General features: G+C 48.4%; 1 protein-coding gene and 1 pseudogene across 3 annotated transcripts; one reads left to right on the top strand and one right to left on the bottom strand.

Annotated features, from left to right (window-relative positions):
- Window positions 1-41,691: 41,691 nt before the first annotated feature.
- On the bottom strand, window positions 41,692-116,481 carry UCK2 (uridine-cytidine kinase 2). 3 transcript variants are annotated; one of them, XM_044266782.1, is made up of 7 exons: window positions 116,166-116,481; window positions 61,267-61,426; window positions 60,113-60,209; window positions 55,240-55,382; window positions 49,128-49,225; window positions 46,772-46,820; window positions 41,692-45,497 (listed from the first exon to the last, which is right to left on the bottom strand). In XM_044266782.1, exons 1-7 carry the CDS (start codon window positions 116,262-116,264, stop codon window positions 45,358-45,360), a joined length of 786 nt encoding a protein of 261 aa, XP_044122717.1. In that variant the 5' UTR covers window positions 116,265-116,481; the 3' UTR covers window positions 41,692-45,357. The 3 variants fall into 3 exon arrangements, with proteins under 3 accessions (XP_044122717.1, XP_044122718.1, XP_044122719.1); XM_044266783.1 differs by lacking the exon at window positions 116,166-116,481 and adding an exon at window positions 66,776-66,874; XM_044266784.1 differs by lacking the exon at window positions 116,166-116,481 and adding an exon at window positions 61,685-61,711.
- Window positions 107,168-107,251, top strand: LOC122918902 (annotated as a pseudogene).
- Window positions 116,482-144,179: the final 27,698 nt, after the last annotated feature.

Here is a 144,179-nt window from a genome sequence, read left to right as displayed (position 1 = left end):
TATTTGTGGAGCATAACAAATAACAAGGAGGACATGGGGAGATGGAGAGGAGAAGGACAATGAGGGAAATTGGAAGGGGAGATGAACCATGAGACACTATGGACTCTGAAAAACAATCTGAGGGTTTTGAAGGGGTGGGGGGTGGGAGGTTGGGGGAGCCAGGTGGTGGGTATTATGGAGGGCACAGATTGCATGGAGCACTGGGTGTGTTTCATAAACAATGAATTCTGTTACGCTGAAAAGAAATTAATTTTTTCTAAAAAGGTCAAATAAATAAATAAATAAAATCTTTAGGGAAAAAAAGAAGAACTACATAAAGGGGAATCTGTGTGGCTCAGTCTGTTGGGTGTCTGCCTTCAGCTCAGGTCATGGTCCCAGCATCCTGGGGTTGAGCCCTGCACTGGGCTCAGCAGGGAGCCTGTTTCTCCCTCTCCCCCTGCCACTCCCTCTGTTTGTGCTCTCTCTCTGTGTTTGTCAAATAAATAAAATCTCTTTTAAAAATACATAAAATCAAAATCTCAGAAGACTGGTGAAAACAGCAGTTTAGATGCAATTTGGGAGAGAATTAGTGAAGAGGAAGATATCCAGAGAAATGCCAGAATATGGAAAAGATAAATGAAGAGGAAGAAAATATGAAAGAGGACCTTAGAGGCATTGAGAATAGAATGAGAAAGTCTAACTGGTGTGCAACTGGAATTCCTGGAGGAGAGAATGAAGGAGGGCAATATTTAAATTGATGATGCCTCCACAAATTTGAGCTAATGACAAGTATTGATCCCAAAATTCAGTAAGTAAAACATCTGAAATATGATAAATAAAAGGAACTCCACACCTAGCATAGCAGTAAAACTGCATAACACAAAAGGCAAAGACAAGATCTTGAAAGCAGCCTGGCAATGAGCTTACTTACAAGGAAGTAGTCATGAGAAAGACAACTGACTTCTCCATGGCAACAACAGAAATGAGAAACAGTGGAGTTACAACTTAAAGAAGTTGAGAAGAAATAGCAGACAATTTAAAGTATGTACCCAGGGGCACCTGGGTGGCTTAGTCAATCAAGTGTCCAACTCTTGATTTTGGCTCAGGTCATGATCTCAGAGTCGTGAGATCTAACCTCATGTAAGGTATGGAGCCAGCTTAAGATTTTCTCTCTCCCTCTGCCCCTCACTGCCCTCTCACTCACACTGTTTATCTCTGAAAAAAAAAATGCACCCAGAAAAATTATCTTTAAAGAAAGAGAATAAAAGAATAACATTTACAGAGAAACAAAAACTGGGAGAGTTTACTACTAAAAAACTAAAGAATATTCTTCAAAAAAAAAAAGAGAGAAAGAAAGAAAGAAAATAAAAGAAGGAAGAGTTAGATGCAAAAAAGAATGGAGAGCAAAGAAAACAATAGACAGACAAATTAAAAAAAATACTGTCTAAGTAAAAACAATGATTCTAATTTATAAGATTAAAAAGGTTAGAACTTTAAAAAAATGAAAAATAATAATATATAAATTGATGGGCAAGGTTAGAAATCCTTCCAGTATTTGGCAACGGGGGTCAAGATGCTATTCAGTTTGTTTTAATGATGCAAGAGGGGCAAGATTGGAAGAGGGGAGACGTGGGAAGAGGTCGCTGCAGAGGTCCAGAAGAGAAATAAGGGTTTTCTGGACTAAGATATGACACTGAAGATGAAAGGAAACAGTTTCAAGATATATTTTTTTAAAAAAAAAGGAGAGGGAGAACCCAAGGATAACTTGTAGGTTTTGCACTGAGTCACTGCGTGGATGGTGACACTGAGTGAGATGGAGAACCTGGGGTCAGCAGGGTAGGTGAGGGAGAGGAAGTCAAGTGTCCCCCTCAAACATGATTTTTTTTAAGATTTATTTATTTATTATTTGACAGACAGAAATCACAAGGAGGCAGAGAGGCAGGCAGAGAGAGAAGAGAAAGCAGGCTCTCCGCCGAGCAGAGAGCCCGATGTGGGACTCGATCCCAGGACCCTGGGATCATGACCTGAGCCGAAGGCAGAGGCTTTAACCCACTGAGCCACCCAGGCGTCCCCCCCTCAAACATGATTAAAGAAATCTGTGACATGGGGGCACCTGGGTGGCTCAGTGGGTTGGGCGTCTGCTTCGGCTCAGGTCATGGTCTCAGGGTCCTGGGATCGAGTCCCGCATTGGGTTCTCTGCTCAGCAGGGAGTCTGCTTCCCACCCCCCACCCGCCGCTCTCTGCCTGGCTCTCTGCCTGCTTGTGATCTCTCTCTCTGTGTCAAATGAATAAATAAAATCTTCTTTTAAAAAAAAAAAAGAAATCTGTGAGATGATTGAGAAAGTGGGTAATGGGCAATTCTGTAGTTTTAAGCAGAATTCTGAGCTGGGGAGTCCAATTGGTCATTGTCAGCATAGAGATGTCTTTTTATTTTTATTTTTACTTTTTTTGAGAGGGTGAAAGAGTGCATAAGCAGGGGAGGGGGCAGAAGGAGAGGGGGAGAGAGAGAATCTAAAGCAGGCTCCATGCTCATTGTGGAGCCCAACATGAGGCCCAGTCTCACAACCATGAGATCATGACCTGAGCCGAAATCAAGAGTCGGACTCTTAACCAACTGAGCCTCCCAGGTGCCCCAAGATGTCTTTTTAAATATATGGAACTGGACAAAATTATTTAGAGAAAGAATTTAGAGAGAGACTGGGAAATGACCCAAGGCAAGTCCTAAAGTTCACTGGCATCTAGAGGTCAGGTAGAGCAGAAAGAGCCAGAAAATAGGCAGGTGGGGAACAAGTATGGGAAGAGGAAAAGGGAAGAGAGTGGATGACGGCACCTGTTTTATCAATACGGCATAAGGCTCCATGATCACCTGGGGTGAGGAGGAAGAAGCTACAAGTAGTAGGGGGGAAAGGTTCACTTCTATATCTCAGCCCTCCATTTACCCTCTTTGTGGTAGTTATAACAATCTCCAAGAATTTTGTTTATTTTGGCATTTACTCCCTTGTTATCTGCCTCCTCTACTAAAACAGAAGCTCCCAGAAGGGCAGGAACCATTTCTGGTTTTGTCCAGTCAGGCCCAATGCCTAGGAGAGTGCCCAGCACACAGTACATCCTGGAATATTAGCTGAGAGCTGAGTGAATAAACGTATTTGTGTATCCATGCTCAGTGATTGCTGGAGAATAAAACACTGCCTCATGGGGGCTGTCGTTCTGCTGAGCCCTAAACCACAGCAGCTTTGCTACCAGGCGGAACAGCTGGGATCCTGCTCAGGCTGCCAAGAAGCAAACAGTGACATGGGCACCCCGAGCAGGACAACTGCCTTGACTAAAACCAAATTACCCTCCCGGGGAGCCAGAGAGGGGATTCATACCCCTATCTCCACCTGACCCTGCCCGGTAGCCTCTGCCTGCCCAGGGTGGGAAGGAAGAGAAGCCACTAATTGCATCAGGGCTCTTTAATCCAGTCACAATCTAATCAGGCTTGGGATGTCAGCAACAAACAATGCAGCTTTCAAAAGACACTTTGATCTCCTGAGCTGTCCCTGCCAGAGCTGCCCACATCAATCTCTTCAGAGCCAGAAGCTAGCAGACTCATGTACCCATTAGACCAGGGACTGGCAAGGAGGCCAGCATGCCAGACACACCAGACCAGATGGGAACAGTCCCCAGATGATGAAACTGGGTATAGGCTCCTTCGGGAAGCGCCTGATGAGAGGAGCAAGCAGCTCTCTTCTGCCTCCAGGAAATAACTATTTTGCTTGATTTTAACTATTAACATGGCCATATACACTAGAAATGACAAAATGTTTCCCAATAAAAAGGCAGGACAACTCCATGGAGAGTGTCTTCCTTTCTTTAAACAGGACAAGTACAGTGACTCACCTCCCCAGGCTTCAACTTACCCTCTCTCTAATCTATCCTTCAAAAAAATAAATTAACTGGTCTACCTAACAAATCCCGTTTGAGCATTGTGTCCTATTGAGGGACAAGATGAATAAGACCCATAAACCAACATGGAGCAGACCATTCAGTGTAATATGGGCAACAATGGGCATGTGAACTTTGGACACCCAGGAAGTTCAGACGGCCATGCCACCTCCCTGTCCAAAAGATTACAAGCACACCCCATGTCCTCCCTAACTGTAGCAATCAAGATTCTCTTCACCAAGGGACACCTGAGTGGCTCAGTCTTGCATCTGCCTTCGGCTCAGGTCATGATCTTGGGGTCCTGGGATTGAGCCCTGCATTGAGCTCTCTGTTCAGCAGGGAGCCTGCTTCTCCCTTTCCCACTCCTGCTGCTTGTATTCTCTCTCTCACTGTCTGTCTGTCTGTCTGTCTCTCTCTCTCTGTCAGATAAATAAGATTCTCTTCACCAATATCCCTGCTCTCTTTTTTCCATGTCCACGGTGACATTGTTCCTCCCTGCCTTCCCTATGACCATATGACTTCCTCGGATCAATAAAATGTGAGTGGAAGTAACATGTTACTTTTGAGTGGAAGCCTTTAAGCAATGATGTATAAATTTCCATGTCCCCATGTACAATGACAAGGCTAAATGGTGGGAGCTCTATCACCATCATGAGCCAGAGTGAGGAGGACAGGGAGCAGGTTCCCTGCTGACTTGAGATCATTTGTAGTATGAGTTAAAATGAAGCTTTATTGATTCAAAGTCTCCGCAATTTTAGTCTGTTTATCCCTGCAGCAGAGTGCAGTCCATCCAAACTCCTTTGACTGGCATCGAAGGCCTCCCTGTGTGTCAGAGCATCTACCCTTCCAGGCTTTTCTTTCACAATATTTACATGAATTCTATACTCCAGTCAAACTGGTCTATTTATGACTCTCCAAACCTATCCAGCAGCATCTGACAAGCAGGCCATTTCTCATACTCATCGCCTTGCCTGAAATGCCATCTTCCCATCTCAATCCTACCAGCTTATAAAATTCAAATAGCAACTCCTTTTTCGAGAGGCCTTCCTGGATGAGCAGAGTTAGAAATGAGTCCTCCTGTGGATTCCTGTAATCCCTTCAGTGTCCCGTTCATGGGTATTTATTTTATGGAGTTTTCTAGAATCTTTGGTCATTTGTTGACTGTTTTCCTGCTAGACTGTGAACTCCTTGAGAACAGGGCTTTGATCTCATTGATCTTTTGGACCCACACTCTGTGTAACCTGCACTTTGAGTGCCCTCCCCATCACCTGCACAGGCCCTCTCTGTGTATGTATAGAAAACATGCTGAGCTCTCTCAGTCCCATTATAAATCTAAGCCACTACTTAACTCAACCTTCCAGTCTTTATCTCAAAGTTCTATTGTCTGGTCCACTGTCTTAACCTTCACTTTTGCCTCCATCCTCAACACGAGGTGTTGCTTTCTCTCAAAGAGACCATTTTTCATCAAGACGTCAAGCATTATCATTTAATGATTAGGACTCCTTGCTGGGTGGAGGTATGGACACAGAGCAGTGAGAGAGCCTCCCTCACTGGCTGAGGGACTCCTTCTGCACCTAGCCTCACAGACTCTGCCTTGGCAACACCATAGATTACCGCACCCCATGGACCTCCAGGTTGTTCCAGAATTGCTAAACTGTAAGTAATAAACACTGTAATTCCCACCTTGCAGGGTTCTTGTGAGGAACAGAAAATAGTCTGAGCCATTCCTAGTACACAGCAGGTACTCAAGTGACAAGTGACAGCCATTGTTGTTACAAGGTAGGCTCCATCAGGCCACAGGTGGACACAGAGGTGCCCTAACCTAGTGGCCACGATGGGATCTCACGGATGATCAGTAAGGCTTCTCTGCCTTCTCACCATGCCCCTCCAGCCCTGACACTCGCTCACTCATGCTCGCACGTGCTCTCTCTCTCTCCCTCTCACACACACACACACACACACACACACACGCACGCTAGTTGCCTGCACTCCCTGTATAGTATCTGCAATTCCAACACTAGAAATTCTATCCCTATGTTTGGAAACATTGTATCTCTCCAAGAAAGGCCAGAAGCAAACCTAGAAAATGGGGCATAGGATTAGGCCCACTATGCCATTGTTGGGGTAATGGGGAGAGAGACCCAGAAATATGGAAAGAAAATCATTAGACCTCAAAGAGGACAGCTGACCTTAGAAGTCCTTTCGGTCAACCTCTCATCACGTCTGTGAGGACCCTGAGTCCCAGGGATGTGAAGGAACTTGTCCACAGTCCATTAACAAGAATGTGGATTCCCTGTCCAAGACCTCCTGACCCCATTTTTTTTTTAAGATTTTACTTATCTGACAGGGAGAGAGAGAGCACAAGCAGGGGGAGCAGCAGCAGAGGGAAAGGAAGAAGTAGACTCTGCACTGAACCCAGGGTCCTGGGATTATGACCTAAGCCAAAGGCAGATGCTTAACTGTCTGAGCCACCCAGGCGCGCCCTGCTCCCCATCCCCCATTTTTTGCTCTTCCTATACCATGCATCTCCTGGAGACTGAGATGGAAGACCCCAAAGGCCATTTTGCTGGGGCCCATCTTGCACTACCATCCCGATCTCCTTCCCCTTGCCCCGGGTGTCCTCATCCTACAAAAGTTCACAAGAATCCATGAAACAAGATGGGATAGGGAGGGAGACAAACCATAAGTGACTCTTAATCTCACGAAACAAACTGTGGGTTGCTGGGGGGAGGGGGGTTGGGAGAAGGGGGGTAGGGTTATGGACATTGGGGAGGGTATGTGCTTTTGGGTAAATTGGAAGGGGAGATGAACCATGAGAGACTATGGACTCTGAAAAACAATCTGAGGGGTTTGAAGTGGCGGGGGGGTGGGAGGTTGGGGTACCAGGTGGTGGGTATTATAGAGGGCACAGCTTGCATGGAGCACTGGGTGTGGTGAAAAAATAATGAATACTGTTTTTCTGAAAATAAATAAATTGGGGGAAAAAAAAAGTTCACACGCCACAGCAATCTCCTTTCCTATCTTATCATCATTGTCAGAAAATTCCAGAAATTCAGAAAGGAAAGAAAGTTGGGAGGGAGTGGGGAGAAATGAAGATGGGGATCACACATGTACAAAGTCCTGGCAGGCCCCTAGGAATATACCGCAGCTCTCACTTTCTGATCTGAGCTATTAGCAGGAATTCCAGAAATTCAGCTGCTAACAGCAGCAGCGGAAGTCTTGTCTGCTCAGCCTCCCACATCTGCTCCCCGGCTCCAGAAGGGGGAGAGGAGCCCAGCCCGGGAGGCCTCTGAGCAGATGGCAGCTCTGCACCCTGCGGATGACTTCACCGGGGTAATTACGACTGATGAGGGTGTTGGGAAGCCTCCTTGCTGAGGATAATTAGTCAGGATAAATAAACTGAGCCCTGCTCAGAAGTCTGGGAGAGCATAAAATATTAATGGTCGTAGCTGGTCATGGAGCACCTACTAAGCACAGGCATTTTACAGACTTTTTTATGGTTAATCCTCCCATGATGTGTAGGTTTTGCAACCCCCATTTTACATGGGAAAAAAATGAAAGCCCAGAAAATACTAAAGCAACATGTCCGAGACCACACAAGCAGTAGGTAGCAGCTTCAAGATTCAAATCTGAGTCTGACCAAAGGGAGAGCCCGTGGGTTTTCTGGGGACACATACCATGTTGTCATGGTGGTCTAATAATGTCTCTTTAACCAACACAAATCTAGTCTCTGTTCTGTGATGGACACTAAGATGGCCCTGAGCATCCAAAGACAAGATACCATCCCTCTCCCAGGCGCTCACAGTCTAGAGGAAAATAAAAACAAAGACATCAAGAGTAATTAGGGAAAAAAAATAATAATTCTACCAGTAGGTGGGAGATTCCTTCACAGAGGTGGGTAGTCACCTGAATGACTTTTTTTTAGTTTGCTTCTTTTCCAATGTCCTCAAGATCCTAAAGCACCATTAGGGCAATGGATACATAATAAAATGTTTTTTGAGATAAGGGAAGAAATTCATAATAAACGCAGGAAAGGAAAAAGAGAAAAGGAAATACTATATCTATGTGTGAGCACAGGAATTCCCAAACTAAGCTCAGAAGATACAAGAGGGCACTAGTCACAGTCACTCAGGTCCTGGGAAAAGCTACAACAACCAAGGGCTCCTGGCCAGCTCAAAAACACTCATGGGCATGTAAAACATAACTTGGGTCAGACATCTGTCTCCCTTATTTGACAATAGACCCTACGGCTTAACTCGTGTCTTCCTACCATTAGTCTCAGAAAGTCCTCAGCTCTTCGCATTGCAATATTCTTTCCTTGTGAAGAGTAAGAAAGGAAGTGGAGCAATTTCATACACGTGTCGGCTCCTAGAAAGATCTGCAAAGGTGGGATGGGCACCTTTCAGGATGGGACAGCAAGCTTCCTGCACTGAACAAGTCCAAGGATTAAATAACCTATAAGATCCCATTACACTCTGAGGGTCTTGTGCTATGTAAAGTGATCCCAGTCAAAGGAAAAGATGACAAGAAAACCAGTCAAGGCTTTGCAGTTATTGAAAGATGACAATGGACTAAAAGAGAAAAGGTCAAGAATATAATAGGCCACCTGCACCTGTGAATCTATTGACTGAGTGCCCATCATTTACCAGTCAGCAGTTCCCAGGAGCAGTGACCAGTACAAATCAGAAATATTCACTGTCAAGGCACACACATTTTAGTAGGAGGAGACAGACAATCAGCACATAAACAAACAAAAAAATGCAATAAAGTAATTTCAGACACTACTAAATTCCAAGACGAAAATAAGTAGAAGTATATAGAGGAACTGAGAAGCTGCCTAGCCAGAAAACCCAGGAATCCATTCTCTAAGAAGGTGATATTTGAGTTGGATTACAACTGATGAGAAAGAGGTAGCTCAGAAGAAATTTGGGGAAAGAATATGGCCCAGGACAGAGGGATATTAGCATGTTTAAAACCAGTGCTGCTGGGGCACCTGGGTGGCTCAGTTGATTAAGCATCTGCCTTCAGCTCAGGTCATGATCTCAGGGTTCCTGTATTAAGCCTCACATCCAGCTCCCAGCTCAGGAGGGAGTCCGCTTCTCCCTCTCACTCTGCCTCTCCCCCTGCTTGTGCTCTCTCTCTCTCTCCCCCTTTAAAAACAAAAACAAAACAACACTGCTGAACTAGGAAACAAAGGGGAATGTGGAGAGAGAGTTAGGTGGGAGTTAAATAATAAGTGGTCTTACAGGTTAAGACAAAGAGTTTTATTTTATTCCCATTACAATGGAATGCTAGAATTGTTTAAGAAGGAGAGCAACATGATGTGACTTATGCTATACAAAGATAATTCTGGCTGTTTTGTGCAGTTTGGACCTCAAGAGTAGAGGCAGGAGGACAAATTAAAATATTACAAAGGGAATTAGTACATTAAAAAATAATCCTCAGTGATAAAGCAAAGCTATCCCATAAACATAAGGATAGTCCAACATTAACAAATCTATGAGTATATCATATCACCAGTTATATATGACAAAAGGTGTGAAAAAGGCATTTTATAAAATTTGGATACGTTCTAAATAAACATTTTAAAATGTGAGACTAGATGTGTTGTTTCACAATAGGATAATAAGATCCTATTTCCAACTGACATAATGTAGTATATAAATACTAGAAGCCCTAAACAAAGATGCCCACCATTTTCATTACAGTTCATTATTTTGTTCATAAAGTTCTAGAAAATTCAATAAGCATGAAACAGAAATAAAAGCATCCATTCGAGAAGAAATTCATCATTATTGATAGAGAGTATATTTATTCTCCTACTGAGAATCTAGCCCTTGACAGAAGCCTGTGTTCCAGGTACTTTTGATATGCAAACTCTCTGACTCCCACAACATGTTAGGGGTGACATCTTTCTTCACATAGGTAAAGATAAGTAATCTTCCTCACTATAAAGCAGGGAAACTGAGATTTGAAAATAAGTCTGTGATTACAAGGTTCTTACACCATGTTGTTCTTACACCATGTTGCCAAAACATAAAAAGATAAAGCGAGAACCTGCCAGCACTTTCTCTTTCCTGTGGTCCCAGAGCTGTGGAAATTTCAGCTCACCTGCTGGATCAAGGTAGGAGCTACAGCCCACCAGCATCACAGAAATCTTAGCACCAGAGGAAGATGATATAGCTGGCAGTTCCTTCCTTCCCTGCAACCCATGGGACATTCCAACTGGGAAGAGGCCCCAGAACTTCAGCTGCTCAGGATAAATAATGCTGAGGAATTCCATTCAAGTGTGAGTCTTGGCCCTTCCAGGAAATATTTAAATTTTAAAGGAAGAACAACTTTTACCCAGATGAATCTATAATCGGTTGAGTTGTGGGAACAATATTTTCATGGGGGTGGGCTTAGGGTGGGGACAGGTCTCAGGGGTCTTTGCAGTTTCTACTGCCTCTTCCAAGTGGCTGCCAAAGTCACTTCCCTTCTACACTAGAAGAGGGTATATAATCTTGCCCCCCATCTTTGGATGTGTGCCAACCCTCCCCAGAAGTCACACGTTGCTGCACAAGGTGACTTGAAGAAAAAGCCCATACCCTTAATCTATGACTGCACAACCTGACTGGTCTCTTCAGACCCCACGGAGGCTCAGCCCAACTCTTAGCAACCCAAGGATGCTAAGAGTTGTCCTAAACCAAGGAACTCTGCTGCCCAAAACTCCAAGTTCCAGCCATGACCACAGAATTAACTTTCTCTTTCCATTTCTGATGACATCAGAGTAAAGTATATCTCTTCCCATTTTCAAATTAACACCTCAGTTTAAGGAAGTGAGGCCTATTGAATGGACCGACAGCTCTACATTTTCCTTATTTCTCATAAAATGCCAGTGACAGGGGCAACAGGCATTCCACCCACTGCCTCATATCTGCCTGAATCCAAAGTTGGCAAGCCCAAACTGGCCTCTTCCCAGTTGCCAGTCACTTTGAAGATTTTCTATTTCTCTTGGATCTTTTCTTTCCTCCCACCCTGAACAACACAATACCCACCTGCAGGCAGCTGCCTGGCCCTTCTCCCATTTCAGCCCTCCAGCATGTAGCAGGTGTGAAGCTTGGATTTGGTAAAAAGATGGGAGGGACAAATAGAGCATGAGGAGGGAAAGGAAAAAAGAGGAGAAACACAAAGGGGGAACATCTGGAGAAGGGCCAAGAGGGCACCAACAGAAGACTGTGAATCCACAGGGTGGCATGCAGCACCAGCTGTGTCTTAGAAGCACAGGTTGTGTAAGTTTCTCTGTCAGAGTCTAAAGCACCTGTTGCTGCACCATGAGGGCCAAACTGTTGCCAGTTGCCTCGATTCAAATTGCAACCAAGCAGCTGAGCACTGAGGAATGTGGTACTTTACCCTCCTGGAACTTAAGGAAATCTGCCCTCCAGGAGGGGTCCCATTTCCTCCTGAACAAAGCTTGCCCAGCACCCTGGAAGGAAGGCCCACAGCATCTGAGCAGGCCCTGGCCGCTACGTCCAGTACCGTGGACAGCTCCCTACCACCATGCCTCCCATTCTTAGAGATTTTCCACAAAGCTAGGCACTTTGCTTCTCTTGGAGTCCAGTCACATAAACAATAAAGACAGACAGACATTAGAAAATAAATTTGGGGCCACCTAATCCACAGGCAGGGTTGGTTATTCTGCAGAAGAAGTCTCTTTAAACATGGCTCCCACGTCCCCCTTGAGCTGCCCCGTTTATCATTTATGACAAGATATTTATTAGCAGTAGAGCAGTAAACGGTGAATGAACATCTGAAAACAGGGCTATAAAATCCTGTAAATCACAAGTGTGTGCAGGCAGCCAGCAGCACTGGGACAATCCCTCCCTGACTCTGGAAACCATGGCAGACCTCCATCTGTACTGGAGTCATTTACCCTGCTCAGATGCTGTGTGGTATGACGTGGATGGCTTTTTCCAGGTGGATTCACTTTGTCTCCTCACTTTTGTCTGCAGAGCCCCTACTCTGCGTCAGATGCTGCACTCAGGGTCAGGACCTGGAAATGGCCTCAGCTTTCCAGGAGTTAATAAACCATAAGCAAGAGGGAGAGAGCCAATACCACAGCTGTATGCTTTGCTCTCAGAGGGACCCTATCCCTGCTTCTTTCTGTCTCCTATTAACCACCAGGCCCTCTTCATCAGCATGGGCAACGGGACCCACTGCTGCAGCTGCTTCTGGTCTCCCATGTTGCTCCAGGCTTGATAGGGCAGTGTCCCTCATGTCTTACATGTCATGTCCCATGCCTCATGCATCCCAACCCCCACACTGCAGCACTCACTTCGTCTCCCTGAGCCACTGTGCATACACACTGGCTGGCTCACAGGCTTTTGCTATAGGCAGGCAGGGAGGGAATGTGTGCCGCTGACTCAACCACAATCACTTATGTCATGGGCTCTGGCTTCCCCAGCAGCTGCCCAAAGGGGCAGGTAACACAGCCTGAGAGTACAAGGAATTAAGGCCTCAGGGGAGAACTTTGGCTGGTCAGAGCAGGAAGACAGGAAGGAGACAGTGGATCAATTCTTCTCCTTTCTTCCTCCCAACTACTACTAGATTCAGTATTTTTTTTATCATTATCATCATCATTATTATTATTTAAAATATTTATTTATTTAATAGAGGGGAGGGGAGGGGCAGGTGGGAGAGAGGAAGACAAGCAGACTCCTTGCTAAACAAAGAGACTTACACAGGGCTCAATCCCGTGAGATCATGATCTGAGCCAAAATCAAGAGTCAGAGGTTCATCTGAATGAGCCATCCCAGTGCCTCAGACTCAGAATTTCTGTACAACCCTTCCAGGGGCCTCCCATTTGATGGATCAATAGTCATGCTTCTTGGTTAAACTCTAGCCAGTTTGGTAACACTCCTCCTCATATTTGATTTCCCTTCCTCCTTGCATCATTTTGCTTCCCCTCATCTAACTTCCCTGGAGTTGCATTCCTGCACCCCGTGAGCATCAGCTCGTAAGTTTTGCCTCAAGCTCCATTTCCTAGGGAACTCGAGCCAAAATCCTTCTCAATCATAAATGACCAAAAATAAATTCCTGACAACCTCCTGGATGCCCTGTTCAGCCTGTCCCCACAAAGCCTGCTTCAGACCTTGCCTCAGAGCCAGTTCCCTGCTACAGGGCAGAGAGGAAACCTGGAACTTTCCCAACAGAGTCACAATGGAAGGTGAAGAAAGTTTACTCTTTGATAGAGTAAAAGGCTTTCTCAGCCGGGTAGGCTCCTCAGGTCCCAAGCTAGAAAAGCTAGCTTATGACTTACACACAAACTGCTACCTTAAGTTCTCAAGGAAGATGATGGTGTCTGTGTGGGGAGAAGACAGGGAAGCTATAAGGTTCCCTTCAATTTAGACCACCAGGAGAAGCCACTTCCCAGCTGGCCTCTGCTGGAACAGTGCTTGCATCAGGGGGTCCTTATGACACACTGGGCCCTCTACTGAAGATACAACAATAATATTGTTCCTGACTTTTAGGAGCTTACATTTCAGTAGAGTGCATCAAACTTCAAAATCAGCCATCCTTTGCATACACTCCCCAAACCTTATCAAACTGATTCAGACCATTGTCTCGTCAAGCTCCTCTTGTGATAAATGGCATGTTCTTGCAGTACAACTGCCCAAGATATAAGGTGAGGAGTTCATCCATGAAATGGCCCACTGCCCGAGGTAAGGTAAAGGCCACATTTGCAACATGAATCTATTTTTAAAAACATATATTCTGTGCTTACTATATACCAGCACTCTAGAGGCTAAAAAATACCATGATAAATAAGACCAGGATCCTGATTTCAAAAAGTTTAAGTCTGGGGACACCTGGGTGGCTCATTTGGCTAAGCGTCAGCGTTTGGCTCAGGTCATGATTCCAGGGTCCTGGGATCAAGCCCTACAATGGGCTCCCTGCTTTTTTTTTTTTTTTTTAAGTTTAAATCTGTTCCAGGGTACCAACACATTCAGTTTTAGTATGATAGGCTATCATAATGGAAATTCATATTGGGAGTAAAAAAGGAGGCTCTCTGGTATAATCAGAAATGCTGAACTAAGTCTTGAAGGATATGTAAGAGGCAGTCTGATAAGAGGTGACACAGGACAAGGGAATGGTATATAAAAAGGCTTGGAAGAATTAAACCATTCCAGAATCTCCTACCAAATATTGCTCCCAGTGCTCCCCATTTAGGAGCCCCTTGCTGCAGCTAGTGCGGTTACTACCCTACCACCAGTCACACTCTACCATGACATCATCTACCAAATCTCTTAGGGACACCATTTATCTCTGGCCATTTCTCCCAAAGACTTCATGAGGATTTACTCTACCCGTACACAGACTAGTGGACAGATAAGGCAGATACATAAGCAGCCTCCCACTTTCCCATCTACAGCCCTGGATCCTCGGGCAGTGACTGCCAGCCTTGGGGGGAGAGGGGTGGCAAGGGGACAAGGCAAGATATTGGACCATATGAAGTATTTAAAGAAAATCTGAGGGGATTTACTAGAAGGCCATGTGGGACTTGCTGAGAAGATAGAAAAGTTCTATATGATAAGGCTCTCTATGATTATGATATGTTCTATATCTAATGATAAAGTTCTATATGATAATGATAAGTTGGGGGCTACAGAGGCTTATCTATCTGTCAAAATTGAACAGGTAAAATTGATGCATTTCAACGTATATAAGTGTTATGACTGTAAAAGGATAACAAATGAAGTGTAAGTTGAGAAGCAGGTAGAGGAATGGATGAAACAAGGGTGACAAAATGTTGATAATTTTTGACACTGGATGATGGGCACATAGACTATTTTGTTCATTGTGTATATGTCAAGACTATATTCTCTGTCATGTGACCACTGATGTCTGTTCTCTTGGCTTAGTGCTTAGCTAGTGATCTGACAGAGATGTCCTTAAACTCCTGGAGGCAAAAAAATAAAGTTAAAAAAAAAAACCTGTCTACAGGGCATCAGTCAGTCAAACGGCTCCGTCGGTTAAACGTCCAACTCTTGATTTCAGCTCAGGTTGTGATCTCAGAGTTATGAGACTGAGCACCATGTTGGGGCTCAGTGAGGAGTCTGCTTCAGATTCTCTCCTGTTCCCTCTGCCCCTCCCCCCACTCGTGTGTATGTGTGTGTGTGTGTGTGTGTGCGTGCATGCACATGTGCGCACACGTGCACATTCACATGCTCTCTTGGTCTCTCTCTCTAAAAAATAAATAAAATATTTTTTAAATTATCCTGATTTTTGCATAGTGACTGTGTGTTACTCCTTCCATACTTAGCCAGGCATTTACAACTCTGCCTTAGCCTTCTCTTCCTGTAGGAGGGAACATAAAGGTTATGCTGAGGTGAAAGCTTACAGTCTTTTCAAGTCTTCTCTGAGCATGTGTCCAGCCCTGGGCATGCGTATGGCCTTCTAGGTGCCCTGGTCAACAGGAGCTTTTCAAAGCCTTTATTCTGTATCTCCTTCCCCACCTTTTCCTTTCTGGGATTTCCTGTCTGTCCCTGCCTGCCCTCACTGTCACCTCTGGCAGCAGGCAGCTGCAGCTAGTGTATTTGCCTTTGGGTGCTTTCAACAAACACCACCCAGGGAAACTACTTCAGCCCTGAGAAAGCTCGAAAGCAGGAGAAACAAAGCAAGCCATTCAGCCTACCTTCAGGAGGCCACAACCAGACAGGTCAAAACACACACCACAGCACTTTGAAAATAAGGTCCACAGGGGCGCCAGGGTGGCACAGTCAGTTGAGTGTCCAACTCTTAGCTTCATCTCAGCTCATGATCTCAGAGTCATGAGACTGAGCCCCGAGTCAGGCTCTGAACTCAGCAGGGATCCTGCTTAAGATTCTCTCTCCCTTGCCCTCTTCCCCTCCTGCTCATGTATGCTCTCTCTCTCAGTCTCTCTAAAATAAACAAATAAATCTCTTTTTTTTAATATTTTATTTATTTGACAGAGAGAAATCACAACCAGGCAGAGAGGCAGGCAGAGAGAGAGAAGGAAGCAGGCTCCCTGCGGAGCAGAGAGCCCGATGCGGGGCTCGATCCCAGGACTCTGGGACCATGACCTGAGCCGAAGGCAGAGGCCCTAACCCACTGAGCCACCCAGGCGCCCCAACAAATAAATCTTAAGAAAGAAAGAAAAGAGGGAAGGAAGGAGGGAGGTAGAGAGGGAGGAGAGAAAGGAAGGAAGAAAGAAGGTCTGCACTGCTCCCTCTAGTACCAGCAGACCAATTGAGGAGTGGGGGTTGGGAAGTGGTTAACTCTTCCCGAAATTCAGCAGTTTTTTTCTTTATTAAGGCCTCCCCTAGTCATTGTCAGTTTTTTATTAAGTGTTTCCAGAATTCTGAAAAAGTTGATCCTGACAGTTTTTTCCTGCTTGGTCATTGCTTTCATAAAGAAACAGTGTTTGAGTTCCCTATTCTGTCATTTTTGATGATGTCACTCCTGTTCATCTGGTAGGTGTTTCCATTTTTCTATAATAAAAAGGTTTTTTGCAAAACCTTCAGGTAACTGATGAATTATAACCACTTCCCTCATCCAAGCTTCCAAAACTCACTAGTTTATTTATTTTCTTTCTTTTTCTTTTTTATTTCTTTTCAGTGTTCCAGAATTCATTGTTTATGCACCACACCCAGTGCTCCACGCAATACGTGCCCTCCATAATACTCACCACCAGGCTCACCCAACCCCCAATTTGTTTCTCAGAGTCCACAGTCTCAAAACTCACTAGTTTAAATGAATTCTGCCTTTCTCTTTCTTGGTTTGAGCAACTTTAACCCACTACCCCACTTGGTTGTTTGGGGTTACTGAACCCTAGAACCGCCAATCATCAGTGCCCCCTCCCAAGTCTCCAGGCACCTCATGTTACTCTCTGGGTGAACCAGGACACTCTAGGTCAGCCAGCTCTGCTGGCTCATCTGCAGTACAGAGGATCAGAAGTGACGAGGCATTACACAGAGCACATGCACCGGGACTGAGGAGCCAGTTTTCTTCCCTCCCGGTGCTGAGCACCCCAGATGCAGCCTTCCTGTGCCCTCTGTCTTTCTTCTCTTGGGAGGTGCAGCACACAAGAGGGAAATGAGGAAACTGTCCTATGGCAGCACATCTACAATCCCAAGGACTATTCATTGCTAAACAGAGTTTAGTTGTATTGTTATTTTGTTTTGGTTTGCATCAGTGTGGATGTTACTCACTCCCACTTCCCAGAATCCCTACCAGACCTTTGGCAGATAGGCACCGAAGGGATTGGGCATTTCTCCTCTTGAACGCACTCAGCAGAAATCTTTTCTAACAGCCACAAACACTCCCAAGCAGCTAAGTACTTTTGAACGGTTTCTCTGGCACTCTTTCTTTCTTTCTTTCTTTCTTTTAAAGATTTTATTTATTTGTTTGACAGACAGAGATCACAAGTAGGCAGAGAGGCAGGCAGAGAGAGAAGAGAAAGCAGGCTCCCCGCCGAGCAGAGAGCCCGAAGCAGGGCTCGATCCCAGGAACCTGAGATCATGACCCAAGCCCAATGCAGAGGCTTTAACCCACTGAGCCACCCAGGCACCCCTCTTTCTTTCTTTCTTTCTTTTTCATTTAACCATAACAGGGGCTGTTTCTGGCCACCTAGAGGGAACTCAGGAACAAACAGCTCTCCGTGTGCTTGGTTTTCCTAAGCCAGAAGCACGCAGCACCTGGCAGTTGAGTGAATCGGGGAAAACAGCTTCTCGTCACACCTTTCTGCACTCCACAGCCCAGGGAATCACGAGGGATTTCAGAAATGGTGGCACAGAGCTTGACTTGGCCACTTCCTCCTTTTCACGGAAATATGAGGAATGTGAGACATTGCCATCCTTTTCCTTGTGTACAGCTTCCTGGTTTCTTCTCAGAATGAGATGGGAGTACATCACTTCTCACTTGTTAATTAATGTAAAACCCTATACATCGTGACTCTGTGCCTAGAAGAAACTTCCGGTGCTGCCCCATTGCCAGCAAACTCAATCCAACATCTTTTCAGGTCTGGAACAAGCTGAACTTGACCTATTTTTCTAATTCCATTTCATTTTATGTAGAGTGCTGCAATCCAGACACCCAGATCACTCATTTTCTGAACTTGTCCTTCATTATTCCTCCTGAGCAATTTTACTCGGGCCAGCCCCTGATCCCCCAGTACCTTCAAGCACCCTTTGCCTACTGAGCATCCAGCCATCATTCTGGAGGCGGAGCTAACCCCCAGCCAAGCCAGAGCTCCCCTCTGCCTGATTTGCACAGCACTTGACGTGAGGGGTGGGGGTGCTCGCTGACTTCCACATCCCGTCTCAAGAGCGGTTCCTACACCGTAATCCATCTGGATCCTTCCCTGGGTTCAACATTCCACCAGTTAGGGAAGGCACTAGAGACCCTTTCGTTAGTAACATCACCTTGTATGAACTAGGCACTCAAAACTGTCCTCGTAAATGAAGAAATGTTCACTGAAGGGAAAACGAAAGAGCATGTCCGTTGTCTCTCTTGGGCATCAAGCCCCCAAGTAAAACTACACCAGCATCTGCCTCCTTGCAGTAATCTATTTAGTGCCTGCAAAGCTGCTGATTTTAGTTCCCCGTCGAAGTCCTGACCAACCAGCATAGCACTCGTGGGATGGACTGATCAATGCCTGAGGGACTAGAAAAACTCCTTCCCAGATGCACGGCCTCCTCTCTTGCTAATTATCTTCAGTGTCTCCTGAGCAAATTGGCTTCCTAATCAGTAGCTTCATTGTCTGCAGGGAGGGAGCCTGGGTCTAACTTAAGATGTCTGAAAACAAGCTCTGTCATCTCCCACCTCCACCAGGGACAGGGGCGCAATCAACAGCCCCAAGAACAGGGCCCTGGCTCCCTGTGGGCTGGGCACACAGACAGGAAGGCTGTAGGAGCCCACAAGAAGCTCTGAGACTCTCCGGCCCAGTGCTCTCCTTTTAGGCACCAGGAAAGTGAAGGTGGAGGCTAGGGGTGGAGGGGCCCTGTCCCAAGGTCATATGACTCTGTAAGGGTGGAAATGGGACCAACAGCACCCTGGAGTCCCGAATCCTGGGTCTCCTCTTGCCAATCACTATGCCAGTGTTCTCCCAAATCTGTATGGCACACAAATCACCCAGCATTTTTGTTAAAAAGAAAGAATCACCAAAACTTGGTTACCACTGAGTTATGGATGGTGAAGAATGCAGGCCGAAAAGTGACTGAGGTTTCACGCTTAGGGGACTGGAAAAGAAGAGGCCTTTAAACAGAACAGGAAACCACAGGCCGATGCTGAATTACAGAGGGGAGAAGAGAGGAGCTCAGTGTTGGACACGTTGGCAGTTGCCAGCCAAGCCCCAAGCTGGACACTGCAGGCAACCCAGAGGGCTGCAAAATGTTTTATGATCTAATTGTCAAAAATTAGATGACAGCACGCCATGCCAGTGGCTCGGAGCAGAGCACTCCTGACATTTGGAGGAGAAGAAATGAGCACCCTTACTGAATAATTAGCAAAGGCTTCCCGGAGGAGGAGGTGATGCTTGAGCAAAACCCTGAAGGAAGAGCATGTTTCCAGGGTGTGCAGGAGCTGGAGCAGTGGGCATCTGAGAGAAGCCATTACCCACCAGCCGTCAGGGAGACTTGAGAAAAAAATGTTAGGGTGTTTCTCTTCCAGTTGGCTCATCCCTCCCCTCCTGCTTACACGGTTCTGCACGCCGGCTTTCCCCACCCACGTCACCCAGTGCCTGCTCTCAATACTGCCCCATTTGCACCTGTCCTGCCCCAGACAACACCTGTATTCCCGACCTTCTTAGTCCCTCTCCCGCATAAACCAGACCCACTCCACTTCTGATCACCGTCTGGCCTTTCCAAACAGTGGCCTGATAAAACTAATACCAATGTGGGGCACCTGGGTGGCTCAGTGGGTTAAGCCTCTGCCTTCGGCTTGGGTCATGATCCCAGGGTCCTGGGATCGAGCCCTGCATGGGGCTCTCTGCTCAGCAGGGAGTCTGCTTCCCCATCACTCTCTGCCTACTTGTGATCTCTGTCTGTCAAATAAATAAATAAAATCTTTAAAAAAAATACTAATACCAATCTGTTGGCAAAGAGAGTACCTCAGCATTCCAATAGTAACTAGTTAGCTGTTACTGAGGGCTCCCTATGCACATGCCAGACCGGGGCCAAACAAAAGTCACACATGATCTAGTTTAGAGCTCACGATTTAGGGGGCACCTGAATGGCCCAGTCAGTTAAGTGTCCAACTCTTGATTTCAGCTCAGGTCATGACCTCAGGGTCATGAGATCCAGCCCTGTGTCGGGCTCCACACTGGGCATGGAAACTGCCTGAGATTCTCTCTCTATCCTGCTCTGGCCCTCCCACCTCCCTCTCTAAAGAAAGAAAGAAAGGAAGGAAGGAAGGAAGGAAGGAAAGAAAGAAAGAAAAAAAGGAAGAAAGAACGAACTCACAATTTAGTACCTATAGTAGATATTATCATTATCACTGCTGTTAAACAGAAGACAAAATCGGGTGCGGTAGCCCAAAGAACATCCCAAAGATGCCTGCATCCCCATTCCCGGCACATATCAATCTGCCTCCTCGCCTGGCAGAAAGGACTCTGCAGATGGGATTAGGCACCTTGGGGTGGGGGGGATTCCCCTGGATTTGCTGCGTGGGCCCAGGGAAATCACAAGTGTCCTTGCAAGAATGAGGTAGAAACATCTGAGGCAGGGAGGAGATGCGACGGCAGAAACGGGGGCTGGAAGAGTGTCCCCTGAACGGGGAGAAAGGGGCCGTGAGCCAACGAAGGCAGGCCGCCCTGGACGCTGAAAAGGCAAGGGAATTGATTCTCTTTGAACCACCAGCAGGATCGAAGCCCCAATGACACCCTGATTTGGCCCCATCAGACCCATTTCAGACTTCTGACCCCCAGAAGGGTAAGGGTAATAAATCTGCATAACTGAGCAATGAGGCGTGTGCGACCTCACTGCGGCAGCCCCAGGAAACTGATACACTGAGTTTACACAGCACTGGCACCTGAACAGAAATCTTGACTATCTTAACTCAGTGCCATTTCTTCCAACAGAGGACATTTTCGTCAAATCTGTCGGGCCAGTAGGGGAGATGAGGGTGTCTGGGGCCTGTCTTGTGGGTGCGAGCAGGGGTGTGTTGTCAGGAGGGCTGGCGGAGTGCTTGGATGTGCGTCGGAATGCCAACAGTCTGTTCTACTGCAGAGAATTCCCCAGGGCGGTTCACACGGTACCCGGGACGCGATTCCGACCCGGGTGCCTAAGGAGACCTCACCCTCCACGGGGCTTCCTGGTCCTCTCACTCCCTTTCACGGGAACCCGCCGCTGCCGCCTTTGCTCTGCAGGAGCCTGTGGTCAACCTGCCTAATTAGGATGGGGCAGTGATCAGAAACGGGAACCCTGAAAGGGGAATCGCCAAGCGGCTGGCTGCTCATCAGAGAAGGGCCGTGCCTACCGCTCCCCATGAGTGAGGGAAAGGTACAACTGAGTCAAACCTCAGCTCTAACGGGGCCTGGCTGCTCTCACTGGCCGTGGGAGGCTCTGGGCAGAAGATGCTGGAGCACTGTGAGAACACATTATCACACAAGTCTTGTTTTGCATCAACAAGGCAAAGTCAAGTCGCTCTGCTGGTGGGTAGCTGGGAGGTGTGGGGGGTAGCAGGTACCTGAGCATTTTGCTTTTTGGAAAATATAATCGGCTATTGGGAAAAAAGTAAAATCTACCCTCTGACATGATGAGAGGTAAGTGATTCTTTACCCGTGATTTCCCCCCAAACTATATCCTAGTCTCACAAGAAAAACACCAGACAAATCCCAACTGAGGGACAGTGTTCAAAATATTGAACCCGATGTCAAAATTGCTCTATGTACTAGCCGCTACAGACACTGCTGTGACAAAGCTCCGGTCACAGCTAGAGGTGCTTCTGCGCCCAGAGCCTCCAAAATCTGTGGCCTCAGGATCCAGGTGGTCCGTTCTCCTAACTACGGAAATAGTCAAAGAAAATCAGCACCTAGTCATGACCTTGGATCATGAGGAGGTCATTCCCTTTAGAGTGCCATGTCCCCATCTGTCACGCATCACAGTCAGTTCAGGTCAGCGTCCGTCAATCTCCAACTGCAGACGAGTCACCTGAGGGCCTTGTTCAGGGCGGATTCCGATTCAGGATATCTGGGGTGGGGCCTGCGTCTTTGTTTCTACCACGTTCCTGGGTGAGGCCAATGCTACAGGACCACTGGCCGCATCTTGAGAAGCAAGGGTCTGGGTCCATAGTTCTCAAAAGCACCATTCTGCCTCAGAGGGGACATTTGGCAATATCTGGGGACACTTTTGGTTGTCACAGCTGGAAGATGGGTACTATCGGCCTCGAGGGGGAGAAGTCAAGGATGTTGTGAAACGTCCTACAGCGCACAGAACAGCCCCCACGACAAAGAACTGTCTAGCCCAGAAAGTCAGTCGTGCTGATGTTGACAGACACTGGTCTGGACGAGTGGGGTCCAGGTCAAGCTTCGGTGCGTAAGTCATGCTTGTGACACGGAGGACTTGTCAACACAGAGAGCGGGGCCCTCCCCAGAGCTTCACATTCGGCAAGCCAGGGGTGGGACCTCAGGCTCTGCTTCTAGAACAAGTTACCGGGGGGGGGGGGCGTTGGCGTTGGTGTTGCCGGTCTCAGCAAACACTCCAGGAACCACTGGCCCGTGCTCCCTACAGCAATGCCATGCCTTGGTTCTCCCTGGCCTCATACGGGAGGCCGCGAGCCCCGATCTACAACGCCCCAGCGCCCGCAGAATGTGCTGGTTTCCAGGCAGGAATGGCCTGGTGACCCGAGACAGCGTTCGCTCCAAAGGGAAGGCCGAATTCAGAGGCTTGAGGGGCTCCGCTCCATCTTGAGGAATATTCCGGATGGATCCGGCCTCGTGCTTAGGGAGGTCCACTTTCGAGAGACACTGAGGACAGTGCTTCTCCTCAGACTACAGACAAAGTGTTAGGAGGCCAGTGTACCCCCACTTCCTGCTCCCTGCGGCTGTGTTCCCCACAGGTGGGCCGTTCGGTGTCGGAGGGTGTGCAGGGATTCGGCTCCCCGGCAGAGGTGGCTGTCCTCGGCGTACAACGTGCGACAGGGAACGGTACAGATACTTCGTAGGGCCTTGGTGGAGGCTGGCATCTGAGGGGACACGTTACGGGTCCCCTACTGTGTGCCACCACCATCGCCAGCATTGGTGCCACAGCCAGGAACAAATCAGACAAAAATTCCTGCCAGGCTGGCGCAGTGGAGGCCCTCCAAGTTTTCTGTTGAATTTACGCAAGGAAGATGAATGGGGGCACTAAGCCATCAAACACGGCCTCCGATCCACACACAGAGTAAAGCTCTGACAGGCAAGGCAGCTAAGACAGAGACCACGGAGCCCAGTGAAACCTCCTCCAGGATGGTTTATCTTTAGCTCCATATGGTACAGGGCTGTGGCTCTCGGAGCTTAAACATTCAGGGCTCCGTTAGGACTATTTCATCACCCCACGCGGTCCACGGTAAGACACAAGTGGCCCGGTGTGACCGAGGCGGGAGGTGAGGCTGGCTGGGGTGGGAGGGCTGCTCCTGCCGGGGCCTGTCGAGAGCACCTGGAGGGCAGGACCGAGTCTCCGGTGGAGTGGGTCCCGCTTTGCCGGGCACTGCTGGTTCTGGGGTCACAGGGCACTCTGGGAACAGAGCGGCCCCAGGACCCGAGAGCCATAGTCCTTTCCGGATCAAGTCTTCTAGAAGATGGCTGTGAGCTTCTGGCCGGTCAGCGTAGCCGATCGCTGCCAGGCCTCTGCAGGTCCCACATCACAGGCTCAGTTCATGGGGCCAGTAGCCCTAAGCCAGCCCCGGCCCTGTCGGCCTCTGGTTCTCCATCACCACGCCCCTTCCAGAGCGTCACCCGGCCGTGCCACATGGCTTCTCCCTTACCTCTTTCTTCTGAGACTTCTAAGAATTCTCCTGTGTTCCAGGCCTTTCTAGCCAGAGCTTTTGACACTTACTCAGTCTGTGTCTTGCTCTCTGTCCACTCCCTGCTGTCTGTAGCTAACTGGGTGGGCTCAGCTACCCTGGTGTGGGGTCAGTGACGCAGGTGACCAGTGCGGACCCTCCTTGTGACACTGACTCAGAAAACATGGCTAGAACTCATCGAGAGATCCTCTGGAGACCATTTCTGTACCCAAGCAAACAACAAACGTGAAAATCTGCAGCATCGTGTAAGAAATGTAGGGGGAATAAAGGCAGGATATATTGGGGTGGGGGGCTGGAGGTGCAGAATGGGGGAGGGGAGGCCTGGAGATGCAGAATGGGGAGGAGCCTGGAGATGCAGGATATGGAAGGTGGGAGATACAGGACATGGGGAAGGTCTGGAGAGGTAGGATGTAGGAGGAGGCCTGGAGAGGCAAGGCTGCCCCAACTCCACTCCTGAATTCACTTTCGCCCCTAAACCCCGAGGCTGTATTCTGTGGGGTGGAGCTGCAGCGATCAGAGGAGCAGAAGCAGGGAGACGGGCGTTCTCTGCCAGGAACCACAGCCCGCATCCAGGGAACGACCCCATCTGAGAGCTCACAGGGTCCAAACCAGCCCCACCTAGGACAGCTGGCCCTCCGGAGTGCCCCCCCCCGCCCCACCCCACCCTGGGCAGGGGTGGGGTGGGGGCCTGCCGAAGCTCTCCTGGCCGAGTGAAGCCGTTTCAGCGGCACCACAGGCCACAGCTGGAAATGTCAGCCCTCCTGGGCCACAGGAGCATCTGGGCAGCTGTCCTCTCGTTGCCACACTGGGGAAATGGGGACGTATCTGAGAGAGAAGCAGGGCCTCTCCTACAGCCAGCGAAGTTTTTGATGCCCCAAGTGCTCTTTCTCTGTTTCTTCCACAAGACTTCCCACTAAGGCTGCCTCTCATTTCTTGCCTGTTGGCGGTGGGAAGGGCTGGCTGGCTTCGGGACCCCCGCCTGTCTCTTTTCAGCCAGGCAGCTTAGCCTCAGCTGGGGCTCCGGCTAATGGGCTCCCCTGGCTCTTTCCCCAGCCCGGGCTGAAAGGCTGGGAGGTGCCCCCAGTGTCCTTTCTGCTGCCTCCCTCCCCCCAACTCTGGCCACCCTCCTTCCCCCCGGCGCCGTGTCATTCCTCCCCAAACTGGATTTCTGCCTCTCGGACCCGATACCTTTGACGACTGTGCCCCAGCCAGCACCAGAGCAGACCTGCTGAACCTGTCCTCCTTTGTGCCCTCCCCGGACGCATGGGATGACATGTCACCCACACGTGTCCGTGACAAAATGGAAAGGGCCTTGGGCTCAGAGCTAGCTGGTTCAGTGTGGCCCCCAGCTCTGCCGTTTGTTCACTGTGTGGCCTGACCCAGGACACGCCATCCCCAAGCCCCACCTGAGGAAGGGGGAGAAACGAACAGCTCCCTCTCTCACGGAGTTGCTGTGAAGGTCAAACAGGATCATGAACCTGGGGTGGGGGGGCACGTAAATAACACCCCTCCTAAGTTCAGAACCAATGAGAAAAGAAAAGACAAAGATGAAACAGTTTTGTTTTTAAGTCAGATTTACTGGCAGAGCTGAGTTGGAGAGTAAGACTGAATTTACGGCCAACAGTGGGGGCCTGACTACATCCCGACTGTGTCCCTCCTGAACGAGATGTGGAGAGGGAAGGAACCCGTCCGTGGCCCGGGGATGTGCTGCTTCTGTCTCCCGGCCTCCCTGACCGGCCCCGAGCCAGGCAGGACCGGCGCTGAGGTACTGATGAGGGGACAAAGGCCCCGAGATCCGGTAGCTTCTCTAAGCTCACCCCGGGAGCAAGTCGCAGAGCTGGGGGCCACGGCCCACACTTGCACCGCTAGCCTGCGAGAAACCAGGGCCCAACCCGCAGGCACTTCACTGGCCCCGGAGGCAGAGGCACAGACAACAACCCCCACCAAGGGGGGGACACTACACCTTTCGGGGCGATTCACACGCAGTCTCCTTACACGCCTTCACCCGCTCAGGAAATATGTACTGAGTTTGGCCGTGAGCCAGTCTCCCTGACTCAGAGGGATACAGCAGGAAACCCTACAAAGTCCCTGAACGCAAAACTTCTGTGCGAGTCAGGAGACGGACCCCACAGAATTAGCCGCGCAGAAGGAAAGGGAGGCAGATGGAGCGAGACCTGCGCGTCGAGACAATCTCAGTTTAAAAATGAGACCAGGGCTGGAGACAGGCTGAGCGGTCAAGGATGGCTGCTCCGAGTCGTACCTCCAGCAGAGAGCCAAAGGAGGCCAGAACGCGGGAATCTCGGGGAAGAACATTCCAGGCAGAGGGAACAGCCAGTGCAAAGCTCCTGAGAAGGGAGCAGTGCAGGGATGTAGAAGGAGCGAGTAAGACATGGCTGAAAACTAGCAAGAAGGCGGGTGGCGGAAGATGAGATCTTAGAGCTGGGGGCCGTGGGAGGGGGGCCAGGGTGAGCCGTGGGAGAGTCACAGAACACATTTGAGGTTTTATTTTTAAGTGTGCCGAGAACTGGAGGATTATGGGACAAGTGAGTGGCTTGATTTGACATATACTCTTTTTAAAAAATATTTTCTTTATTTGAGAGAGCGAGAGCAGGAGCAGAGGCAGAGCAGAGAGAGAGGGAGACGCCGACTCCCCACTAAGCAGGGAGCCCGATGTAGGGCTCGGTCCCAGGACCTGGAGATCATGACCTGAGCTGAAGGCAGGCTCTAAACCAACTGAGCCACCCAGGCACCCCTTGACTTATATTCTTAAAATATGCAGCTGGCTGTTACGGAGGGACAGGCTGTAAAGGGCAAGACTGGGAGCAGGGAGCCCAGTCCAGCCACGAAGCAGCGGGAGTGCTGCGTCTGCCCTGGGCTCCCCAGCCCTCCCAGTCAAGATGGCAGGCCAGATGCACCATCTAGCGCTTGCTGTGTATTTTTCAGATGACATTTCCCCAGCAGGGAAAACACAGCAGGCCACTTGAATGCAAGTCGTGGAACAAAGGCACGACTCCAGGGGAGGCTCCTCAAATCCCTCCCATTCGGGGAGCCGGGCTTTGTGTCCCACTGGGAAGCTGATGACGCTGCATTTCACTCCACGCCCCTGAGGGCACCTGCTTGCCAGGGCTGGCTGCGGGGCGGAGCAGAGCATCACCGGGCGCTGGGCTCTGAAGTCCGTGGCAGGGGAGGCCTGGCAGGGCCCCAGGAGAAAGAGCAAGGATGGATCCAGGGCGGAGGGAAGGGGACCAGGTAAAGGTCTTGGGTGTGTGCCCTGAACAGGATTTGGTGACAGTGAGGAGGGAGGAGGCGACCGGGCAGGACCACGTGTGAAGGGAGGCACGAGATGTGAACGCAGAGCCCAGGGCTGCCTGGGGCCCGGGGGGCTGGTGGGGCCTGAGCACCGGCAGCTGCGACAGGAACAGTTCGCTGAGCGACGCGGAGAAGAACCCGTTTGCTGAGTCCTCGGGGCGCCGGAGGCAGCATGAGCAAACCCAGGCTCAGAGGGTGTAAGGGACTGACCAGACCACGTGGCCAGCACGGGGAGGAATGGAGATTTTTTATTTTTTTAATAAATGTTTTTACTGACGTACAGCACACACAGAAAAGATCCCACCCCCCCAAGCGTGTAGCTGGGTCGTTCTCACAAAGCGGGCACACGGAGGAAGCACAATGCAGGTCAAGAAACAGACCTCACCAGTCTGAACCTGCTCCTGCTCCCCCCAGCCCTCCCCTCCCCTTCCCGAGGCTAAGCCCCTCCATCTCTCCTGACTGTTGACCCCACAGGCGTGTTTTCAGGGTCGAGATCTGCACCCAGGTGTGCGGGAGAGAACAGGATTTGTTGCGGGCATGGAAACACCAGTCTGGTCGGGTCCGCACCCCGTTGCCGGCATCGTTTTCCCAACCCCATGTCCGTGTGGGCCGAGCTCCTCGTGCCCTCCTTGCTGGCCGGCGGCAGACCCGTGACCGCTCTGAAGAGAGTTCTGGAAACCGATGCGAGAGCCTCCTGCGGCCTGTCTAGAGAAGCGCCTTCCTGTGCTCAGGGGCACGGCTGTGTGCTAGACAGCGGGTCAGCGGGGTTCCCCCACTTCGCGCCTTCAGGAAAATGTGATCTGATGACAAGGATGTCCTTCTGGAGAGAGGAAATCAACAGCCCCGAGCAATGTCCTTGAACAGATTTAACCATCTTCTCAGAGCTGAGTGTTTTAGTTTGTGAGATGTAAAGAAAGCGCCACACGGCAAAATAAAACACAAAGATTCCAGTTCCCCAGCTGGGTCATAAGATGCATCCCCTACTGCCCCCTCCCCCCACCCCAGTCTGTGTGCTCGTACAAAGCTAAATACACAAAACAGAAAGGCATGAACTTTGCCGAGAACATGATTCGCCCGGGTTCTTCCAAAGTCCCAGGCAACACGAGCCTTAACCCCTCTGCTCCCTTCACCCCCAGGCACAGCTCAGGGAGCCTGCAGCACACAGTCTGCGGGGCCTGGCCTCTGCCGGCCACTCTGCTCTCAGCAAACCTTGTCTTCCCTGAGTCCTTCCACGCAGGACAAGATCGACCCCCGACTTTCTCAGGCAGCACCATCCAGGCCCTGCTCCCGCCTGGGTACTGTGTGTGGGAAACGGTCAGAGGAGTAACCCCCGCCCCTGCAGACTGCTGGGGTCCCAGGAGCGGCCCCCGAAGGGGCCCACATTCAGCTCGGACCCAGTTAGAAGACAGGAGCTGGAGCTGGAGAAGTCAGCAATGAGGCCTGTATGATACAGACAGGAACGCTCCCGTCCCAGATGGGGATGCTACATGGGGACCCGGGAGCCCGAGGGGATGATCACCAGCTGGGGAGGGGAGCAGCGGCCTCGGAGGGGGACTAGCTTCCTGGGGGGGCAGGGCCCATGGAAGGACATCCAGGTGGGGAAGCGTGGGAACTAGCACTTGGTCTTTGGGACAGCAGGACACAGAGGCGGTGGCCGGGAGTGAGGGGGAGAGTTTAGGCTTTGCAGTCAGCAAAGAGGTCAAATTCCAGCTTCTCCGTGCATTGCCAACTTGGTATCAGTTACTTGACCTTTCCTAAACCTCCATCCCTTTCACAGGAAATGAGGGAATATAATCCACTTCACGGAAGTCAAGTGCAATTTGAAACTAATGAATTTCAGTGACACACACAGTAGGAGCGGGTGCAAACTGTTGGTGAATGGAAGGATTGGGAGAATTTCCAGTTATGCCCCCTGGTGGGGTCTCGAAGCCTAACACGTTGGAGAATGAAAGGAGCGTTCAGGAGATGGTGCGACTTACAGTGTGTGTTGTGGCCAACACACACTCACACACACACGCTCACGTATGCACACTCACATGCACACACTCACATACACACACATGTTCAACACATGCATGTGTGTTCATACATGCACGCTCACATGCATGCGCACTCACGCATGTGTGTTCATACATGCACACTCACACGTGTTCACACATGCAGTCGCGCACATGCACACTTACACATACCCACACACATGCTCACATGCACACTCACATACACTCCCGCACATGCACACACTCACGCATGCATGTTCATACACGCACACTCACGTGCACACATACTCACATATACACACACATGCTCACATGCACGCACACACGCATGCATGTTCATGCATGCACGCTCACACACATGTTCACACACACAGTTGCACACATGCACGCACACACATACACACGCACACACATACACACATGCACACTCACATGCACTCCCGCACACGCACGCACTCACACATGTATGTCCGTACACACACACCCACACACACACTCTCACACATAGACTCACACACACACACTCACACTCTCATGTACGCTCTCACTCTCTCTCACACACGAACACACAGAAGCTACCCCTCTGCCAGGGCCCCCTTGAGGCCACAGCAACAAACAGAGGCAACCGTGTGCTAAGCACTTCTCCCAGGGCTCACACACACAAAATGCAGCCAAGAGGAACGGGTCCGGGTCTGAGTGTGTCCGGAAGCCACGTTACGGAATGTGTGTTAGAACTGGAGGCCACTGTTGCTGACGGGCTGGTCCCTGCGAGAACAAAAAGTCTCTGACGTGAAGCTGCCCAGAACCGTCTCAGAGGAAACCCTCTTCGGACGCAGCCTTTCCTTCGGCGCCTGCGCCCTTCCCAGCAGCCGGCTGCACGCTCGCACTCACACCGAAGTGTCTGCGTGGAAACCTCCCTTTAAGGGAGGTTTTAAAACCCTGGTGGTGATCGTATCGATAGACTGTTTTGGGAAGAGACTCGTGGCAGAAGGACTAGCAGTCTCACTGGAATGTTCTCTGCTGGGGCAGGAACGGAAGCATGGGGACCTCTCTCCCGGCTGTCCTCCTCTCCCCTCTTCCTCCCAGGCGCCTTGCATGGGGACCTGAAAGTCCCAGCAGCTGGAAAAGGAGTCTCCCTCCCTCAAGAGCAAGCAGGGATGGTTAGGTCCCCCCCAGCCAGCTGGCCCTTGTCCCACTGGTCCTGAAAGGTGACTGTGGCTTTTCTTGCTAGGAGCTTGTTTCAGGGACTCGGGCCCTCTCACCCGTGCCCGTACAGCCTGACTGCACCCCATCCCCCCCTTCCTCCAGGGCCCTGTGTGGGCCTGACACAGGAGCTCCCGCCATGGGCAACACACCACCTCCTGAACGCCGGGCTAGATCCCTCCCGGGGAGTATCGGTTCCTGACTCTCATCCCAGCGTGTCAGTGCCATGGCTCTTCTCTCCGCTCTGAAGCTGGCCGGAACCAGCCTGGTATGCATCGGTGGGTTATGGGCCTCCTCTTTCAGGAGAGTTTACATTCTAATCAACTCAACAAATGCCCATAATGGACCCAACCAGCCTGGAAGAAATTTTAGGGAAATGGGGATGAACAATTATCTTAATGTCTCACAAATGGATGGCACTAATGACTGCTCAAAGCATGAACCTTTATTACTTAAATATGACACAACCCTGTGAAGCAGCAAGGACCAATCCTATCATCCAAAAATAAAGAAATCAGGTCGACTGTTGATCCAGGGTCCAGCCACTGGTCACATGCAAAGTGAGGCCTCGGAGGCTCTAGCAGGAAACGCTAATGGGAATGCTACGACACGTTCACATGCAACAACCGCCTAAGGGGTTGGGGGAGACAGAGGTGGTGACCCAGGTGCTGGAGGTTTCCTTCTTACTGACCCGTCTGGGTTCCCTGGGAAAGTGTCAAGGGTTTCTCCCTGCAACCCCCTACTTCCAGGAGCCAGAATCATCCCTCTTCGTGGATGCTCCATTCTGCTCCATGGGAGTGCTGTGTCTATACAGCAGTGGCCTCTGGCCATGTGTGAGGTCCCCGAGGGCTGGGAGGCTTGGCGCAGGGCCTGGCACACAGTAAACCGTCCGCATTTTCGAACCAACTGTCCTCCAGCTGTTCTGAAGGTGAAAGCCCGACTTGACCGGGCTGTGGCTCACTGCTGCCATCTCGTGGCCAGTTTGAAAAACAGCGCACAGATGGCGCCTGCCCCACCCCGCACCCCAATCTGCCAGCAGGGCCACCCCGAGGCAATAGTCCACCCTTCTGGTTAGGACAAACTCAATCACAAATTTCCACGACACTCATAAACAATTTATGGGCCTCTTGGGCGCCTGGGTGGCTCAGTCAATTAGGCACCTGCCTTCTGCTCGGGTCAGGATCCTGGGGTCCTGAGATCGAGTCCCATGGCCAGCTCCCTGCTCAGCAGGGAGTCTGCTTTTCCCTCCGGCCCCTCCCCCCTGCTCATTCTCGCTCGCTCTCTCTCAAAAATAAATAAATAAAATCTTTTAAAAAAATAAAAATATATATGCATCTCGTGCTAGCACAGTGTCTGGCTCCGAAAGAAAAGTCAAATAAGGAAATCATCCAACTGCTATGCATAGATTATGTGGACAAGTAGGCCCTAGAGCGCATTAAAATACAGGAGAAGCGCACTTCGCAATTCCTGACCTTAAGGAGCTTACAATTTAATCTGGAGTCATAACACCACAGCACTGACATCCCAGAACACCCCACATATTGAGAGCACTGGAAGTTTGGGAATCCCAGGTGACATTTGACCCAGAAGTCAAAGCAAAAACTTTCTGGAGCAAAAAATTTGAGAGAACGAATGGCATACTCCCCCCACCCCAACTAGGATGATTCAGATAACCAGAAAGTCCTCTTGCTACAAAATACTTAGAAATTCTAGATAAAATATTAAAAAGCCCTGCTTAATACAGAGGGGAGCGAACAAGAAAATGAAGATATTTTACAGCAGCCAAGAATAGGAACTGAAACATAAGGATAAGGCACTAGAAAAATCAAGGAGCAGACTTGTAACATGATGAAGTAGTTTTCCTGAAAGCTAAAAATAAAGTCAATAAAATTAAAAACTCGATGGCTACGTTTTAGATGGCAGACTAAACATGGCTAAAGAGATAATAAGGAAACTGGAAATAGATGAGAAACTTTGCAAAAATGCTGCCTTGAGAAGCTAAAAATGTGAAAAATAAAGGAAAAAAAAGTAAGAACTCAGGGAAGAGAATAAAGGGTCCTACATCCACGTAACTACAGCTCTAAAGGGAGAGAACAGAGAAAGGTGAGCAGATGACAGCTGTGATTTTCTAGACTAGAGGAAACACATAGATCTTGCTAACTAGAAAGCACAAGTAGGAAAATTAAAAATACATCCGCACCTCAGCACTTCATGACACACGCAGAAGATCAGAGACAAAGAGGGCGCCTGGGTGGCTCAGTGGGTTAAAGACTCTGCCTTTGGCTCAGGTCATGATCCTAGCGTCCTGGGATCGAGCCCCACATCGGGCTCTCTGCTCGGCAGGGAGCCTGCTTCTCCCTCTCTCTCTGTCTGACTCTCTGCCTACTTGTGATCTCTGTCTGTCGAATAAATAAATAAAATCTTAAAAAAAAAAAAGGAGAAGTCTTTCAAACAAAAAGACGGGAGAAAGTAGAAAATACGTTCGAAACGCTGGGAGAAAATACATAGCTAAATTACCATGCAAAGGTGGAGGTAAGGGCGCCTGGTCGGCTGTCAGTAGAGCGTGTGGTTCTTCATCTTGGGGTTGTAAGTTCAAGCCCCACATTGGGTGCAGAGATTATCTAAGAATAAAATCTTTAAAAAAAAATTTTTAGATGAAGGTGAAATAAAGACATCTGCAACAAAGCATAGACCACTGACACCCTCTGTGAGGGGACAGCATCAAGAATGTCCTTAGGGGGGCGCCTGGGTGGCTCAGTGGGTTAAGCCTCTGCCTTTGGCTCAGGTCAAGATCTCAGGGTCCTGGGATCAATCCCGCATTGGGCTCTCTGCTCAGCAGGGAGCCTGCTTCCCCACCCCCTCCTCTCTGCCTGCCTCTCAGCCTACTTGCGATCTCTCTGTGTCAAATAAATAAAAATAAAATCTTTAAAAAAAAAAAAAAAGAATGTACTGTAGGAAGAAAACTGAATCCGGTACAAAGACTAATGCAAAATGACATAGGAAGTAAAGGCAGTAGCAAAATTCTGGGTAAATCAAACAAGAACTGACAGCATGCAGCAGCAACAATTTTTGAAAACCAGTAATGACAATGAACTTAAGGGATATAAAAGAGCAAGGTGGAACTAAAATGCTTGAGCACCATGAACGTGTAGGATGGACAGTGTGAGGAGAGCTGAGGCTTTCTAAAGCTCTTGGGTTGTTCGGGAGGAGGTGAGGGATTCTGCCAAGTCCGGTGTGCTAATGCTTGTACATTAATTTTAAAAGATAACCACAAAAGAAAAATATGTGTAATTTCCAAACCTGTAGAGAGGATACAAGTGAATATAGAAATCTCGAGACCTTCTGGTTAAACACAGTAGATAAAACCGCTGTTCTATCTCTGCTTCCTCATGAAAACACTCTAAAGATAATATTGCCACAGGGAGTTCCACAAGACAAAAGACCGGTATACAAAAATCATGTGCATTTCCATATGCTAGCAACAACATCGGAACTTGGAATTCTAAAAAAAAACACTATTTACCATGCATCAAAAAATACAAGATACATAAAAACAAATCTGACAAAAGATGCACAAGATCCGTAAACTGAAAACTACAAAACATTACAGAGACAAATCAAAGAAGACCAAGGAAAATGGAGTGGCAGACTTTGTTCTGGGGTCAAAAGACACAACACTGTTAAGATGACAACTGTCCCAAACTAACCTGTGGATTCAACACGGGCCCAAGTATAGCCTCCGCAGGACAGTTTCTGAAAACTGACAAGCTGATTCTAAAATGCATATAGAGATGCAAAGGACCTATAATAGCCAAAACTATGTTGAAAAAGAAGAACAAAGTTAGAGGGCAAATGCTCCCTATTTCAAGACTTATGATAAAGCTGCAGTAATCAAGACAGTGTGGACGCCAAAATAGACAAAAAGACCAGGGGAGCAGAGTCCAGAAACAGGCCCACGAATGCCAACAGCTGACCCTTCAGAAAGGTGCAAAACCAATTCAAAGATCAAAGTCACAATGCTGCTGGAACGAAAGGATATCGCATGCAAAATAGTGAACTTCTACCGACAGCCCACACCATGAAGAAAAATTATGGGAAATGGATGATGGACCACTCTGGCCGGAGGGAAAGAAATGAGCACTTGTCTTCCTGCTTGCGGCCGGGTCACGGACGCTGTCCCGGGGCCACTGTCTCTGAGTGGCTGTACAGGCTTTGACCCCAGGAAACCCCCACTTCACAGTCTTCATCTGCTCTACCCTCCTTTCTGGCTCTGCACGGACATCTTATCTTCCTCGCCAACACCTGGCCTGAGTCAAAGTTGATCATTTCTAAGTAGCGCTTTGGCCTTGTTACACTTTGCACTGAAAATAAATAACACGCTTTATGTTTATATGATAGTTTCCGCTGTTTCTAATTCAGGTTCAATCTACTCCCTCCCATCATGTACTAAAACCATTAAGTGGAGAAGGGCAGAGATTATAGTCTCATCTCCCAGATGATGGGGCTGGCAGGATCCCAGACGGAGGGGCCGGCAGGATGAGTGATAGGACCCGCCAACATCACGGGCAAGTTCAGACCAGAGCGAGGCCGCCCGACTCCGTGTCCGCCCTGCACTGCCTGCCCCAAGCCAGGGTAGAGGCCTGGCTCGCTTAAGACATGCAGTGAAAGGGAACACTTTTGTCTACGCCAGTCACCAGTGATTTGGAAGATCTGGATCTCACCCAGGGGTTCTTAGTCTGAGGAGTAAGGACAGAATGACAGAAGGTCAAAATTCAGGCAGTCTATGAATTTAAAATTTCATTTTCACCAACCTGTGAAATGTGTGCATTTCCTTGCATTACGAATGTAGGCAACAAACCACGGGAATATCAGCCGTACTTGTACTTGTTTATGGGCAGTAGAAATCAGTCGTTTTCATAATATATTATAGTTGTGAACAGAATTTCAAAATATCATTTAGGTTCATTAATTCTCCATAATTGTGGCAGTTCTTAGACCTGACACAGGATCTTGTTATTTGATGGGTTAATAAAGAAGCGCATGTATTACCCTATCAGCCATTTGTTTCCACATTTCAGTAACTGTGTTTCAAAAGAATTCATTTCCTGGGGCACCTGAGTGTTGACTTTGGCTTGTGTCGTGATCCTGGGGTCCTGGGACGGGCCCTGTGTCAGGCTCCCTGCTCAGCACAGGGTCTGAGTGAGAGTCTCCCTCCCTCTGCCCTTCGCTTGCTAGTGCACATGCTCTCTCTCTTGCAAATAAATAAATAAATAAATAAAATATATATATATAGCCATCTGGGTGGCCTAGTCGGTTGAGCGTCTGCCTTTGACTCAGGTCATGATCCCGGGGTCCTGGAATGGAGCCCCACATCCAGCTCAAGGCTCCCTGCTCGTGGGGAGCCTGACTCTCCCTCTCCCTTTGCCCCCCCACTTCTGCTCACACTCTCTCTCAAATAAATAAAATCTTAAAAATAAAATAAATTTAAAAATTAAAAAATACACATATACGTATATATGTATATATTTATATATTTAATTTTTTCCTTTGATTTTTTAAAAAGATTTTATTTATTTATTTATTTGACAGAGAGAGAGCACAAACAGGCAGAGTGGCAGGCAGAGGAGGAGGGAGAAGCAGGCTCCCTGCTGAGCAGGGACCCCCCCCAAGTCAGAGCACCATCCCAGGACCCCAGGATCATGACCTGAGCTGAAGGCAGCCGCTTGACCGACTGAGCCACTCAGGCGCCCCTCCTTCAATTCTGAGGTGTTACTTCATGTAGGTAAAGACATTATCCTGAGAGGGGGTGCTCAGAAGGCACAGTGCTAGAGGGGCCTAGGGACAAAAAGAAATTAAAAACCCTAATCGAGAAAAGAGAGGCGCTTTCATCAGCCCGGGTACATCCTGCGGGAGGGGGACACTGTCCTGAAGGGCGTGCCAGGCCCAACCCTGGCTGTCCCACTGAAGATGCCCGGTGCCCCCTCAGCTTGTCCACCTGACGGACAGACTCCAGCTACGGAACCGGAGGACACGCCATCTGACCCCTTCGTTTGGATGCCAGGACTGTCCGATACTCACTATTTTGAGGTCTTAAAGAGCACACCATTACGTTTTCGGATCCCTTTTAAATTACTAGCTACACGACACAGATGTCGTTCCTGACTCCGCCCCCCTCTCATCACAGGGGCATCAGAGTTGAGGAGACACCCAGAAAGGGGTGAGTCTGCACCTGGGAGGCTCACAGCCCTGGGGCACGTCTCCACAGCAGGACAGCCTACTCGGGTTTGGCTAAAGCCTCCTCCGCCAGTAGAGGAGGCTACCCTCAGGGCAGGAGTTGAGCAACATGTGCAGAGAATTCTAGTTCAGGGGTTTTCCGCACCCAGCCAGCCTCTCCCAGGTTGCCTGAGCTCCAGAGAAGAAACGGCCTTCCCAGAACTCGGGCTCGCCCGTGCAGCCCGATCCCAAGACCGCACATACAGCCACCACTCGCCGGGCACCTTACCCCAGGCACAGCCATGCCTCTCTGCCTGCACACACTCCTTCAGTACTCTGGGCCAAGCAGGGGGCTCTGGCCCTGGGTTACAGCCTGCCAGAGACCACCCAGCTGTTCTGCGAAGGAGCCAGCACTTCAAGCGAGGTCCGCTGACTCCCAAGTTCTTTACCCCAACAGGCAGTCTCTCCTGGTAGCGAACTAGCAGATTCAGCAATCATTGAACACAGGTGAAAATTTCACAAAACCCAACTGACATGAACTCACTAAACTTAATCTTTTTAATTTTTTAAAACATTTTATTTCTTTGACACAGAGAGATCACAAGTAGGCAGAGAGGCAGGCAGAGAGAGAGGAGGAAGCAGGCTCCCTGCTGAGCAGAGAGCCTGATGAGGGGCTCGATCCCAGGACCTGAGATCATGACCTGAACCGAAGGCAGAGGCTTTAACCCACTGAGCCACCCAGGCGCCCCTAAACTTAATCTTTTTAAAAGGCATTCAACTTTCCCTCCTCATTCTACTGCCTTCTGCCCACCAAGTGAATCTGACTTAGGTCCTTCTTCCTACCAAAAAGGATCAGTCCAAGGGCAGAGATCCATCCCAAATTTGCCAACAATGCTGCCCCTGGAGAAGCTCCAAGATGAAACCTAGAAGGGAACTCTCTTTTTTAAAGCCCTAATCAATCCACTGCAGACTCAGTGCCCAGGTAGGACGGTCCTGACCAGTCGCTTTGCCTCTAGACCCTGGTTTCCTTATCTGTAAAATGAAGGGCTCGGATTCCAGGATTCCAGGAAAACTCGGAATTCCTGAGGACATCCTGAGGGACTCTCCCAGGGCCCCGTAGCTTAGCATCACCTGGGCTAGGGGTCAGGGTGGGGGGTCTTGCAACCTGAGAGGGTAGTGCTGGCCTTGAATGGGCTTAAGAGCAAACTCAAACTTTCTTTCCTGTCTTCACACAGGCAAAGAGGAGCCTTACAGCACAGACATTTCTGGGAGAAATGGGCCCCCCAGTGCAATGAACACCATGGATTCAAATGGTCTGTACAGTGAAATCTACAAGACCCCTGGTTTTCAGCCCTGCCTATGCATCTGATTCACCGGCACAGCTTGTTATGAAAGATCTTCTCCCCAGACCTACAGAATCAGAATTCCCAGGAATGAATCACAGTGATCTTTTCAACGAACTTCCACGGACCGTGATGACCAGCTCAGAGAACCACTTCCAATAGGTTACCGCAACAGAGAAACCAAGAAGGTCATTTCTGATCGGCCCTAACGAAGATTCTCATTAAACACCCTCCAGGAAGAAACAAAAGAATAATCACATCTGCAGTCAGAAGTCTGGGGACCCTCTGATTCTCTCTTAAAACCACACAAGTCAAGCAAAGGACATCGGCCCAGCGCCAGGTCCACATCCCACCACTAGAGGGCAGACACGCACCAGACAGCCTTACCTGGCAGGGGGCCTCCTTCCCAGCAGGTCTGGGTTAAATTTTCCAATGGTCGGTGGAACCCGAGCAGGACGCATTCCTTACATACCTTGCAGGAGGTCCGAGTCGAAGTGTACGGTGAAGGCTGGAGAAGTCCGAAGGGTGCACAGCCATGAAAATCGGGAATTTCACGACCTGAAAAGGAAGTGCATGGCACTGATAAAGAGGAATCTTGAAACATCATCCACAGCTGTTACTAACTTACATTAGAGAATCCTGGACTTTTCAGCATAAAACCACAGAGATGTGTGAGATTGGAAGGCAGAGGCCATCTGGCTTCCCCTGGCCACCAGCCATCAGCAGTTAACACTGCACCGAACCCCAGGCCACGGTCATTCTGCAGACATCAGAGGAAGCCCTGATCTAGACAAGCAAACCCTCAGTATCCGGGGAACCAGTGCCGAGCAGGAACTGGACTGTAGGACGGGGAGCCTGTGTCAGCTTCATGTCCTCCTGCCCCTCCCTCTCCACTCATTTAACTGAGGATCACTGTCTGTCTGGGTTTAGTCCTAACTCAAGCGGATTCATTCGGCTGCTATCTTGGGCTCACAATTGACTGAAAAAATGTTAAGTATATAGAGAGGCATAGCCCAAGATTTAGCAAGTGAGTTAACTGCATTCTAGGTTAACTTTATTCTAGCAGGTGATCTGTTGAAACTCAGCTTCAAAAATATAAGTCTTAAAAAACAAAACCGCCACAACAGCAAAATTGGGCATCCGGTGGCTTGGTCAGTGTCGTATCCGACTCCTGATTTTGACACAGGTCATGATCTCAAGGTTGTGAGAGCAGTACGGACTCTGCTTGAGATTCTCTCCCTACCCCTCTACCCCTCCCACGACACCGGCACACTCTCTCCAATATTTTTTTTTTTAAGCAAAAAATTCTAAACATCTTCCACCACCAGATGATGATAGAATTGTGAACTTCTGCATCTCCCAGGGCCCCTTCTCCCCCTGTCCCCCTTCCATAGAACCTTTAAGCAGGTTCCAACAGGTTTCTTTTCATCTGAATGGAAGGAGGGTTTGCCAAAGCAGCACCAGTCCAGTGGGCGCCTTCAGGCCGAGGAGCAGAAAGGTGGAAGGGAGGATGTCGTGACACAGGGTGCTGAGGGCCTCACTGGCCTGCCCCATTGTCCTCCCACTTACAAGGGAGCGGAACTGAAACGTGAGGAACGACCTGAGTCCCAAGCAAAGCACCCAGCTCCAGGGGTGTCCACCAAGGATTGGGGGGGTGGGGGGAGCAAGGCAAAGGGGAACACAGCTAAACCGGCTCGCACAACCACTACCTGTGCGACACCACGCAAGGCGCTTCTCCGCGACTGATCACATCTTCACTGGCCTGAAGAGGACGGTCACGCCGGAGGATAATACCAGCTGTGGTAGAGGAACCTGGGGGTTATTTTACAACACAGCAGCCTTCTGAGGGTGGATCCTCTCAAATGAATGTTCCCTCGGATCGCTACAGTCCCTGATAGGCTTGCATGTATGCCTGAAACAAGCATCTGGAAACAGCACGGTGGAGCTACACTGTTAGCCTTAAAATTAAAACGGCCACGTATTTTACCAGCAAAGGATGGATTTACTAAGAAAGAGCGAGTTGCGAACCAGAAGACGCCAACTGCGGGGACCAAGCACAGGTGCCGGCTTTTATAGAGGAAAGCGGAAGTGGGAAGGCTGTTACAGACAAGTCCATTGGAGTAAACTGGGGGGGGTGGGAAGTATCGAGGCCTCTCATTGGCTGAGCTGTGCGGGAGTCTCATTGGCTGATCTGTGCGGGTCTCCCATTGGCTGGACTGTCGCTGGCGGGAGAGGAGGTTAAGTAAGCCTTTATTCCTCCATGGGGGTATCCCAATGCCAAGTAGTATCCCTGTGCAGGGTCGTCTCTTCCTGTCGAGTTTGCAGCTGACAAGGAGCGGCTCATGGGTGGGGAGCGAGGACACCTGGCCAGACCTCCTGATCCCATTTTAGCGAGGTTTCCCTTTATGAATTTTCACTGCAGGTTGGTGAGGGTGCTTGGCTGTCTGGCAGGCAGTGAAGGGATGGAGGCTGAGAAGCCGCAGGGCTGGTGGGCGACTGGCGGCTGAGAACAGCACAAAGGCCAATTATTTTAGTCTTTGGCGGTGGGTGACCTAGGCCTTTTTAAAAACAGGGACAGGGGGACGCCTGGGTGGCTCAGTTGGTTAAGCAGCTGCCTTCGGCTCAGGTCATGATCCCAGCGTCCTGGGATCGAGTCCCACATTGGGCTCCTTGCTCGGCAGGGAGCCTGCTTCTCCCTCTGCCTCTGTCTGCCTCTCTGTCTGCCTGTGCTCGCTCTCTCTCCCTCTCTCTCTGACAAATAAATAAATAAAATCTTTCTCAGTTGGTTAAGCAGCTGCCTTCAGCTCAGGTCATGGTCCCAGGGTCCTGGGATCGAGTCCCGCATCGGGCTCCTTGCTCAGCGGGGAGCCTGCTTCCCCCTCTGCCTCTGCCTGCCTCTCTGTCTGCCTGTGCTCGCTCGCTCTCCCTCTGTCTCTCTGATAAATAAATAAAATCTTTAAAAAAAAAAATGTTTAAAAAAAATTTTTTTTTAATTAAAAAATTAAAAAAAAAACAGGGACAGGGATGGGGCGCCTGGGTGGCTCAGTCAGTAGGGCATCTGATTCTCGGTTTTGGCTCAGGTCATGATTCTGGGTTCTGGGATGGAGCCCAGAGTCAGGCTTTGTGCTCTGCAGGGAGCCCGCTGGAGATTCTCTCCCTCTGTCCCTCCCCTGGCTCACACACACGCTTTCTCTCAAATAAAATTTTTTAAAAAGAAAAAAACAGGGAGATGTATGAATATCTGTGTTATGTATCGATATGTTGAGCAATCACACACACAAACACACACACACTCACACACAAGCTCTCTTGTTCACACTGTCAATGTACACTTCCTCCACCCACCTCCGTGAAGTTTTCTTCCTCTAGAAGGCTGCTTGGGATTTCAATGGAGGAGTTCAGGAAGGGGTGGTGAATGCTCCAGGGTAGGAATTGAGGGAGGTGCTGACATTGATTGGGCGACTCCGAGCCAGAACCTCCCAGAGATCGGAAGCCTCCCAGAAACCTTGGCCTTGGCTTTTGGGAACAGAGACAGGGACAGACGAGAAATGCACAAATGTGCATCTCACCAACATTCCAGGACAGCTAAGGTCCGGGGTCCAGCCCGCACCATGAGGCTTAGTGACAGAAGCCTCCTAGTCACATCCTGAGTGGCTGAGCCCTCAGGGCCGCTGGCCTCAGTCACTGCTCCTCCTGCCCAAACACCACAAGGGAGACAAGAATTGGCTCTTTTTTTTTGTCCAGTCTTTATTTACAGCAAAGTACATAGTATGTGGTCATTTTTGTAACTACTAACAATAAAGGCAGGGTGGTAGAAAGGAAGGAGGAAGAGCAAGCATCTGAAAGAAAAAAAAAGCCTACGTCTTTATTTAGCTACTCACCCTGTTCCTGAGGCAGGACCGGTTAGGCACTCACCGCCTCTAAGAGCAGCAAGGAAGCTGATCTAACACCAGCCACCTCGCCTAAGGAGGGCAGCACGGGGCCCAGAGACAAAAGATCGAAGGGGACTCTGAGCTCCAGACCAACCCCAGTGCTTTTCTCAACATGTTCTCTGCCTTGTTGTACCGGACACCAAGCCCGTTTCCCCCACTTCACCCTGAGACAGGGTGAAAGGGAGTGAGGGAAGCCCAGCCAGTGTTCTCTGGCAGCAGAGCCCTACAATGCAGAACCTTCCCCAGCCAGCCTAACCAACACGGGTCCTTGGTGCTGCAATCCTTGACTGGCAGGTAGGAGACTCCAGTAGCCCTGCCAGAGGCTACTGCCTCCCTCCGCTGGCCTCAGGTGCTAGCACAGGTCAAGGCTGCTAATCAAGGGAGCGGAAAAGGACAGCAAAGGACAGCAAAGGAGGGGATACAGAAACCGACTGGGCTCCAGTCCCTCCTGCTTCCCAACCGTGCCGGGGAGCACGAGAGCCTTCACAGCTGACCTAGTGGCCTCATGAGAGACTGGCAGTCTGCCCCGGGCACAGAGACAAGCGTCCAGTGCCGAGCCCAGGCGAGGCAGGACGGCGGCATCCACATGACCGCGGCAGCCAAGACCCGAGCAGGTTGTTGGAATGATGGGCTCTGGAGGAGGAACTGGAGACCTTCCCCTGCCACCCTCCCACGGCCTGTCCTTCGGGGATCCCCTTGTCTAACCACTGCCTCTTCAAGGGCCTACCCTATCCACCCCAAACCAAAGTTCTAGACACTCGTGAGCTCCTCCTACAGAATCCAATCTCTCTGTCCTTACTGGCCTTGGGCTACCCAAGAAAAAGAAACCTGGGTCAGCACAAGTTCCAGTAGCATGAAGGAGTGTGAGGTCAGGCCTTCCCATGACACAAAGTGAGGATACTTGTTCCCTACACACTTGGTCTATGGGTAACAGCTGGGCGGGGGGTGGGGGGGGCCGGAGCAAGCACCACTGGGCAGCTCGGAAGCCACGGGACTCCCACGCACACATGGCCGACATCACCCCACCCAGCTTGCCCGTACCTCCCTGCTGGACCAAAGAGAGGACCCAGGAGCCTCGGGTCATGGTTTCTGGCCCAACGATCCTACTGCTGACTCTCCAGTGGAATCAGAGACCTAATGACTCAAAATACCGAGTCCAGCATTTGTCACTCAGAAAGCTCAAGTTCAGAGAGTTGGTTAAATACTGAGGGGGCCGCACAGGGATGAAGCTTCTCATCCCTTCCTTGCCCCAGACAGTGTGTCACAGAACCAAGGGAGTTGTCAACGTTGCCCAGTGGACACAGCCCAGTACCCCAAGCCAAGCCACCAAGAACTGGGGATGGTTTTTACCAGGAGGCAAGGCAGCCCTAGAGCAGTTTCCCAGCAACTGGGCTACTGAGAGACACCGGAGGCTTGGTCCCAACACCACAGGTAGATGAGGAAGCAGGTGAGGACATCAAGGCTCAGAGATGAGAAGACTCCATCTTCCAGGGCAGTGGGACAGACAGCCAAGGCACTAAATGGTTTGGCACCTGGGAGCTTCAAGTACAGTTGAATGTGCTACCCACTGGAAGGCCAAGGCTCCCCCAGACAGGGGTGGGCTGCCCCTGAGCACGGAGAGGCCCCATCCAGGCCAAGAGGCCCTGGGTCCTCAGGATCCTAACCCAGGCCTGCCACCGAACCTTCATCTGAAAACTGAGCAAGGCGTGACGAGAGAGAGAATACGGATGCTGCGGCCTTCCAGAAGGTACTCATCCCGAGGGGCACCGGCCTCAGACGCAGACCCCTCGGGAGTCTTCCCTCACTCCCACCCTCGGGAGCTCCCCCGCAAGCCCGCAGCGGCCTCCTGAGTGTCTCAGGGGCGGCAAAGCTCTGCTGGGGTGGAGGTCGGACTTTTTCAAACAGCCGCACAGGGTGAGAGTCACATCGAGTCCAGAAAGGGGGAATCAAAGCTGGACGGCAAAGAGTCTGAGGGACACTTCGGTGTGACTAGAGAGACGCGGTGTCAGATGTACCTGAGTGGCTCCAGTGGGCTGGGAAAGCAATGGGGGGGAGAAGGTCCCCCGAAACGCTTCAGGCGGTGGAAAGGCTGTGGGCACAGCCTGCAGAGCACGGAGATGGTCAACGGGCAAGCGAAGGGCTCCTGCTCGTCCGCGGTTCATCGCGGAGGCTTCGGGACCCTCGCGTCACCCCTCCTGGGTCTCACTTGGTCCTCCCCCTTCCTCCACCAAGACTCTTCAGGGATCTGGGTTCCTCCCAAAGAGGGAGCCCTCGGGAGAGGTGGGGCTCTCCCTGGAACCCGGCCATCTGCCTGGCTGGCATGCTGCTGGGAAGCACTGCCGCCGAGAGGTGCGTGTTGTCCTCACCCCTGCTTCTCGGTGAGCGGGAACGACCACTCACTCCCCCTGCTGCCCTGCCAAGGGCTGTCGGCTGTCCTTCCGCCAGCAGAAGTCCTCAACCAAAGCCCAGACTCAAGGTCAAGGGGCCACTGTGCGAGCTACCCTCTGGCACAAGGCCCAAGGAATCTGATCGCGGACTTCCCTGTGTTTCCTCGGACACAACACCAGATCCCGTCCGACTCTCTCCTCCCCCCCGTTGCAGAAGAGAGCCCGTCACGTGCCCATCAGGGAAGGAGAGGGGGCAGCTCTGGCTTGTGGGGAGACTGAGAAGCAGGTGGGTCACGAAGGAGCGGCTGAGCTACCCAGGCAGCTGCGAGGGGGAGGGGGCGGCACTGGGCAAGAAGAAAACACAGATTTGTTCTCCTTAGTGGGCCTCTTCCCTGAGTTTGATTTTTGAGCTGAGGTCTTGCCTAATTTCAACTCAAAAAAAAAAAAAGAAAAGAAAGAAAAAGAAGAAGAAAAGAAAGGAGTATCTCTCGTGAACACACGATTAAGCTCCGGCTCAAAAGGCGACCCCTGGCAGGGGAGGGGCGAGCCAAGGCTCCCAGCTCCACTGTCCTCACAGGCACGAGCGCCATGAGCCGGGGCCCCCCCTCTCCCCCGTCCGCCTCCCGCACCCATGCCTGAGCCTGCCCCCCTCGCAACACAGCGGCCACGATCCCTCGGTGAGACTCCAGCTCAAGCCCCGGACACGCAAGTACAGGCCCTCCTAACACAACACTTACAGCAAACAGCTTTACAGTATTTGTACATTTACACAAAAATAGATCCTTTTATATATATATATATGTATTTATAACTGGTTACACGTTGGATTCATAATTAGGCATCACCAGTAGTAGTTGGCACGGTTTGTCGTTTAAGCTCAGGGTCAAATTCGGTTTCGTTTCGCCGCTCCAAAGCACAAAAAAAAAAGGAAAAACAAAGGCATGTCATCTCCATAGTGTGTTCTTAAATACAGCAATGTCCTAGGAAAGCACATGTACGAATGAACAGTGCCTTCTGATCCCTCCTCCTGTCTCTTGAAGAGAGGGGCCGGGCCGGAAGGAGACAGGGGTCAGTGGGGCCGGCTGCTGGACTCCGACGGCTGCCTCTTGCGTGAAGGGATGTAGCCGTTCAGATAGCCATTGGTCTGCCGTTTGGAGAGCCCTCCGTTCAGGATGTCCTGAATGTGTTGCACAATGAGGTTGATGGCCACTGTGGGGCAGAGAGCGGCCGTGTTAGGGACAGTGCAGGGAGGAGACAAGCCTTCCACCAGGGAACCCACCAGCCCCAAGTAGACTGATCCCTGCAGAAGGCTCAGAAATGTTAACAAGGGGACTCTCTGTTCTTAGCGTTAGAAATAAACGGTTCATCTCAAGCAAGTGACTGATGTTGAAACCACCATCACCAGACGTGGAATGAAGATTGAGTGCTTTCTGAGATGCTGCACAAAGAACACGTGCAACACCACGTCTCTCCTACGCTGTTCTCCCTGGGCTGTGTAAACTGAATCCAATCACGAGGAAACAAAGATGAACCCAAACTGAGGGCCATTCTACAAAACAACGGGCCTGCACGCCTCAAGCCTGTCAAAGGAAATTGTATCAATCTTTACTTCTCTGGATGGAATGGCTGTTCTGTGGCCAGGAATGAAAATGCCCTTCTCTCTAAGAAAGACACAATGAGGGGCACCTGGGTGGCTCAGTCAGTTGGGCATCCGACTTCTGGTTTCAGCTCAGGTCATGATCTCAGGGTCCTGAGACCGAGCCCCTCATTGGGCTCCACACTCAGTGGGGAGCCTGCCTGCAATTCTCTCCATCTCCCTCTGCCTCTCCCTCTTTTCTCTCTAAAATGAACTAAATCTTAAAAAAAAAAAAAAATTAAGAAATACACAGTGAAATAGTCATTGCTAAGACAGACTCCCAAATGACTCAGCAAAAAAAAAATTAACTGTTTAAATGGAAGAAAGTTGAAATTAATTAATAAAAAGAGAATGAGAAGGTAGGGACTTCTCACAGATCATGCCCCAGTCTGCCTCAGCCCAGACGTACCCCTACCTACTTCTCAGACAAGCCGAAACCAACAAATAAATAAAAGCAACCAGCTCCCTTTCAGAAGGGCTACCTTAGTGGCAGGTCATTCGAAATTAAATTAAGAAGAAAGCATGCTTTTGCTAAAAGATGGCCTTGGATGCAAGGCCTCTCTAAGTGCCATCGCTGGGAGTGACAGCAAAGGCCAGTCTCCAGCCCTTTGGTTTCTGTTAAAGCAGCATCAGTTCCTGTTTGTGACCATGGCCATACACACATGTACACAAGGGCCTGTTCCCAAGGCCGACTATGTGAGCAGAAATTCCTTTCTGGCTCCCAGGAACAGACCAGTGATTCAGCCACGTCCATGGAACCTTGCTTGGTCACCACATCCTGTCTCAAAGTATGACGGACATAGGGTAGAAGTCATGCCTCCACGGATGACTCCCCACCAGGACTCACCTAGATTATCTGCACCTCTAGGAATGATCACATCAGCGTATTTCTTTGTCTGTGGAGAAAGAAATTCACAATGCATTAAAGAAGAAACAAACTGGTTCTCGCCCCTCTTGAGGGGCCGTTTGAAAAGGGTCAGCCTTCCTACCACGGACCCCAGTTGGTGGCAGCTTGAGGCTGCCAACACAGTATTTTTTAGCTCCTTTATCTAAATTACAATAAACCAGCTCTCTTGATCTTTCATTATTAATGGTTTCATACTATTTAAGCTTAGGACCTGCACTGAGAATGTGGTCTTTGAAACCAAGCTCATAACTGCCTCCTCCCTACTAAGAAAAATATGAATTAGGAAAACCCAAATTGAAAAGGGAAGTGTTTCACCTGGGACTTCTACACACAGTCTGAAAGGGGACACCACTAATCCTAGCACAAGGGTAAATCCAAGAAAAATAATCCCCCTGATGACAATTGCATGCTCATTTTGATACCACACTTTAAAAAGGCGCCTGGGTGGCTCAGTGGGTTAAAGCCGCTGCCTTCAGCTCGGGTCATGATCCCAGGGTCCTGGGATCGAGCCCCGCATCGGGCTCTTTGCTTGGCAGAGAGCCTGCTTCCTCCTCTCTCTCTGCCTGCCTCTTTGCCTACTTATGATCTCTGTCAAATAAATAAAATCTTAAAAAAAAAAAAAAGTAAAGATACAATTTGATACATTCCCTTTTCTGTTTTCTTATTTCACTGGGATTTTGTGGACCACTTTACAAGTAACTGTGTTGTGGTGTGTGACCCAGCTTACGTCTAGCGTAAGACCACCTCCACCTAAGGATGCCTTCAGCACACGGGCATCTTGTGTACTAAAACCATTCAAATGCAACTGTGTCAGGACCAAACCCAATCTGAGCTAGGCAGACAATTTATCAGATCTGAGCTCCTGGCTTACACGGGAATGACCTGATCTTCCCTGATCAGAGTGGCTGGACAGTGGGAACAAGCAGAAACCACCCAGAAAAATGTGCAGAACTTTAAGCTCTGTTATAACTAAGTGAAACAGCAGGAAAGTGGCAGTTAGCTCTAGTTCATGTCCGGTAAGTTTACCTTGCATTATTATCAAGGTAAAAAGAGGAGGAGTCGTCCTCAGATAGACGGACAGATCGAATTTCCTGGCTTCTCCACTCCCTCTGCCCTCTGCCTGGAAACCTAATCCTGTGACCCAATCCTCTCCAGGGGAATGAGCAGGCCACCGGCATTACTCAGACTGACTCACAAAGTCCACCTGTCCCCAATCTGAAACAACAGAAGTCTAGTCTGGTTTGGCGCAAAACCTACTAACAGACTTGAAGGAACAGACAGTTGGAGATCATACTTTTCCAGGAGAAAGAAAGAAGTTCATGACTCGGAGAAACAGAAATTCCCACACTCGGCTGGGAGAATTCCAGTCTCCCAGAAGAGATCAACTAAGATCAGGTAAGTCCCAGTGCCTTCCCCACTCTCACTCAGAGTTCATTATAAATCGTTAGGCAGTTAGACCACAGTGAGGTCAACCTGGTCAGGACACAGGACACAGGACACAGGACACAGGTGCAGGCATCTCCTGAATTAAACGCTTCTTCTCAAACGACATCATCTCCTGCCTCTTCCTCTACCACTACCCCCGCCCCCCACCCAACCACCGCACCTCTTGTCCCTGGTGGGCCTCCCGCAGCACTCACCTCTCTGTCCCCTGAAGCCGAGAGTGTTTCCGGTGCTGAGAGCCGACTCACTAAACACTGAAAATTCCCCACATCCCCAACCTCCCTTCTCTGAAAGCCACCTCCCAGAGAGTTCCCAGCTGCCACAGGAGGAATGATGAGCCTATGCCATGGCAGAAGTAAGGAAGCTTATGCCAACATGGCAGGACACTTCCCACTGGGGAACGTATCCAGGGCCCAAAGACAAGCTCAAAAGGGCGGGGTGGAGGGAGGGACTCCATGCAGTAGCAGAAGAGATTCAGGAGATACCCTACTGCTGAGCCCTCCCTACACTAATACTACAACCATCACAGACCTTTTGAAGATCCCAATGGCCGAGTCTATGCTTAGGTATGGTGCACCCTCACACCGTGAGCCCACCAAGCAAGGAGTGCAGAGTTTGTTGAGGTCAGACAGCGGGACCCTGAAGGGCCATTCTGGCAAAGATGGCGGCCGACAGCTCCCAGAGAGCAGAAAGCCTCAAAGGCTGCCCCCTTCCTTGGGACTGGAGGACAGAGGATCATTCAGAGAGGAATGAAATTCCGGCTGGGGACTCCATCGGGCTTACATACCTGTATGCGTGAGATTTAGTTTTAAATGCTAAATTCAACAAAAAACAAACCAAGAACACAACTCACTGGCAAGCAGAATTCCTCAAAGGCAGGCTTGACGAACGTAATGTACTGAGATAAAATCTGCTCAAGGTCCCTCCCTCTTTCGCTGATGTCCCTTAATACTATAAGAAAAGGAAAAACAAGAATCAAGAAAATGGTGCATGAGCCAACCCATGTCCACCCTTCGTGAGGCAGACCAGGCTCACTCGGGCTCTGCGATTACTCTGGATGATTCACAAGCCGGATTCCTGAGAGACTTGCCCAAGAGCGGGTCAGCAGCAGCTTCAAGAAAAACAAGTTACATTTTTATTGCTAGAGTCAAATTGGGCGATGACATAAGGATCTTCTGAAGCAAAAGGCTGTCCAGCCTTAGCCAACAGTCTTCTGGTTTCAAGCAGCATTTGACCCAAATAAAATTTCAGTGTGAACAACATAAAAAAGCAGGACGGTCCTGCAGGGCTCGTAACAGGGAGCAGACGGGGCCCAGAGAGGAGGTGCGGCTCCTGGACGGCGTCCCCTTGTAGTTACTTACCTGCGTGCAGCCCGCGGACCTACTGCTGACGTGCCACCTTATCACGCCTGCACCCCCCCAACATTCCAGCCCCTACAGGCGCAGAAGCCGGGCAGAGGGTCCCACTGTGGCCAGCCACTCCTGCCGACCTCAAGCACAGGGGCTTGCAAATAGAAAACACCTCGTTTGAGGGGACGACACCCTGGTTTTGGAAACAGTGGGCTGCACTCCCCATCTTCGACCTTCTCCCCCTGGGGCGGTGTCATTCAAGTGCTTTCAACCCAACACCTTTATTATTTTAACAGCCTTTCGTCAAAAAAACAGAGAAAGGGTCTGACCATCGGAAGGGACTAGGATCCTGGCTCTGCCACTCTACACCAACCTCCCTGAGCCTCAGCCTCCCCCCAAACTCGGCAGTGAGAACTTGGGAGGAGATTCTCGCCTTCAAAACAGCGCCTCCCTACAGGTGTTGTCAATCTCAGCCCCACGGCTGCCCGATCTTCCACCCCGACCCCGAGAGGGTGCCCTGTCCATCAGCAACCATTTGTGAGGGCCCCTGGACTCCTCTCGACCATTTCTCAGGTTACAGACTCAGCAGGGGATGAACACACCAGGGCACACTTGCAAGTGAATTTCCCGACAGCCACGTCTCTAGATAATTCCGTGTGTCCGCACACGCGCGCACACACACGCACACAGGCAGGGGCAGGAAAGAGGGAGGGAGGCTGTCGTAGTTAGGATTTGGGCTGGTGTGGAATGTGTGAGATTAGATGGCGAGAAGACCACATTCCAGAGGGTCAGGTGACCGGCCAGACCTCCTGACTCTCCCAGCAGCGCCTGCATTTACAAGACATCTCCGCAGGAACCCTGGTCTCAGGCAATCGGGCAATCAGCAGGTTGCTGATGGGTCAGGGCTTGTCCCACGGCCCCTCCCGGCCCCAGGACCAGCAGAGGCGCCCCACCCCCCCCGCCAGGAAATGGTGTTCCGGGGCATCCTGACGTGGGGCCGGAGGCTCTGCCAGGGACCTGGGCCGCCACGTGGCTCGCCCCCACCAGCCTCCGGAGCCCTGGCCCGCCAGCGACCGGGCTCCCCTCCGCCAAAACACACAGCCAGGGCGGCCTCCAATTTCTCCACGTTCCCAGATAAAGTACAAAGGGGAAAGGAAGCCAGGGCAAAGGGTATCAGAGCTGGGGAAAAAACAAACACACGGCCACACTCGGATAGCTTTTGCTTAAAAGCCGTGCAGAAGCCTGATGTGTGTGTTTCACAAGACTCGCTCTGCACACGAGGGCGGCTGGCGTGCATGGCGTGGGCCCCTCTGTCCTTCCCCCGGCACACACACACACGGACCCGTGGGCTCCCCAGGGGCTCTCCTGCAGCCCCTGACCCCAGCCAGCGGCTCCCTTGTTACCTGCGCCTACACCACTGCGTGGGGAAGGCGCAGAGCTGGGGGCAAGCACAGGGAGCAGGAGAGTCACCCAGAGACTGCCCTAGGCCCTGGGCCCGCCACCCGGAGCGGGGCAGGTAGAACCCACCTGGGTTGGAATCCTGATCCCACTCTTAGCTCTGTGACCTTAGAAAGGTTACCCAACCTCTGTGAATCTCGTTTTCCTTAACTGTAAAATAGAGACATGATACACAGAGACTTTCTCATAAGGTCATTATCCAAAATACAGGGGGATGGGCTTAAAGTCTTCAGCGCTGTGGCTGGTGCATGGGAGGTATTCAATAAACCTGAATTTCTACCACCCATGAGGATGGTAATCGAATCTGGGAAGCTTCAGGAGAAGGACAGCTCCCTGACGGAGCAGGGGGCCCCTGGGAGGGCAGCATCTGTGAATTCAGAGGAACTCAGGTGAGCTCAGGTGAGCAGGCCGGAACCAGCCGAGAGCCGGGGTCCCGCGGAGCAGCTGGAAAGGTGGGAGTGGGGGGTTGCCGTGCGGGAGGGACCGCAGGGCACAGACACATGGGAAGACACATTGGAGAGGGAGAAACAGGGAAGACAGGGAGGAGCCACCCTACAGTTTCTACCCTGGGAAGGGAAACAGGAAATGGGGGAGAATGTTGCCCAGACACTGGGAACGTGCAAAACCAAACAGCATCACCCACCTCTGCTCCCTGAGAGCCTTCCACTAAGTTACCACCTCCAACAGCCCGAGACCCCACCTCGAGCCAAGGACAACACAAGGCCAGCCAGTTCACAGCACCAAAGTGCCCGGCTCCTCAGGCGAAGTCAGGAAACAGGGCCAAGCCAAGGACTGAGTCAGAACAAGGTCTTGGCACAAACCAGAAACTCCAGGGACTCAATACCGGCTCCCTGATCATCACTCTGACCCGGCACATTTGCTGGGAAAGGAAAAGGCCCTTTCAGAAGAGGGGGAAAGGGCAGGAAAGTACCCGTCTGCCCACCTTCCCTGCTCGGCTCTCATGGCCGCCCTTCCAAAGCCACCAGGGCTCCTCTGGTCAGCCAAAGCCAAGAACGAAATTTAGAAGGACCCAGAATAAATACGATTCCTCAATGGCTCAGCCAATTCAATCTAAAAATTAGTCGAGGAAATGTGTTACTCTAGCAACAGACTAACCATCTCAAGGTCCACTGCAGCCCTGAAGCTGTGGGGACTGGACACTGAGAATTAGACCAGAAAAGAGAGTAGGTGTCAGCCCTCTTTGGTCCACGGTCTCAGTTCTTCCCTGTCCCCAAATTCAAGGGTGGGTTAGAGTAAATAACACACATGGCAGGAAGCTAAAAGCTGGAGAAGCCAATACCCCAAAGTATGAGGGGTTCCCGTGATGGAGTGTTTCCAAAGCTGCACAGCTCAAAGGCAAAGCCCCCATTCCACACGATGGTCAACTCTGACCAAGTGTCAAGGGCCCGGTGACACGCAAAAGGGCAAAACCATGGCACTAACTCAAGTCTCCAGGAATGTTCTGAGGCCCATCAGCTGCTCCTGACTAACCCTCCCTCCCATCCCACAAAGCACATGCCAGGCATGTTTTCTGTCCTACAAGGACAGAGAATGAACTTGTCGAAGCAGCATGTGGAAAGGCCCCGCAAGTCCACCAGGAAAGTGACTCACTAGCAGGTGACACAAGAAGGCAGAGGTCTGAGAGGGAAAGCGACAGCCTCCCTGGGAACATCAGGGATGGGACCGGAGAAACCCCACAGAAAGCCTCCATCACCTCCTACCTTCCGCTCGTTTTGCACAAGGATCCCAGTATAAGAGAGCAAAGGAGAATTCTCTGTGCCATCAGTGCCGTGGTGATCCATTTGAATTAGAGGCCAAGACCGTCTGATTTTCAAGGATTCTGAATTCTGGATTTCTCAAATTTGGTTCTATTTGGCCACGGCTCGCATGTCCTTCTCCCTCAAGCATTTAACTGCACCCCCCCTCCCCAGGACTTCAGTACCAGGTGCGGGCCTGATGATGGGGTCAGGCCGGCGTCCCCATTCCTGAGGATCAGATGACCACTCAGAGGTTCTGGCCAATCCTGATGGAAAACTCAGGAAAACAGAACAACTACCATCTCAGACAAAGCAGACCCAACCTAACACATGGACGATTATCAGCTAACACACCACCAGGCATTTAACCTGCTTATGGCTCCTCCTCACAACCCAGGGGTACTGATCGATACTTCATCAACCAACCCGCGTATCCCTATTTATGAGGGACTAAGAGGTTACAACATAACCTGCCCGAGGCCAGACATCGACTAAATGGTGAAATCAGGATTTAAGTAGAATTCATCTGACTCCGGTTCCAACCACCCCCCCACCCCCACCCCGGGTGCATTCTGTTGCCTCCCAGACTTGAAAGACTGGCGGGGACATGGAACAGATCAACCATAGCAGGTCCTGGGTTTGGAGACTAAGGTGACAGATACACCAGGCCCTGGGGCGGGTACAGGAGGGAATACCAGGCTGGGACCTTGAGGATCTATTAAAAAAGACCACGCAACTCTTTCCGGGCCCAAGTCATGACCCTCTAAACAAGCCTGTCTCCTTCACCTTATCTATAAAGAAACCCAAGCCTAGGAGGTCACAGGAGTCCCAAGCGTCACCAAAGTCACAAAGCTAGCTGGAGACTGTGGGCCTAGAATAGGGGTCTCCCACTCTCCTTTCTTCCACTGAGGAGTTCTACCCAACCCCCACGCCACCTCGGAGTGGAAGTGGGAGAACAACTCACTTTACAGAGCGTAGACATTACTCCTTGGGAGGACAAAATCCAAGGTCTCATTTCTCTATATTCTGCTGGTTCCATTTATAGTTCTTGCAAAGAGGACTTAAGTGGATAAAGCACAAGTTTGTTTCATGAACTGAAAAGAGAACACGTTACAGGCTTTGAGGTCAGAAGGCTCTGCGCTGGACCTTATAAAACTCCAATCAGCCGGGGCGCCTGGGCAGCTCAGTCGGTTAAGCATCTGCCTTCGGCTCAGGTCATCTCAGGGACTTGGGATCGAGCCCCGCCATTGGGCTCCCTGCTGAGCGGGGAACCTGAGTCTCCCTCTGCCTGACGCTCCCCCTGCTTGACACACTCACTCTCTCTCTTTCCCTCACAAATAAATAAATAAAATCTTTTTTTTTTTTTTTTTTAAATTCCAATCTGCCCAAGATTTGCTCTGTGGCTAGGAGTCAGCCTTGTCACTCCCAGGGTCTCATTTCTGTTCCACGTGAGGAAGACTGGAAGCCTTGCTCACTTTCCTCATCTCCACGGCCCCTACAGGGGCTGTCCTTTTCTGACTCGGCTGGTACCCGCTCACCCCTGCCACTTCCTACAGCAGCCCTACCTACTGTCTTCACTCCCACGCCCTCCAGCAGACTCATCTCCCAACAGAGAGCCGAGGCCCTTTCATTTGCCCTGCTCAAAACCCCTTGGTAGCTCTCCCTCATGGACCAGGGACCAAACGGGAAGCCACAGACCCCATCATCTGCCTCTAGCGATTTCCAGCATCTCTCTAGACAGCCATCTAGGAATTCCAGCCACTTGCTTCCTGAAACAAGCCCTGTGTGCCTGTGTTTGCACCGTGTAATTTCTTGTGTTGTCTACGTCATCACCCTGCCACACCCCCGGTGAAGCCTCCTGATCCCGCAGGTGGAAGCAAGGGCTCCACTCCATGTCCTGCCAGGCTGAATTACAGGCTCCGCTCCCCACCAAAGGACAGCAGCCCCTCAGGACACCAGGCACGGAGACCGACACAGGCACACCCTCAGTAAGGCCTGCGGAGGGAATGACCCAGCAACTGCGCCGCAACTGGCGGGACAGAGGGACCAAACCTCCATAGAGCTTTCTGGAAAATAAAGACTACAGAAGTGGGCTGGTGGGACCAGCTGCCCAGCGCTGTGGGCACTAGGGATTCCTGCCCCCAGACATCCTAGTTTTAGTTCCTATCTTGATGACGATGCCTATGGGAAAACCACACAGAACTGGGCATTTAATCCAACTTTTTCCCCCGCAATACCACAACATAAACTTCTGACTTCATCTCCGTGACCTCACAAACCTTTCGTTAGGCAACACAGTGACTAATCCCTTCTCAGCTGCCACCAGGAGTTTGAGCAGCAGGACATCCTAGGGCTGAACTGGCTTAGCTGGACTGGGCCACTGGAGGCCTTCAGAACCCACCTCTGCGGGAGAGCCGGGTGTCTGCATCTGTGTCCACGAAAAGCTTCATCTGGAACAGGTCTCGCACCTCCTGGGAGTAGAAGGCCAGGATCCCTTCAAAGAGCACCACATCTGCGGGGTAGATGGTGACCGTCTCCTCCTTCCTGCAAAGCACAGAGCAGATGATGGGCCGAACCAGGCAGGGTGAGCAAAGGTTGGAGGAAAGCAGCATTTTTCTGGGGGTCTGGGGGCCCCTCCCTGTAGACCTACAGCAGGAACGGAAGGGGGAAGCTACCGCCACCTTGCAGAGCCCTGAGACTCCCACTGATGGCCAACCAAAGAGCCATCACAACTGGGGCAAATGTCTCCTCTGAGCTCTCACCATAAAGCAGAAACCGAAGGCAGTAGTCCCTCTCCTTGGGATTTAAAAAAAACAAAAAAAAACAAAAAAAAACCACCATGCTGCTTGAACACACAACAGAGAAAGACAGAAGCAGATGTGATTCCTTCTTTTTTCTGGAGGCGTCTCCAGGAATGCTCTCGGGCCTGGCATTTATGGAAGCTAACAATGAACTTCCACAAACAGAAACTTAGTCTTCTCCCAACGGCCCCAACCCCTTCCCCCTTCGAAGGCAACTGAAGGAGGCAGGAAGGGTCCGGAGAGGAGGAGGCAGAAAAAGGAAGTTGCAGAGGAGAGGAAGCTCCTAGAGGGAGGGAAAGCCTCCCAAAGCTCCATCTGGTCCTGCTCCACGAGAAAGCAGTGGTGTGTTGTGGTCTGGGGCTGACGGTGCTCTCCTCCTCCTCCTCAGGGAGGCAGGGGTACGCAGGACCTCTCCACCTACCCCACAGGGTCACCATCCGCTTCCATCCTAACCATCATCTATGGCCTCTTGCCCCAAAGTCACGAAAAGCAAGGTAACGGTTCCCACTGCAAGGTTTACTACTCACGTGCACATTGAGGAATAAAACCAAATAAAACAATGTAAAATAAAACAATTTTTAAATTTTTAAACAATTTTCTAAACCTTTAAGACAATGGGTTTATCTGTGCAAACACAGGAAAGTCGGCAGCTGCCCCGGCGAGAGGATGCACGGAGCGTCCCTCCCATAAACACTCTCTGATTCCTTATTTGCTCAGACCCAGGGATTCCTGGGCAAATTGTAAGGCAGGCAACTGTTGGGAGCCACTACCCAAGGGCCAGAACAAGAGGTAGAAAAGGCAACCCAAGAGGACCGGGTAAGATTAGGAAACTCTCTAGAGCAGTGATGTAATTCTGGATGCACACAGAACCATCTGGGGAGTTAAAAAAAAAAATGCATGCCTGGCGGCATCTGGAAATCTCAGTCCATTAGAGACCGACTCTTGGTTTCTCCTGGTTTCAGCTCAGGTCATGATCCCAGGGTCCTAAGACTGAGCCTCTGTGCTGAGCCTGGAATCTGCCAGATTCTCTCTCCCTGTCCCTCGGCACCACTCCCCCACCGCACGTGTGCACACACGCATGTGTGCTCTCTCTCAAATAAATAAAATATTAAAAAAAAAAAAATGCCTGGGATGCCTGGGTGGCTCAGTGGGTTGAGCATCTGTCCTCGGCCCAGGTCATGATCCCAGGGTGCTGGGATCAGACCCAGCATCGGGCTCCCTGCTCAGCGGGGAGCCTGCTTCTCCCTCTCCCTCTGCCTACTGCTCCCTCTGCCTGTGCTCGCTCTCTGTCAAATACATAAATAAAATCTTTAGAAGGAAAATAATGTATGCCTGGGCCCCACCCCTCAGGGCTCTGATTCCATTCATCTGGGGTAGAGCCAGAGTGCTGGTATTTTATAATACCACTCCAGGTGTTTCTAACGTGAAGCCAGGGGTGAGGACCACCCGTCTGGAGGAGTGTCAGCTACCAGAAAACAGGGTGCCCCCTGTGGTTTAGGATAACGAACCTAACTGGACAGAGCTCAAAAGGGAAACGGGAGCTGCTCTGGGCAAGTGCCCTGCATGAAGGAGGGTGGGAAGTCTCTGCTGGAAACGGAAATGTTCCTGTTTGCGTGGGGAAGGGGGACTCCCAGGGCTCCCTCTGGAAAACACACACCCGGAGAGCGCTGTGACCGTGCTAGGTGTACGTGCGCTGACACCAGAGCCAGCGTGATCAGGACACCTCGAGGATAAGCATGAACAAGGAACAGGTGGTTTTCCAACTCAACAAACACGCCTCTCCGATCCTGGGAAAGCAAGGAAAACATCGCTGTCCGTGCTGCTGCTGGTGCCCCAAGAAGCTGGAATCGATCCCTTCCCAGTGTGCACGTCCATCCAGGGAGGAGAACCCTTCCAACAGCCCACAGCTAAGAACAACATCTACTGGGAAACTGCCAGCCCAGAACAAGCGAGGAGCCTCGCCTGGTGCAATATTCCGGGGAGAAGTTCGGAGTCTGGCTGCGAAGTCCACACACGATACCAAGACGATCAGAGCATCCGAGAGAACCTAAATCCAAGCTTCTCGGGTGGCTCATGAGGAGAGGCAAGGCCAGAGAAGGGGATCTACAGCAAACAAGACTCTTCTCGGTCTTAGTCCAACATCTGTTTGTACGTCACCACGAAAGGCCCGCGGACGCATCAGGAGCCCTAAGCTCGGAACAGCTGGGTCCCTGACGAGTGGCCCTTGAGGGTGGAGGGATGGCTGTGGCCAAAAGTGGTCCAGAGAAGTTTCACAAAGAGATGGGCTGCGGGCCACTAAAAAGAGGGGTGTGAAATGTATGGTGTGAAAGGAATCAGGGGTTAGGGGAGGACATCACGTCCAGACGGGAATTCTCCTGCTTAATGCACGAACCTGATGGAGCTCACGCAGCACACGCGACCCCACCCCCTCCGTCCGGTCAGCCGGTCAGATCCTGCCTGCAGGCCATGCAGACGTCCACCGCCTGACGGCAGGCTCTCACCTCGGCTACTACTCCAAGGACTTCATAAATAGCATCGTGATCCTCTCTTGCTGACACCGGAACCATCTGCTCCCACCCAACAGGCGTCTGTGACTCCCTACTCCCAGCACATTCACGATCTGGCCCTGGCGTCCCCAGCCTCTCCTCTCTGGGTCTCTGGGGCCGGCCGGCCTCCAGCCACTCTTCCCGCACACCCACCCCAACCTGGCCCTCCTAACCAGCTGCGATTCCCCACCACGCTTGTCCTTGAACTGCTTCTCTACCCATTACCTTGAAAATCCCCTTCTCCGACGACTCCTTACGCTTTCCAATATACAGTTTAAATATCACCTCCGCTATTCAACCTGCTCTAAATACTCCAACCCTTCCTCCCTCCTTCACACTCCTCCTTGAGCCCTTACTTTAGTTCTTGGCTGCATTTTAATTCTGTAGAGCACTGCCCTGCCCTGTACCTGAGAGCTGGTGGGCTCCCTAGTCTCCCATAGACAGGACATCACCACCACTTGCTAAGGCTAGAAACTACAATTCCCAGAATCCTCTTCCCTCTGGGGTCCCAGGGTGCTTTGCCAATGGGAAATGTAGACGATGAAACAAAACCCATCTAATTTTTAAGAAACCTTAATAGCCACACAGGGCTACTTCACAGACACTCTCTAAGTGGCCCCCCCGCCCCTTGGAGGCTGGGGCTCAGATGTGGCAGCTTCTTGGACTTGCCATGGACACTGGTTTCTTCTCCAGTGCCTCAGACCACAGGTTCCCAGATCTTAGCTCTCTCAGCATCTCCCCCAACACTCTTACTAGCTCCAATTCCTATACCAAACCCCTTTATTCCTACACGGTCTGTGGTGGTTTGATGCTGGAGGTGCACCTTGTTGAGTTGACAGCACAGTAGCGTCTGGTCCTTAGTAGGACACCCTTGAGAAGATACTGGGGAGGGATGAGGGCAAGGCGCCGAGCAGCCTGGCTTCTCCAGCACGCTGGGTTCACTCTCCTCCTCCTCCAGCCAATCTCTGCCACACCCTCCAGTTCTGGGAAAGGCACAGAACATGTGAGGAATCCCGCATCAAAGGCTGGCTGAGACAGTACTAAAGGAACACACAGGGAGACGGAGATGGGCTTTTAATTATAGAGACATTTGGTAGCAAAAGATGCATGAAATCTAATTTCCCATTTAAAAAAAAAAAAAATTCCACTTGAGAGAATGAAAAGAAAGGAACCAAGAGGGAAGGATGAAAGCAGGTGGGAGAAACTTTCAAAACAGCGCCGCGCTGAAAACACTTACTAAGTAATTACTAGCCAAGAATAAGGAGCAACGACACGTGCTTGAAATGCCATTCAGAAGTTTAGAGTCGGCCTGGGAAGTCAGTCCCAAGGACACTGAGTGAGCAGAGTCCTGGGAGGCTCGAGGGAGCTTGGGAGCCTGGCCAGCAGGCATCGTGAGGTCTTCTAGAAGCCTTGGGCAACCACTCAGAGGGAAAGAAGATGAGGCCCTCCTCATCAGGAGCATTATCACAGATCAGCAGAAGGAACATGACTGAGGAACTCGCCTGAGAGTTGAGCGTCTGGTCTCTGGTGACCTCAGTGCCCTCACACTTCTCTGCCCGGTCCAACCAGCAGAGAAGAAAGAACAGTTTTCTTTGTTCTTCCTCCCGTGTCCTCTGCCCAGCCCGTTTCACATCGGATTCCAGGAATAACAGCTCGGGGCGGGGAATCAGGACAAGTGTATTGCCCCTCACCTGAGCCCAAATCCATGAACTTGTCCTTTCAGAGTCAGGAAAAGGTGATGAGCAGACTGTTCCAGGAAGCACCAGCCAAACTCCCCAGCCCTTGCACACCCCTGGCGCACACTGCTGCTGTTCACACACAGGTGGCCGTGGGCACAGGGCAGGGGAGGCCCCGGCCTGCAGCCTGGGAGCCGGGGCGGCTCCGGGAGCTGTGAGAAGCAACGCGCAGTCCCAACGAGCTCACTTACCGGGAATGGGAGACAAAGTCATACACGGGAATCTGCACCGTCTTCCCTTCGGTGATTTCTTTAAGTGTTTTGAAGATGAGTTCATTGTCAAAGGCATCTGAAGGAAATCAGACTGTTTAAATGTTGCTGAATTTTAAAATTACTTCTTCTATAATCATCCCCATCTATTTCGTGGACGTATACGATACCCTAGAGGAGCACATACGCTCCCACTGAAAAAAGCCAGATCTCTACCCGAAACAGAAGGCAAACTCCCTGGATCTCAAAACAGAATGTATGAATGCGTTCTGAAGGACTCACTTCTTTTTTCTACCTTTCTGTTCCCCGCCCCCCGGGCCCCACCCATCTCTCTCCTCCAAGTTCAGCTGCTGTCTCGGCAGCTGGCATATGTTAACCTGGAAAAGTATACACACAACTAGGGGAGTGTAAGGGGCACCAGGGTTTGATTCCAATAGTTACAAGAACCAAAACCAGGGGCACCTGAGTGGCTCAGTTGGTTAAGCATCTGCCTTCGACTCAGGTCATGATCTCAAGGTCCAAGATCATGATCTCGGGGCATCGGGCTCCCTGCTCTGCAGGGAGTCTGCTTCTCCCTCTGCCTGCTGCCTCCCCCTGCTTGTGCTCTCTTTCTCTCTGACAAATAAAATCTTAAAAAAAAAAAAAAAAAAAAAAAAGAGAGAACCAAAACCAGCTGAAGGGCAATGCACTGGTCTGAGACTATCAAGGCAGAAGTCACACAAGCAGACATCCCAGGCTCTCCACGGTCCTTTCTGCCAATCGGTGAGTTCCACAGTCTGCCATGGGCATGCATGTGTGAGATGGGGGGGGGGGGCACAAGCTGCTTCCGATCAGAGGAGGCAGAAGAACCAGCTGTGCTTGTGCCCATCTAAGTAACAGGCTCACACAGAGTCACCCTCGTTCAGATGCAAGCCCTAGTCACAACTCCGTGCAACTGTGTAATGCATTTCGAAACTCCTTCTTCAGGCCCCACATAACCCCGTAAGGTCATTTATTCATTCCCGTGTTATCCACACAGATTCCAAGGGGTCAAACAACGTCCTCAGTGAACCAGCAAGTGCACGAACAGACACAGACACAGACACACACACAGACATACACACACACACATACCCTCCCCTCAATCGCTGACTCACCCGGGTGATCAAAATTGAACTGGCCCTTCAGGGCTTTGGCCTTCTGCTCCGACGTGAGGACGCGGTAGAAGCTATCCTGGCTCAAGATGACCACCTGCTTCTGGCGACAGTCCACCTCATTCTGCCCCAGGAGCTGCACGATCTTAGCACAGACGGAAGACTGCAGGAGAGAAGAGGAGGGCAAGGATTAAAGGGGCTCACGGTCGCTCCCGGATGTGCATGCCCTCCGCCAGGGGCTTCTGGAAGGGAAGAATCCGTAGGCTACCATCTTGTAGGATGGATCAGAAGGTGCTAAAGGAGAAAGTCGGTCTGCTGAGAGGGGGAATCCCAGAGTCTCTTTTCCCTCCTTCCTTAACACAGCTTTCTACTCGCAGGTATCTACGGGGGCCGCAGTGGGGAGCAGGGCAGTAATGCCTACCTCCTCTTCCATGCAGTCCCTTCTAAAGCCGCTACTGCAAAGCAACAGGAATGTATTCATCCCTGCTTGTGCCCTGGTCTGGACACTCAGGGAAGAGCCGAAAGTGGAAAGAATGCACTTTGGAGATGTGTTGATGGCCCTCTGGTCATGAAGGGACTGATGGCCGTGAGTCACTAAGGGACTGAGACCATGGAAACCAAAAGCCAAGGCCAGAGGACTTGGCCAGATAGCAGTTAAGGTCAAGGTCATGGCTTGCATCCTGCTTGCGCGGCTTCCTTCTGCTCTAGTGCCTGGCTGCGGTCTTGTCCGCACTCACACTCACAGTAAACCAAATATATACCACCACTTACGGGCTGCGGTGACATGGGATAAAACACAACCAACACCTAAACTAACACGGGGTTTCCCTGCCACGAAGAGGACAGCCTGTTCCGGATGAACTCAAACCTACACGCTTTGGGTCCAACGTTGTGCCAGCAACACACACGTACCGGTGATGTCGTGAAAATGGGAAATGCATATTTAGTCCTCCTTGCATTTCTGGCGGAGTTCTTAAAACCCCTGAATTTCCTAAAGAGGGAGAGTGTTGCACCGGTCTTTGTTATGTTAAGGAGGCGGCTTCTGGAAAGCACCTACGGATGGGAGCTGGTTGCCAGGGGAACCAACCATTGCTGAGCGGGTTAGAACTTTCAACCTTCCTACCCTGACCTCCAGGAAGGGGAGGAGCTGGAGGCTGAATCCCGGGCCAACACCAACGATATAATAAAAAACGGGATGTCATGAAGCCTCCACACAGACCCAAGATGATGGGGTTTGGTGAGCTTCCTGGTTGGCGAACCCATGGAGCGTGGGGAGAGCTGCCAGCTCTGATCCTCTTAGAACCTGTGCTACAGGGCGCCTGGGTGGCTCAGTGGGTTAAGCCGCTGCCTTCGGCTCAGGTCGTGATCTCAGGGTCCTGGGATCGAGTCCCGCATCGGGCTCCCTGCTCAGCAGGGAGCCTGCTTCCTCCTCTCTCTCTCTGCCTGCCTCTCTGCCCACTTGTGATCTCTCTCTGTCAAATAAATAAATAAAATCTTTAAAAAAAAAAAAAAAAAAAAAGAACCTGCGCTACACGGCATCTCTCCCACCCGGCTGGTCCTGCCTGATACTCTTTTATGATCAACCCACAACCTTTTAAGTAAAATGTCCACGTTGTGTGTGCTGCTCAAGCACATTAATCAAACCCACAGAAGGGACAGCTGGAACCTTCAATCTATGTCCAATCAGCCAGCAGCACAGGTGACAACAGGTGCTTTCGGGGGGACACCGGACGTCAGGGCAGAAGGGGTGCGGGGCAGTGTCTCAGGACTGAGCCCTACCCGTGGGAATTAATGCGATCTCTAGGTAATGTCAGAATTATTAGGGTGAATTCTTGGGTGAATTCACCTGCTCACGCGGAAGAATTACTTATTGACGTGGGGAAACCCCCCCCCCGCCACAGCCCCACACACTAGAATTGGAACTGGGTACAGAACCTAACATCTACCTCTTTTTCCTCTCCCATTACGTACTCTTCATAAAAAGAAAAGCATAAAAAAAGATATGCTCTTAAAAGAATGACAGTGAAGGACCGTATTTACCAAATAACTCATTTTTTTCCATCGTATACAGATTAGTTTAAAAATAAGAATGTCTACATTACAAGACCCCTACAAGCCATAGCCAGCCTTACGGAGCTGGCTGACCTACTTACAAGGGATGATAAAAGTGGCGCATTTAGGGGCGCCTGGGTGGCTCAGTGGGTTAACCGCTGCCTTCGGCTCAGGTCATGATCTCAGGGTTCTGGGATTGAGTCCCACATCGGGCTCTCTGCTCAGCAGGGAGCCTGCTTCCTCCTCTCTCTCTGCCTGCTTGTAATCTCTCTCTGTCAAATAAATAAATAAAATCTTAAAAATAAATAAATAAATAAAAGTGGCGCATTTAGAGGTTTCTTGGGCTCAGTCTTGGGAGCTTGCTTCACTATCGAACTTACTTTACCAACTGGTTTTAACAAGGAAAAACCTGGACACTTGGTAAAGTTACATTTCTCATAAGGTCTGGATTTGGTCTGTCCAAGCCTAAGGAAAACTGACATTCCTGTAGCCCCAGTCAATCCCCATGAGACTATCTGCACAATAATTCTTGTTGCACAAACTGAGACACACAACCAAGTAAGGATCTTTGGAGCAACAATATTTTGACTCAATTGTTAAATTGAGTGAAAACTCTAGGGGCACCTGGGTGGCTCAGTCGGTCAAGCCTCTACCTCCAGCTCAGGTCATGATCCCAGGGTCCTGGGACAGAGCCCCACATCGGGCTCCCTGCTCAGCAGAGAACCTGCTTCTTCCTCTGCCTCCCGTTCCCCCTGCTTGTGCTCTCTCTCCATCTGTGTGTCAAATAAATAAATAAAATCTTCAAGGAAAACAGAAAACTACTTTACTTTCTGACATTTTCACGTATTAACAGAAAAGCATTTAAAACAGGATTTTTTGAACAGCAGTTAGGCCAGGGAAAAAAGTCACAGGAAGATAAAACTCGTACATGACTTATGCTAGATTCAAAAATGACAACACCCAAAAGAATCAAAGCCTCTATACGATTATAAACTATACATTTTTAAACAGGTGCAAGCCCATTATTTCATTTTCCTAACTTCCATCTGGTTCCACATCCTAAGGCTATGCAGGGCGAAGTCTACACCAGTACCTTTTATGAGCAGATAGAAATACATCTAGAAGTCCAAAGAAAGAACAAAAATGAAGAGGGCTTCATGGAGCCAAAGGTATTTAATCTACTTGATTACTGAAATCATGATATTTTTATTTCTAGTTAAAAACCACTAAAGTTTTTTTTAATATGAAGACCAATCTCTACCAAAAAAGTGTATATAAAGTAGTTATATTACCTAATTTTGCAGGTAAACAATCATTTCCCTTAACCCATGTAGAACCCAGGACAAATGGACACAATGGCCAATAAAATCGGGTTACTGAGCACATCTCGAAAGCCAGTGTTCATCACAATTTCTTACCAAGGGTAAATCTGGCTGTTGTGCTGGTCCACAGCTGTGTGTCTTGGCTCCACGTTTTCAGGGCCTGTTTGGTGATACTACTTTCTTTCTTTTTTTTGTTTTTGTTTTAAAGATTTTATTTATTTATCTGACAGAGATCACAAGTAGGCAGAGGCAGGTAGAGAGAAAGAAGGGAAGCAGGCTCCCTGCTGAGCAGAGAGCCCGATGTGGGGCTCGATCCCAGGACGCTAGGATCATGACCTGAGCTGAAGGCAGAGGCTTTAACCCATTGAGCCACCCAGGCGCCCCATCCTACTTTCTACAACCACACCACCCTCACCTATTACTGATTTAGTAAGTCAGGGCGTAGGCCACGTGCTCCATGACAACCACCCTCCTAAGTTCCAAGTGCGGTCCTTCCCAGATGTGAAACCAGGTGAAATGACTCGCCTACAATCCTGTTTCCTTTCATCCTCAACCTAAGCGGTAGTCAGAACTCCCAAGGCAGGGACGCCTGGGTGGCTCAGTTGGTTGGACGACTGCCTTCGGCTCAGGTCATGATCCCGGAGTCCTGGGATCGAGTCCCGCATCGGGCTTCCAGCTCCACGGGGAGTCTGCTTCTCTCTAACCTTCTCCTCGCTCATGTTCTCTCTCACTGTGTCTCTCTCAAATAAATAAATAAAATCTTTAAAAAAATTAAAAAAAAAAAAAAAAAGAACTCCCAAGGCAGAAGCCCTTTATCATGGAGATAAACACCACCACGTGAACAAGCAAAGAAAACACCTGCCTCCAGGTCAGTCTAGGTTTTTCCAGTCTTTTTTTTTTTCCCAATTTATTTATTTTCAGAAAAACAGTATTCATTATTTTTGCACCACACCCAGTGCTCCATGCAAGCCGTGCCCTCTATAATACCCACCACCTGGTACCCCAACCTCCCACCCCCCCCGCCACTTCAAACCCCTCAGACTGTTTTTCAGAGTCCATAGTCTCTCATGGTTAACCTCCCCTTCCAATTTACCCAAATTCCCTACTCCTCCCTAACGCCCCTTGTCCTCCATGCTATTGGTTATGCTCCACAAATGAGTGAAACCATATGATAATTGACTCTCTCTGCCTGACTTCTTTCACTCAGCATCATCTCTTCCAGTGGTTTTTCCAGTCTTTTCTTCCTCCTGGAACTTGTCAAAGTGGCCTCTAAAAAAACCTAGAGAGCTGCGGAACTGGGGGCAAGAGGTGCACGGGAGTCCATTACGCCATTCCTCTCCTTGAAGAGAGGTTTGAATTTTCACACAATCGAAGAAAGGAGCCCTGCAAAGACGCCGCTGTCCCACGAGTGAATGGTCTTTGCCCTATTTCATGTCCTCTTCTTAGGGCTCCTTCATTTTAATGGCCCTTTCCCCGAATCCTGCCCTCTTCAGCAGGATGATATGGGACTCCCAAGGTATCCCGTTTTCTCAAGAAAGGAAATAATTCGGCAAAGCCCACGGCTGGAGAAGGCAGGCAGTCTCGAGCTGAGAGGAAACGCTAAGAGTGGGCAAGGGTGCGACTGGGAGTCGGGGGCTAAGATTTACAATAATTATGTCACAGGAAGACAAACTCTGTAGGACTCCACTTAAAGGAGGTCTCTAGACTAGTCAGAGTCACAGAAACAAATCAGAATAGTGGATGCCAGGGGCCTGGGGAGGGGAAAGTGAGGAGTGGTTCGATGGATACGGTTTCACTTTTACGTGAGAAAGTTCTGGAGAATGGTCGCCCAACGATGTGACTGTCCTTGATACTACAGAAATGTACACCTAAACACGGCTAAGGTCATGAATGTCATCAAAAGTGTTTATTACCACAATTAAAAGCACGCATTATTATTGTAACAAAAGCAAAATCGGCACTAGGCTTGGTATTTTTAAATGATCTCACGTATTTACGAGAACCCTATGTGACAGACATGATTATCATACCCATTCCACTGACATGAAGACTGAGGTGAGGACACGTTCAATGACTTGCGCAGGGCATGGGCGGCAGAGCCAGGACTCAAACCAAGGGGCCCAAACCCCAGAGCTCACCCCCTTACTGGCTGTACCTCCCAGGCAAACTAGCTTTCGTCCACTGGAGCTGGAGCGGGGCTCGGTTTCACGTGGCATCTCCGGATTCAGTGCAACGCATCCAAATACATTCTGCTCCTGCCACTTCCGGCACATTCTTCTATGGGGGGAGGGGTGGAAAATAAGGAATCTAGGACTGTGGGTTGCTGTCTGAATACAAAGTGAAGGTCAGTCAACATGAGTTATCTTTAGAAAGGGGACACACACACACATACACACACACACACACACACACACACGGAATAACCAGTAAAGGAGATAAACAATTTCTTCACCTGCATGGCACTGGAAGACACCAATTCCTTTAATTCCATTACAACAAGATGTTACTATTTTCTCTCTTTTTTACAGAATGAGGAACCTGAAGCTTGGAGCCCACCAGTTAAATGCCTTGTTCAAGGTCCCACAGCTGAATCTCAAACGTAATACCTCTTCTAGCTTCAAATGCCCCCCAAATGCCCCAGTTCTCTTCAGTATTCCAGAAGTGGAGCCCTGATGTTCTCCATAAATAAGACTCTACTTCCAGAGATCAGTGATGGGGAAAAGGAGACACGGAGGGAACTGGTTAGGAACAGAACAAGGTTTGGCCCTGCTGCATCGTGAGAGTCAACAGAATGGTACACGAACGGTCACAGAATTTCAGAGAACTAAAGGCAGACCGGCCCCCATCTAACCGCGCCGCTGCTGGTGTGTGTCTGCTCCCCACACACGTCCGTCAGGTCCTCTGCCCAGTTCCAGTATTGCGGTCAGTAAAACTTGGTAACAAACAGGGCAATGGAGCTCTGGGTGGCTTCTTTGTTGAAAACCCTCTACCCTCAACACTTAGCTGCTGAGAAGCAGGTTGGAGGCCAGCGGAGAGCCCAGGAGGCCTCCAGACTGGGTGTGTCCCTAGAGCAATGGGCTAGTATTTGGTAAGCGTAGCCTTCTGCAAGAACACAGAGGAAGGGAACTGCTGCCCCACATTTAGGGGTCCCATCCAGGTGCCTGTGCCACTCTCAGTAAGCTGCTTCAGGATCGGGCGGAGGACTGTGGAAATGGAGAAAAGCCTAGCAACCCCCCAGTCCAGGGCTGGAAAGAGCCAGCCAGCCCCAGGTCAAGTGCGGAGACTCATCATGTCCTCCCAGGCCTTGGGGATGGTTTGTGGACGTCCCGTAACACCTGCCCTGAACTCGCCACCACCACTAGCTAACAGCACAAGAAGGCCAGATGCTCAGCCTCTTCAAGCAGGGGGACCCCCTCTAGCTCCGTCACTCTGGGGATATTTCCAAGTTACCCCAATTACTCTGGACAGCGACTTTCACTGTCTCTAGCATTAAGTAAACACCGCTAACTGATACGGCGTCCAGCACTGGCCCCCAGACACATCACTCCTCTGGGGGCAGGGGTTGCCTCCCCCCACCCCACCCCACCCCCCGGCTCTGAAGCTCCAATTTACAGGCACAGGAAAACTAAAGTGCCAGTCCTTTGTCCTAGATGAGATAAAAGAGAGCTCAAACATGCTGGCGGGATTCCCAATCAAACATATGGCACGGCAGCAACAGGGAGGGCTCTGGGAATATCTGTAAGGCCATCAATCTTAGGGGCCTGGATGCCCCAGAACCCATGCACTGCAAGTGGGTTCTCCCAGCCAAAATACAATTACCACCACCCTCCCCCCGCCCCACATACAGAAATACCTAAGTTGGAAACTCACTAAATTGTTATGTAATAAACGCGTCTTAGGTACCAAAAAGCAGCCACAGGACAATCCAATAACCTACAACCCCTGGAGCAGAGAGACCAGCTGTGACTCAGCATCTGCTCCCCGAGCCCGGCAGGACAGGGCACCTGCAGGGCTCCCTCAAATGTATGTCATGATTACCAAAAGAATGTCTGAATTCATCCAGCAGACCCCAGCAGACCTCCCTTTCTTCAGACCTGCTTGTTTCATTTTTAACGATTTTACTTATTCATTTGAGAAGAGAGAGAGCAGAAGGAGAGGGAGAAGCGGACTCCCTACTGGGGGGAAGCCGGACACGGGACTCCATCTCCCAGGACCCTGAGAACACGACCTGAGCCAAAAGCAGACACTTAACTGACTGAGCCACCCAGGCACCCCCAGACCTGGTATTTGTAAAAGCAAAGCTTGTTCTGCTCAATAGCACGAGCCTCCGTTCCATCGTAAAGGACTCAGGCAGGGACAGCTAGCTGTGCACCTCAATCTGAGTCCACAGAGTTTTAGCTGGGCACCTGACCCTGCTTCCCAGCCTCCCTTGCTGCTCCCAGTGACTGTGCTAAGTTCTAACCAAACCAATAAGCAGGAGTGTGGAGTAGCAGCTTCCTGGAATCTCCTTAAAACATCAGGATCCCCACCCACTCTCCTTCCTGCTGGCTGGACTGCAGACTGGATAGCTGGAGCACAAGCAGCCACTTTGCAGCCCTGGCATCATGAGACTAAAGGTAGTGGAGCAACTAAATCAAGGAAGTCCCAGACTCTAAGGATTACAGAGCTGAGAGAGGAAGGACAGTGAGATATAACTCGTCTTGTTTAAACCCAGTCACTTGTGGTTTTCGGTCCTCTCTAACCAAAACGACCCTAATACTGAGGTCAACCCTCATGTACCCAGTATACCTCAGTGCAAATGTTCTTTTGAAAGCAGGAGTGATTCTCATGTCCTGGGCCATGAGGCTGCCTTACTCTTCACAGAAGCCAAGAATATCTCATCGGCCAAATCATGTCCATGTGAGTTTTAAAAGGTGGGGTGAGGAGGACCACTTGCCGAACCAAGGTCCCCAGACCACTGGGCACCCCCCTGCCACCGTCTGTGTATCTCCCCTGAGCTGCCACAGCAGAATTCAACATCCTCCCCACCCCATCAGTACTTGGCTTGAGCTACAGGCTAAGCTCCACAGAGGAAGCAGTATCTGGGGGGGAAACCCAGCACATAAACAGTGCCAGAGAAGAAACTCCCCAAAACACAAGTTCTCAGTTTTAATTCCTGATACATATGCTGGGGCTGCAAAGGCAGTTTAGCCTAGAAAAACCCAGGTCCTTGCATGAGAAAAATCCTCACTGATCAACAGTCATCAACACAAACACGCTGCCAAGACTTTTCCGCGAACTGCCCATGGCATTAAGCTCCGTTCCTAGGAAAGACATTTCTAGAATGCACTTCTGGGTTCGTAAAATTGTATGTTTGGCCCTGCTCTCTCTCTCCATCAGGAGCGCTTACTGAAAAACCCGGTCACAGAACACTTACTCATCAGCTTCAACTGCTCAAGAATCAACTGGGGGATAATGAGCAACAGAAACACTTCAGAGCTATACAGAAGGGGCGCCTGGGGAGGCTCAGTCTGTTAAGTGTCTTAGACTCGGGTCATGATCTCAGGGTCCTGGGATCAAGCCCCGCATCAGGCTCTCTGCACAGCAGGGAGCCTGCTTCCCTTCCTGTCTCTCTGCCTGCCTCTCTGCCTACTTGTGATCTCTGTAAAATAAATCAATAAAATCTTTAAAAAATAATAAAAAAATTAAAATTAAATTTATTTTAAAAAGCTACACGGAATGCACCAAACGCCAGCAACTATTTGCAAGACTCTGCAGATCCTCCCTTACTTAGTCCTCAACCCGGCCCTTAGGAGGTTCTCATCATTCCCACTGACACAGCAGGAAATGGGCACAGGGAGGCAATGACACAACCAGCCAAGACCTAACAGGCAGTTCGCGCAGCTGAGCCGCTCTTTGAACCTGGGTGAACCGGCCTCAGGACACACACTCTGGGCCCTACATGCACCTTGCCTTGCCACACGAGAGGGGGAGATCCCCTCCCTTCCCTTGAGTCACAAGGACCCTGCACACGCAGGAGCACCAGCACCACGGACACAGGAGCTGCCAGGAGCAGAACATTCTCTCCAAGGCTCTGCGACCTGTTCTCTGTGGGCTTCACAACGCGGGCTTCCTTCCTGGGTAACTTTTCTGTCAAACGATTAACTAGGAAGAGGTCAAGATAAATCATTTGTGATTCCCTACAATTCGTTCTTTGGGGGAGAAAATGGTATCTAAATGCAAGTTAAAGGAGGCGGGATGGAAGCTCTGGGAAACCGGGGAGCCCCTGCAGGGGGCTTTCCCCCCCCAGATACTGCTTCCTCTGTGGAGCTTAGCCTGTAGCTCAAGCCAAGTACTGATGGGGTGGGGAGGATGTTGAATTCTGCTGTGGCAGCTCAGGGGAGATACACAGGGGAGATACGCACCCTGCAGGTGCGTCTGAGCAGAAGTAAGCAGAGGCCTCGCCGGTTACAGCAGATGCGTATACGTGGAGAAACCCTTCCAGAAAGTGCAGAGAAAGGACCGATAACATTCCTACTCTCTGACCAGGCACCACACTCACAGTGGGATCGGGGAAGGAGACAGGACGATGACATATAAATGTGTAAGCAGGAAAGAGAACAGAGACCGGTGTGCACCCCAGGACCATAACCATGTGACCAAAGCGAGGAACAGGACGGGGGAAATCTGGAAGGCAAACCCATCCAAAGTGAAAACTGATGTAGTTCTTCAACATTCTCTTAAAGAAAAAAAAAGGGGGGGTGCCCACACTCCTCCCGCAAAGCCAAGCGTGCAGTTCATCCACGGCCTGGTAAACAGCTGTTGCCAAATGAAGGCCAAACAGCGGGCAAGACAGGACTGTGCTGGTCCCCAAGCAGCCACGAGACCTCACAACTGGATTAAAATGATTCAGTACAAACAGGGATGGATCCCGGGCTCCTCACGCGGATTCTGAGCCTGAATATGGAATCTGTAAGTATGTCTTTAGACTCCCCACAGGATAAGCACCAAAGGCACCCCCCACCCCATACACACACACACTGGAAAGCATTTGGGATCACCACAAGCTTCGATGACTCTGCGGCTCAGGAAGCCCTCCTGGAAAGCTGGGCGCAAACAGGAAGTCAGCGGGAGGGTCAATTCTTAGCCTTGTGGTTGCAAGTAAGGTTGGAACTTCCCCCCCCCCAGCCCTTCACTTTGAGGGCTATGAGGCTGGTTGAGAGGGTGAGACCCAGCAAACCAAGCCCCAAGTCTTAGGAACAGACAAGCGTATCTTTGGGCAAGGCATACCATACCCAAAGCCATGCACCTGCTGCCGCCTGGCTTACGGAGTAACAATAATATGCCCAGCACAGAAATGACTGCCCAGGACTCCAAGTCCCACTGAGGGAGAGACACAAGAAAAAAGCTGACTTTCTCCCCCAGTTTAAAATAAATAAATAAATAAAATAAGTGGGATAAAGGAGAGCCCAGGATGCCAGCTGGATCCTCTGCTCAATCTTTCCAAATTAAAAGCCATTCGCGGGGCAACTGTTGACTGAAGCCTTAACAGCACAGGGGAGCTTTGCGGTCCCTCGTCCTTCCCCAGCAATCTTCATCCACGCTGCTGAAACCCGGAGGCCAAACTATCTGGTTATCAAAAGATGTTTTGTTTTGTTTTGTTTTTTAATTTCCTCTTTAGGTCTCCTCCAGCACCCAGGCCTAAACACAGAGCAGCAGGGAAAGGAAACGGAAAACACTGTGCCCAGCACCCACTTCCCTTCCTTTCTGAAAGTCCCGCAGTGTCTTTGAAAACTCAACTTAGTATTTATTCTTCCTGGCCTTGAAGAAAGGGGTTCAAGGGCTCTATGAGCAGACTTCATTCGTTTGCGGTGTCCCTTCTAGGTGTCGATGGAGTCATCATTTATCAACCACCTAGGCCCCCCAAACTCTAGAATCCAAAAATAGATGAAAGAACTCCCAGAGCGACACAGACCACGTGACTCTGGAAAGGCCAGCAAGCCGACCCCACTCAAAGTCATCATCAGTTCGCAGGGCTCATCCATGCTGGTGACTAACAGGAGTTCAAGTAAATATCCTTTCAGGAGAATGATTTTCTTTCCTTAAATTGTGGAACCAAAGCTACTATCAGTAAACACAGGCCGAACTCGTTCTGCAACCACACAGTATGTCCAACTGATCTGACGGAGGCGCAAAGGCAATTCCACAGAGGACCGGAGCCTTGTCAAGAAAGGGCGCTGGAGCAAGGGGACGTCCAGACATAAAACTATGAACTGGACCTGAACTTCACACTTATATGTGAGAAGTAACTCAAAATGGACCACAGGTTGGGGCACCTGGGTGGCTCCGTCGATTAGGCCACCAACTCTTGATTCCGGCTCAGGTCATGGTCTTGGGGTCCTGGGATCAAGCCCTACGTCAGTCCCTGTGTTCAGGGCAGAGTCCACTTAAGGATTCTCTCCGCCCTCTCCCTCCACCTCTCACACTCTCTCCCTCATAAATAAATAAACCTTAAAGAAAGAAAGAAAGAAAGAAAGAGCGGGCCAGGGGCGCCTAGGTGGCTCAGATGATTAAGCATTTACCTTCAGCTCAGGTCATGATCCCAGGGTCCTGGGATCAAGTTCCACATCAGGCTCCTTGCTCAGAAGGGAGCCTGCTTCTCCCTCTGCCTACTGCTCCCCCTGTTTGTGCTCTCTCTGACAAAACTCTTAAAAAATAAAATAAAATAAAATAAAAATGAAGCACAGGCAAAAATCTACCAAATTTGCGGCACCTCAGTGGCTCAGTTGGTTAAGTATCTGACTTCAGCTCAAGTCATGATCACAGGGTCCTGGGATCGAGCCCCCTAACAGGCATCCCACTCAGTGGAGGGTCTGCTTATCCATCGGCTCCTCCTCCCACTCATGTGCTCCCCCACCCTTAAATAAATAAATAAACTCTTTAAAGAAAATCTATCACATTTATTAAGGAAAAAACACAGGAGAAACTCTTCAGGATCTAGTGCTTGGCAACATTTTCTTAAGCTTGATACCAAAAGCATTACCTATAAAAGGGGAAGCTGATAAAATTAATTTTACCAAAAATAAAAGGTGCTCTGTGAAACATTTGCTCTTAGAATGAACACACAAGGGGCGCCTGAGTGGCTCAGTAGCTTCAAGCCTCTGCCTTCGGCTCAGGTCATGATCCCAGGATCCTGGAATGGAGCCCAAGCGGGTTCTCCACTCAGTGGGGAGCCTGCTTCTTCCCTTCCTCTCTCTCTCTCTGCCTGCCTCTCTGCCTGCTTGTGATCTCTTGTCTGTCAAATAAATAAATAAAATATTTTTTTAAAAAAAGAATGAACATACAAGCTACAGATGAGAAAATATACTTGTAAAACTCATGTCCAACAAAGAATTAGTATCTAAAATACATAATGAATTCTCAAAACTCAATAGTAAAAAAACAATCAATCCTAATTAGAGTATCGGCAAAAGACATGAAGAGACATTTCACCCAGGACGATACACAGCTGGCAAATAAGCACATGAAGATAGACACAACATCTTTAGCCATTAGGGAAATGTAAATTCAAATCAAGATGACATGTCACTACACACCCATCAGAATAGCCAGAAGAAAAGATAGTGACAACACCAAATGCTGGTGACAACAAGGAGAAAAGATCAGTCACACACTGCTGGTAGACATGCAAACAGTTCGTCTACTCAAGAGAACAATTTGGCATTCATTCATTCATCCCATTCTCTACACCCAATGTGGGGCTTGAACTCACAACCCAAGATCCAGCATCATAAACTCTACAGACACAGGCAGGTGGCCCCAACAATTTGGCACTTACGTAAAAAACTAAACACACAACTATGATATGACCCTGCAAATTGTACTGCTGGGCATTTATCCCAAAGAAACGAACACATGCTCACCCTAGAACGTGTACGCAAATGCTCACAGAACAGCCAAAACTGGAGATCACTCAGATGTTCTTGAAGGGGTAAACAGTTAAACAAATTGTGATGTGTCCATGCCACGGAACACTACTTAGCCCTGAAAAGGAACAGACCACCTCCCGTATAGACTCCCAGATAATTCTGCTAAAAGAAACGAAGGCAACCCCGGTAGGGTATATATACTGTAGGATTCCATTCATATCACATTTTAGAAACGACAGCTATGGAAATGGAGAGCAGGTTAGTGGTTGGCAGGGATTAGGGACAGGGGGCAATGGGAGTGCAGAGAAGGCAGGGGAGGCAAACAAAGGGCAGCCTGAGGGAGGGACCCCTCAGTGATGAAAATGTTCTGTATCTTCACTGTATCAATATTAATCCCCTGGGACACCTGGGTGGCTCCAGTGGTTAAGCAAATGCCTTCGGCTCAGATCATGATGCCAGAGTCCCGGGATCAAGTCCCGCATGGGGCTCCCAGCTCTGTGGGGAGTCTGCTTCTCCCTCTGACCTTCTCCCCTCTCATGCTCTCACTGCCCCCCTCCAAATAAATAAATAAATAAATAAAATATATTTTTTAAAAAATGTATCAATCCGCTGGTTGTGTTTTTTAAGCCACTGCATCGCGGAAACTAAGGAAAAGGTCCATGGGGTCCCTCTGTATTACTTCCTGCAACTGTATGTGAATTGACAATGATCTTAAGAAAAAAAAAAAAAAAAAGATTAATGACCATCCATCTTCTCCAATACCAGAAATTCAGGCTCTCCTCTCTCAAAATTCTTTTTCCCTCACAAACCCCAAATAACTAATTGCTATGGAGTGACTGTATTCTGCATGTGGGACAGACGTGACCGGGGGGGGGGGGCAGGGTCACAAAAGAACATACTGTTTCGGGTTGAATGGTGGCCCCCAAGAGCACTGGACTATGTCCCAACCTTCAGAACCTCAGAATGTGACCTTATTTGGAATGAAGGTCTTTGCAGATGTAACTAAGGTGAAGGACCTTGAGGTCATGCCAGATTAGGACAGGTACTAAACCCAATGGCAAGTGTCTTTAGAAGAAACAGAAAAGGAGAAAACACAGACACACAGGCAATGCCATGTCAGGACGGGGGTGGGGACCAGATCTAAGCCAAGGAGCCCCACCAGTGCTGGGAGAGAAGCGTGGATCTGCCTTCAGAGCCTCCACAGGAAACCAACACTGCCAAACCCCCAGATTTGGGGCTTCTGGCCCCCAGGACAGTAAGAAAGTAAGCATTTCCTTTTTCACACACATTTGTGGCAACTTCTTACTGCAGCCCCAGCAAGCGAATGCACCCGTCATGATTTAGTGGGCTCGATTTCTCTCTTTTTCATCACAGAGGATGTGAGCACTTTCTTCAGCTTCTGTATTTATAAACTCCTGGACACATTTTTTCGTCTTCTTCCAGAGGATATACCCTAAGGATGTACCATTTCACTTTATAATCTTTTTCCGCAGAATTTTTCCTGGTGTTGGGGCGCCTGGGTGGCTCAGTGGGTTAAGCCGCTGCCTTCGGCTCAGGTCATGATCTCAGGGTCCTGGGATCGAGTCCCGCATCGGGCTCTCTGCTCGGCAGGGAGCCTGCTTCCCTCTCTCTCTCTCTCTCTGCCTGCCTCTCCATCTACTTGTGATTTCTCTCTGTCAAATAAATAAATAAAATCTTTAAAAAAAAAAAAAAGAATTTTTCCTGGTGTTTCTGTTTGCTCCCAGAGTAGACTGTCGCTGGCTGGCATCATCAAGTGTCGGCTTCCTCAAACAGCGGGTTAATCATTATCGTGCACCTCCAACAGATTCAACCCATTTCTGAAGTCTTCGGCTATACTTACAAGTGCTCGGCACTGAACTTCCCTTACGGTTTGCCTGGTGACCAAGAAGTTGCTTCTAGGTCTGGCTATGTGCTTCAGGGCCTTTACAGTGAGAATCAGGGATGCCTGGGTGGCTCAGTGGGTTATGCGTCTGCCTTCCCCTCAGGTCATGATCTCAAGGTCCTGGGATGGAGCCCCCCCGTAGGGCTCCCTGCGCCTCTGCCTGCCATTCCTCCAGCTTGTACTCTCTCTCTCTCTCTGACAAATAAATAAATAAAACCTTCAAAAAATAAAAGCTAAAACAAGCTTTATACAAGTAGGACAAGTTTCTAGTACTAGATTTGCTAAGGCAAAGAATATGCATTTTTTTTAAGTTTCCATGCATAAGGCCGGAGAGCCCCCATCAACGATCCACACATACCTACTTCCTCAAACTCTTTAAGAGTGTCTAACTTCACACGAGCTATCTAATTTACCACTGTTTTAAATGAGAATAAATACCTTTTATATGCCTAAAAGCCTTCTGTTTTTTTTCTGAAACGGCGCTGCTGATACCCTACCCACACTTCTCTTCCTCCTGATCCTCAAAAGCTCTTATACATACTAAGAAAATGGCCCATTTCTCATTGCTATCACCCGTGTTTTTTCCAGTTTACTGTCCTTATACTTTGAAGTGGTGTTTCCTGATAAAAAATTTTATTTATGTAAATGGATACTTTTTTCTAAAGTTTCTTTATCATGTTATAGTTAGAAAAGACTTCCTTACACAGAAATTTATACTGAATTCCCCTACGGTGTCTTTTCCTCCATGACCTTCACATCCTTGCTTTTGCCTTCAACTCCCATGATCCCGCCTGGATTGAGGGAGGACCACGAGAGGGCCGAGGTCTCCCGGCCAGGGGCCCCCTGCGCCAGGAGCTTCTAGCCAAAAGGCCAGGGACGCGGATGGCAAGCAACGGAACGGAAACGAGATGCAGAGCTGTGGGCTGTAAGGCACTTCCTGTGCACATACAAACAGTCAGAGAAAAACCTGCATTTGTGTCCCTCTGGAATTCCTCCGGAAAGAGACATGGGCTCTGCGTCCAGCCCTCAGGCCCACAGCTGCACACAGGCTAAGGGACCAGGCTGTGGCCCCAGGAGAGCAGGAATCCCACAGCAAGTGTGGAGTACGTCACAGACGAAGGCCATGCGTCAAGTTACCTTTCTTTAGGAGATGTATTTTTCCCACCCCATGCAGGATATGCTGGTAAGACTATGAAATCCTGTTCCTCCCCATCATGGCAAACACCTAAAATAAGCACACACACACTCCCAACAAAACAGAAAAATAAAAACAAAAAAACATACAAACTAAAGATTCATGGGGAGTTTCGGTCCCAACAAGCCTTCTATTAATGATGCATCCACAACTGAAGACAGGAAAGTAAGAAGCACATTGCATACCAAGGGTCTGTAATCTTACAAACCCTGATCTCCCTCTCTCCCCGCCCCCTCCCCATCTCACTTGAAATGGCTCCCACACATTTCCAGGAAACAGTACTCAGTTCCCTTGGGGAAGCGTCCTATAAGTGTGCCACCTCTCCAGAACGCAGCGAGAGGCCCGCCATCTCTTCCTACATCATTCAAACAGAACCCTCCTGCCGAGACTGGCTCAGGAACCCCTGTGAGTAGCAGCTAAGCATCTTCTTTCATGTATTAAAATTATCTCTAAAATCATATTAGGAAAACTGGATACCCACATTAAAAAAAAAAAAAAAAAAACGAGGCTGGAAACCCACATGTCACAATATACAAAAATTAACTCAAAATGGATCAAAGGCCTAAACGTAAGAGCTGAAACTGTAAAACTCCCAGAGGAAAACACAACAGGAAAGCACAATGGCATTGGATTTGGCAATGATCTTTTCGGGTATGATGCCAAAAACAGACAACGGAAGAAAAAATAAATGAGATGGACCTCATCAAAAATGAAAAGCTTTTAGGGATCAAAGGATACTATCAACAGAGTAAAAAAACAAACTAAGGTATGGGAGAAAAATATCTGCAAATCTAATATCCAACCGTACCCACAAAATATAAGGAACTCCTACGGGTCAACAACAGCAGCAAACCAATTAAAAAACTGACAAAAAGACTTGAACAGACACTTCACCCAAGAACATATACAGACAGCAGCTGAAAAATATTCAACATCATTAATCACTAGGGAAATGCAAATCAAAGCCATGGTAAGATACCTCTTCACACCAGTTTAGGATGCCTACAGTCGGGGTGGGCGGGGAGCGGGACACAGAAAATAATAAAGGTAAGTGAGGATATGGAGAACTGGAACCCTGTATACGACTGGTGGGAAACAATATGGCGACGCCTCAGAACATTAAACACAGAATTACGACAGAGCCAGCAATTCCACTTGTAGGTAGATACCCAAAAGAATCGAAAGCAGGAATAGATTATTTGCGTACTTGTGTTCACAGCAGCAGAAAAGATGGAAGCAAACCAAGTCTACTGACAGATGACTAAACAAAATGTGGTACATACAAACAAAGAAGTATCTATTCACCCTTAAAAAAGAAGGAAATTCTGACTCATGCAATACCATGGATGAACCTTGAGAGAATTCCCCAAAGAATTAAGCCAAATGAAACAAGCCAATCACAGAAGGACAAATACTATTCGATTCCACTTACAGGAGGCATTGAAAGTAGTCAAATCCATAAAGACAGAAGGTAGAATGGTGGTTTCCAGGGGCGGGAGGGAGGGGAAAATGAGGTGTTATTGTTTAACAAGTATAGAGTTTAAAATGGAGAAGACGAGAAAGTTCTGGAGATGGATGGTAGCAATGGTTGTACAAGAATGTGAGCGCACGTAATGCCACAGAACTTTACACTTAAAAATGGCTCCAATGGGGGCACCTGGGTGGCTCAGTGGGTTAAGCCTCTACCTTCGGCTCAGGTCATGATCCCAGGATCCTGGGATCGAGCCCCACATCGGGCTCTCTGCTCAGCAGGGAGCCTGCTTCCCCCTCTCTCTCTGCCTGCCTCTCTGCCTACTTGTGACCTCTGTCAAATAAATAAATAAATCTTTTTAAAAAATGGCTTCAATGGTAAATTTATGTCATGTATGTTTACCACAATGAAACAATTATTTATATTCCTACGCTCTTCTCTACCACTAAATCAGGGCAAGGATCTCCGCTCATTAATCTCTGTACACCTATCGAGTGCCAACTGTTCAGTACAAGTATTCTGAACCTAAGTCACATTTCTCACGCAGAGGCTCTAAAACCAAGCTGCCCTCCAGGGTCCCGGTCCAAGGACTGAAACACAGCACCTAAAACCATGACAGCGGGGGCGCCTGGGTGGCTCAGTGGGTTAAAGTCTCAGCCTTCAGCTCCGGTCATGATCACAGGGTCCTGAGTTGGAGCCCGGCATCTGGCTCTCTGCTCAGTAGCGAGGCTGCCCCCCCTCCCCCGCCTCCACCACCGCTCTCTGCCTGACTCTCTGCCTACTTGTGATCTCTCTCTGTGTCAAATAAATAAATAAAATCTTAAAAAAAAAAAATGACAGAGGCAGGAGGGAGAGGAGGAAAAGATCTTATCATACCACCTTTTCCTCAGTTACAGAAACCAATTCCTTCATTAACAAACACCTAATTAAAAAAAATCAATAGCCTGTATTACTAGTTACCAACTTCCAGCCACATTGTTAGGGGGTATGTACTTCCTGGTATGGGAAAAACACAAGCATATACTTTAATCTCCCAGAGGTTACTTCCTCTTCCAGGAAGCCTGATTGACTGATTGACCGATATATTTATTTATTTTAGACTTTATTTATTTATTTGACAGAAACACAGCAAAAGCGGAAACCCAAGCAGGGGGAGTGGGAGAGGGAGAAGCAGGCTTCCTGCTGAGCAGGGAGCCTGACTCAGAGCTCGAACGCAGGACCCTGGGATCATGACCTGAGCCGAACGCAGAAGCTTAACAACTGAGCCATGCAGGTGCCCCACTCTTCCAGGAAGATTTAGAAGACTGCCTCTTGCAAGTACCTTTGCCCTAGCCCTCCTTTTTTCCTCTCCCTGCTCCCCATAAGTGCCAACCACTCCCTTTCCAGCCACACACCAAGTATGTGTGAGAGAAACAGTAAAGGAGAACCAGAGCTTTCTGCTAAGCAGGTGGAAGCATTAAAGTTGGTCTCATCTTTTTTTTAATTTATTTATTTAATTAATTATTTATTTGACAGACAGAGATCACAAGTAGGCAGAGAGGCAGGCAGACAGAGAGGAAGGGAAGCAGGCTCTCCACTGAGCAGAGAGCCCAATGCGGGGCTCGATCCCAGGACCCTGGAATCATGACCTGAGCTGAAGGCAGAAGCTTTAACCCACTGAGCCACCCAGGTGTCCCTGGTCTCATCTTTACAGAACCAAGAAACCCCGCATGACTTCTGTCACCACTGATGGGAACTGAGTCTGATTATGGATATTCTGTGATTAGTTATTACAACCAGGGATATCCTAGTTAACCACGCCTCTTCCTTCTCCGAGTGTGCTCATGGAGTCCCTGGGGACCACCACTACTGTGACCGTTGCAAATCACCTTTATGATGCCCTCACAGTACACACTTTGAACAGCTGCCTACTGAAATGGAATGCATGGCCAGTGCCTACCTTTTTTATGTGGGAGAGGTTTAAAGAGACAATATAATACAAGCCTATCTTTTTACACTAAAAAAAAAAAAAAAAGTAAGGAATATACAAATAAAAGAACGCAAAGCCTCCGTCTCCAAAAAAAATAAAAAAATAAAAGTCAAAAACAGGGAACTCTGGGTGGTTCAGTCAGTTAAACATCTACCTTCGATTCAGGTCATGGTCCCAGGGTCCTGGGATCGAGGCCTGTGTCAGGCTCCTCACTCAGCAGGGAGCCTGCTTCTCCCTCTGTCTGTGGCTCTCCCTGCTTGTGGACTCTCTCTCTCTCTCTGGCAAAAAAATAAAATCTAAAAAACAAAAAGAAGGCAACAGCAGAAAACGTGAAGAACCACAGTTCTCCGAGCATCTTCTCCAGTGGCCCTCATGGCCTTGCCACCCTAGCAACCCTCCCCCCCACCCCGCCCTGCCCCACCCCATATCTGGGACCCAGCTGTCCTGGGAAACCACTTGGAGCGCTGCCAACAGCAAGCACCGAGAATTCTGCCCACCAGGCAAGAGTGTGAAAAACGTTCATCGTTCTTACCAATAATTCAACTTTTAGGAATCGCTCTTAAGGGAATAATTAGATGAACCAAGTGTCCGTGTCCATGCCTTCAAAAACACTGGATGGCAACCTACACAGTCAAACAATGGGCGGGGGGTGGGGGGTGATTTGTTAAATACGTTCTGGCACACACAAAACACTACTGAGTCATGTTTGCATAGAATATTTGGCAATATGGGGGGTGCCTGGGTGGCTCAGTCGGTTAAGCGTCTGACTTTGGCTTAGGTCATGACCTCAGGGTCCTGAGATTGAGCCCCACATCAGGCTCTGTGCTCTCGGGGAGTCTGCATGGGATTCTCTCTCTCTCTGCCCCTTCCCCCCAGCTGGTGCACGTGCCCTCTCTCAAACAAATCAATTTCAAAAAAAAAAAAAAAGAAGAATATTTGGTAATATGGGAAAATGCTGAGGAGACATGATAGAAAACTATTTTTTTAAAGATTTTATTTGTTTATTTGACAGACAGAGATCACAAGTAGACAGAGAGGCAGGCAGAGAGAGAGAGAGGGAAGCAGGCTCCCCGCTGAGCAGAGAGCCCGATGCGGGACTCGATCCCAAGACCCTGAGATCATGACCTGAGCCGAAGGCAGCGGCTTAACCCACTGAGCCACCCAGGCGCCCCCCATATTTCTCAGTCTCATCCAAAGCTTCATGGATGTATATATATTAAAGCTCAGAAAGAAATATAACAGTTTGGGGCACCTCAGTGGGTTAAGCCTCTGCTTTTGGCTCAGCTCATGATCTCAGGGTCCTGGGATCAAGCCCCGCATCGGGCTCTCTGCTCGGCAGGGAGTCTGCTTTCCCCTCTCTCTCTCGGCCTGCCTCCCTGCCTACTGTGATCTCTCTGTCAAATAAATAAAATCTTAAAAAAAAAAAAAAGAAATATAACCATTTCAACAAAGATTAGGTCTGGGTGAAGGAAAGAGTTGCTTCTTTCTTTATACTCTTCTAATTATTTTTTATATACCAAATGGGATGGCTCAGGCAGCAAGAAGTCCAACCCAAAAACCCACACACGAGATCCTGATACACATGCAAATCACTAAATGTCATTTGTGTCTGAAATGTTATTTTAAAAAATCAGGCTGCTTACAACCCTTATAAATGACTGCTAAGAGGAAAAGGCGAGCTCTCTGGGGAGGTTTACCATCCATTATCATTAGGATGCATGGTGCTTGGGCGGAGATGGGAAAATGTCTGTGGTTTCCTACTCTCATTTGGCACCCTCAGTTTGACCACTACAAAAGCCAAAGAATGTACAAAAACAGGTGGCAGATGCAGAACCGTGATTATGTGGGGCTACTTACCTGGTAATTAGAAAAACAAAGAACTATTAAAAAATAAATGACATGACTCCTTATAATACATACAAGGTGACTGCCACGTTTAACAAACACATAAAGTAACTGACATATATCATAAACGCTATCTTTTTTTTTTTTTAAGATTTATTTATTTGAGAGAGGGAGAGCAAGTACAAGAACACTGGTGGGGGAGGGGCAGAAGGACAAGCAGACCCCCTGCGGAGCAGGGAGCCCAATGCGGGACTCCATCCCAGGACCCTGAGATCAAGACCTGAGTCAAAGTCAGATGCTTAACTGACTGAGTCACCCAGGCACCCCCTCTTTAATGTGCTTTCTATAGACAGTTTGAAGAATCTTATCTTTTTTTTTTTAAAGATGTATTTATTTATTTGACAGAGAAAGAGATCACAAGTACACAGAGAAGCAGGCGGGGGGTGGGGGGGAAGGGGGTAAGCAGGCTCCCCGCTGAGCAGAGAGCCCGATGTGGGGCTCGATCCCAGGACCCTGGGATCATGACCTGAGCTGAAGGCAGAGGCTTTAACCCACTGAGCCACCCAGGCGCCCCCGGAAAATCTCATCTTTATCAACAACAGAACAAGTCTTCAATCCAGCAGTGAGGAAGACCACATGGTCACCATGCCTCCAACACTCCTCATTTCTAGAACATCCGGTCTGAGGCCATTTAGGCTCAGCCCTATCAAGGTCAATTCCAAAACTAATTTAGGGGCACTTGAGTGGCTCAGTCGGTTAAGTGCTCAACTCTTGATCTCGCTCAAGTCTCGATCCCAGGGTCATGAGTTCAAGCCCCGTGTTGGGTTCCACGCTGGGCGTGATGCCTACTTAAAAACAAAGAACAAAACCCCAAAAAACCAATTTCAAGTATGCTTTTTTAGCCTCTGGTTCCAGTGACAACTCCCCTATAGCCTGTGGAAGGCCCTGGCTTGAAAAGAAGTTTTCCTGCTTTACACGACAGCCTACAAATAGCGCGACTCACAAATACACCGCCACCGGGAAGTTCCCCGGCCGTGCTAAGGCAGGAACACATCTTTCCGTGCACTTGAGTAAGGATGAGGTTCCCAGCGTAGCTTCCGATGTCAGCTTGACCTGTACTGCTGACAAAGTACTGACCATCTATCTACAAAACAGAGAAAACCATGTCGCCACAGTCGTCAAATGGGAGGAAAAAAGAGTACCTGGGCAAGTGAGTAAATGCTGGTGCCTGAGGGTAGAGAAAAGCTATTTCTGTTTCAGAAGCCTTTTTCTTCAATGCGGTTTGTTCAACACACAACCGGCCACCTCCCTCCAGACTGCTCTACTCAGGGCCTCTCTGCCGTGCACTTTTCTGAGCGTCTCCCACGGGGACACCCTTAAGTGCATCACACCCCCTTAGGATCAACATGCGAAGCAGACCTCTAGCACCGCTGGCGCCAGGCACAAGAAAACGCAGTCCACTCCGGATGGGTATCTGTGCATTCTCTTTTCTGTGCATCTCTCTTCTTGGAGCCCAGAGGCTTGCGTGGAATTCCATGTTTCCTAGGTCTGACTTTCCAGCTCTGACTGGAGCAGCTAAGAACCAGACTGTTAAAAAAAAAAAAAAATCCTCTAAGTAGCCAAATGCCTATCAAGGTCCCTAATTTAAATAAAGCTTTGGGGTTTTTTCCTACCCAGGGAGATCCTCAATTAGAGGTTATTTACGTGTCATTTTTATATGCAAACAAGTTGCTCTTCCAGATCCAAGTGAAAGGGAAGAGAACAATGTTGAGTATCTCTGTAGGACATTATTTTATTCTCATCCAAGATTTAAGCTTCTTGTCAATGCCACTCAGCAATGACATTAAGACCTGTGAGCTGAAACTAGACCCAGCCTGGCTGGTGCTCAAGTCAGTGTCATGGCCAACAGCCAGCAGCCACCTGTACAATGAAGGCAGTCAATAAAAAGACGCTGTTGAGGCGCCTGGGTGGCTCAGTGGGTGAAGCGTCTGCCTTCGGCTCAGGTCAGGATCTCAGGGTCCTGGGATCGAGCCCCGCATCGGGCTCCCTGCTCAGCAGGGGGTGTGCTTCTCCCTCTTCCTCTGCGCCTATCCCCCCATTCATGCTCTGTCTCTGAAAGAAAGAAACAGAGAGAAGCTGACCTAAGTCTCAGACTGTAACTATCCCATCCCCTAAAAGGTGCTTGGAATCCTTTTCAATCATTTCTCTTTACAGCTAAGTCTCCGAAGGTGTCAGGACTTGAAAGAGGCTTATCTGAAACCCGCTGGCCTTGAGGTTCCAGGGTGATGGGGGTTTTCCTCCGAAAGATCTCAGAGTAGTGGCAGTGTGGCCTGGAGACAGCCTGGGGACATTTTCAGTCGTGGCTGGGGGCTGCCTTAGCAAAGCCAAGAGCGTTTGGGAAGCCAGAGCAAGACACACTCCAGAGCACAGTGCAAGGCTTAGCTTCCTGGACTTTGCTCTCTGAGACCCGTCGGAAGGAAGCAAAGATGGAGAGTAAGAGATTGAACGTGACCAGAGAGACTGCTGGGGGCACAGAGCAGGGGACTCTCCTGTTTCATTCAAGTATTTCATGAGTTTAATGAGGATCTCTGCCAGTGCTGACGGGAGGACTTAGGACTTTCCTTCCTATGAGCAACGACCTTCAAGTGGGAGTCACTACAGAAAAAAAAACGATGGGGACCTTTGGCCCAACCCTTTCTCTTCCCCCACGGGCCACCTGAAAACTTATCAGTTTACCAAAAATGTGGCACAATTTACTGAAATGATACAAGTGGTATCATGAAATGAAATCGGTATTATTTCCCTGGAGGAAGGAGAGCATGATGAAGAGAAACTAGGCCGAGGTCCAGGGGTCTGTGTTCCATCCAGATGTAGCAGGTAACCTTGAGCCTCATGGTTAACCTCTTTGGGCCCAAGTTTCTCCTAAGATGGCCAAGTAGGGGACAGCTAGCTCACAGGCCTGTGTAAGTGACATCTTCAGTGGTCAATAAACAACAGCTAATCCCATCACTGCCTGTTGGTGACAAATTGTTTTGGGGATGGGTCTCTTGCTTTCCACAGGCGACCCGGTTAACAGGGTGCTACCGAGGTCAGAAATGCAGGGGAATGTTTAGAGATGAGACCCAGAGGACAGATGACAGCTGCCTGAAAGTTCGGACACACAGAACAAAGAGACCAAGTAAGAGGTGGCAGTGGGGGGGCGGGGGCCGTGTTTCTCAGTGATGAAGCGTGTGCCTTTAGCTCAGGTCATAATCCCGAGGTCCTGGGATCGAGCCCAGCATTGGGCTCCCTACTCGGCAGGAAGCCTGCTTCTCCCTCTCCCACTCCCCTGCTGGTGTTCCCACTCTCACTGTCTCTCTCTCTGTCGAATAAATAAATAACATCTTTAAAAAAAAAAAAAAAAAGGCAGCAGCAGAGAGCGGCTGAGGTTGACCAATTCAGACAAGCAGCTAAAGGACAGAGGCCAAGAATCTCCAACAGAGGAGGACAGCGACAGCGACCAGCCTCTCCCTAGACATTGCACAAATTCCGGGGAAGCCACTGGTGTCAAGCTCCACTCCACGATCTGTAGCTGCCTCCGCCTCAGGAGGATGGCGTCCACCAGAACACCTGTCCCAGGACACTCCACGTGCACGTGAAGAACAAAGCCTTGGGGTGCCTGGGTGGCTCCGTCGGTTTAGCCTCGGACTCGACCTCAGCTCGGGTCTTGATCTCAGGGTCGTGCACTCGAGCCCCACAAACAAGGCCTCTTCGCAGACCACATACCGTCCTTCACTCCCGTGTCCGAACTCGGTGAACTATCTTACCTCGTTCATCCCTCAAAGCGGATGATTACTAAACATGTCAGATGGTTAGAAAACGTGTTGTAGGAACGAAAAGCAACCTCGGCAGAAGTCACCCACTGGCTCCCACGGTCATCTTCTGTTGCTCTAAACACAGCTGGAATGCCTAGGTCACCCTCGCCCCATGGGCCACTCATCTGTTCTTGCCTGGCTTGAATTCCATGAACACCTTCTCCAGGGTAAGGAAAGGAAGGAAGGGAACATTCCTCCGGCAAAGTCTCTGAAACTCTCCCTACCGCCGGTGACCCCCACCTGGGCTGAGGGAGGAGCACCAGGCAGGGAGCCAGCCAAGGAACCACCTGCACCCTTGCTTGCAGAACGGGTGACGGAGCAGGTACTGCTGACTCAGCAGCTCCCCCGACATGCCCAGACACTTCTGCTGCAAAGCCTGATGGAACCTTCTCAGACTTGGCCAGTCTCCCCAGGGACCAGTTCCCAGGCCTATCAGAGCAGCCGACTGCTCGCTTATTCATGTGTCTGCAAAACTGAGCCTCGTGGGCCAGGCTGCCAAGGGGGCAGACAGGGAACCACAGTCACTCACTGCGTGACACCCAGGGCAGTGCCAACAGACCAATGACACATGAGGTGCAGGAGACACACAGGAAGAACTGGACAGACCCATTTGTCAAAGCTTGGTTCCACCCCTCCTTGGCCGAGCCACCTCGAGTAGATTACTTAACCTCTCTGAGCCTCCACTCCCTCCCCTGAACAGAAGACCAATGACTCAGACCTCAGGACAGAAGTAAATGGGCACCTTTTTAAAAAAAAGATTTATTTATTTGACAGAGAGAGACAGAGAAGAAGCAGGCAGAGGGAGAGGGAGAAGCAGGCTCCCTGCTGAGCAGAGAGCCCAATGTGGGGCTTGATCCCAGGACCCTGAGATATAACCTGAGCTCAAGGCACACACTCAACTGACTGAGCCACCCCGGTGTCCCAAACAGGCACCTTTTAATCTGTATGTGCATCTGGCAAGAGTGGCTCAAGGCTCAGTACATGCTGTTCCTCACATACCACCTCACACACAAACCTGGACATTGCCTACCTCTAGATTTTTTTGTAATGGTCTGGAAGAACAACCCCTTTTCTCCAGCCCTCTGACCACACTCCCCTCCCTCACTCCCTCTGATAGCTAATTCTAGAGGTCATGATCCTCAGAACTCTCTGACCGCTCTCTGTCCCTCCAGCAAAAACACACATAGGGAAGCTGCTCCAGATGTCAGGGCTGGCCTGGTGATGGCATCTCACCCTTCATTCAATAGTAACCCTTTATGGGTTTTTCTTTTTAAAGATTTTATTTATTTATTTGACAGACAGAGATCACAGTAGGCAGAGAGGCAGGCAGAGAGAGAGAAGCAAGCTCCCCGCTGAGCAGAAAGCCCAATGCAGAGCTTGATCCCAGAACCCGGGGACCACGCCCTGAGCCGAAGGCAGAGGCTTTAACCCACTGAGCCACCCAGGTGCCCCCCTTTATGGTTTTAAGACTTATTTCTTTTAGACGGAGAGAGACAGCACAAGCCACGGAGGGGCAGAGGCGGAGGAAGAAGCAGACTCCCGCTGAGCTTGGAGTCCCACGCAGGGCTCAAACCCACCACTGTGAGATCACGACCTGAGCCAAAATAAAGAATGAGATGCTTAACTGACTGAGCCACCCCGGCGCCCCCAGTACTAACCTTTAATACCTGAGGCCACCACTGACAGCCTAAGGCAGAAGCTGAGAGGTAAAAAGGACAAGGAGAGCTCAGGGGTAGGGGGGTGGGTACACGGAAGGACAGGCAGATGGCAGCCAGAGCGGCAGGTGAAGGACGTGTCAAGGACACGCTTCAGGCACCGCGGCTTGGCACACAGGCCTGTCCAGCGGAGCCGGCGCTGCCGTTCCTGCCTCTCAGCCCCGCTGCGGACCAGTGCTCATCCCTTCTCCAGCTCGGACATCCCCTCTGCTAACCCCGGTATTCAGTGTCCCCCTGGGCGCTCTTAGCATACACCGCGCTGCGTGTCACACCGAGTACTCGGCCGCACGGCCACCGTCCCCATCTCTGGATGAGGGTACAGCAGGCACTCCGGGCAGGCTGAACGCACCAGGGCCACAGCTGCCCCCACCGAAGGCATCTCATGGGCTTCCCGCAGCCGGAGACTCAGGACAGGGTCAAGTACCAAGGGCTCGCTCTGCGTCCCTACGGAAGACCCGTGCATTGCCGCGCCGCAGTTTGCCACGGAAGAAGAGTGAGGATCCAGGATCACTGAAGAAAGCGAGGCTGAGAAGCTGGTTAACTGCCCGCGCTCTTCAGGGCCCAAGGCTTTCTCAACCCCCGCTACCCCCGAGGGCTGTAGGTATAACGTATTTATCCTTAATTCTCGGGCTCTGATACTGGTCCCCACGGACACGTGCGGCGGCTGGAGGAGTGACATTTGTTGGACTCTCAGAGCATTTTCCAATTAACGCATCTATTACAGCCTTCCAGCTCCCGCCGGGGGAGCCCAAGGCTGGAGCCGGGAAGGCCAACAGGGCAGTCACCACCTGGACGAGGGAACACAAGCCAGCGACACGAGTCACAACTCCTCGTCTGCTCACCCAAGTCACTCCAAGTCGCTTTTCCTGGGAGACACCCCTCTGGCCAGCTGCGGGATAAATACACACAAGAATGTCAACGGAGAAAGTAAGACGAAGGAACAGGGGTGGAGTGGTTACAAAGAGCAAAGTTTTTTCGTCTTAAAGCCTTTAAAGCTCATTACTAGTTACCTAAGGGGAAAAAATACAAAGAAACAAAACTCACTTAATATCTCAAATGTCAGGTAGGAGGGATACAAGAGGCACTTAATGTTTGCTGAAAGAATCAATGCGTTAACTCTAAGCTGCCTACTACTTCAGGGAACCCCAATCAGCTTAGCAGAAACGAGGTTTCAAAGATGCAGGACTGGCTGTGCCACGCTCAGTAAGACATTTCTGGAGCCTTACTTCTATCACCTTTGAGAGGCAGGGACGGCTAAACAATTTCTGCAACAGGTAACATATTGTTCAGAACATTTAATATGCACCACCTTCTGCACCGGGAGACACAAACCACTTTGCCAAGGGAGAGGCTTTAGGAGTCAAAAACACTTCTGCACCTCTTTCCACATTTTATTCTTTCAACACCTCACTGCCAGGGACACCCTCCGTTTACAGCAAGGATTGAAACTCCTGTAGGCTGGCGGGCTTGCACTGGGGCACGCGCAGGGCCGGGCAGGAGCGGAGTCACAGAACGGCGACTGCTCCACTCCGCCACGCTCACCCGCAAGGAAACACTTCCAGATCTTCCCCGCCCGGGGCAGCTCGGGGACACTGCAGACTCCCCCTGCTCACTCCTGCACCCACCAGCTGTCCTGGAGCCTCCATGCTCTACCTCACAGGTGGCCCCTGCTTTCTGCACACCACAGGGTCATACAAGGGGACTCCCGGCCGGCCACCCAGAGCAAGGTTCAGAAAGTACACATTCTGGGGCACTTGGGTGGCTCAGTCAAGGAAGTGTCTGCCTTTGGCTCAGATCATGATCTCAGGCTCCCCACTGGGTGGGGGGGGGAGGTTGCCTGCTTCTGCTTCTCCTTCTTCCTCTGCCGCCCCACCTCCCCCATCGCCACTTGTGTTCTCTGGCTCTCTCCATCTCTGTCAAATAAATAAATAAAATATATATAAAAAAATATTCTACAGCCCTGCGTGTGCACGACAGCAACAGAAAGCTCAGCCGACAGAGGCTACGTGAGTCCCTGTTAGGACAGAAGAAGCTGGCGACGGAAAATGCAAGCACTGGGAAGGGTCAATGCATATGAGAAGACGGTTTCACTTCCTACCCCGGTGGATTCTGTGCCTGTTAAAAATTGTGACGGTGAGCTGCTCTGAAACAACAGGGCAAGGATGTCGGTTCTGTTGCTAAGATGTAAGCGCCTTATTTCAGGACAGCCTTGCTGCGAAATAAATGGGAGATTTAGACCGGGACTGGAAATAGGCATTCAGTGAGGATGAACTCAGGAAGCCTGACCCGTTACAGGTAACCTTCACATCCTCAGGTCGGCTACTTCTGGAAAGAAGTCCTCAAGAGAGCTAGCTGGATGGACCCTGCCAATTCCAATCTGGGTCATTCCAGAGAGAAAGAGTGTCCTTTTCACATATTTATTTTACAAGTGTCCGTCCAACCAGGTAGAACAGCTCAAAACAGGAAAAAAACAGAGGCTGCCAAACACTCTGCACTACTTACTGTTCAAGGATTAAAAAAAAGGCAATGCTCATTTCACCCCTCCATGAGACACTTTCCAGATTTCTGTCCCTTCTCTCTTCAGTGTGCATGTGTTCAAGGCATTTAGCAAATTATTAGTAACACCTGTTTAAAAAAGAAAACCACAGCCCCAAAATGGGTTCACTTGGGCCAGGCCGGGGCTTAAGACCTAATAGTGGTTTCCACCTTCCCCAGAAAAGTGGTCTTAGCCCATCAGTCATTAATTTTCTGATGAGCACCAATGAGAGACTGTGTCTCAGGGGCCCCCTCCAGCCCCCCAAGGAAGCTGTGGTGTGACCCACCTAATTAAGACCCCCCCAGTCCTTCCCCTAAGGGAAGGTGACCTTGCCTGGAACAGTCTTTTCTCTTGCTAATAATTTCCTTGCCCTCACTCCCCGTTCCTATTAAAAGAAAAAACCTTCCGGGGCGCCTGGGTGGCTCAGTGGGTTAAGCCGCTGCCTTCGGCTCAGGTCATGATCTCAGGGTCCTGGGATCGAGTCCCGCATCGGGCTCTCTGCTCAGCAGGGAGCCTGCTTCCCTCTCTCTCTCTCTGCCTGCCTCTCTGTCTACTTGTGATTTCTCTCTGTCAAAATGAATAAATAAAATCTTTTTAAAAAAAAAAGAAAAAAGAAAAAACCTTCCATTTTGTACAACTCCCCCAAAGACACCTCCCCTTGAGATGGGATGCCGTCCATTCATGGATCACGTAATAAAGCCCATGAGATCTTCAAATCCACTTGGCTGAATTCTTGTTCAGAATCTTCAGAAGAGAATTTAACTTTCCAAACCCAGTTGAAATGTCAGCCAGGTGCTCTGAAAGCAGGGTGTAGAAGTGTTAGGGAGCTACGGGAAACCCAGAAGCCCAAAGGAAAGCATTTGAGAACTGGAGTAAAGAAAAGGTATTACCTACGGACTAGAAAAGGTGTGGGGTAGTGAAGGCTAGTGGGGAGCAGCTTCGGGGTGAAAGGCAGAACAAACATGGACATAAATACAGGAAAAGGCAGATTTTTTTAATCTAAAGAGATTCAAAAATTACATGGAAGAAGACAGACCGGGGTGCCCGGCCGGCGCAGTGACTGAAGACAGCGAGCCCCACACTGGGTGCAGAGATGAATTAAAATTGTTCTTTTTAGAGAGAGTGAGTGCCCGTGCGTGAGCAAGGGAAGGTGTGTCTGAGAGAGGGGGAGAGAATCTTCAGCAGGATGCTTCACGCCCAAGCAGCCTAAAAATAAAATCTCTTAGAAAGCAAAAAAACCAAGGGGTGCCTGGGTGGCTCAGTCAGTTGAGCACCGTCTTGTGATTTCGGCTCAGGTCATAAGGTCAGGGTCGGGATAAGAAAGACAAGACAAAACAAAATAAAATAAAATACTGAGTGAGCCAGGAACTAACTCTAAGAGCAGAGGTTAGGGCCCCAGGCTGGAGATACGGTTCACAGAAAAGGCTGCCGGCACGGTGCGGTACGGGTCTGACGCTAAGAGGTTCACAGGTAACCACCTGCACACAGTTAACGCCACCTGCACACTGTTACCACCACCTGCACACTGGTACAAGGCTGCACTGGTCAGGTCAGTAATGGGGACTTAATACTACCCGTCAGTCCTCTGTTTTATTGGAGTGATCAAGTCCTAGAGAGAAAGCACAGTTCCCCTTCCCACACCCACGTGGAATTACCCCAACGGAGTGAATGGCCATCCCAGGCCCCCAGGCCCAAGTTCCCGTCCCCTCCTGCAGGACTGGTTCGGAAGCCAGGCCCAAACTTTCTGCGGGGACGGCACAGGGATTCTCAGGTCTCCGCGGCGCTCCAAGGTGCCGGGATAAAACCATTCCAGAATCCCCGGCTTCACTCCTTCCTGCCTCTCCCTCAGGGTCAAAGGGAAGGCAGCCGTGAAAGGGGCCCTAAGGTTCACAGCTGCCAGAGAGCACGGGATTCGGACTGCACTCACGGCTGGCCAGGCTGGAGGAGGCTCAGGACCCCAGACGCTCTGCTACGGAAGACACTTCACAAGAGGAAACCTGACATTCAAGTGAACTCGGTCCGACCCTCTCATCAACAGACATTCCAGGGGCACCTGGGTGGCTCAATGGGTTAAAGCCTCTGACTTCGGCTCGGGTCATGGTCCCAGGGTCCTGGGATCAAGCCCCGCATCGGGCTCTACGCTCAGCGGGGAGCCTGTTTCCCTTCCTCTCTCTCTCTCTGCCTGCCTCTCTGCCTACTTGTGATCTCTGCCTGTCAAATAAATAAATAAAATCTTAAGAAACAAAACAGACATTCCAGAAGCCCTGCGTGGCTCCAAAGAGCCTTGAATGCTAGTGAAGAGCTCCCAGGAAGGTGACTCACGCGACCCGGGCTGTGAAATACCCAAGGGAGACATAGTTAGTTAGGGTGTGGGGAGGAACATGACGACAGTCTGTGCCACTGCTGGTTCCGCCACCTGGTAATAAGCACCAGGCGACTGTTCTGGGGCCCGGAGAGATCGTAGGTTCTCTGCCCTTCCTACCATTTCCGGGTCCCCCCACATCGACTCTCTCTCCTGCGAGACAGTCCATCTCTGAGTCGCGGTCCTGTTCATCACACTTAGTCCACGCAGAAGATGACGGAGGTGCAGAAGCTTATGACTCGCAGGCAGCTTTCAGCAAGACCCGGCCCCAGGCTGGGGGGAAATACGGAGTGGAGGCACCACACCGGGAGCAGGAAGCACAGAAAAACGACCTCGAACAAGAAAACTCTGCGACTCAGTCCAAAGGACAGGTTTTCCTGTCGAAAACTAGCTTTTCCAGTTTTTACAGATCTTCCAGATTCCCTCACTACCATCACCCTATAAAACTGGCCATTAACTCCCAACACAAATTTTGAAAGCCCGAGATGGGGAAAGGAACTTGTCTGATGCAGAGGTTCATCTCATTTTCCTGTCCATGTTGGATCTTCTAATTTTGTTTAAAACTATACCTAGTAAAAAATAAATTAATTACTTAATTAATTTAATTTAACTCCAGCTAGTATGCAAGCACTGGGTTTCTCCTCTCACTTCTGTACCACCTCCCAACCACCAAACCCTGCCCCCTTCCCTGGAAATCTCTGAGGCCAGAAAGTCCCAGAACCAAGTTGCCACGAGGAACACCACCGACATTAGGGCCATTACTGTGGCTCCAGAAAGAAACTCCACTTTGTTCCGGGTTTCCCCACTCCTTCCCGGATCCGGAACATAAGGCTTTGCCTCCCGTTGTGACTCTCAGTGCAGGACACCTCCTGGAACAGGACACCTGACCTCCTCGACCAGGTTCACCGGTAAACACAAGGGAACCACAAAACCACAAACTCCACCTTTTTCCTTATTCCCCGCCCGTCCCCCCACCCCGGTAACCTGTACCAAGTAAATCAATCCTGACTTCCACCAACGGGAATCTGCCTAGTCCTCCTCCTGAGGGCACTTTTAAGAAAATTGCTCTTCCCCGTTATTGTTCTTACTTTCCGTAACCACGTTCCTCTGCCTTTCCTCACACTGGGTTATTTTGTTCCACCTCCACGGAGTCAGCAGCCCCGTCTCTGTGCCTCGCTGTGACCCACCGTGGAGCTTTCTAGCCGCAGACGACAGCAGCCTAAGGGTAAGAACATGAAGGGCCGCCAGTCCCGAAAGCTGACACAGACCTAAGGATCGTGCAGCGTTACCCCAAATTCCAGGTCTGTCTTAACTGTCCCGTTTCTTCTAGGAGCTTAACTTCTACCAGTTCTTCTAAGATTCTAGAACGAATGGACTGATCACTAGAGGAGAACAACAAGCGTGTCACAGAAGAAACCTGAAGAGACAGCAACCACGTGGCTGGCTTTAACTTCACTTGTAATGAAAGGCAACTCAACGATTCCCCATTCTGGCTTTCTTCAACTCAGAGCCGCAGTTCAAATGTTCGATAACATCCAACACTCTTGCATGTGTGATCTCGTGACTCAGCTCTGAACAGTGTTTATGTGACCGTAATGTAGAACACTGCATGTCGCTCGAACCCGCCGTGACAGAATCACAGCAGACTAAGAGGAGGACATGGGGGGAAGGGAAAAGTTGTCCCTTAAACCCTAATCACCCACCCTAATCATTAGGGTTAGGTGATTAGGAGGGGTCCCTAATCACCTCCCATAGGAAGTCAATAATGAATGCCTGGTATTGAGAGAGGGAAATCAGGGGTGCCCAGGTGGCTCAGTCGGTTAAGTGTCTGCCTTGGGCTCAGGTCATGATCCCAGGGTCCTGGGACTGAGCCCCGTGTCCGGCTCCCTGCTCAGCAGGGAGGTTGCTTCTCCCTCTCCTACTCCCCTTGCTTGCATTCCCTCTCATTCTATCTTTCTGTCAAATAAATAAATAAATAAATAGGGGGGGTCAGAATGCCATGTGATATGGAGACAAATAAAAGGAGGAAAGAACAAAGCAACAGAAAGTGGCAATATCTGGAAAATGGAATGGGATGTAGGAGAGCCGACCGGTTTCTTGCCTCACAGTGAAGGGGGGGTAGAGGTCCTGACTATCATGATCTTCATAACAACTAACACTGACTGGCTATTTCCCATTGACCAAACAGCATGTCAATTGCTTTCTCTGTATTACTTCATATAATCCTTCCAACCCTTGAGAGGCAGGCTACTATTCTGTACCCATCTTACAGATGAGGAAAATGGGGCACACAGCCAAGTTACTTGCACTAGAAGTGGCAGAGCTGAGACAGTATAATCTTTTTTTTTTTTTTAAGATTTTATTAATTTGGCAGAGAGTATAAGCAGGCAGAGTGGCAGACAGAGTGAGAGGGAAAAGCAGGCTCTCCACCGAGCAGGGAGCCCGATGCAGGCAGGGCTCGACCCAGGATCCTGGGATCATGACTTTAGCCAAAGGCAGACACTTAACCAATAGAGCCACCCAATACTATCTTTTTATACCATATACTTTTCAAATTTTTTTTATTTTTAAAGATTTAATTTATTTAATTTATTTAAAGATTTTATTTATTTGAGAGCGAACAAGTGGAGGGAGGAACAGAGGGATAAGCAGGCTCCCTGCTGAAAGGGGAGCCGATGTACGACTCCACCCCAGGACCCTGAGATCATGACCTGAGCCAAAGTCAGACACTTAACCGACTAAGCCACCCAGGCACCCACCAAAGATTTTATATATTTATCTGAGGTTGGGGGAGCACACGCGGTGGGGGGTAGTTTGGGAGAGGGAGAAGCAGACACTCAGCTGAGCAGGAAGCCTGCCATGGGGCTTGATCCCAGGACCCTGCAATCGAGCCGAAGGCACTTAACTGACTGAGCCACCCGGGAGTCCCACCATATACTTTTTAAAATGTCTACTAAAGTAATAGTATAAAAGTTAAATCTTTTTTTTTAAGAGGGGGGGACAGAGGAGGGGAGAGAATATCAAGCAGGCTCCATGCTCAGCACAGAGCCCGACATGGGGCTCGATCTCACAATCCTGATGTCATGACCTGAGTCAAATTCAAGAGTCAGACACCTAACCAACTGAGCCACCCAGGTGCCCCCAGGTTAAGTTTTTAATCATGTACGTGCACACAAGCAGCGGCAAGTGGAAATAAGAGGAGCCAGTTACACATGAGGGTGGGAGCTACTTCCAGTCCCCATGACAGAAAACTCAGATGCGGACAAAGGAAGCCTAACAGTAGGGCCACACCAAAACGTGATTATTTAATTTGAATAGGTACCCCGTCCCCAGAACAGGCTGAGCCCATATATCCACTCAATTAGTGAGAACTCCTGTGTCCTAATGAAGAAAAGTCCAAACTGCCCTCTCCAGAGTTTTATTTTTTTTTTAAGATTTTATTTATTTATTTGACAGACAGAGATCACAAGTAGGCAGAGATGCAGGCAGAGAGAGGGGGAAGCAGGCTCACTGCGGAGCAGAGAGCCCGATCCGGGTCTCGATCCCAGGACCCTGAGATCATGACCTGAGCCGAAGGCAGAGGCATAACCCACTGAGCCCCAGGCGCCCCCCCTCTCCAGAGTTTTAGTCACACCACCTCATTTTCTGAGACTGGGGGTGGGGAGGGAAGATTTCTAATCTTTAAATCGAGCCAGTTTCCAGGATTCTTGCAGCCTGGGATGGAGAGTGTGTTAATGCTCATATCGAAGACGACTGTTTGCTGTTCTCACGGTTCTGGGCTGGAATGCTGCCCCAGCAAAACGTGCGCCCTTGACAAAAATCTGCACGCATATCTCAAGAGCCTGACACCCTTCTGAAGCCCATCCACGGACCCCAGGCTGATCTAAGAACCCCTGCCCCATAGGACAACCCTGTGCTCCCACTGGAGGAGAAGAAAAGGAAAGACAAGACTTAACCACCTTCCAAATATTACCATAAAATATTACAGAAAAATTTTTAAGTGGTCTTTTTCCTCATCAGCCCAATTCTAGGAACCAGAAAAAAGATCACAGTCAGTAACCAGGGTGCTCAGAATTCCAAGTCAGCCACATGCTTAGAATTCAGTGACACGGACTTTCTTTATAGGGATGACATCTTACCTACCAGGAAAAATCAATAGCAAGACCTGGCAGCGGCCCTCTGAAGCCCAGCCCTCTCCCCAGGACACTGCTGATGAGGCTAAAATGTTTCCCAAATCTCAAGGAGACTGACATTTCGGTAACATAAATTGACCTCGGATCCTGTTCATTTTGCAGAGTTCAGATAATGTCACACCTCTAGGGAAGGGCCCCCCAGGGGGTCATGGAAGGAAAAAGAACTGTTTCCCAAGAGAGGCAAGACTCTATCTGTGAGTAGGCGTATGTTTGTAATTGAAAAGAAAGAGCTTTGGGTTGGGGAAGACAACCAGACTGTCCGAGGATCTGAGACGTGAGGTTACACGCAGACTGGGTAGAGGGGAGTGGACTCCACGAGCGAGGCGGCTCCGGGCTAAACCCCAGTCCCGCCACTTAGCGCTGCCTGCGCCAGACAGCTGCTCCGCTTCCCTGGGCTGCTCCGCTTCCCTGGGCTGCTATCGCCTCATCTGGGAATTGGAGACGATCCTAGTAATTTAGCCGTTGGGGCTTTTGAGGAATTAAAGGAGCTAGAATGCGGGAGAATGGCACCGAGGGCTGGGTGTGTGCTCAGAGAGGGAGCCGTTAGTAGTAGACGGATTTTGAAAGGAAACAGGTAACGAACACACATATAAATAATCTCGGGTGGCATCAAATAAGGAAATAAAATAAGGCAGTGGGATGCCGAGCGGATCCACTAGTATGACGTCAATGTTTTGCAAGAGCGTGTATCACTTTTGATTGAGAAAGAAAAAGGGCAAAACACGATGAAAGTTATTTCCACTAAATTAAAAATCTGCGCCCCCCCTCAAAACACCTCCATTCAAACCTGAAACTCAAACATCTGCCTAAAAGCCCGACAGCTCTGGTTTTTGCTATAAATGCAGGGTTCACTTAAAGCTGAGTATTCACACTGAAATACAAGAATTCTTCATGTAAACTAATAGTTTTTAACCTCACAAGGTCGAAGTCTTTCTGCACTAGTCCTGTGTTCCAAAGCAACACAGAGAAGTCCGTCTGCCATCCCTCCGCCCACGTCTAACAACCCCCCCCCCCCCCCCCCCCCCCGCTCCACACACCTACACACTTGTGAAGCCCGACTCAGGAGACAGTCAAGGCAGAGGGCAGACCGTTCCCAAAATAAACAGGTGTGCCTCCCGCCAGAACCGTTCTCACCCACGCTAGCCTCATGTTCAGCTCCGGGGAGAACCACCACCATGACGATCAGAAGCATTACCCACCAAGAACCGCAGATGTGAGATTAACTTTTCAGATCTCAAATTCAGATGAAAAGCCCAAGACAAACAAAATAAAAGCAAAAAACAAAAAACAAAACAAAACAAACAAACAAAACAAAACAAAAACCCACCAAAAAAAAAAAAAAAGCCAGATGAATTCCGTATGACCCCCATCCTGCAGCTCGTGGCAAAAAAAGAAAACAAAAACACCTCTTTACCCTCCCTCAAGTATTTCTGAGCACCTATGATATTCTAAGCACAGAGGGTAGAGATGAAAGACACTACTATTTTTTAAAGTTTTTTTTTTAATTAATTTTTTGACAAACAGAGATCACAAGTAGGCAGAGATGCAGGCAGAGAGAGACGGAGAAGCAGGCTCCCCACTGAGCAGAAAGCCTGATGCGGGACTCGATCCCAGGACGCTGGGATCATGACCCGAGCTGAAGGCAGAGGCTTTAATCCACTGAGCCACCCAGGCGCCTGAAAGACACTACTCTTGGGGCACCTGGGAGGCTCAGTCGATTCGGTGACTGCCTCCAGCTCCAGCCACGAGCCCAGAGCCCTGGGATTGGGTCCCATATCGGGCTCCCTGCTCAAAAGGGGAGTCTCCTTCTTCCCCTCCCCCTGCACATGCTCTCTCTCTCTTGCTCACTCTCTCAAAAAAATAAAATCTTTTTTTTTTAAGATAGGCAGAGAGGCAGGCAGAGAGAGAGCAGGAAGCAGGCTGCCCACTGAGCAGACAGCCCGATGTGGGGCCCGATCCCACGACCCTGAGATCATGACCTGAGCCGAAGGCAGAGGCATAACCCACTGAGCCACCCAGATGCCCCAAATAAAGGTTTTTAAAAAAAATTTTTTAATTAAAAAAAAAAAAAAAAAAAGAAGGCAGCTGCTCTTAAAACTCTCAGTCTCCTGGAAAGACAAACAGTGGCCGGCAACACTTAGGGCTGCAGGGGGGAAAACACAGGATAGGCACCTGGGTTCAGATAGCAGGGAACTGACAGACACACTTCCTTGGGCTTTGAAGTTACCAGACAAAAGAGGAGGGGACAGCATGTCAATGAAGCAGAAGCAGCAACATGTCCAGAGGTATGGAGGTGAGCGCTCTGCCATCTGGGAACAGGAAGGAGCTGACAATGCGTTTTGGGAAAGGACAGGATGGCACAAGGAGGGCGGCAGGAAGGAAGGCTGGAGAGACTAAGCTCGAAAGGCTGGCGCGGGCGTGGGGGGGGGGTGGGGGGCCAGGCAGTGCTGATGACAAGACCGAAGGTGAAGAAGAACCACCCAGAGAAGTTTAGGGGAGTGACAGGCTTGATCACAGGCGCATTGTCTCAAAAGACTGCTCTGCTCCAACAGCAACGTGGGGAATGTTTTTGAAAAAGGTCCAGACCGGCAGCTGGGAAATTGGCCACTGGAGAGTTACCGTGGCAAGAAATGATTGATGTAGGGAAGAGAAGTGAATTTCAGGAGACAGTGAGAAAGTGGAACTGACCGGACCCCAGGGGGGGCCAGGATGGATGAGAGAAGATGCAGACACGCTGGCAGGACCCAGGGTTTCCGGGCCGTGCCTTTGTCCGAGACACAACATAGACAGTGCAGGTCTGTGCATGCTACCAGGTGAGGTGACATAGGACCGCTGGATGAACGGGAGAGGAACCCAGGAAAGAACTCAGGCCAGGAAATAACGTGGGAGTCATCGAGAGAGGAAGAACCCAGAGATGGAGCTGGAGAAAACCACTGACCCGAGCAGAAGGTCCTGAGGCAGGACACATCCACAGGTAGACAAGAACCCAGAGAGAAAAAATAGGGAGCAAGGCAGAAAGCCAGCCAAGAGTGGGGAAGGAAATAAAGTTTCCTGGAGGAAATGGTCATTGTCAAATGTTACAGAAAAGTGAGCTCCTTATCAAGGACTTTAACAGGACTTGGGGACTGGGGACTTACTGGTGACTTTGGCAAGAAAAGCTTTACAGCAGCTGTTAACATGTTCCCTCCTCTTGGCCTCTGACTGCTTACGGACTACACACTTACAGGGCCCTTGTCACGACTTCGATAACCAGAACGATGTCCTCTCTGTGCACAAGGCTAAGGATACATAGATGGAGTGGCCTGTTGTGCAGGACCCGGGGATCCAGTCACGGTCTGCCAGCCGCCCACGGATGAATGCTACTGGAGAGTGAAGAGGGAATGTTTAGTTGGGCTTGGCAAACGTTGCATTATACACCCACCACGTGGTCAGGTGCTGTGCTGGACCCTGGGTTAGCAGACATGAGTCAGACCAGCCACGTAGCCCCACGAGGTCACGGGCTTTATCTACTGCACTGCCCTATTCCCAGCACCTAGCAGAGCACCTGACACTTCATAAGCAATCGAGCATTTTCTGGATGAACAAATGAATGGAAGAGGACATGACCTATTGTTTCTGAGGACAGATAAGGGTAAAGCTTTTTTTTTTTTTTTTTTAAAGATTTATTTAAGAGAGAGAAAGAGAAAACAAGCAGGGGCAGAGGGAGAGAATCTCAAGCAGACTCCCTGCTGAGCGCACAGCCCCACACGGGGCTCCACCCAAGGAACCCTGAGATCATGACCTGAGCCAAAACCAAGAGCCAGAAGCTCAACCCACTGAGCCACCCAGGCATCCCCAACGGTAAACCCTTTAGGAGACATCTGTGATCTGGATTTGACCAGCGGCAGGATTCTGCTGGGCACGTGATGCCTGAATTTTTTATAATGTCTCTTCTATACAAGACCAAGTTCCTAGAATCACACAAGTCTTTGTAACCCCAGAGCCATAAAACAGGCCTTGTCTCTCTTCCCGGTCATCAGAGAGGGCAGTGATGAGCACGGGGGCTGCCCACGGTGTGGGGCACACTCGAGTCCTGGACTCGGCGAGGACTTCCACAGGTGTGTTCGCGTTGGAATAATCCACTGAACCATTTAATACACTTAAAATGTGCAACTTTCGGGGCGCCTGGGTGGTTCAGTGGGTTAAAGCCTCTGCCTTCAGCTCAGGTCATGATCCCGGGGTCCTGGGATTGAGCCCCGCATCGGGTTCCCTGCTCAGTAGTGAGCCTGCTTCCCCCTCTCACTCTCTGCCTGCCTCTCTGCCTACTTGTGATCTCTGTCTGTCAAATAAATAAATAAAATCTTTAAAAAAAAAAAAAAAAGAAAAATGTGCAACTTTCCCACGGGTTCCATTTTTCATGTGCAACTTTCCCATGGGTTGCATTTTTCATTAGGAGGGTTTTAAAAAAGGAGTGTTAGGAAGGTTTTAAAAAAGGAGTGTTAGGAAGCAACCCGTTCTTCCCATACCAAGTTCACTTAACTCTTCTGAAGAAAAGCTCCAACTTGACAAGTGCAAAAAAGGACTGGTAAGACCTCCAGCAAGCTGGTAAGGAGAGAAGAGTGACCTCAGCCCCTGGCAGGGAGTGGCCAGTATCTGGCCAGCTGGGCGCCCGCTATCAGCAAAGAAGGGCCACTGCCTCCAGCCAGTAACATCACAAGCGTGAGTGGAAATCAAACCGTCCTAACAGGTTCTCATCACTATCAGTGACACCACACTGGGACACACCAGGCTCACGTGTCCAGGAAGCGGAGCTGGTTAGAAGGACAGACAGCAGGACGGCCACACACCAGCCCAGAGCACAGACTGCGGTCCCACCAGCTGCAGAAACGTCACAATGGGGAAGCTGGTGCGACTTTTCTCTCTGCTTCCTCCCACCCACTGTCCAAACCAGGCAGTATCTGCCTTTCACGGATGCAGAAACAGGCTCAGGAGAAAACAGATTCAAGTGGGGGCAACCGGGTGACTCAGTCAGTGAAGCGTCTGTCTTCGGCTCAGGTCAGGATCCCAGGGTCCTGGGATCGAGCCCCACATGGGGCTCCCTGCTCAGCGGGGAGTCTGCGTCTGCCTCTCCTTCTGCCCCTCCTCCCCGCTCTTGCTCTCTTGTGTTCTGTCTCAATTAAATAAATGAAATTTAAAAAAAAAAAAGTGGTCAAGCTGGGATGTTTGATACAAGCGTGGCGGACTCTGAAACCCGTCTCCATCCCACCCATCAAGCTCTCTGGACTCATGGCAAGAAAGCATTTTCCACACGAGGCCTCATAAGGCCTCGATGCTGTCACACCATTCAGACCTTAAACCCCACCAAGACCACAAATGGAGCCTCCCAGCAGGCCTCATGTAGCTCTTCTCTGAGGACACCTGCACAACACACGCTTCTGCACCTCAAGCGAGACGTCTCCTGATCCCGGCCTCTAGAAACCTCTATAAACCAAATGGCCCAGCCAGCTCACAGGCCCTCAGGGCTGCGTCCTTCATCAGGAACCAAGCAGAGCGCGAAGGCCCGCATTTCCTTGCAGAAGAGTACTCACTGCCTCTCTCGTTCGAATACTCTTGTGTTCCATACTATGTGTCAAATACTATTCTGTCCTGTCTTCAAATATTTACTCTCTCTACCAAGGAAGTGGAGAAAAATAAAGCCAAGAACTGTAGAAAAATCAATAGGCCATCGGGAGACAGGTCTCACCCTGAACAGCAAGGCTCTTGGCCAATCTCCTCACCAGACTCAACGCATGGGGAAAAAGTTCTCTCAGACAACAGTAGGGCCACCCAAGAGAAACACATCCTGGGCAGCCCCCCCCCCAGAGACAAAAGCTGCTCTGCTGAGCGACCACTGATTCTAAGGCCGCTGTTGGTGGAGATGCCAACCCGGGAGCACCCAGATGGCGCTGGCCTCTCCCGGCGGCCCCCCTGGGTATACGCCCCGGGTTCTGAGTTCTAGTTCCGCTCAGAACTGCTTCTCATTGCCGATCCCGTCATAAACCGACTTGAACAGTTAAGACCGATAATAACTCCAGTTCACTGTGTTTGTGTTCCTTTGGTCAAAAAAATAAATAAATAAATAAAAATGTTTTGAATGGCAGCATCTCAGCTCTTAATACTGCTGTTTTATAACAGAAACTGAAGTTTTATAATACATGTAATTATGTATCATCTATGTTGAGGAAGAAGAACATTAATAATCCCAACAGGACAATGGCTTCAGAAAGTGTCTTTTTTTTTTTTTAATTTTTTAATTTATTTGACGGAGAGAGAGGTCACAAGTAGGCAGAGGGGCAGGCAGAGAGAGCCTGGGGAAGCAGGCTCCCCGCTGAGCAGAGAGCCCCACGAGGGCCTTGATCCCAGGACCCTGAGATCATGACCTGAGCCGAAGGCAGAGGCTTAACCCACTGAGCCACCCAGGCGCCCTGGAAAGTGTCTCTGTCCAGTAGGATCTCTACAACTCAACTAGGATATATCCTATTGCCTACAAGTCACACTAAATTCAGAAGCTGAAAAGCGCCCAGGCCCCCACCAGCAGATTTCCTTAGCACTTCCCAGCTCCAAGCCCAGCTACAGAAGGCCTGGTTGTCACACGAAGGCGAGCTGCCCCCAGTAGAAACAGCTTTTCTCCAGAGATGATGGATCTGTCTTCCCCTAACATAGGGAAGATGATCATTTTGGCTTAAAAGATCAACTCCTCTAGGCGTGCCTGGGTGGCTCAGTCAGTTAAGCGTCTGCCTTCGGCTCAGGGCATGATCCCGGGGTCCTGGGATCAAGCCCCACGTCAGGCTTCCTGCTCAGCGGGGAGTCTGCGCCCTCTTCTCCTCCCAACTCATGCTGTTTCTCTCTCAAATAAGTAAGTATTTTTACAGCATTTCTTGAGTTAAAGTAGAGATCCGGTTCATATTAACAAGCATCTAAAGTGACAACTGTAATAAGAATTTGGTAAGATGTAAGTTACCCTCCAGCTGATTTCATATTTTTACAAACGCACCATTAAACAGGAACCTAAGCCTACACTGAGCTCTGAGACTGGCAATGTGCCAGGAATCCTACCCACGTAAAGGGACTTCAAGAGGTACAAACAGGAACAGCCAAGGGACAACTATCCACATCTCCCGGCAACCGCCAAAGCAAGCAGGTTTGAACAATGAAAACCAGTATTAGGAGAGATAACTGAGCAAAGGAGGAATGCATTCTTAACCATTTATTCAACAAGTAATTGAGTGCCTACTGTGTGTGATTTTATTTTTTTTAAGATTTTATTTATTTACTTAGTTGAGAGAGAGAGCGCACAAGCTGGAGGCAAAGGGAGACGCTCAGAGGCTACGCTGAACACAGAGCCCTACATGAGGCTCGATCCCACGACCGAGAGGCAGACATTCCACTGCCTGAGCTACCCAGGACCCCCTCAATTTTACATAATGTGACCATGAGGAGGTGAGAGACTCAACCATGCTGGTATCTGAGGGAAGGGCTATCCTGGCAGAAGGAACAGCCCATGCAAAGCCGTCCTGAAGACCCTGTGGAACTCTGCAAGGACTCTTCTCTGTTGGGAGTAAAACAGAAAAACTACTGCAGGGTTTTAAGCAGAGCAGAGCAATTCTTCTCCAACCTTGACTTGAACAGGATCACTCCGGCTGCTGTGAGGACAGCAGAACATACAAGGACAGAGGCAGAAGTGGGAGCCGGCAATGACCCAACTCTGAGCTGTTGATGGCTTGGACCAGGGGGAAGCAGTGACAGCGAACAGGGGCAGACTGGGGACGTGATGTGATAGGAGAACCAGCAAGCCCTCTGCATGGAATGGAAACCAATGGGAGAGAGAGTCAAGAGTGACTCCCAAGATTTAGGTCTGCGTAACCAGAAGGATGAAGCTCTCGGCAGCTGGGCTGGGAAGGCTGCAGGTTCAACACACGGGAGGATAAGGTCAGAGTTAAATACTGGCCATACTGAGATTCCGGATGAGATCCCAAGAGAAAATGGCAAGGAGTCTAAGAAAGGGGTCCTTAATATTTGGCTATTCAACAAATATTTACTGAGGACCTACCTAGGCTTTTTGGCCTGTGTGCCGGCCTCAGGCAACAGTGAGGGAAAACAGTCTCTGAGGCGGACTCGGCAAGCCAGGTGGACTGAAATCCTACGACTGAGGTCTACTGGGATGCTTCAGCCACACAGAAGAGGGACATCTAAATGTGCCCGGGAGGACTTCCCAGGAGAGACCACGCGAGAACACATACAGAAAGATGAGCAGGGGTTACCTAGGTAACAAAAAGGCAGGTAGGTAAAGGGAAGGACGCTAGGAAGACAGCAACGTCTATGAGAGGGAGATCTAAGGTCCCAGGATCTACGAGAAACCCAGTTAATGTCCAACTGAAGTGGATGCTGGCACCGGGCAGGGAAACAGCCTTTCCGGACCCCACCACAAGATCACAAATCCCAAGTGCGTTATGCAGGTACGGATGGAAGAAGTACTTGGTGTGTGACCAATGGCGAGAAAACAATCAGAGAACACGTGAGGCGCGCTACAGACCTGAGAAATGTTAAGGGATGACAGGAGCCTCTCCTGGAGATGCGTAGTAACAGACAGCTAGTGGGTAATGACACAGCCAGGCCAGAAGCCGTGTTCCCTACATCGGTGGCCAGACGAAGGGGCAACGTGAAATACAAGTGCTGGTACTAAAAAGTGAATGGCTAATGATGTAACAAAATCCTTTTACAAATCTGGAGGTCTCCAGCTTCCTGCTTTTGACAACATTATAGGAGGTGGGCGGAAAGGATGATTCATCCAAAGATCCTGGGTTCTGACATGTATTTTGAAAGGTACAAACTGAGTGACCTTGACATCACAAAAGCCCTTCCATTCCCATCCACTTATGTCAGCATGGCTTCTGGAAGCTTCTATCTCTACAAGAGACAAACCTTACTCTAGCATTAAGTCGTAATAACCCACAAGTACACATGAGTTGTACTGGGTGGGAGAGTTTCATCTATCTCATCAAGTTGTTTTCCAACCAATGTCTACCTTTTGTATCTAAGAATTCATCAAAATGTTTGTCTACCTGTTCTGATTAGCTTATGGCAGTAACGACAGTAATATAATCTGAAAGAAATTAACACTGAAGAGACTTAGAACAGGAAATAAATCATTCCAATGTACACATGCATTTTTGTTGCGTAAGGATGATAGAATGATCAACAGAAGATTTTCAAGCGTAAAAATAGATGAGAGTAAGCTAATATTTTATGGGTAAAGTGGAATTGAAAGTGTGATTTCGTAGAGGAAAAAAAAACGAAGCTTTCTGGCTCAAATAAGAGCCTTTTCATGTATTTTTTAATGAATAACAACAGGCCAAATTATTAGAGTATGCAGAGCCCACTAGATACGCTTAGAAGATTAAAACAACCATTATTTCAGAGTATCCATATTTACAATATATCAGAAATATATCCTTTGCAACTCTTTAATCAGGGTGAAAAACACTTACAGCAAAAGTACGCGATGAGATAAAGGATTCTCCAGAACTTCTTTTAGCTATTGAGATGCAAACAGGTTTGAAGAGCAGAGAGCAGTGGCAGTATCGTAGCCAATGAGGTTTATCCGAGGCGCGATTATTGCTAATTGAAGAGCAGAGAGCAATTCCAAGTCAGGACTCCTAGTATCCTCTTCTACCACAAGCTCGGTCTCTACAGACTGAGACTTACCAACCTGCATGGGACAGAGCTCTGCAGAGACAGAGCTCCCCCTACACCACAGGGATGGAGGCCATGTCAGAGACATCTGCAAGACTTGGGGCTTCCCAGGACAGGCTGACAGTGGAGGTGTGTTGGGATATGACAGAATGGCCCTTCAGCTAAGGGGAAAAGGCCAAAATTTCAGACAAGAGAGCACACTTAGGGACTGATCAAAACAATAAAGAAGCACTACCCTACTTTACCTGCACACATTAAACTCTTCCAAAGTCCTCCAATGTTTCCACAAGTCACACAAAGGGCATGTGGCCGAACCTTGTATCACTACTCCTGTGAAAAAGAGTACCACAAAAATGAGATGGGGACCACACCGGGCAGGAATAAACCTGCGGGCCACCTGTTCCACAGGATACTCAAGGTTACTACGCAGGGGAGTCAAGGTCACTGTAGGAAGTATAAGAGGTTCAGAGACACTCTTGATACTTTTCCTGCAGTTTCACAGCTTGTAACCCTATGGAAATAACTGCTTTTTCCTTGTACTATGTACTACGAAAAGGCCATTTTTAATAGCCAGATAACAGAGCAAACCGATTTTTTTGGAATTATCACTTTCTCCCATCATCATTCAAAATTTCTCAAAGCACCTGTGATCCACTTTAGAACCAATGCCCCCATATCTAATCAAATTACTGCTTAGGAGAGGTCAGAAGGTTCAATGCTTTCTAGGATTCTTTTTTTTTTTTTTTTTTTTAAGATTTTATTTATTTATTTGACAGAGAGAGACACAGTGAGAGAGGGAACAGTAGCAGGGGTAACGGAAGAGGGAGGAGCAGGCTTCCCGCCAGGCAGGGAGCCTGCCGCAGGACTCAATCCCAGGACTCTAGGATCATGAGCTGAGCCGAAGGCAGACGCTGAACAACTGAGCCACCCAGGTGCCCCAAAGCTTTCTAGGATTCTTCAGACTTTTCCGGTTATTATGTTAAGTAGTCTACTGATGGTAATTTTAGGACTGTAAACGCTTTGGCTTTCTCTGGGTGCACTTTCCTGTTCACTTCACTTCTGCATGCATGTGACCTAAACACGGATTAGTATTTTTTTGTCAACACCTGACAACTGTTAACACCTTTTGTCTTTTAGATATTCCTCTCTTTAGGGCATCTAAGTGTCTGCCTTTGGCTCAGATCATGATCCCAGGATGCTGGGATTGAGCCCTGCATCAGGCTTCCTGCATCAGGAAGCAGAGAGCCTGCTTCCCCCTCTCCCACTCCCCCTGCTTGTGCTCTCTCCCTGTGTCCAAAAAAAAAAAAAAAAAAAAGCTAGAAACTCCTATCTTTCCCTTTTTATTTTCATGTAAACTTTGCAGTTATTTGTTCATCTAGAAGTACTTCTCTTTCAAAAATAAGGTTCTGACTGGTGCCTGCGTGGCTCAGTCCATGAGACATCTGCCTTTGGCTCTCATTATCCCAGGGTGCTGGGAATGAACCCTGCAACAGGGCTTCTCCCTCTCCCTTTTTGCCTGCTCCTGCTCTCTCTCTCTCTCTCTCTCTCTCTCTCTCAATCTCTAATAAATAAATAAAATCTTAAAAGAAAACAAGTAAATAAAGTTTTTACATTCTGGCTTTACACTGGAGTAAAAGAAAACAAATACATTTATTAAATGTATATTATACATTTATAAATGTTACATGTTAATACATTTATTAAATTATGTTAGAGATTTGAAAATGTTTCCATTGTTAAGCAACTCTGTTGCCAAAACTTATGTGTGCACCTACAAAATTTATAAACAGAAACTTGTAAAAACTTACAAAATAAGGACCTTCCGTAGAATTTGAATCCCCGAGTTAAAAACCTTTAAAGGGAGTACCTTGATTTGCAAAAACAGCTGACAGATGACCAAAATTTTCTAGATGGTTTTGGGGGATGGGACTATTGTGATTTGGTAAACACTGCAAACTGGGGAGTTTCTTGTTCCTGGATCTTTTAAGGAGATAACTTTTTCAAAGGTGATGATCTTTAAATCTGGACCAAAAGGACTAAACAGAACTAAACCTTCAGCCTTGTAGTCACCAAAACTAATATCACGAAGATCTTCCAAGTTCCCTGAATCACCATGTATGAAACAAGATTTTTAAAAATAAAACACTCTTTAGTCACAAATAAAAAACTTTTTTTTTTTAGATTTTTTATTTATTTATTTGTCAGAGAGAGTGAGCACAGGCAGACAGAGTGGCAGGCAGAAGCAGAGGGAGAAGCAGGCTCCCTGCTGAGCGAGGAGCCTGATGTGGGATTAGATTCCAGGATGCTGGGATCATGACCTGAGCCTGAAGGCAGAGGCTTAACCCACTGAGCCACCCATTTTAATAACAATCAAAAGGTTGGGATGCCTGGGTGGCTCAGACGGTTGAGCTGCTGCCTTTGGCTTAGGTCATGATCCCAGGGTTCTAGATCAGGCCCCACATCCGGCTCCCTACTCAGTGGGGAGCCTGCTTCTCCCTCTCCTGCCTGTCACTCTGTCTACTTGCGCTCTGTATCTCTCAGTCAAATAAATTTTTTTTAAATCTTTTTAAAAAAAATCAAAAGGTTTTATACCATTAAAGAAACCACCTTTTTTTTTTTTTAAGATTTTATTTATTCATTTGAGAGAGGGACAGTGAGAGAGGAACACAAGCAGGAGGAGTAGGAGAGGGAGAAGCAGGCTTCCCGAGCAGAGCAGGAAGCCCGATGCAGGACTTGATCCCGGGACCCTGGGATCATGATCTGAGCCAAAGGCAGACAGTCAATGACTGAGCCACCCCACACCTCAGAAACCACCATTTTCAGTGTTTATTTCATTTTTCTCAGTTTTACAATTCCAATTTTTGTTTTAGAGAGATTATACTTATATAATTCATATATACGTATACATGACTTATGATGAGAAAGAGATGATCACATGCTTCAGTAAACTGGCTTAATGATAAAAATGGTTTGACGGACAAGAAAAGCAAGCACGCGTGCAGAGACCTAGAGTATACCCTCCAAGCTTTCTCACTGGTTTCAAACATTGAGACACACATCTAAAAGACCTCCCAGATCTAGAACAGTCCAACAGCACCATCTGAGAGCCCAATGGCAAGAAGAGTCAGGCCCTCAACAGTGAAACTCCCCCAACAATCTGTCCCCAGCCCAGAACTTCATAAAAGCAAGACTCAACAAAGGAAATGAGGACATCTAGACAGAAGATCTCGGCAAATGCCACAGAGCTGGAGTCGGGTGACCACAGAGAGCGAGCATCAGAAGCCACACTTCAAAGACATGCTAGGCAAGGAATGTAAGAGAAGGCAGCTGACACAGGCACAGCTGGGGGAAGACCAGCAGCAGAAGAGGAACACACTTGACTCCTCGGGACCTGCTGTTTCTTCTTCCCTCTGCCAGGCACGGTCCTAGGTGCCGGCACACCAAACAGGACAATTTCCTGCGGAGCCGAAATTCCTGGGGCAGGGGGAAAGCCAGGCGCACCAGGCAGCCAATATGGCTACAACAGGGGGAGCAAGGGGGAGAAGGGCAAGAGGTCTGCAGGGCCACGTCACATCATGGCCGGAGTTTGGGGTGACAGAAAACACACAGCACCAGCTCCGAATAAAAGAGCAGGACCAAACCAGTCCCTTGGTTCTGGGAGTACCTCACAGAAGGAGGGTGTGGAACAAACAGGCTGGCCAGATGGGGATCGCTGCTGAGGTCTCAGGAACAGGGGGATGGAGCCAAGGAGAGGCCCACAGCACATTCCAGAGTGCTCCAAAAGCAGATGCGGAGTCACGGCCAAGCCGAGCCAAGGTGACAGCCCACACCTCCAGGGGACTGCAGTTTTCCCCTCTTGGTCTGTATTGCTCATACACACTCAGACCAACCTCCCCCAAAATACCGCAGAGGACTGGCTGCCGCTTGCGGAGACAGCTCAGAACAGCACCGGTTCCGGAAAACTCTGGCTTCCAATCCAAGTCGTACCACTCACCAGCCCGTGACGTCAGGCAAGTCAAAAACCGCCCTAACCTCGGGAGCCTGGGTGGCTCAGTGGGTTAAGCCGCTGCCTTCGGCTCAGGTCATGATCTCAGGGTCCTGGGATTGAGTCCCGCATAGGGCTCTCTGCTCAGCAGGGGCCTGCTTCTCTCTCTCTCTCTCTCTCTCTCTCTGCCTACTTGTGGTCTCTGTCAAATAAATAAATAAAATCTTTAAAAAAAAAAAATCTCCTAACCTCATCTTCCACCATTTTCCATGAATGGGGAACACATCTGCCTGGTCTCAAAGAAGAGATAATCCAACGCTCTTAAGATGAACTGGCCTGGGGACACCTGGATGGCTCAGTCAGCAGAACAAGCAACTCGCGATCTCAGGGTTACAGGTTCGAGCCCATCGTTGGGTACAGAAATTACTTCCGAAAAAAAAAAGAGAGAGAGTGAGAGAAAGAGGGAGAAATCTTTTAAAAATAAATAAATAAACTGTCTTGATGGTGAAAGTGGTTTAAGCAAGTTTTAACTGTAAATACCAAGAGACATTCTCTCAGGTATCTTCATATCCCAACTTCTCCTCAAAAGCACTTCATATAGGATGCCTGGGTGGCTCAGTCAGCTAAGCATCTGCCTTCAGCTCAGATGATCCCGGGGTCCTGGGATTGAGCCCCACGTGACATCGGGCTCCCCCCACTCCATGCTCCCTCTTTCTCTCTCAAATAAATAAAATCTTAAAAAAAAAAAACCCACTAAATACAGTATTCTGCACAATGACATTCATTTATCGAGTACCTACTTAGTACATATTAGATAACTACTAGGCTCTGAATAAGCAATACCAATGTATTAGGGTTTGGGAGCTCTTAATATTTGGGTCATTGCAACATGAATAACAGAGTTAAACAGGGTTTCCACTGTGGCTTCAAATCCTAGTTCAAATAGTTTAGTGAATTAAATAATGAAAGAGTCATTACAAATTTTGGTCTGCCTAACTCAGCCCAACAAACACCAAACACCAATGCTGTTATCAAACACCGAAATGGGCAGAAGGCACAGATAACGAATATGGGAGATGCTCTTACAGAAACTTCTTTTTGGGTGGGGGGAAGGAGTCAGCAGGTAACCTACACTACTACGCAACCACATTACAAGGCAAAATGTGGTGAAACTATAGGAAGCATTAGAGACACAATGTTAATTCTGACTAAGGAAATGAGTACAGAGTTCCCTGGAGGACATATTTGCAGAAGTGAAGGCTTAAAAGGATGATAGGTCATTCTGGACAAGACCCAGAGCAAAAGTGTAAGTGAAAGCAGCTCTACAGATGTGTCTGTGTGCATGGGGGGGGGGTGACAAGGGGAAGGGGAAATGTTCACTAAACAGTCTGCGACCACATTGGGGGGTCAAGGGCATGTGCGCTGTGCTGAAATGTTTGACCTGTTGTCTGGGCGATGGAGAGTGGCCCAAGGTTTCCAGACAAGACAGTGACACAGTCAGAACTAGAGCCAAGGAAACCCACTCTCATGGCAGTGTGAAGAAGCAGATGGAGAAGCTATTTTAATCCGCCAAGGAAGAAGTCACAGCAAGAAGAGGGAACGGCCCCCACTGTCAAAGCCATACAGGCAGGTAGAGAAGTTTACACTTTTTCCCCTCTGCTAATGTGACTTTCTGCTCTCTCCACACCTATCCTTTAGGGGAAAGGTGAGAACCTGGTTTTTAACACAGATCAGAACAACTTTCTCAACCCACTACAATTTTTAGACGAGTTCTTAACAATGACTTGCCAGGTCAGGCTGGTGAAGCTTATCTCAAGTTCAACGCATGCTCACTTATAAAACAAACTGGAAAATGTGATCTACGGAGCTGCAATCACTATTTTCGCCTTGTACAACCAAAATAATTTAGTCTGAGAGACAATGCTTGTACTTAGGGCAGCCTCAACATTAACATAAATTAGAGCCCTCAAGAGAAACTGAACTGGGGGCTGTTTTTTTCTTATAAAGGAAGGATGGGGGAGGAGGCTCCAGATCTATAGGGCTGGGCCCAGGGTACAAAGCAATCTGCATTTCCATTTCCCTTTGAATCAAGCACTTCTGAAACCATTCCCCGGTCATTTCCAAGCAGCCCTTTTCCAAAGTGAAGGTTGTAAACGTGTGTCCGTCCCTCCCCACCCCCTAGCACATTAGTCTTACTTTTCCTTAGTTAAGTCTTCCCTAACAAAGCAACAGCAGGCAGCAGAGAGCACCAGCCTAGAACCCTAAAATATGACCTGAATACATTATTTGCCTCATCTGTAAGTGATGAGACTAAGTGTTGGACTAACTGTTGGGGCTCTGAGGTTCCTTCTAGCTCGAAAATTGTCAGTCTTGATGATGTTCTTGGATCCTCTGGCTTCCTCCAAATTCTATTTTTTTTTAAAAGATTTTATTTATTTATTTGACAGAGAGAGATCACAAGTAGGCAGAGAGGCAGGCAGAGAGAGAGAGAGGAGGAAGCAGGCTCCCCGCTGAGCAGAAAGCCCGATGCGGGACTCGATCCCAGGACCCTGAGATCATGACCTGAGCCGAAGGCAGCGGCTTAACCCACTGAGCCACCCAGGCGCCCCTCCTCCAAATTCTTTAAACAGGCACATAATAAAAAACCCAGTGAACAGAGGATCAATCTGGCTTCCAGATCCTCTTGCCCTACTATGCTCAGACTTCCAAAGGAGGTCCAGCCTGTTGATGCTGATAATCCTCTAAAAGGGAAAAAAAAAACTTGTAATTTTTTAATTCCTCGCAGGAAAGGCACTAAGGACTGGAATAAGAGAACCAAGATAAAATTGCAGCAAATGGACTATAATATGGAATTCCGGAAGTCCAATGCTCCTTTGGACTTCTTTTACAACAACAACAACAAAAAATAATAACTGGTTAGTCTTAGACAATGACATAGTATTTATCAGTGCCCAAAGTGTACAACATGCTTTACGCTGTTTGCTTTTTTCCCCCTTCCAGCTGACTTCTTGCTCTCTCTAGACCTATCCTTCTGGAGGAAATACAAGAATCTGGTTTTGAAGACAGAGTTTCTTGAGAGTTTCTATAATCTTCCCCCTTGATGAGAATCCCAGGGACAGCGGTTACTACTCCCATCATGGCTCACTACCAGCTCCCACTTGACACATTACAGAAGTAACACTTAGGACTTAACACTGAGTATCAACTGAGACCAGGAAATGACTGAGGGCCACAAAAGCAAGGAGAATGGACTGATTTCCCCCTTTAGGGTCTCAGCTTCCCCCTCTATAATGACTTTACCATTTAGATGATTGCCAAGGACACTGTTTCTATATGCCACGGTCATCTGCCAATTTAAGTCTCCCTGCCCCCAGGAGGACGGACCTCAGGTAAGTATTTGGGACCAACTATGCGTCAGACTTCATGCTCGGAGTGCTGGGACAGCCATGAAAAACAAAAAGGTCCCATACAACAGGCATGTGCTATGGAAAGAGGGGAGGAAAGGTAGTCCTAAAAGAACACGGAAAGCTTCCTCAAAGGGCTGGGCATCGTGGGTTTTGCTTTTACGTACTATTTGAAAAAAAAAAAAATGCATTCAGCCTGGCGCAAATGCCACATCAGCTTTGAGGGCCTAACGCTGCCAGATTCCCAGCCCCGGGAGCTAGAGACAGGAGATTAAGTTGATCAATAAAGAAGTTTCCGAGCGCCAGCGGCCGGGTCCGGGCCCCACGCGCCAAGCGAGTCCAGACCTGGAGGGGGAAATGAGAAGCCAAAATGGAGGAGGGGCTGGAGGAGTCGGCTCGGGCGCGAGAACCTCGTGGCTCGCTCCTCATGGCGCCAAGCAGCCTTCCTGCTCTGCTCTCCCGGGCCCTGGGAGGCAGCATCCCACGTCGCCAGACGCGGCGCGCACAGCCCCGGCCCGCAGGCTCGGCTGGTGGAGGGAGCCCGCGCTCCCGCCGCACCCCGAGGTCGCCAAACGCCCCGGGAAACAAGCACCCACATCTCAGGGGCATCAGGGGAGCAGAGAAAGAAACATCTGGGAGGACTCCACCCTTCACCTGCAGAAAAAGCCCCGGGAAAGCTAAAAAGCCATTTCCCTAGTTTCTCCTTGCCTGGCCGATAAAACAAAGAAAGGCACGTAGGGGAGTCGGACACCCAGAGGATGACCCCTTTCCGTGGACCCAAGACGCGCAAGCCCCGGACACCGAGGGGCCCGGGGCCGGTGCAACTTTCTCATTGAAGCCGGCCACGCTTCCTCTCAGAACCGTGGAACACCAGAAGCCCCGGCGAGGAGCATTCGGTTGATGTCACCGCACCTAGCCGGCGCTCGGGATTTTCCCCAGAAAGCCCTGCAATCCCCGGCCCACGACCGGCTCCCGGCCCCGGGACACCGCCTCGCGCGTTCTCGCAGCCCGCCGGGTCCGGCTCCCCGGCTCGCCCCGCCCCGGGTCCCCGGGACCTCCGGGCGGGGCTGGGGGGGGTGGGGGGCGCACCGGGGGCTCGCCGGCGACCGTGCCTCAAGCCCTCTCCCCCACCGTCCGACCCGCGGAGTACGGTCCGACCCGCCTTGCCGGCCGGTGCCCCCATACGAGCCGAGCCACGAGTTACCGCAGCGGAGAAGAAGAGCGAGCGGGAGCGCGCCAGCCCCGCGACCGGGGGTCGGCGGCAGCCCCCTCCCCGGGCCCCCCGAGGACCGGAACCCCCGCCCGCCCGGCCGCCGGCCCGGCCCGCAGTCGGCGCGGGGAAGACTGGGCGCTGGAGCGCGGCCAGGAGCGGAGGCGCGCGGGCCACGCGGTGGCTGCAGCAACTGACACGGCCCGCGGCCGCGCCACATGCTCCGCCGCCCGGGCCCCGCAGCGCGGCGCCGCGACCCCGCCGTACCTTGCCGCTGGCCGTGCCCCCGCTGACGCCGATCAGGAAGGGCTCGCCGCCGTTGGGCTGCTGGTGGTTCTGCAGGGTCTGCTCGCTGTCCCCGGCCATGGCTGGCGCCGCCCCTCCTCCCGCTGCTGCGGACCGACGCACGCTCCCCGCCCGCGCCCGCGTCGGGCTCCCCCGCTCCCCGCGGCCGCCGCTGGGCGCTGCCCGGCTGCCTGTGAGCCGCCCGGAGCTCGGCCGTGGGGCTGCCTTTCCCCGAGGCGCCGACAGCCTGCCTCTGCCCGCAGCGGCCGCCTCGGTTTACAGCCCAGGCGGAGGTCAGCGTGATGCCGCTGCTCCAATCCGGGCGGGCAGCGCGCTGCTATTCGCCGAGGCGGAGGCGGCGAGGCGTCCGGCCCCAGCCTCCGCCCCTCCCGGGCCCCGCCGCCGCCCGAGGTCTCCGGGAGAGGTGTGAGCCCGGCCCTCCCTCCCCTCCCCCTCCGCCCCCCGCCGGGTTAACCCTTTCCCCGGGGACCTCCGGCCGACCGAGGGCAGAGAAACACGCGCTCGGCGCTTTAATTGGGTGCGCTGCCCCCCCCTCTTTCAAAGGGGCCACAGAGCTAGCAGGGCGGAATGCCAACGCCCCAGGTTTGGGAAGCAAAATTCGAACAAGCATGGAAGGTTAAGACGAAGCAAAGAGTTAAGGTCATTTGCCCATTATTCAGGCTAAAAACTTGTGTTTTCCCCAAATGAAAAATTTTCCCCCGCCAGTCTGCCAAAATATGTCAGACTCTGGCTTTAAATATTTCCTCTCTTGGAAACACCATCCTCCTTAGTAGGCGACTCCCTAGAGTCCTTGTCCCTAGAGAAGGGTATTGGGGGTGGGGGGTATCTTAAGGGCGCGCTCCCTCCAAAAAGCAAGGCCCTTTCAAACCATAGTTTGAAGTCACAAAGACTGAGGTTCCTGTGGAATTAGAATTTATGGAAACATTGCAATAGTAATTAATGCCATTTTGACCCATTAATACCCTTAAGTGAACTGGTTTTTCAGAGATGGGCCATTAGTGACTTGATGAGAAAGGCCGGATCCGACCGGGACTCAGAGCAGCCTCAACCTCTGGAGGCGGATTTCTCCATTCACATGCAGTTGCACAAGTGAGTTACATAATCTCCCTGTGCCTCAGTGTTCTCATCTGTTACATGGGAATAATAATGGCACCTCCGTTCAAGGATTGTTGCGTTAAATGAATTCTTATAGATAAAGTTCTTAGAATAGGGGCGCCTGGGTGGCTCAGTTCTTGAGTGTCTGCCTTCCACTGGGGTCATGATCCTAGTGTCCTGGAATGGAGCCCCCACATCAGGCTCTTGCTTAGCCCTCTCCCACTCCCCCCTGCTTGTGTTCCCTCTCTCGCAGTCTCTCTCTGCCAAATAAATAAAATCTTAAAAAAAAAAAAAAAGTTCTTAAGATAGCTCCTGTCACAGTCTAGGCCCTATGCAAGAGATGGAAGAAAACAGGCTCCTACAAGGCTGGGACCCTAGAGGGAACTTTTGTTGGGGTACAGAGGGGGAGAGGTAGGACTAGATCAGTAGCTTCTGGCCTCTGCCCCGGTGAATCCGGAACTGATGAGTTGATGTGCTCCTACAGGCTAAAAGAGAGCTTAAGTCAACAGCATTATTTTCAAACTTAGGTACCTTAAATTCAGAATTTTTTTAATTGCTGAAGAAAATCAAGAACATTAGAAAGCACCAATGTTCTTTTCACTTCTGAAATATTTCGTGTCCCTACCCAAAACCAAACTGCACAGAAGCTCAGACAGGAGGCTCAGATGGAGAGAGTGGCTACCTGATTGGGAGAGGTCAGCTGGAAGGAGGGCGCTTTCCCACATGGCTGTGGGGTGGGTGGGTTTTAGCGGATTCATAGGCTGCCTCTTCTCCCCAATGTCGTTTCTCCACTAAAGAGATCTGACAGTCTTCAAAGACTTTTGTGAGCTCTTTATAGCCCAAGATAAAGCCTGTTGGAACTTGGACAATGGGATGGACCTAGAGCAAAGGAGATAGAAAAAGAAGAGGAGGGTAAGATAATGCCGCATCCTTTATGAACTTTGCCCCAATCTCCACCTTCCTTCTTTCTCTAGCTTTTTTCCCATGATATTTCATCATAAAATTTTCCAAACATTGAAAAAATGTTTTTCAAACATTGAAATATTTTTTAGTAAACACTGATAGAACCACCAGCTGAATTCTGCCGCGAACACTGGACCATACTCCTCACACTAGTCATCTACCCGTCCCTCTATCGGGCACATTCTGCCTGGAGTACTTTTTTGCCTTTCCCTTGTTCATTGGAAGTGGCTTACTCCAAACTGGTTTATACTTTCCTTGCTATTTTTTTGTTTTTAATTACTATATTCCCAGCACCTAGAACAAGTTTCTGGCACATGTAGGGCCTTCACAAATATTTGTCGAACAAATGAAGAAACGCCGTGTTTTGTTGCCACATTCCCGAGGCCCACTGAGCAGAAAGGCAGCTGGCAGGAAGCACTTATGATGTGTTCACTGAGAATGAATCAGTGAAGACTACGGAAAAGGTCAAAAGTACCACCAGGGGCGCCTGGGTGGCTCAGTGGGTTAAAGCCTCTGCTTTCGGCTCAGGTCATGATCCCAGGGTGGGTGGCTCAGTGGGTTAAAGCCTCTGCTTTCGGCTCAGGTCATGATCCCAGGGTCCTGGGATCGAGCCCCGGGCTCTCTGCTCAGCAGGGAGCCTGCTTCCTCCTCCCTCTCTCTCTGCCTGCCTCTCTGCCTACTTGTGATCTCTATCTGTCAAATAAAATAAATAAAATCTTTAAAAAAAAAAAAGTACCAACCAGTAAAGTTCACTGCCACCATTTTGAAACAACAGGTGGTATTCCCTAGGTGCTATTTACATGGTTACTACTCTTAATTCCAAATGTTCTCTTTTCCTGGCATTCCAAGTGACTGTCTACCACTGATCTTGATTATGCGTCTGTGAACTAGTTGAACCAACCCATTAACTGAGCTAACTCGTTACACTTATCTGTACCTTGTTTAAAGATTTTATTTATTCATTTTAAGATTTTATTTATTTCTTAATGTAATCTCTTCTCCCAATGTGGGGCTTGAACTCACAGCCTCAACCAAGATCAAGAGTCACATGCGGTACCGAGCCAGCCAGGCACCCCTTCTGTACCTTGTTTAATAATTCTGACCTCTGTGCGTAAGTTAATACACATGAAAGTGCTCTGAAAAACACACACACACACACACACACACACAAAAGCTGTCTATATAAAGGTAAGGCCTAATTAGCAAGGACATCCAGCTGCACTCTGCACTCCCTGTTTTCACTCTCTTCTGTCCCTAGGGCTGCCTTACCTACAGGTAAGGAAGTTACCCTAGTCCATTTAAATTAAGAGTATCCTGAGCACTGGTGACCTCGACAAGGACTTTTGCATCTCTGCTCTCTATAAAGCCAGCCAGGCTGTCTGTGCTATTCCCTGTGCTGTGTCATCCTCTCTCAGGAGCCTCGTCACCAAATCCCATAGCTGGGGACGTTCAAATCACGTTTGAGTCTCCTAGAGAAATTACACTGCAGATTCTGAATTAAGTGATTCCCAACTGTCCTCCCTCCCCTCCCACCAAGAAAAAAAATCAAATGTGTTCAATAAAACCCAGAGTTAGAATAGATTCAAGGAAATACTATTTTCTAGGTATCTGTGATCATTTTCATTTATATTTAGATTTCTGTCTGATCAGGTTCTGGCCTAGTCAACATATGGCAATGAAATCAGCATGAGTGTGCAGCTGTAGCCAAAGAACGAGAGACAGGGCCGCTCACAGGCCTCATCTGCCTGCCTTCCCTCTAAGTGGCTGTAGGTCCGCACCAGACAGGGAACACTACATTTTATCTCCCTTGGGAAAGTTCTACCTCTAGGTGCCTCACAAACCATGGCTAATTCTCTAATTGCTTATCCCATTTCCAAAGCAGGAAAAAAAAAAAAAAGGTTAGCAAAACTTTAGCTTGTCTCTGAGACATTGTAGTTGCCTGTATTGCCTTTAATCAATCAGTAATTGCTTGGACAGATCACAAATACTGTTCTGAAAAGATGACCAGATGATACAGGGGAGCTGCTTACATCTAGCTCTGTGATCTTAATCACATTCTTAGATGCTGTTGGCTGCCAAGATGCAGCCGGCTCAAACCCCAGCAGCAGCACCTGGGAATACAAAAGCTTGGACCCCATCCCACAGCTAAAGAATCCAAAACTTCATGGGCGGAGCCCAGCAATCTGGGTTGGATAAGCCCTCCTGAAACCTCTTAGCACCCACCTAAGGTTGAGAAAACACTGATGTAGTGGAAACAAGACAATGACCTCTAGTTGGGAAGGCAAGGTTTACATCCCTGCTTTGTTGCTACTTTGTAACCTTTGGTAAGTTACTTCATTTCTATGGACTTCAGTTTCTTCAGCCTTTAAATGATACAGGGCTTGTAGGATGCTTGTGACAATGAAGACTGTATCTGGGTCTACAGCAGTTGTCAAATGCCATTTCTCTCCCCTTCTATTCAATCACAGATCACAGCTCTTCCCCTAGAAGTCCCACCATTTAGGGATTAGGAGCTCCAAAGATAAGAATTCCTAATCCCCAAGGTCACTTTAAGGTAAAACAAACAAACAAACAAAAAAACAAAAAAAACGAAAAACCAAAAAAAAAAAAAAAAAAGGTAATATTCAGAACATGCAAATCTACAGATAGAAAGTAGATTAGTAGTTGCCTACAGCTAGGGAGGTTAGGAAGGAAATGGGATTTCTTTTTATTTATTTATTCAAATAGCCTCCAGGCCCAAAGTGGGGCTTGAACTCAGGACTCTGACATCAACAGTCAGTGTTCTACTGACGAAGTCAGCCAGGTGCCCCCAGGATTTCTTTTTAATTTTTTTAAAGATTTGTTTACTTATTCTTTTAGAGAGAGAATGCAGGGAAGAGCAGAGGAAGGGCAGGAGAATCTCGAGCAGATTCTCTGCCGGGTGCAGAGCCCGATGTGGGGTTCCTTCTCACAATCCTGAGATCACGACCTGAGCCAAAATCAAGAGTCTGCATATAACTCACTGAGCTACCCAGGGATCCCTCTCTTTATTCTTCTTTTTTGAATTTATTTTAGAGAGACAGAGCACAAGCAGGGGGTGGGACAAAGGGAGAGAAGCTTAAGCAGGCTTCATGCTGAGCATGGGTCCCAGTATGGAACTTTGTCCCACAACCCTGAAATCATGACCTGAGCCAAAATCAAAAGTCAGATGCTTAACAGATTGAGCCACCCATGTGTCCCCCTCTTTTTAGGAAAATGTTCAAGAATTGACTATCTTAGTGGTTGCACAACTTTGATTTTCGTAAGAACCACTGAATTGTAGAATTTAAATTGATGAATTATATGGTATGTGAATTGTATCTCAATAAAGCTGTTTAAAAAAATAGGTTTCAGGGGCGCCTGGGTGGCTCAGTTGGTTGGACGACTTCCTTCGGCTCAGGTCATGATCCTGGAGTCCCGGGATGGAGTCCCATATAGGGCTCCCAGCTCCATGGGGAGTCTGCTTCTCCCTCCGACCTTCTCCTCCCTCATGTTTTCTCTCACTGTCTCTCTCTGAAATAAATAAATAAAATCTTAAAAAAAAATAGGTTTCAACTAGTAGGCTAGAAGAGGAAAGAGATTTTTAGGAACTGGCAGAAATGAGCAAAGGCACAGAGAGACTAAGAATTAAAAAGAGTATCAGAAGACTTTATAACCTCTGAAATGTTACATAAATGCAAATTTTGTTAATTTCATTATATTCAACATATTGATTTTTGTGCATACAGCTTTCTCCTGCAAAGATAATAGTCATATGAGGGCCTTTCTTTGGGGGGGAAAGGGGAAGGGCAGAGGGAGAGAGCATCTGAAGCAGGCTCCACTCCCACTACAGAGCCAACATGGGGCTCAATCAATGTCATGATCTCAAGATCACGACCTGAGCCCAAATCGAGAGTCCCAGACTTAGAAATGTTAACGTACAGATTTTCGTTCCATATAGATTTTCCAGTTTTTGCCTCCTGTCCCCATACTAGGATATATTTTCTAACAAGATGCTATGAAAGTAGGACTGGGATATCATCAGGGGTTTAGGGGTCTCCCCCAGACGCTACCAGGCGCCCAGGAAGAGCAAGCTCCTGGCAACCCCATTTCGTTCACTCTCTGCGCTCTAAGCCTTTTAGCTTCATCCTTCATCCAGGGCTTCTCCCAGACCTGCGTCTGACCCTTCCTTTCTTTTCCTGTCCCCAGACTAAACCTTTGCTCTCCTGCGGCAGAAGTGCAGGGACTTCCTTCACTTCCCTCAGCGAGCTGCCAGGTCATCTTCTCTGTAAATGCCCCATCCCCCACGCCGGGGCCCCGCCACACCCTGGCACTGACGCTCTTCCCGTCACAGGGTAAGTGATGCACCAGTGTTGGGAATGAACAAGGGTGGGACGAGGGTTTGACGAGGGCGACCCCAATGGCGCAAAACCTAAGGAGGCTCTGACTTCCAGAGGGAGCAAGGGCCGGTGTAGGGGCAGCCTTGAGAACGAGCCCCTCCTTATGGGTTGGCTCTGGGTGCCTTCCTTGCTTCCCCCCAGTCCCTTTGGTGAGTAGCCAAAGGTGAAGCCGAGGGTTGTGTGGCTGATGACAACCGTCTTAAAGGAGTAGTTAACTCTGGTCTGGTGGCTTGTATGAGACGGATGGCCCAGGATGGCCGGTCTGACTGTCCTTGAGATGATGGCCTGAAGCTCCAACTGGTGTTGGAGACCAAAGGAGATGAACAGATCCGGCAAATTAGTCTTTGCTCAGGGTTCAACTGGTCTCTCTCTTTCTTCCTCTTCCTTTCTTTCTTCTTAAGTGGTATTTCTCTGTATAGTTATTTTGGTGTGCCAAAGTGAACTCTCCCCAGGTCATTAGGAGGGAAAATCAGTTCAATTCTGCTTTGTAATGAAATTACAGCTGTTCCCGGGGTGGGGAGGGGGGAAGAGGCCTAAGGCTTAATGGGAGGAAAGCTAGTGTTTCAGAAATATTTTTAGTCACAGACTAAAAAAAACTAACAAAAGCAACAGATTCCCCAGGAAAACATGTGCCCACGCATGCACACAAGTAGAATTTTTAGTATAACTTACTCAGACCCTACGTCACCCCAGTTGTCAGTCTGGTAGCCAGGAGAGGAAGTAGGGGTGAGGGCAGCTTCTGAGGAGAGCATCTCAGAAGTGTTAGCTCTTCTTAGGGAATATGGGCCACCTCTGCAAGCATAGAGGGGCTGGGGGCATGGTTGTTGCAGGCGATATGCTCAAGGGCATCCGTCCGGGTATCCCATATTTTAGGACCCTCGATTTTTGTCATGAAGGCCCTGACGTTCTCCTAACCCTTCTGCCTTAGCTGACCAATGCAAAAAGTTATGGAGCCCTAAGGCTCTCACAGTTAGTTTTTTAGCCTGCCACTCAAACGTGCCTGCCCTTCTACTGCAAGAGATCAGGGCCTCTTTGGAAGCTACCAGAGGTGTTCTGCCTCTCACTTAACCATTGACTCCTTGCTAACAGAAGAGTATCACTACAACTTTAAAACAAGCCAACTCCACTGTCTTTGGAGGCTTTGGTCCTCCATATATATTTTTTTAAGATTTTATTTATTTATTTGACAGAGAGAGAGCACAACCAGGGAGAGCAGCAGGCAGAGGGAGAAGCAGACTCCCCACTAAGCAGGGGGCCCAATGTGGGACTCACATTGGATTATGGATCGCCTTGGATTATGAACTGAGCAGAAGGCAGATGCTTCACTGACTAAGCCGCCCAGGTGCCCCAGGTCCCCATATTTTGAAAGGCCTTAGCCTTTGCGCCTGCTACAAGCTCTGCCTTCTACCAGGACATCTTCCTAGGTCACCCCTAGGGAAATCTACCAGCTGGGTCACCACCTTGTGCCGTGTCCCAACCGGGACAGCATTCTACTCTTCAGCTGGGCAGAGATGAGCCAGTCCTAAATCCCCATCTGACCACCCATTTTCTTGGACCACTCTTCATGCCATTTGTGGTAATCTGGGCAGCCTAAGAAGCCCGTGCCAATAGGATTAAAGACAGGGGAGTGCCTGTGAGAGGAAATGGCTGTGAGAGGAAATAGGAAGGAGCCAGAAGAGCCTGGGAGAGAGATCCTTCAGACCACAATATGGGCTTGACCCTGAGTATGGGAGAGACACAGAGACAGGGAAGGGTGGGCTGAAGCATTCTAGACTACCACAGAGACTAAGAAGTTTCAGCCAACCTGTTGTGAGTCCTTAAGTCAAAGTTGTTAGCAAACACAAGAACCTCCTATCTCCTAGGAATGGCCCCACCTTAGTAGTCCAACGACACACAGTCGGTGGCCTAGGGTAGCCCAGTGGAAGCATGGCCAGGGAACAAAGGCAGCCATGTATTTCAGGCACAAGAGCTAGGGCTCTTGGTCGATATTCTTTGTCGGCAGAGCTCTTGGAGGCATATCTTCAGGCCATCGCATACTGATAGTGAAGTACTAAAATATCCAACTGAAATTATTGAATTATCTATTGCGGGATGCATTCAAAGATCCAGCCAGCTCTCAAGTCTCCCTTGTCTTTTGTTCTGTTGTTGTTGTTGTTTTGAATGATCTTGAGGTCTTATTATTTTTTTTTTTAAAGTAGGCTCCATGCCCAATGTGGAACTCAACTCGGGACTTTAACTCACAACCTGAGACCAAGACCCGAGCTAAGATCAAGAGTTGGTTGCTTGACCCACTGAGCCCCCCCGGGCGCCCCTATGTTGTTGTCGTTGTTGTACCCAACACGTTGGGTACCTGTACCCAAGTACCTTTCTCCTGGCCTTCCTTCTTTTTCTGATCATTTTCCGTCACCGCTTCAGGAAGCTACTTGGCTCTTTGAGTGATTAATACGCTCCAGACGTACCTCCATCCTCGTGGAAGAATCTTGCCTTTCCCTTGCTTGTTTACAGCAATGGCAACAACACGCTGGGCAACACTGTGGACCCTTCCAGTTTTGTCATGGCGCCACTTGTGGGGCGTTCCTTTATGAACAGTGCCCATTCCCCCGCCGTCCACAGTATCCCCTTGTCGATTCGCATGTATGCGGCCAAAGGAACAGCTCCGTGTTTTCTAAAAGGTCTCGAGAACACGCAGCGGGTATCTCTCCTCTTTCCCTTTGTATTGGTCTTTTTGGCGAATTGCTGGAAGATGGCAGTTCGGGCCAAAAGGCTGTCTTTTGCTTTTCCCTGCGCTCTCGTGGGTCTCTGAGGTCCCCTCGACCCATGTGTAACATCCAAGTCAGCCAAGAACGTGGGAGTTTACTGAGCCACTCTGTCTCTCTCACTTCCAGGAGTCCCCTCCTAAATTTCTGGCTGCTTCACCTCTTGTTCTGAAGGAGACCCGCATCTTCAGGCTGCCAAAGCTGCGGGAAGGATTTCCCCTCCTCTGTGCCTCAGCCCCCTGCTCGTTGCTGGCAAGCCTGGGGTGGGGGGGCTTTGGCCCCCACCCCCACCCTCAACGGACTCTGACTCGTCTTGCAAAATTGAAAACTTCCCCGTGAAATAACACCCGACAAAATGAGATTCCAGGCTCTGATACTTTCCGCAGTGAATTCTCCCCAACATTCAAAGGAAGGTTGATACCAAGATGACGCAGGCCCTACCAGAGAGAACAAAACCATGGAACACTCCCTAGCGCACTTTACCAGACCGGCATCTCTGCAACACGAACGTCTGACAACAGGCTACAAGAACGGAAAATTAAAGGCCACAGTCTCTTATGAGAACACAGAAAAATCCCGAACACGATTTTGACAAACCAAATCTAACACTACACCACAGCCCCAGTTCTGTTCATTTAAAAAAAGTAAGGTTGGGACCTTACATTTTTTGTGGGTTAAAGCCTCTGCCTTTGGCTCAGGTCATGATCTCAGGGTCCTGGGATCGAGTCCCGCGTCGGGCTCTCTGCTCAGCAGGGAGCCTGCTTCCTCCTCTCTCTCTGCCTGCCTCTCTGCCTACTTGTGATCTCTGTCTGTCAAATAAATAAATAAACTCTTTAAAAAAAAAAAAAGAATGTACAATGATTATTCTTTTTTTTTTTTTTTTTTTTTACGATTTCGAGAGAGACTAAGAGAGGGAGGGAGGGAGAGAGCATGAGTGGCAGTGTGGGGAGGGGAAGGAGCAGAGGGAGAGGGAGAAGCAGGTTCCCCACTGAACAGGGAGGCCCACTCAGGGCTGGATCCCAGGACCCTGAGATCATGAGCTGAGCTGAAGACAGATGCTTAGGGGACTGAACCAGCCAGGTGCCCCAATCGTTGTATCTTTAGATATGGATAAATCCTATGCTAAGTAAGAAGGAGTAGAGCTCCTCATTACCCCTCACTATGAAAAGAACTCTTTCCTGGGCATCTGCCTTCTGCTCGGGTCATGGTCCTGGGGTCCTGGGATCGGTCTGAATCTGGCTCCCTGCTTGGCAGAGAGCTTGCTTCTCCTTCTCTCTCTGACTGTTCCTCTGCCTGCTTGTGCTATCTCTCTGTCAAAAAAGGGGGGGGGCGGCACCTCGGTGGCTTAGTCATTAAGTGTCTGCCTTCGGCTCAGATCATGATCTCAGGGTCCTGGGATCACCCCATGTCAGGCTCCTTGCTCAGCAGGAAGTCTGCTTCTCTCTTTGCCTCTCCCCTCTACACACTGCTCCTCCTCATGCTGTCACTCTCCCCCCACCAAACAAATAAAATAAAATAAAATAAATAAAATCTTAAAAAGAAAAGTCATTAAAAAAATAATAACTCTTTCTTGAACACCGTAAAGCAGTGTTTCCCAAAATATATGACTTGGAACAGTGGTTCTGGGAGGAGAAATGATACTGGGAACACATACGTTTGGAAAAACCTATGTACTGCTATGTTCCCACTTAACTTCTTGGAGCGTCCCAAGGTCCATCAGCATGCTTAGCGCCCTGGAATTACTGCACTTAAGAAACTTACCAAACCAGAGAATCCTTTTTTACCCAGTTTGCCTGTCACTAACGGGCAGAACCAGTGTATTGTGGAACTCACCCTAAGAAATGTTTCTCTACAGTAAACAAGTGTCAAAACAAGAAATTGTCTCTTACAAGGAAATAAACAGTATTTCACTACCTGGGAGAAAGTCCTAAGAGCCCTATTTACATGGAGCAGGATATTTATTGACTTCAGCTTTATATTAGATAAATGTCTCATGTTTAATATGCAGTCATTAATAACTTATTATAATTGTTATCTGGCTGAAAAAGTTGTATTTAGTACAAAAATATGAAACAATGCAGAGCTTTTTTATAGAATGTGAATATCCTCTTTAATTCCCTCCCGAGGAGCTAATCATTAACAGCAGTTTAGTGTTATTATTCAGTTTTGAATATTCTTTCCAAAGTTTTTTTAGAATAACTATTCACCTACGGAAGAGTTGGGTCAGTTTTTGCTATCTCCTGAAAAATGCACATATTAATATTGCAAAATCACTTAAGCTTTCAAATAAATATGAAATAAATATTAGAGCTTTGAAAAAATATGTGGGAAAGGAGAATATTAAAAGTTAAATACAAAAGATTAAAGAAGAAACAAACCCTCAAAAAAAGGCTGAAGGCTGACATCTGATAACTTTCAACAAGAAATAGGACACAACACAGATGTGAAACAAAGGGATAATTTATTTGTTTATTTTAGGATACTTAAAATATGTATCTTTTGAATGTTCTGACGACAGTATCGCAAAACAGTTTCCACAATGGGTATTATAAATCTAGACGTGTTTACACGGAAAAATATTCACTGGCCCAAAAGAGAAAATGAATAAAAGACACGGGCAGTTGATAGTTGTGACTGTTGGGGACGGATCTCTCATCTGCTAACAACACAGGACTTGGAATGAAATGAAGATCAATAGAGGACGGTCCTCCAAGTGTGTCATTCTATTACCCAAAGCCCCACCGTTTGTCACCAGAGAAGGAAACAATTAGGCATTGATGTTCTCCTCTCCATGCCGGTGATTTTAGGGATAAAGGGGGCTTTAAATGAAAAGAAAAAGAGTTTTGTAAACAAAACCGTATGCATGGGGGCGCCTGGGTGGCTCAGTGGGTTAAAGCCTCTGCCTTCGGCTCAGGTCATGATCCCAGGGTCATGGGATGGAGCCCTGCATGGGGCTCTCTCCTCTCTCTCTGCCTGCCTCTCTGCCTCCTTGTGATCTGTCAAATAGATAAATCAAATCTTTAAAAAAAAAAAAAAGTATGACTGAACATACCGGATCAGTTTCATGGATCATTTAATTTACGACAGAACATCCGACAGCAGCAGCCATGGCTATTTTGTGGAAGGATCTCATTTTCCTCTATGCTGACAACTTCAAAGTCTCAGGAGCAGTGCCAACGGCTAGACTTTCTTATGACAGCTCAGTCGAAAACATCATGTCTTTATCCTGTTCTCCATCCTTCCATCAGGTCAATTTCACTTCCTCCTAAGGCTCTTCTTCAGCTTCAGTGTATTTTTCCCGTGGTATGGACACAGAACTGCAGATAGTACTCCAAATGTGAAGTCTTGTTTTATCTACAAGGCCATTCCTAATGATCCCCCATTTCTGTTGGTCTTTGTGGCTGGAGGACGACTCTGGACCAGCATGTTTGAGACAAGATTATCTCTGTGCTTCTTTCCCTAAACTTAGGTGATAGTCAGTCTTTCTTGTAGTCTGGTGGAGAGAGGACTAGACTAGCAAATCAGGAGACCTGGCTCACAGTCTGGAATGACCAATAATGAACTATGTAACCTTATTGGTTAATTAAATTGTATGATTTCAATTTATTCATCTTTTTTTAAAAAAGATTTTATTTATTTATTTGACAGAGAGAGATCACAAGTGGACAGAGAGGCAGGCAGACAGAGAGGAGGAAGCAGGCTCCCCACTGAGCAGAAAGCCCAATGCAGGGCTTGATCCCAGGACCCTGAGATTATGACCCAAACCCAATGCAGAGGCTTTAACCCACTGAGCCACCCAGGCACCCCTATTCATCTTTTAATTGATGAATTTATATAACTGTGACATTGTAGCCTGTCACTTTCTTTACATTCTTACTCCTCACAGGGACTTTTACTAGAATAATCTTATCTTGGCATTTCACTTACTGCAACTGGTGTCAACTACAAACATAAATATTTCACCTTAAATCCAAATGTACGTTAAATGTAACAAGCACTTAAACCTTAAATGTAACATACACTTCTCTATCAATGTGTAAGGAATGTCTCTATTATGCTTTTAAAGCCCCTGCACTTTATGTCCTAGCCCTAAGTTGGAACTGTATCCATCCCTTCATTTATACATTCTTTCATTAAATATTGAGTTTCTAGGGGCACCTGGGCGGCTCAGTGGGTTAAAGCCTCTACCTTTGGCTCAGGCCATGATCCCAGAGTCCTGGGATCAAGTCCCGCATCGGGTTCTCTGCCCAGTGGGGAGCCTGCTTCCCCCTCTCTCTCTGCCTACTTGTGATCTCTCTGTCAAATAAGTAAATAAAATCTTAAAAAAAAAAAAAGATGGGGGGAGGAGTGCACAGAGGGAGAGGGAGAAGCAGAAGCCCTACTGAGCAGGGAGACCAACCACAGGGGGTGCTGGCATCATGACCTGAGCGGAAGGCAGACCCTTAACTGACTGAGCCACCCAGGTGTCCCTTAGCTAAAATCCTATTTGCCAAGTCCCCACAGCTAAGAGATTGCACTAAAATGCTAAGTTTGGGCGCCTGGGTGGCTCAGTCGGTTAAGCATCTGCCTTTGGCTCAGGTCATGATCCCAGGGTCCTGGGATCGAGCCCCACACTGGGCTACCTGCTCAGCCTGCTTCTCCCTCTCCTTCTGCCTGCCACTCTGCCTGCTGGTGCTCTCTGTCAAATATATAAATAAAATCTGAAAATAAAATAAAATTCTAAGTTTGCCCTAATACATATTTACCAATGAACCAATGAGTCAAAAAATATATTGTAAACTTGCAGTGAAATCAATATACATTTTTTAAAAGATTTTATTTATTTATTTGACAGACAGAGATCACAAGTAGGTAGAGAAGCAGGCAGAGAGAGGAAGGGAAACAGGCTCCCTGCTGAGCAGAAAGTCCAAAGCAGGGCTTCATCCCAGGACCCCGACCGAGATCATGACCTGAGCTGAAGGCAGAGGCTCTAATCCACTGAGTCAGCCAGGCGCCCCTCAACATACATTTATATAATTTTAAATACTGAATGGTATTCCATTGCATACATTTGTTATAATGTATTAAACAGTCCTCTTTTTTTAGCATTTAGATATTTTGCTTTTTAAAAATGTTTAAATTTAACGTTATGAAAACATCCTTAAAATGCTTCTTGGCCCATCCCGATTTTTTCCTATTGCTGGATCAAAGAATATGCACACCTTTAAGGGCTTTGATACATTGACAAATTGCCTTCAAAGTTTAAACCCAGTTAGGCTCCAATGGCAGAGGCTCTTGGTGCCAGAAAATATCAGGCAGCCAGTTGCTGGAAGAGTGAATACAACAGGTTAGACCCAAGGGCGGGCAGAACCCTGGCAGAATCTATTATGCTTTAGGAAGAAACTTTATATAGATAATTTAATTTGGGGTATTTTGGCATATTTTAGGTGTATGTGAAAGAGTCACCTTAAAACCCGTGATAAATGAGGGGCGCATGGCTGGCTTAGTCAGTGGAATGTGCATCCCTTGACCCTGGGATTGTGAGTTTGAGCCCCATGCTGGATATGGAGATTACTTAAAAATAAAACCTTCAGGGACACTTAGGTGGCTCAGTGGGTTAAAGTCTCTTCCTTTGGCTCAGGTCATGATCTCAGGGTCCTGGGATCAAGCCCCACATCAGGCTCTCTGCTCAGCAGTGAGCCTGCTTCCTCCTCTCTCTCCGCCTGCCTCTCTGCCTACTTGTGATCTCTGTCAAATAAGTAAATAAAATCTTTAAAAACCTTCAAAAACATACACAAAAAACCCCCACGATCAACGAAATGTCACAGAAACAAAACTCAGTATGGCCAGAGGTGAAAGGTTCTCTCAGAAAAACCAAATTATATGACAAAGTGTGTGGAAATCACTTAGAAAAATAGTTAAGTGTTAAATCCCATCCAATTTTTACATATCTGTGATGTTTGGGCCAACTTGAAGTATGCGATATGTAAGCCTTCAGGTAGATGAGGACAAAGAAAAATATTTTTATTTTACTTTATTATTTTTTTAAAGATTTATTTATTTATCTGAGACAGAAAGAGAGAGTGTGTGCACATGAGCAGGGGAGAGAGGCAGAGGGAGAGAGAGAAGTAAACTCCCTACTCAGCAGGGAGCCCGATGCGGGGCTCAATCCCAGGACCCTGAGATCATGACCTGAGTTGAAGGCAGACACCCAACTGACTGAGCCACCCAGGCACCCTGATAAAGTTTTTTTTTTTTTTAAAGATTATTTATTTATTTATTTATTTGACAGAGAGAGAGATCACAAGTAGGCAGAGAGGCAGGCAGGCTCGCAACTGAGCAGAGAGCCTGATGCGAGGCTCGATCCCAGGACCCTGGGATCATGACCAGAGCTGAAGGCAGAGGCTTTAATCCACTGAGCCACCCAGGCGCCCCTGAAAAAGTATTTTTAAACTCTTATATTCTTGTATATATGCATTTTTACATACTTTTCTAACTTGAATTAGTAATATCCCAACATCATTTCAGCCTTTCTGTTTACCCTTTATTTTAGGTTTCAGAAATGGTACAAACTTTATAAAATAAAATTTATATCTATATATCTATACCTATATAAAATAGGCAGTATAGGCACAAGGTAAAAAAAAAATAAGCAATTTGAAAGTAAAAAAGTACATTTTTTTTTTAAAGATGTATTTATTTGACAGAGAGAGACACAGCGAAAGAAGGAACACAAGGAGAGGGAGTGGGAGAGGGAGAAGCAGACTTCCTGCTGAGCAGGGAGCCTGATGCCGGGCTTGATCCCAGAACCGTGGGATCATGACCTGAACTGAAGGCAGCTGCTTAACAGCTGAGCCACCCAGGCACCCCAAAAAATAAATCTTTACTATGTGTATTCCCAGTGTTGCTACCCCAAAACAGTCACTCTTACAGGTTTCTCACATATGCTTAAGACAGTCTATGCATGGGGTGCCTGGGTGGCTCAGTGGGTTAAGCCTCTGCCTTTGGCTCAGGTCATGATCTCAGGGTCCTAGGATCGAGCCCCACATCGGGCTCTCTGCTCAGCAGGGAGCCTGCATCCCCCTCCCCCGCCTGCCTCTCTGCCTACTTGTGATCTCTGTCAAACAAATAAATAAAATCTTTAAAAAAGAAAAAAACGATAGTCTATTCTTAGGGGCGCCTGGGTTGCTTAGTCAGTTAAGAATCTGCCTTTGGCTCATGTCATGATTTCAGGGTCCCGAGACTGGGCCCCACGTAGGCTCCCTACTGCACAGAGAGCCTGCTCCTCCTTCTCCCTCTGCCTGCTGCTTCCCCTGCTTATGCACTCCCCCTCCCTCTGTCAAATAAATAAATAAAATCTTCTTTTAAAAAAAGTAGCATATGCTACAAACTGTTCTACATTATGTTTTTATCATTGTATCTTGGAGAACATTCCGTATCAGTACAAGGGTATTTGCCTTGTTAAAAGATTTTTTAATTAAAGGCACAAAATAAAATAGCCTCATGGCCTAAAATAAATTTATTTTGTGGAAGGCTAACAGATAATCTGAGATATGTTATCATAAAAAGAAAAAGACAAGAAAGGGGGGTGGGGAGTTGGGTGAGCCTGGTGGTGGATATTAAGGAGAGCAGTGGGTGTGGTGCATAAACAACGAATTTTGGAACACTGGAAAGAAATAAAATAAAATAATGGAAAAAATAGTAAAAAAAAAAAAAAAGACAAGGAAGATATCCATTCATTCATTCCTTTACCTACTCATTCAACATGTTTTGAATGTCCACCATGTACAAGGCATTTACTGAGTATCAAAAGCATAAAGATGAATTAGAAATAACTTCTGGGCACCATCTCAAGGTCCTGGGATCGAGTCCCGCATCGGGCTCTCTTCTCAGCGGGGAGCCTGCTTCCTCCTCTCTCTGCCTGCCTCTCTGCCTACTTGTGATCTCTCTTAGTCAAATAAATAAATAAAATCTTTAAAAAAAAAAAAGAAATCATTTCTACCTTCTAGGAGTCAAAGACTACCAAGAAATACACTTACATAAACAATTAGGTAATCATAATACTGTGCGATGTGATATTATAGTATACCTTGGCAACACAAAGAATTGAGTAAGCAATTCTGCTTGTGCCAGGAACAGATGCTAAGCATTTCACATCCATTATCTCTGATGAGATACACTGGAACCCCACTAAACACCTGCAAGGGATCCTTAATAGTCAGGGTTTCATTATCTAGGTCCTCACAATTAAGAGACTGTACTAGGATGCAAAAGTTTCCCTATCATATATTTACCAATGAACCAGTCATTATAAAATGAATCATCAAATATCCCTCCTCATTTAACATATCTGAGCAGACTCATTTGACATATCTGAGCAGACTCCATCAGTTTATTTGCAAATTCAGTCCAAAGTGTCTGGAAAATGAAATTGCAAATCTCTTGTAAAAGATGTAGGACTTTCATAAAGTCATGGAAAATAATAGGGGAGAACTCTCTAATTATAAGCTACTGACAAAAATAAGGATGTGTGGAAGTACAGCAGTTAATAACTGGGAAAGAAAAAACCAACATGGGGAGTAGTATAAACAGACATTTCATAGGAAAACTATTTGAATGGAAAATGATATAAAAGCAAAATGATCTGTTTTATGTAAACCTCACAGTAATCAAAAATCTGTAAGCAGATACACAAAAGTTAATGACAAAAGACTCTAAACATACTGCTACAGAAAATCAACAAATCACAAAGAGAACAAGAGAAGAAAGGAATAAAGGACTCATGAAATAGGCAGAAAATAATAAACAACATGACAACAGTAAGTTCATACCTATCCATAATTACTTTAAATGTAAATGGACTAAATTCTCCAAGGAAAAGACAAAGTATCTAAATCGATTTTTTAAAAAACCCCAACTCCTGGGTGGCTCAGTTGGTTGGACGACTGCCTTCGGCTCAGGGCGTGATCCTGGAGTCCCGGGATCGAGTCCCACATCGGGCTCCCAGCTCCATGGGGAGTCTGCTTCGCTCTCTGACCTTCTCCTCGCTCATGCTCTCTCTCACTGTCTCTCTCTCTCAAATAAATAAATAAAATTAAAAAAAAAAAACCTCTTTAAAAAACCCCAACTATATGCTATCTATAAGAGACCCGGTTGAGCTTTAAGAATACATGTGGACTGGGGCACCAGAGAGGCTCAATCGGTTAAGCATTGCCTTTGGCTCAAGTTATGATCCTGGAGTCCTGGGACTGAGCTCCATGTCAAGCTCCCTACTCAGCCGGGAGTCTGCTTCTCCTTCTCCTTCTGCTCCTCACCCCACTCATGCTCTCTCTCAAATAAATAAATACATGTAGACTGAAAGGATGGAAAAAGGTATTCCATGTGAATGGAAATCAAAAGAAAATTGGAGTAGCTATACTTAAAATCAAGTAAAATAGACTTTAAGGCAAAGGCTGTAATAAGAAACAAAAAAAGGTCATTATATAATATATGTATAGAAGCACCTAAATTTATACAAAAGATATTAACAGACCTATAGGAAGAAACAGCAATATTGTAATAGTAGGGGACCTCAAAAACCCTTTCAACAATGGGTAGATTATTGAGACAGAAAATCCATTAAGAAAGCATTGCACTTAAACGACATGTTATACCAGGTAGGCTTAGACATTTAGAAAACATTATATCCAACAGCAGCAGAATGCATACTCTTCTTAAGTGCACATGGAAGATTCTCTAGGAGAGATCATATGTTAGGCCACAAAATAAGCCTTAATAAATTTAAGAAAATTAGTATCATGTCTAGCATCTTTTCTGAAACAGTGTATGAAACTAGAAATCAATTACAAGAAGAAAACTGGAAAATGCACAAATATGCGAAGATTAAACAACATACTACTGAACAACCAATGGTCAAAGTAAAAAATCAAAGAAATTTTTAAAAAATATCTTAAGACAAGGGTACCTGGGTGGCTCAGTCAGTTAAACAGCTGCCTTTGGCTCAGACACTGGGATTGAATCCCATATTGGGCTCCTTGCTCAGCAGGGAGCCTGCTTCTTCCTGTCTAACCACCCCCCCTCCTCCCATGCTCTCTCCCTTCCTCTGACAAATAAATACATTCTCTAAAGAAAAAAAGAGAGAGAGAGAGAGAGAGAGAGAGAGAGAAAAGAAAGTACCCACTAAACAGGCCCTTTGCCAGGTACATAAGTCAATTGAAGACTGGGCTCCTAAAAAGGACCGAAGTCAGGGAAATGAAGCTGTGGGCAGTCAACAGTATCACTTATGCTATTTATGTTTCTCTGTTAATGAAATCATCATCTTTTGGGCAGCAAAGTGAACCACTAAGGTGAAGGGTAAGAGTCTAAATAGTGAGTAAAAGTGAATTACCGGCCAATGACAGAGGCATACTGAGTAAGCATGACAGTGTGCATTTGTAATAGGGAAAATCACATCAGATTTTAGGCTTCTATTAAGATGAGCCAGATTTGCACATGGGAAAAGGAAGGTGGCTTTGTTCTAGCATTTTTTTTTCAAAGACTCCTTCTAGCTAATATTACAGAAGTTTATTACCAAGACTGGAGTTTTTATATTTTCCTCTTAAAAGACTGCCCTTCCAGCCACTGTGTCAGATTTGTCCCCATACAGGTTAAAGCCCAGAGACATATTTGCCAAGAAGTTAATGAAATTAAGTTTCTGGGATCCTCACTTGAACTAGCCCCTTTCAAATAAGTATTCACTCTTGTATCTAATTTTGATCCTATTTTGATTTTGCCATATGTTTTTAAAAATATTTTATTTATTTGACAGAGAGAGACACAGCGAGAGAAGGAACACAAGCAGGGGAAGTGGGAGAGGGAGAAGCAGGTTTCCAGAGGAGCACCGAGGAGCAGGGAGACCGACATGGGGCTCGATCCCAGGACTGTGGGATCATGACCTGAGCCAGAGGAAGCCACGTAACCACTGAGCCACCCAGGCACCCCCCCTTTGTTTTTCTTAAAGCAAGTACCTAGAATTTTGTAAGCTTTGGGTCACATAAAACTTAGAAATACCTCTGGCAGGAACCTCATACTGAAGTATTCTTATTTACTTCACCTTTTTTTTTTTTTTAAGATTTTATTTATTTGATAGAGAGCAAGCTTGCATAGAGGGAGAGGGTGAGGGGAGAAGTACACTTTTTGCCAAGCAAGGAGTCCGACAGATGGCTTGATCCCAGGACCCCTAGACCATGACCTAAGCCAGAGGTTAACCGGCTGAGCCACTCAGGTGCCCCTGCTTCATCTTATTTAGTTCTAAGAATTCCTATTTCACTGTACAAGAAGTTCTTTGTTTAGTTACTTTACAGTTTCTGCTGATACTACTTATTTAGTTCAAGTCTCCCTTTACTTGAAAACTGCATCATGACGGCCTGACAGTTGGTTTCTCTGACAGCAATCTCTCTTAGGAATGTATATATCCTATGTAAAGTTGCCAGACTAAAAATTTTTTTTTTCACAGAAACACTCCTAATTTTGCAAAATTCCCATCCAAGCTCAGGATATTTGGGTGACTTTCCACTGTCACTGATCTTCTAAAATTGAGATGCTTAAATGCCCCAGGCAAAAGTGGCAATCACAGGGTACTTGAGGCTCCAAAAGAAACATGACATTTTCCTAGAGTATCATTTTTACTTGAAAGTAAATTATTTATTTATTTTAAAAAAAATTTTTGAGAGAGTGTGCAAGTAAGAGAATCGACGGGGGGGGGGGGGGGCGCCACAGAGAGAGAGAAAGAATCTTAAGGTCCGAGGTGGTGGCTCTGTCTTATGACTCTGAGATCTTGACCTGAGCCAAAATCAAGAGTTGGATGCTCAAGTGACTGGGCCACTCTGGTGCCCCCACTGTAAGTAGTTTAAAAGATTACTCCCCACCTTCCCTACTTTCTTCTTCTTACTTATAACAGATAGGGAGTTGAACATAGGAGGAATTTTTTTTTTTTTTAATGACTCAGATGCAGAGAATTAGATTCATCATTATTCTTGGTTCATGGCACATTCTCATCATTGTGTTCAAGGCCCTCAAGCATTGATTTGGTCTTTCATTTTATTTTTTATTTTCATTTTTTAAAAAGATTTTATTTATTTATTTATTTGACATACAGAGATCACAAGTAGGCAGAGAGGCAGGCAAAGAGAGAGGAGGAAGCAGGCTCCCCGTGGAGCAGAGAGCCCAATGTGGGGCTCGATCCCAGGACCCTGAGATCATGACCCGAGCTGAAGACAGAAGCTTAACCCACTGAACCACCCAGGTACCCCATTGGTCCTTCATTTTAAAATGAAAGCTCAGTTGGTTGGTTGGCTCAGTTGGTTAAGCAACTGTCTTTGGCTCAGGTCATGATCCTGCAGTCCAGGGATCGAGCCCCGCATCGGGCTCCCTGCTTGGTGGGGAGTCTGCATTTCCCCTCTGACCCTCCCTCCTCATGCTCCCTTTCCAAATAAATAAATAAAATCTTTATTAAAAATCCATGAAATCTCCACCAACTTGAGAACTAAGGTATGAACTTACATGTACATTCACCTCTTTTTTTTTTATTTTTTTAAGATTTTATTTATTTATTTGACAGAGAGAGATCACAGTAGGCAGAGAGGCAGGCAGAGAGAGGGGAAGGGAAGCAGGCCCCTGCCGAGCAGAGAGCCCGATGCGGGACTCGATCCCAGGACCCTGAGATCATGACCTGAGCGGAAGGCAGCGGCTTAACCCACTGAGCCACCCAGGCGTCCCATCAAATTGCTTTTTTTTTTTTTAAAGACTTTATTTATTTATTTATCAGAGAGAGAGAGAGAGAATGAATGCACAGAAGCAGGCAGAAGCAGAGGGAAAAGCAGAATCCCCGCCAAGCAAGGAGCCCGATGCGGGACTCGATCCCAGAACCCCAGGATCATGACCTGAGCCGAAGGTAGTGGACTAATCCCTGAGCCATTCGGGCGTCCCTCAAATTGACATTTCACTCTGTTCATTGTATCCTTTCATGCACAAGTTTTAGATTTCAATAAAGTCCAATTTATTATATTATTTTTTGCTGTTGCCCACACTTTTGGTGTCATATCCAATAAATTGCCAAATCCAACGTCATTAAGTTTTTCCCCTATGATTTCTTCTGAGTTTTATAGTTTTATCTCCTATGCTTAAGTTCTCTGACCCATTCTGTATATGGCATAAAGCTCTCACTTCATTCTTTTGCATGTGGATGTCCAGTTTTCTGAACATCATTTATTTAAAAAACTGCCCTTTAGTCACTGAATGGTCTTGGCACCCTTGTTGAAAAACATTTGCCCATATAAGCAAGGCTTTATTTGGGGGGTTCTCTATTCTATTTTACTGGTTTATATGTCTGTCTTTATGCCAGTACCATACTTTTTTGATTACCGAGGCTCGAAATTAAGTTTTGAAAAGAGGATGTGTGCGACTTCCAACTTCATTCTTTCTCTTCGAGATTGCTTTGGCTACTCTGGATACTTGGAGGTTCTATAGGAATTTTAGGATGGATTTTCCAATTCTGCAAAAAATACTGGAATTTTGACAGGGATTGCACTGAAGCCAAAGGCTGTTTAGAGTAGTACTGACATCTTAGCATAGTGTTTTAATCCATGGACACAAAATGCTTTTCATTCATTTGCATCTTCTCTAATTTCTTTCCTCAGTATTTTGTAATTTTCAGTCTACAAATCTTTTGCCTCCCTGGTTCAAATTATTTGTAGGTATTTTGTTTTTGATGCTATTGAAAATGGAACTGTTTTCTTAATTTACTTTTTGGATTATTCACTGTTAAGGAAAAACAACTGATTTTTGTGTGCGGATTTTGTATTCTACCATTCTGCTCAATTTGTTTACTAATTCTTTTTTTTAATTATTTTTTTAAAGATTTATTTTAAAGAGAGCACACATGCATGAGTAGTGGCAGGAGCAGAAGGAGAGAAAATCCCAAGCAGACTCTGCACTCAGCGCAGAGCCCAATACAGTGCTTGATCTCATGACCCTGGGATCAAAACCTGAGCCTAAACCAAGAGTCGAATGCTCAACCGACTGGGCCACCCAGGTGCCCCTGCTTACTACTTCCAACAGTTGCTTTTTTATGTGGAATCTTTAGGGTTTTCTACATATAAGATCATATCATCTGCAAACAGATTAATTTTAATTTTTCCTTTTCAGTTTGATGCCCCAACTCTTTGCCAACTGAAAGGAGCAGCCCTGAATTAAGTAAGAGTTCCCTGGTCATTTGAAACATTGATACCAATCCCTTAACACAAAATTCACATATACGGTTAAAAGTCCTCATCTTCAGGCTCCATCTCCACATCTCAGGCTCTCATTCCCTCCCTTCTGCTCCTAAGGAGTACTGTAGCAAAAATTTTTGATCACTAACTGGTTATAGCATTAATCTTAAGATTTTTCAGTCTCTCAAATATGCAACATACAACTTAACTTTTATTGGTTTGTAAACTCCTTTGGTAAAAACTATGAATCTTTAATTCCAGGGAAAAATGCACATACAAAGTTCTGTCTACAATTTCAGATTTATGGATCTCCTGAAGTTCAACCATGTACCTCCTACAGATATAATCCAGTCACTTTACCTAATCAATTCTTTTTTTTTTTTAAAGATTTTATTTTATTTATTTGACAGAGAGAAATCACAAGTAGACAGAGAGGCAGGCAGAGAGAGAGAGAGGGAAGCAGGCTCCCTGCTGAGCAGAGAGCCTGATGCGGGGCTCGATCCCAGGACCCTGAGATCATGACCTGAGCCGAAGGCAGCGGCTTAACCCACTGAGCCACCCAGGCGCCCCTACCTAATCAATTCTATTTCTACTAAACAGAAAGCCTCTTCACACATATTGGTTGTTTCAACTAAACACAAGCTATGATGTCCTCCCTCTTTCTCATTCCCAATTCAATGCTTTTGATCACTACTTCTTCCACATCCTAATTTTACTTTTTCTTCAAGGTCCAGCTAAAATTCCCCATTCTTCTAAGGTATTTGTCCAACCTATTGTTCTCTCTCCCAACAGTATCATTTATTCACTCTATACTGGAAGCTTCTCTGTGCCAGACCATGTTCCAAAAGCTGGGGATGCAGAAGTAAACGAGACCCTGTCTCTGTGCTCACAGGGCTGGATTACCCAAAAGGCAGATTAGACACATAGCTGGGACACACACTTACGGAGTGAAAATTATTTGAAAAAATAATTACTCCCAAAGGTAATAAACTCACATTTCACTTTAGCATTTGTTTTATTTTAAAGTATATTTTGGGAAGTATCCTCATAATCTTTTCAGTGCTTCAGACCTTTCTGAAGGTCTTTATCTAGTCCTGCCAGTGTAGTGGGGAAAATCTTTGTATTCAAGAAAGAGCACTATTGGCCACATAAAAGAATGGTTTGGAGGGGACAGCTGGGTGTATAACTAGAGACCAACCAGTTAGAAGGCTGTGATGCAAAGGAAGACAATGGAACCTGAGCTGAAGTACAGTAGGAGTTGAAAGATGTGGGGAAAAGAGAAATGAAGCAGAGATTAGATGTGTAGAATAAAGAAGAGGGAGTTAATGAGGATAGTTCCTGTTTTCCAGGTTGAAAGACTATGTACATGATGGTGCTACTCATTAGGAGAATAAGGAGGGAAGATTGAGGTTTGAGTAAAAGAACTGCAGAGGTTTGGGGGCACCTGGGTGGCTCAGTGGGTTAAGCCTCTGCCTTTGGCTCAGGTCATGATTTCAGGGTTCTGGGATCAAGCCCCATGTTGGGCTCTCTGCTAGGCAGGGAGCCTGCTTCCCCCCTCTCTCTGCCTGCCTCTCTGCCTACTTGTGATCTCTGTCAAATTAAGAAAAGAAAAAAAAAAAAAAGAATTGCAGAGGTTTAGTTTGGAATCTCCAAATGTAAACGCCCACTTGGCAGTTAGATATCAGGTATGAAAGTCAGGGAAGAACTTAGGCTACAGTTACTATTTTACGGATCACCAGTGGACAAATGGTAACTGAAGCTTTTGAAGAGAACAAGAATCCAGGGAAAATGGACAGAATGAAAAAACTTGTTCAAAGATTATGAGCTGGGTGGTTTAATACAACTAATAATAATAACAGTTAATTATAATAATAACAGTTAACACTTAATATGAGACTCGGTACTATTCTAAACACTTTCCTCACATAATCTTTAAAAAAAAAAAATCCTTTGGGTGGCTCAGTAGGTTGGGTGTCTGACTCATGATTCTGGCTTGGGTTGTGATCTAGGGGTTGTGGGATCAAGCTCCGCATCCAGGTCTGTGCTCAGTGTGGAGGCTGCTTGGGATGTTCTCTCTCCTCTCCCACTGCCCCTCCTCCCACTCCCACTCTCTAAAATAAATTTAAAAAAAAAAAAAAAGACCCTTTGGACTTAGGCACTATTATTATTATGCCATTATGTAATAAAAAAAAAAAAAACCAAGGCAGAGTGCAGTGAAAGGATTTGCTTAAAATTACACATTTAGTGGAGTGGTGAAACAAAAGATTTGAAGATAGGTTGTCTGACCTCAGAACTTTGCTCTTTCTATATAAACCTCAGAGCAGCTCTGGAAGGCAGGCACTTTTATCTCTACAAATTTAAAGTGAGGCTGAGAAGTTGCCCATACCCATTTATACCTGTCATAAGCAGGGATTTAATTTCTCTCATTATCTTTTATGATCCCTAGCCTAATACTAAATATCTGTTTACAAACAGTATTATTACTAATACTTCTAATAAGCACACTGAAAGGTTAGCTCCCATTCACCTTCCACAAGTGACTTGAGGGTGTACCACAACATAAAGTATAAACTAAGGCAGGAGAGGGCAGACATGGGTACATCAAATAGTGAATCCTACCCCAGAGAAGGGTAAAAGGGAAGTGCCAGGACAAAAGCCTTGTTATGGACAGTAAAGTCTGAAATGGCGGTCCTCGTGGGGAAAACTTTTGAAATCCAAAAATTAATACAACTGAAAGCTTAGAGAACTTGGAAATGTAATAAAGGAATATGGTAAATGTAGAAAACATGTTATTTTAACTTGCCTCTAGTACTGTTCTTCAATGAGGGGAATAGGGTCACAATACTGTCGCCCGAGAGAAGGAAATGTTATCCTGGCAGCCCATAGTTCTGTAGTAAACTTTCACATAGGAACAATTAAAATACTTCTTATTACTGTATTTTGTTGATTGTGATACTTTTCCCCTCAAATTTAAACACTTCTCAATAGAATGCATCTTATAATCAATGGTGTGTCATGGTTTAACTAGTTGTTTTTCTTTCCCAGTAGTATATAAAATACTGTTTCATCTTTTGATCAATAGCATGTTGGATTTGATCAACTGTGTCAGGCACGGCTTTAAATACTGTATACTATACCCTTTCTCACTTAATCAATGCAAGGTTTATGCAGCTGCTTTATTATTACAATTTTTGCAAATAAGGAAACTCAGGCTTAAGGACTAAATAAGATGCTTAAGGACAGAAATCAATTAAGTGGCAAAGCTAGAATTGAACACCAGGTCTGATTTCAAAGGTCATGCTCTTCTTGACAGATGGTTGCTATATTTGCAGTGAATATAGTTTAATGGAGTTGTGGAATCATACCTTGCGCACCTGAAACTAATGTTACATTGTGTTGTCAACTATACTTCAATTAAAAAAAAGAGAGAGAAATGCTCTTTTAGTGCTTCAGTATTTACCATGAGTGATTAAAAACCTACCCTATTGTAACTTTTAGTCATATTATGATCTAGTTCAAACGTGAAGCCTTCCCCAACTCCTCCAAGAAGAAGCAATTTTGCCCACATCCAATGCTCCCGTAACATTTTAGGAATACCCTGATTATACCTTATTATGTAATATATAACATCCAAGGAGAACCCTGAAAGTCAGAAATAGTATTTTAGTCACCCTCTTTGACATTACAGTACCTATCACTGTGGCTGCCACACAGAAGAAATTCACTATTAAAAAGAGACAGGGGGGTTGCCTGGGTGGCTCAGTGGGTTAAAGCATCTGCTTTCGGCTCAGGTCATGATCCCAGGGTCCTGGGATTGAGCCTGGAATCAGGCTCTCTGCTTGGCAGGGAGCCTGCTTCCCTACCTCTCCACCTACTTGTGGTCTGTCAAACAAATGAATAAACATATCTTAAAAAAAGAGACCGGCTCGGGGCCCCTGGGTGGTTCAGTCGGTTAAGCCACTGCGTTCGACTCAGGTCATGATCCCAGGATCCTGGGATCAAGTAGTGCATCAGGCTCCTTGCTCAGCAGGGAACCTGCTTCTCTCTCTGCCTCTGCCTGCCACTCTGTGTGCCTGTGCGCTCTCTCTGACAAATAAATAAATAAAATCTTTAAAAAAAAAAAAAAGAAGAGACTGGCTCTCTGCTGCTAAGTCTTAGAAACAAAAAATGCACATAGAACTAAAAGGTCTTGTAAAACACACACACACACACAGAGAGAAGCGTTATAAAAGAACTCTAAGTAAAAAAAAAAAAAAAAAATAGAACTCTAAGTAAAGTACACTGGAGTTTAAGAGAAAAGAACCAATGATACAAAGTACAAGTCAAGGGAAGACACTTGGCCAGCTTCCAGATTTTCATAAACACAAATACACTCACACAAACACAATCAGCCTAAAAAGCTGAAAACCTCTGCACAGGCTGAAACCAAGCTTCTAAGACACTTCCTTTAACCTGTGCGGCATTTAAAAACTTGAACGAGTTACCAGCATTTGTCAGTTCTTTCACAGGATTTCTGGATTTTCCTGGAAAATGGGA

This window comes from Neovison vison, chromosome 10 (genome assembly GCF_020171115.1).
Source record: "Neovison vison isolate M4711 chromosome 10, ASM_NN_V1, whole genome shotgun sequence".
Classification (NCBI taxonomy): domain Eukaryota; kingdom Metazoa; phylum Chordata; class Mammalia; order Carnivora; family Mustelidae; genus Neogale; species Neogale vison.
The sequence above is the reverse complement of the archived record's forward strand: the minus strand, read 5'-3'. Positions and strand labels throughout refer to the sequence as shown.

Coding starts and splice junctions, on each gene's coding strand:
- UCK2 (XM_044266782.1), bottom strand. CDS start 116,264: ATGGCCGGGGACAGCGAGCAGACCCTGCAGAACCACCAGCAGCCCAAC. Junction 49,226..55,239: donor CACCCGGCTCTCCCGCAGAG/GTGGGTTCTGAA, acceptor CTTTTCTTATAG/TATTAAGGGACATCAGCGAA. Junction 46,821..49,127: donor TTGAGGAATTCTGCTTGCCA/GTGAGTTGTGTT, acceptor CTTTCTCCACAG/ACAAAGAAATACGCTGATGT.